Source organism: Caloenas nicobarica, chromosome 4 (assembly GCF_036013445.1).
Source record: "Caloenas nicobarica isolate bCalNic1 chromosome 4, bCalNic1.hap1, whole genome shotgun sequence".
In the NCBI taxonomy this organism is placed as follows: domain Eukaryota; kingdom Metazoa; phylum Chordata; class Aves; order Columbiformes; family Columbidae; genus Caloenas; species Caloenas nicobarica.
In genome coordinates this window covers 29,422,782-29,566,960 of record NC_088248.1, presented here as the reverse complement: position 1 = coordinate 29,566,960, position 144,179 = coordinate 29,422,782, and the positions used below count along the sequence as shown (strand labels likewise).

At 40.9% G+C, this 144,179-nt stretch overlaps 1 protein-coding gene across 14 annotated transcripts; it reads right to left on the bottom strand.

Moving 5' to 3' along the window:
- Positions 1-73,573: 73,573 nt before the first annotated feature.
- TECRL (trans-2,3-enoyl-CoA reductase like) lies at positions 73,574-132,478 on the bottom strand. Of its 14 annotated transcripts, none has more exons than XM_065634021.1 (15): positions 132,170-132,478; positions 119,330-119,381; positions 107,731-107,820; positions 104,773-104,817; positions 103,443-103,546; positions 93,664-93,779; positions 91,736-91,841; positions 90,780-90,852; positions 90,188-90,231; positions 87,946-88,003; positions 87,034-87,119; positions 86,594-86,639; positions 85,643-85,731; positions 82,862-82,990; positions 73,574-82,704 (listed from the first exon to the last, which is right to left on the bottom strand). In XM_065634021.1, exons 1-15 carry the CDS (start codon positions 132,401-132,403, stop codon positions 82,648-82,650), a joined length of 1,329 nt encoding a protein of 442 aa, XP_065490093.1. In that variant the 5' UTR covers positions 132,404-132,478; the 3' UTR covers positions 73,574-82,647. The 14 variants fall into 14 exon arrangements, 11 of the variants coding, with proteins under 11 accessions (XP_065490093.1, XP_065490094.1, XP_065490103.1 ...); XM_065634031.1 differs by lacking the exon at positions 132,170-132,478 and adding exons at positions 117,125-117,206; positions 130,470-130,741 and having other exon boundaries at positions 82,612-82,990; XM_065634030.1 differs by lacking the exon at positions 132,170-132,478 and adding exons at positions 117,138-117,206; positions 130,470-130,741 and having other exon boundaries at positions 82,612-82,990.
- Positions 132,479-144,179: the final 11,701 nt, after the last annotated feature.

Below are 144,179 nucleotides of genomic sequence, written 5' to 3'. Positions count from 1 at the left end.
GTTTTGGGGGGGTTTTTTGTGTGTTTTGTTTTGGTTTGGTTTTTTTCTATTTATTTCATGGCACCCTTACAGAATTCTAATACCTAATCCCAATAGTCTGTTTACCTGAACCTGAACTATCGTGGTCTCCATCTGTCTGATAATTACAATAAAAGCCTCATGCAAGCCAAAGAGCTGCAACTACCTGAGGCTGTGATCCTCTTGCTAATGTGGCTTGTGGACAACAGAAGTACCCCAATTTCATCTTTGGAATTGCTTACCATATTGGTAAAGGGTAGTTAAGTTCACTGTCATGGATTTTATGAAATGTTTGATTGGAATGGTAATTTGTGTTTGTTAATTAGCAATCATATTGCAGCATGTGTGACCTAGTTAGCAGGATAATTTTCATGCAGAGGCCTCTGCATTCAGTAGTGCTGTAAACTTAATGATTTTAGACGCAGCAGTAATAAAATTATAGTTCTTTCTCTATGATATTTTCGCCTTTCTCATGTTTTCTCTTCTAGGGAAATATAATCAAAAGTATTACCGATGCAGAACAAATCTGAAAACTACCAGCACAACTCTGTGACAATTATATTGTTAAACTGTTGCCAGCTTAATCCACATGTGGATAGGCATAGGTTTGTTTTTATTAATAAAAATGACACCACATTTTGAGGACAGGAATCTCCCATCCACAACCTTTCCCTTCTTTTTGTCATTAATATCCTAGGTCAAACAATATTCATTCTGATGCAGCACCTTCTTGAACCACCCTCCACCACAATTAAAAAGTCTTTATTTTATGTCCTGAAATAGACTTGAGTGTTGGCAAAAGAAGAACCACCATCTGATAGGTGGGATTCAGAGAAAGTCTCGTGTTCGTTTTCCTGGAGTGGAAATAAAACTAAAAGCACCCAAGGGCTTGACGCAATTGTTTTGTTACCTTTTGATGATGCCTTGAAGTCTTAAACTTGAGCCCTTGTTACTGTCTTCAGCCCCTGGTTGTAAGTATTAAGCAGGCAAATCTGCTACTGATTTTTTTTTTTATTTCAGTAATCAGTAAAGTAGCGCTGCTATACAATCAGGTTATTGTGAAAACAAGGCTCAAAGCCTGAATGGTGTACGATCCATTCTGTAACAAATTAATTTACATTTCTACTGGCAAGACCCAAAAGGGACCTTGTGCTTTGACTGCAGAAGACTCCTACTTTTTCCTTTGTCCTTTTATTGAGAACTAAGTAAAGCCAAGCCAAAGTGCTGATTCATAAAAAGAACAGTTGTTTTTGGAAAATGTTAATATCTTGTGGTAAAGCAGCCATTTCCATTTTATGATACCTGACAGAAATTACCCAGTTTCTTTGATTGCACACAATTAAATGGCATTATCAACCCATTAGGTTAGATACATCTCACAGTAGGAAAATAAAACCTAATGTTTACTTATTGATGTTTAAATAAATAGTAATTATCATTCCATGACAGTCTTGTACTACTGTAATTAAGCTTTAAAACAAAGGAAAATTGGAATTAAGAGGGCTTATCTACATTACATTTAGAAGTTATTGTTGAAGTCAGCTATGGTAATGTGCAATAACTTTGAGAAAACAACATCACCTGTTTCTGCCCTAGAGTAAGTGCAACGATGCTGGCATTCTAGGAGAAAAAATTGTGTACACCTCTGTCACGGAGTGTACACCACCTGCCCCACCAGCTGGTGGAGGTGAAGTCACCCTGCCCCAGGGTAGGGGAGGATGTGGCTGTTAGCACCTTGGTACGACTCTAGGTGTGTACATGAGGACTGGCACAGTGGGGCACAAAAGGCATGAAAGAGCCGTCAACTGCCCCATTGAAGGCTCCAGATCTCAGGGGGCTGTGCAACTCCCACACCATCCACGCCATGACAACAGTCATGATCTGACAGGCTACTTTGGAGTAGTGGTGCAGTCATCTCTTGCCTCCAAAGTCAAAAGGGGGGACTCTGTCATTGAGTTTGAATGCCCACTGTGTCATTTTCCTGTTATACATTATCATTACAAATCAACCTACCAATAAACAATAGAATAAAGCAACTTACAACAATTACAGTTATTATCAAATATTGGAGGAGGCTGGTTAGCAATCCTAATAAATGCATTGAAAGTTTTTTCACCAGTTAGTCCCCAGTACAGCAACAATTGCCCCTGAGTCCTCTGTTATTTCTCCTTGTAGTGGTTCTTGTAATGGCACCCAGATGCTCAGGGTGTAGACACAGCTTCCTATATACACCTTTTTCCTTCAATAGGATCAAGTGCAATATGGCCTGGCTTTGGACAGTCTCTCTTTTCACGTAGCTGATGATTTAGGGGTCTTATGCAATGTCATGCATAGAGGTCATTAGTGTTTCCAGTTGCAGGCTTCACCTCCTGAACAGCCTGTTGATATCACCCTGGTGTGACCCTCATTCCGAAGAATGACTCTAACCACCACCCAGTCTCAGCTGGAACTTCTTCCACCCCATCCATATATCCCTCAGTAGGAGCAGTCAGGATTGTCCATCTTTCTTTTGTCCTGCAAGAGAACACAAAGATGGGCCTCGGTCCCTTGGAACCGGGCTTTTGGAGCTAGAAGTCTGGGACTATCCACCAGACGCTTATGTGGTGGGTTTTCTCCTTTTCATCAAGGGCCTCCCAAGTATATAAGCCTCTAGGTTTTGCTAAAGTCATGGGCACAATACCAACAGAAGGTAGTTTCACCATGACAGGCTGGCCCACTTGTGTTCTTGGGGGCTGGTCTTTTCCTTTGTCTGTTATAGAGTCACTGTCTGTTAGCGGCCTCTCAGGGCAAAATGTCCTGATTTGGGGGCTTCCATAGCTCCTCCAGAAGTTATTGATAATTTTGCTGCATTTGGCAGGGGGTATTTTTGGAGTGCATTTTGTTTAAATTGCAGCAGCCCAGGAGCAAACTACAAGCCACATCCACCCCGCGACTCCCAGATTAAAAAAACTGTAAACTTATCCATTTCGGCAAAGAAATATGTACATAGGGCATTGGCAAGAATTCACTGAGCAGGTTGGAGCAGCCTGAGGTCCCAGTCTGTGGCTTTTAGGTTTTTTTAATGCATTTCGTTCCCTTTGCAGGACTCAAAAGGGTTAACGTTCCGTTTCTCCTCAGTATGGGAGACAGTTGCCGGCATTCTGTTTGTGTTCTAGGTTTTCCTCTCTAACAATTCTACCAGCTCCCCTATATGCTTGGTGGAAAGCTTGTGCAGCAGTGCTTGGGGCACCCCAAAGGCTAGTACCAGGTGCCACAGGCCCTCTGCTCCATGCTGGCCCAGTCCAACCGGCTGCAGAAGGGCTCAGGTTCCCGGGGCAGGGCAAGCTGTCCAGTGAGAGACTTGCGCCTCGTTTGCTGGACCCTCCTGCTCCCATCTGTGCTGCTGCCCCAGTCCACCCATCCTATTTCATGCCCATAGGTGACTATTGTGCAGAATTTCAGCCCAGGTTAATACATGTGTGGGCGGATTTCAGGGGTTTTGCTTGTTACGGTCTGCAGCCTCCTGAATTCTCTTCCTGAGGGACTGGACTTGTATCTTCAAAGTGTCCAGCAGCCCTCTGATAAGCGGCCAAAGGTGGGTCAGATTTACCGACACAGCCATGGGGATTCCTTGCCACCCTCTCTCATACGTTGTCTGTATACAAGCAGCTTTTTGAACGCCCTCAACCAGCTCCAACAAGCTTCTTATCCTAATGGTGACAGGCTTCCCACGTTCCTTGGGATCCACGCCACCAGCCCAGTAAGCCACGTGAGATGTTATGAGCTGATCACGATCCAGACCATCACTTCCTCATTACTCAATAATATCCGATCACCCCCCTGTAAGTGAAACACGCCAAAGATATTCAGTTTCTCTTTCGCCCAGCTTGCATGAGAATTTAGCTTGCAAGTCGCCGAGCTCAGGTTCTGTCCACAGAGTGGCACAGATGGCAGTTTTGGGGTTTCCACCCTGTGGACATGCACACCTCTCTGTTTTAATAAGAGGTCGTACATCCTTTGTCTCCACCTCTTCTTCATCAACACTATTTTCAGAATCTCCTTAGATATCCCTGTCCCAGTCTTCAGGATCAGCGCCCACAGTCAATTTCTGGATTTGGGCAACGCTAGGGGTGGATTTCGCTCAGGTTAACATGAGCTCAATCCTTTGTTCTAGCAAATGCACCCACTCCCTCTCTCACCGTAACTCTGCTTTTAAACAAACTATTTCCAGCTCTTTTCCAGAATCGTGCCTCTCTGACTGGTTATAGGGTTTGCACTGTTCCCGGGCTTGCTTTAAGTGAATGCACAGAACAGCACCAAGAACAGCACAGACAACAACACAAACAGTAGCATAGAAAGCAGCACACGTGACTATAGTCACTCTGGGACCACACCAGCTCGATTCCACCCAATGTGTGCAGGTCAGCTCAGAAGGATTATTACAGCTGTACACCCGTAATAATTTCTCCATTTCTGATATCCTGCCGGTTGCGCCAATTTAAAATGTCACTGAGGCACCCCAAAGTCAGTTTTAGGCAGACAACAAGTTCCAAACCAGACTTTATTTTAGCCGGAAAAGCATAGTCAATAAACTGAACAGGAACAGGGTTTATACAATTATTTAGCACTCTGACAACATAAAATACAGGTTTGGATATCAGTTGAGGAGATTATTGGGGTACAACAACATAGGAATAATGAGAATCCACAACGTGCATGCATACACTCACAAGAAACAAAACTAGAGTCCTCTGACTCCAGGGTACCCACAAGAAATAATCACTCACCTGGGTTAGGTGAAGGTTTACACTTACCTGGTTAGGCAAGGAATCACACTTGCCTGGGTTAGGCAAGGACTCATTCAAGGATATAGCCAGTAAATAACCACTCACCCAAATGAGGAGGTGAGGTGCTCTCAATCCTGAATAGTCACCTTAGACGGTGTCCCAGTCCAAGGGGAGGGTTCCAGTTCACAGACCCACTGCTCCGAGAAGACCACTTCAAGGGGGTCTTTAGCGGGGACCCCATTTTATAGCCTGGTCAGATCTGGCTGTGGGCATTACAACATAGTCCAGAAGCTTCACAGCTACTCTGGGCAAATCTTTTGTTAACAACCCTATCAATTGACTCAGGGTCCTGTTAAGTACCCTGTCAATTGACTGAGGGTCCCACCTCTCCTGCCCCACCAGATCGTGGAGGTGAAGTCACCCTGCCCTGGGGTAGGGGAGAATGTGACTGTCAGCACCTTGGTACCACCCTAGGTGTGTACATGGGGACCGGCACAGTGGGGCACAAAAGATGCTAAAGAGCCATCAACTGCCCCATTGAAGGCTCCGGATCTCAGGGGGCTGTGCAACTGCCACAGCCTCGGTGAGGAGGAACAACAGGTTTAGGGGAACTTCCTCACACTCTTGGGAATATTTTGCATAAACAAGAGAAAGCAGTCATTGGTGTACACCAGTCATTTGTTTGAAGCTGTTTATTTTGGTAGATTTATTTGGTAGTCTGGTTTCTTTCATTACATTTCTCTGTATCAGGAGTCCAATTTGCCTAATTAAAGACAGTATTTGTCTCCAGCCTGGGCAGGTGTTACAGTTTGTTTTAATTGCCCAGACTGGTGGTGTATTTTGTTTGCCTTATCATTGGTAGGTACTAGTAATTCTCACGTGCCCATATTAATTTTAAGGAGAAGCTTTACTCTAGATTTAAGACCTATTTTTTAATTTGTAGTGGTCTTTGGAACATTTTTAGGAAGCTGAGTGTATAAACATCTGAAGCACTCCAATCTGAAACTCAAAAAGGAGCTTGTTTTTAAAAAATGTTTTGAGGATTGTGGGGGTTTAGTGTTAAGCTTTTGGAAAAAGTCAAAGCTGAATCAGACATTATTTTTTGTTTTGAAGTGGAGTGTTCAACGTGAAGGATTTGGATTGAAGCTCATCTTCAGCTTAAATGTAATTTAAGAATTCAGAGGGAAGGCACATACAGACATTCAGGACTAGCAACTATGGAAGTCTGAAAATTAATTAGGGAACAAATCAAGCTGGAAGATCTCATTAGTTATGCAGTACTGCTATGTAATAATTTTTTTCATAAGGAAAATAACCACGTGAAACTATTAGTCAGCTATGGTAAATCAGATTTCTTCCTACTACTATGTGGATTTATATAAGCTGTGGATTTTGTTACTCTTACTGTTGGGTGGCATGATTCAAAATCATTCCTTTTTGATTACCTTGAGATGTTTTCAATTTTTACATGATACTTTAGAGGATCTTGTAATGTATAGATAGCAGAATTTTACATTTGATACAGTTGACATTTTGGTGCAACGGACCATAAATTAATGCTGGTGTGAGCTATAAAAGGAAGGACATTAGAATAATCAGGTGACTACAGAAGTAGCTGAGTGTGTGAGTGGCTGTGGCACACAATTTTTCGATTAGCTCACTTTTATGAGCCTTGTCTGTTTTCTTTGTCTATATCCAACATACCTTAATTTCATTTTCTCAAAGTGACTCAAGGGATTGCTGAACATCTCAAGCTATGAGATTTTTGTGTCAACAGAAATTTAATTACTTCAGCGAAATGAATCACTGTAACTCACCTATAATAAATCTCCAGAATATGATATTCTCATTAAGGCCTGGACTTGTTTTTTGTGGACTGTTTCCCATGGCACGAGCATCGTAACAAATTAAGGATGAGGAAGGAAAATGAGAGGAAGCGACCTGCGTCCATTTAAAATTGGTAATTCAAACTGAGTTCTATGCCATAACAAGATAAAGGTTATGTTTTCTATCCACTGAGTGAAATAATTTATTTCTCAGGTGTTAAAAATTCTCAGTCGCTAAAACCATCTGAGCAACAGATTTTTTTTTTTTTTTCGTAATCAGAGTTCAAAATTGCAGATAACTCATAACCTAATGCTGGGAGCTGAGGGTTGCTCCTTGTTAATAAATTGGTAATGACTGAGCAGATTTCCTTGCAACTCAAAAAGGGGAAAAATGACTTAGACAGTAGATGTGAAAGCTTCAGTCCCCACACTAGTTCCTAAGGAAGACTGTAACTGGGAAAAAAGGGAAGAAAAAAAAAAAAGAGAAAAAAAAAAAAGAGACTTGCTGTTTGCATCTTTAAGGCCATGGAGGACAGATTATTCCCATCCCCTTGGTGTGTTCCGCATTTGGATGTTTTACATTTAACACTGTTACACATCCTCTCAAGGCCTTTTCTTTTAGCTTGAACATTAAGCTCATTCTGTCCTGTTGGTAGGTGCTATTTTCCAGACTTCAGTTATTTTGTTCCCTTCTGTTTTTTTCTCCAGCTGCTTTATGTTGGTTGTGTTTCTTTGTGTTTGTTTTTTGTTGTTGTTGTTGTTTTGGTTTGGGGTTTTTTAATGTGGGGTTTGGGGGGGGGGGGGGGCGTAATCTATCATCTAGTATGCCCAATTTGTCAGGATCATTTTGGACTCAAATGATGTTTTCCAATGTGCTTTATGGCCCTGCTAGCTCTGTATGATCCTCAGCTGTAAGTTTGTCTCACTCTTGTATCACTCAGGTTGTTTAATGAAACTGTTGTCCTAGAACAAACCCTGTGTGAATAAGCATAAAAACATCTGCCTCTAAGGAAGGAATGGAGTTACCTGCTTCTGTTTATCTCTGGATGGATGTTATGCCTCTTCAAAATTGTGCAACTTAGTTAGAAGTTAGGTTTTTTTATTTTATCCTCCCACCTTCTTCCTATGTGTGTCAGTGCTTATGCTTCCATAGAAACGGTTCCTAACAATTGCCAATCGATTAGTCTTCAACCCACCAAAGTAAAAATGCTATTGAAGAAGCTCAAACTTGCTCCTCAGCTCTTAAATAAGACTGTTCATTATTGCCATTCCTGATGATACCAAATGCACCTACAATGCACACAGAGAATAAAAACATTCCTGTTTTGATCCAAGAATAAGCAAAAAAAAATCCACAGATAAGGAGGGTGACCTCATTAATGTTTATAAATATGTAAAGAGTGAGTCTCACGAGAATGCAGCCAGGCTCTTCTCGGTGGTAGCCAAATGATAGGACAAGGGGCAATGAGTACAAACTGGAACACAGGAGGTTCCACTTAAATATGAGAAGAAACGTCTTCACAGTGAGTGTGACAGAGCACTGGAACAGGCTGCCCAGGGAGGTTGTGGAGTCTCCTTCTCTGGAGACATTCAAAACCCACCTGGACACATTCCTGTGTAACTTCATCTAGGTGTTCCTGCTCCAGTGGGGAGATTGGACTAGGTGATCTTTTGAGGTCCCTTCCAATCCCTAACATTCTGTGATTCTGTGAGGCGAATGCAGAGGGTCATAATGTATCATAAGAATGTTCTACTCTGAGAGAGGATTCTACAAAATCTGCCATTATAAACCAAGGCCTCACTTGCTATAAATCACTGAAAGTAATAGACCGATACCCAGTTCTCCAAGCTGCACAGAAATGATGAAAATACGATTTTCCAACAGAAACTGCTTACTCAGCAAGATAAAAACATCCCGTGAAACATACAGACTTCAATCAAATGCCATTTATAAAAGAAACCAGAGTGAAGTAGCTTTTTACCTCACTAAAAGATTGCTTTTTGATTTTGTTTTCTTTGAAATTTAGATGAGAAATTACAATATGATATTTTAAAAGATGTTTTAAGTGATGAAATGAAATCTTGGCACAGGTATATACTTTAAGGGATATCTTGAATGTTGGCAGTTCATTCTAATTCTGAATCAAGTGCGGGAATAAGTGTAAATTCCTATGTGGCTGACAACTTCTGCTGGGCATTTGGGTATCCAGATCAGAAGCCATTATCACTGTTGGCTACTTGGTATTCTCAAGTGTAGCCAAAGAATGATTAAGAGTGGAGGAACAATTTATCGATAAGGTAGGAATGGTCCCTGTGGGCTCTTATCATGAGGAACATGTAGGGAAGTTTGCATTTCATATGGACACAGCATATTTGCATAGCCCTGTGTAAATGGCTTTGGATAAAAATGCTGTGAGATTCTTTCCAGATTTATTTCTATATCATATAAACATACGGCACGATAATCATCCCTGTAAGTGTAGCTAATGAAACTTTACTAGCCTGTGATAGCTACGTCAATAAAAACGTGAAGGATGCGCAGCTGCTCTGAAATCAGCTTCGAATTTGGAGTTATTGGCATCTTCGTTGTCTACAAAATTAAGGAGTGAATGCTCTAGTGTTGAGCAATGCTTGGATCCTGTATACTATAGATGATTTGTACATTATGAATAACTAATCACATGTACAGCTATTTGAAAATATTACTTAATGGAATGGATGAGTAACAATTTGATAATATTTATAAGCTTGGACAGTGCTACTCCCACAGGGCTCAGGTCCATTTCGGTGTGTAGAGATGTGACTGCACAAGTTTCCAGGCTCTTGTTTTCTAATTGCTTACTGGTCATTAGTATGGGATGGGCATTTCAGAAAGGCCTGGTGCTACTTCTGCCATTTATAGTATAATAATATACATTGCCGTAGTTGCACACAGTTTTCCTTCCATAGTGTTAGCGTAGTTGACAGCAGCAAAGGATCCAACCCAAAATGTAAGCAACACCCTAGTGTAATGAGAGGCTTTGGATGAATTTCAAATTATCTAAGGCTGAGTCATACTCACACATAAGCCTAGCTCAAACTGGGTACGCTGAGAACTGAGAGATGCAAGAAAAGCTGATGCTGTTCATTTCAGTGCTGAGTTTAAATATCGGCAATTTCAGTACTCTTTTTTTTTTTCCAGGAAGGAAGTAAACCACTGTCAGAGTATATTTGCACATACATTTGGAGTTGCATTGTTTTACTTTTATAGTCACTTTAGGATTCAAGGTTTGCAATAGCAACCTGTGCTGCAAAACATGAAAGTATGGGAAGCAAAACAAATTACTCAAGGGACTTTTCTCTGCAGGGGATTTTTCTTCCTGAAGAGAACAAATCTGTTTTCTTTCCAAGTACAAATTAAAGAAAGGGAGTCGTGTTACTGTTAGCAGATGAAAAGATGGCTTCTTCTTTGCTGTGCAATGATTGGGGTTTAGAATCTGAAAGTGAAGTTACGTCAGTTGTTTCAACACAATTCCTAGGCAGGGCAGATTTTTCCACTACGTTAGAGCTTGTTCTTGATAGAGTATAATGTCTGCTTTATAATTTAACTTTCTTCGGTGTTTAGATATGAGGAAGATAAGTGACTTTCTAGAAAGTTCCCTAGACTCAGCAGCATATAAACCCATTACTTCAGCCTTCATTTATGGCCAGGTATAGCCTCTGGATACTATTCCCAGTTGTTCAGCGATTCGGAATATTTAAGCACGTATTTGCATTTTTTCTGTCCCTTCAGGTTATAGTATTCATTAAAAACAAGTACATTAACTTAGTACTGTCCACACATTCTTTCTAATTGGCAGCACTAATATTAAAAGTTATCAGTTATTGGTTTTTTTCCAAAGCATTTTGTTAGCTCTGTACAAGCCAAGCACTTTAATTGCAGCTCTTAGTCTTTCCAAGTGCTTTGCAAAGATGAATTAGTTGATCATTGTAACACCCTCGTTGAGCAGATACGGTTGTATTGGGCAGAACTTGCAGAACTCTGTGCTTGCACCCAAGCACCTGGTTAGCTCCCACATGGGTGCTGTTTTGGGAATACATCGGAGGATTTCAGGCCACCGGGTTCTCACATGGACCAGCCCCAAGGATTGAGAGGTTCACCTAGGTATAAAAATCAATTTACATCAGCAAAAGCAATTTCCCTTCCTTCTCAGCAACACCTATAGTCTGCTGTGGGGAGCTTGCTGCATGAAATGCTATTTTTTTTGTTAAAACAGCAAATTGGAAGCAGTCCTGTGTCCTATAAATCTCTGACTAAAAAGATAGGTTGTCAATTTTATCAAAGTTGCATTGCAGAATAGCCCTAAGCAGGAGTCTCTCAAACTCTATTTCACCTTCTACAGATGAGAATAAATTATAAGCCTCCTTGCTCGATATTTCTGAAATATAATGTACCTCTGTCTGTAACACAGGCTATAAAATGGAAATGAGATAGCCAGTACTCCAGTGTTTTTCTCATGTACAGAGGTTATTCTGGTAGTGTATCTCAAAAACCTTCAGCAATATTTTAAAAGATCAGCAATGTCAATTTGCATAATTTGGTGCATAATTTTTTCCTAAGGGCTCAGGAATTGTGGATAAAACTTTGCACTATTCTCAATAAGAACAAATAATATAATGTGTGGAAATGCAGCTGTTACCACTTATGCAAGAACTGAAGCGAATATACCTGTGACATTCAGCAACCCATAAAAATTATTTTGGGCATATACACTGTACCTATAGCAGAGTTATAACTGGAAATTATTAAATTACCTCTTTTGTCAAACCAAATAGATGTGGCAATTTATGTGGTTGACCTTTGGCCTTTTGCTAGCTTGGAATTAATTAGAATCAGCATTTAATGGTGTATTTATCTTGGATTGTCGCTGTGGTGGATGTATGCAACTTCTTTGTAATAAATTCTGGGTGCCAAATGCAAGGTATTTTTTAACTAGATCTTCACAGGATGAAATCTGTTGAGTTTCACCGTCCATAAAGACTTGGGGGGTTCATTTTTTTCCAACCGACATGTTTGGATTAAAAAATTGCAATTGTTCTGTGAAAGAAGTTTTATGAAAGAGATTTTATTTTTCTTGTTGTGGGGTGAGAATTGAGTATTTGCAAAACAATGCAGATTTCAAAAAGAATTGGTACCAACCCCAAATTAAATATTTTGTTTTCTGAGCGGGTGGGAAATAATTTCTTTCATTTTGAATTGGAATTTTAACTGATTTAGGGGCAGAAAATAGAAAATGCCATTGTGAAGTGAAAAGTCAACAGCTCTGTTTGAAAACATGGAGACAAACTTCTGGCTTGGCCTAAACTTTTGACCTAAATTCACGTTTTTCTGTTAATATTCCAGCTGTCAGGAAACTCTCATCAGCCTCACAACCAGATGAAACTTTCGTGTTGAGTATGGCTGTGTTTGACCTATTGACATAACAGGCTGTGTAATCCACAGATATTTCTTATCCATCTACCTCTCTGTAAATATTTGTTCAGCAAGTTAAACTTATTAACTGATTATTTTTCCCAGCTCTTGAAAACCGACCAATTCCTTGGACTCAAAGTATATAAATTCTCTCTCATACATCATCTTACCATCTTGCCGATCCCAATATTAGAACTTCCCTCTATGTGTATTATATTTTATTGAGGGCTGTGTGGAAACAGAACAGACCAATTTCAATGGCAGGGTTGTATTTAGTGTAGTTTCACTTGTGGTTTTTTGAGAATCTTCAGATTCTGCCCAAACAAGACCCTCGCAACCAACTCTGCAAACATATTTTCTACAGGACCGTGTTTATTCTTGCATAGTCACAGATTTGGAAACAATGCCCATCCCCTCTCTTTATAGAGAATCCCCTAATTCCTGGTTTATAAAGATATTGACATTTTCTTATTTTCCCAAAAGATCATTTTCACAAATAGAATCATGCCTAGGAAGATATATCTTGGATATCTCTAGCACAAATGAATACAGAATGTAGTATATTTCTCCAGCTAACTATTTTGACAAAACCATATCTGTTCCATAATGAAAAGTTTTGGTGACTCAATTTGTCCTTTTAAAAAAAAATCTGCCTAACTATTTTAATACATTTATTATTTTGTCTAGCACATAATTGATGTGAATGCTAAAATGCAAAGGATGTGCGCACATTGGATCTGTGTTGAAAAGTGTATTAGGATGGGATTCATGCAGTTAAAGCTTATTTTCTTTCTACTTAAAGCCAGAGACTTTGGCAAGTCTGTGCTCTAAGGCCCAACAAAGGAATGAGCTAAGACCGAAGGATCTTACTGCATCAACAAAATATCACCTGGATATTTAATGTGGGTTGCTCACTGCACAGCCACTAGTTATTTCTTCAGCACCATAAGTAGCTCTCTATGCATCCATGGTGTTTGCTTCTATCTTCTTTCCTCAGATGATGGATGTGGAAAACAGTTTTCTGCTTCATCAAGATCTGTGGCTTCAAGATGGACACTGGCCTTGGTGGCAGCAGGTGGGATCAGGATCAGTGCTGATTTTTTTTTTTTTTTTAATATACCCTCTTGACACCAGCTGTGTAGAGGGAAGAGCCCCTAACCGAGGTGAAACACCTGTAATGTTGCTTCTAATAGATGATGTGGTTTGACTGGAAACTGGATGACATCTCCACCTCTTCTATTTCAGACCTGGTTCCTTGAAAATTCATCAAGACTGGAATGTGGTGTGTTTTTTGGTTTTGTTTGTTTAAGTTGTGTTTGGTTGGTTTTGGTTTGTGTGTGGTTTTTTTTCCTTTTTCTTCTGGTAGCCTTTGCAGTCCACTGTAACGAAGACTTGTACTTCATCATTGCTATGCAGACAGTATCTTTGGTGTTGAGGACATGATATCATAGAATCATTTTGGTTGGAAGAGACCCTCAAGATCATCGAGTCCAGCCATAACCCAACTCTGGCAGTAAATCATGTCCCTACGAACCTCATCTATGCACCTTTTTAAGACCTCCAGGGAACGTGATATGTTGTTGCATGTTGTGTTAATAGTTCACAATACACTGAAATGGCAATGAGTTTGGGTGTAAAGTGTTTTCCATACAATTTATTCTGATAAAATACTCTGTTTCCATTAGCTAAATCCAAAAGTCTCAGTTGTCTGACTCAGCGATGAGTGAGTCTGGGGGTGACCAGCTTTCCAGAACTTCTAAGCCACATGTCGGAATGTTTACACGCCTGAGATCCAGCCAATTTCTCGTGTGCTCTGGGAAAGGGAAGTGAACATTGGGTTGGTGGCATGTCCATGACACCGGCTTCCTAGAGGTCCTAACCCCCTGTTGCAGGAACGTGCTGATCTGTTAGTAGATTCTGGAAGATGCTGGATGCTGCTTCACCAGCCTCTCCTGACTCAGAACTTCACTTGAGAGCAGCTTTCCAAGAGCCATCACAAGCCTTGGCCATATCAAACACAAAAGATTCTGAAGCACTGGAAGGTTTGAAAAGTTCTCTGTTTGCGAAGAGGTGGTTTCTGGAGGTGCAGCACAGATCTGAGCACTTAAGACTTGTTTTGTTGGAGGTCTCAAAAGGGAGGGGAAACGCAGAAAGTGGATCCTGGCAAATTACCTAAGCCGAGTTAGCAAAACCTGGTGTTGAAGGGGCTTGGGAAGGCTCAAGTCCAGCACAGATGTCATTGCTCTGTGTGAGGTTGCAACCATTAGTGCAATGTGTAGATCTAGGGAGTGCTTTGAAGGGTTATCAGAGAATGTGATGGTGTGCCAGGACATGACAAATGAGCTGTCAGCCCGAAAGTAAAGGGACACTTATTATTTTGAAGTTGGATGCAGGTTCAGAAGCCAATGTGGTGCCAGAAACAGTAGTGTTAGCACTGCAGAAGAAACCACAGATGGTTGAGAGTAAACCAAGTCCTTGGTTACATGTGGAAAATGCGGCTTTTGACACAGCAGAGTGGAGGTATATATGTGTTTATCCCTTTGAAGATGTGCCCAGGTGCTTTTCCTCAACCTTTCTGCACCCTGTCAGAGCCTGAGCATCTATGCCTGGGGATCACAGTGCGTTTGAACTCAGAAGGATCCTGGGATGCCTTGCCACAATGTGCAGAAGGTATCTGCTCTTTTTTATTTTTTTTTTTTCTCCTCATTAATCAGTGCCTGCCCCCATACGACCAGGATGCTGTAGTTCTAGACTAGGAAACATTTCCAGAGGCAGGTAACCACCCAGGAACACGCGGTTGACTATTTTCACTCTTCCCCACTTTACAATGGGAGTTAAACGAGTAATGATGTGCAAAGATGGAGCAATCATCAGATTAAACATTCACCTGTGACTTGTATGATGGTCAGTGTCTCATTCAACTTTGCTTTTTATTAACATGCTTTTTGGTTGTTTAATTGTTCCAAGTAAATGTTTGGGGCAGCTAAGTAGCCATTGAAAAGAAAGCTATAGATGGACTGATGCTTTTGCAAAATCAGACTGTTTCTTGGCATTTGGTGAAAAAAAGCATTTAATTGAAGACCAAACCAGTAGTTACAGATGAATACTATTCCTCATTTTGCTTCTGGACACTTTAATCAACCTGCCTGCACATTGGGATCAATCAGTTTCAGCAGTTGTGTTCATTCATCTTTGTTCTGCCATTCATCTCGTGGCAGCAAGGAGAACACTGTGTAATTGAATTTAGTTGAAATCTAATACAAGGACACACTGTGACAAGCCAGCTATAATCAGCTTGATTCTGAATTTTCAGATCAGGCATTGGCTTTGTATTTCTAGAAGGAACATATCAAGGGTCCCACAGAGCTTCAGGGAGAAAGCTGGCAAAGAAGGTGGAAAACTGGAGATATCAAGGTTGTTTTGTGGTTTGGTGGTTGTTCGGGTTTTTTTTCCATTTAGAGTCAGTTAAGAAAGAAATTATACCTTGTTTGCTTTCACTCAGCATCTACAGTGTTTGCTTAATTTAGGAGGGAAATCCACAACTTGGTCCCCTGTATAAAATGTCTAAACTTACATTTTGTGTTGCGTGTATTGTTTTAGTTCATTGCATTTTTTTTTAAGGCTAATGTAACAAGCCATAGAGATGGGATCTCAAAATATTTTCACTGAAGCAGGTGTAGGACTAGATTTTCAATTTTTCTAAACTGCTCAGCTTTTGATCCACATTTCTGCATAAGATCCCTCAGAAATAACTGCAGTAGTGTCATGTTCATGGAGTTAATGCTTTTTTTAAAACTGGGATACTAACTGGTTGGGTTTAACATGCTGTAAGTTGTATATTTTGTCTTTGGAGTTTCAGCTGATCTGACCTGAGTATTTCCATGGAGATGTGACTTTTGTAAGGCTTTTAATGTTGCAGATCTTTCTGACAGAATTGGAGGACTTTGCTGTAAACAGCAACCAACTTAAGAATACTCAAAGGATTTCCCACTTTCTGCAAATTCTTAATTTTAACTAGCAGTTTTATATATGAATCATAAAATGTGTTTGTAATCTAAAATGAAGGAGCTAAAATTTGGGGAGAAGAGGATTCCAAATACACACACAAGTGAAGAAATTGCAAAATAGTCCATGAAGGATGTTATTGCAAGGGCTTTTGATGTTTTCCTCAAATACGATATTTAATAAGATGTATTTTTCCTTGGAATGTTGTTACAATATATTGCCAAGCTCTTCAAGCAGGGACTCCTGGGAAGTGCATGTAAGACCATTTTTTCAGACCAGATGTGGTGAGAGGACTGTGTATCAGGAAACAATTCTGATTTTTCCAGCTATAACAGCTAGACACTGCAAAACTCACTCTCCTTTCAATGTATAGAGAATAACATTTACAGTCCTAAGGTTGTTGGTGTACGTCATGTGTCCTGCTTACACGTATATGGTTAATACAAAGTCCTTCAAAAATACTGTCAGTTGTGGGAGAGCAGTAATAAGTCTGTTCTTCATGTACTGTTATGAGAAACTGGAGTATTTAACCCTCTGGCAATGCACAAGTTTGTTGTTTGTTTGGGTTTTTTTGCGCCATGTTGGACTGGCAAGAGGCTGCTTTCAAAATATTTCAGTACAAATGTGTTTGAAACAAAATGTAGATAATCACGTCAAAATGCCATTTCTATGTGTTAAAGCACTTTTTAAACTGTCTGCGCCCAACTGACCAGTCGTGCCAGGCTACAGGAAAGAAAGCAGCAGCTCTGTGTACAGCTATTTTTCATGGGGAAATCAGGCAAGCATATTGACATGGACATGTGCTGGCACACTCGTGTTCACTCTGTCTTTTTTTCTGAATTGGCTGGAGACAAATGAGTTTTGGACTAACGCTGCACCCAAGCTAATAAACCTCATTCAGCCTCTCTAATCCAATTACCTGAATTTCTCAGCTCTCACAAGCTCTCTGTCCGTGGGACATCTTTGTAACAGTTGGTCACTTCAGGTAACAGGCAACTCATTTCTTTATCCAAAAAATGAGACTGCAGGTTTTTTTAATTATCTGTGTTTTTAAAAACAAACACAAAAACTTTCTTAAATAGCGCTACAGGCACATTACTTAATTTTCTCTTGTTTTAGCCAAAATTAAAACTAATCTTAACTTGACTGCTGGTTATACTTATTATTTCTCTGCTCTTTGAGGTAAGGACTTGAGAAACCAACCCAAGCAAAAAGGATCTCAGACCCAAAGCCTGTAACTTTAGTGTTAAGCAACAGTGGGAGTGTATTGCAGGATGGGCAGTGTACAGGCTGCTAATGAGGTCAGTGTAATTAGCGCAATGAGCCCTGGCCAAACCATAGCAGTTGTCTCCTCTGTGCCAAGAAGTCTAACACATTTTTTTCCTAACATCTGAAAAGCTGTGGCAGGTGCCTAAGCAGAAACATGGCTTTCTTTTGATTTTTATCTGAAATTGTTTGCTTTTTTTCACCTTAGTAAATAATCTCCTGTGTACACTCCTGTGTACTCTCCTTGCTGCTTTCTATTAATGTGCTTTTGAAATCAGTGGGATGAGAGGAAATTAATCTAACAGAACATCCAGGATGTTCGCATAGACAGAACTATTATGAGGCTGCTAAATCTTATTTATCCAAGAAATTGGAAACAATTTGAGACAGAACATAATTTAGGGGGGGATGTAACACCTCCCATTACGTCCCCATTAGCCAATAGCATAAACCACTTCCCGCATGTGGAAGATTTGAGAAAAATAGGCTCTGGTGTTGTATGTGTGAGATGCTTTTCATGGTAGTGATTAATTCCTGTAGTTTCTGAGGTATTCTGAATGCATACCTGACCTGCACTGTCTCCAGCGTTACAAGTACCTACTTCTCTTTCCTGATAACTCACTATAGCAAATTCAAATTTGAGTCTCTCTTTGGGTTACAGAGTTGTCCTCCAGCAGCTACAGGTATAATTGATACCTGGTGAGAGTAGGCCACTCCAAAAGAGGGCATATTCATTAAAACAGAAAGGCTTTTTTATACAGTAAGGTTTAATGTGCTGGAAGAGGGAAGGGAAAAAGGAAAGGGGAGGAACTGGGGTACTTTTTAAAAAAGCTTTTGAATTAAATTAGCTGGGTGCATCAGGCTGGTTCAGCCTAGTTGAAAAATACTTTAAAAAAATATGTGGTTTGTTTTGGCTTTTTTAAACATGATTTTTTAAAAAATAAATCCTTCTAGGTTGATTCCACCACTGTAGTGTTTCATATCTTGTAAAATTTGTCACATTTTACAAAGGCTATTACAGTGTTTCTAGAAACTTCTGCTGACATTAGTGGATTTTACCCTTCACTTTTTGAGTACTTTTTGCCAAATTTTACTAATTATGAGAAGTTTCAAACCTTGAAAGGATTCTTTCATTATTGCCATGAGGCAGCTGTATGTTATTTCCCTGTCTCTGCCTGCCTTAATGCCATGTACAAGGTAGAAAGGAACTTGATGGACTGGAGATGCCAACACCCAAAATGGCACCTCAGGGCCCTCCACTTGCCTTTTTTCCAACCTTTGAGTCACCTGAACTCATTAGACACGTTTGACCTCAAAGCTTTGTAGAAGCTCTCACAGATATTTCCTGGGAGCCAAAAATTCGGTGAAAGAGGGACTCAATGGGCTTTACCAGGTAAATATGCTCAGAATATGCCTCATCCATGACAATGGTTTGAGGGCCTCACGAGAGGCAGTAGGGCTTCACCAAGGAGAACAAAGCCTTGTGAGAGCAGGCTGCTGTCCTTCCCCCAGCTCAGTGATTTTTTTAATTTTTTTTTAATTATTTTTTTCAAGCTGATGGCCAGTGTCAGCCAGATTCAACAGCACTGTGGAAATGTCAAAGGACATGACTTCTCTCAGAGTTTGGGAGCTCTATTTGAACCCCAATTCCCTGCCTGAAGGGGGAAGTTCAACCCGAATCTCTTGGCTCCTAGGGCAGTAGCACTGTCACCATCCCTGAAGGAGTTTAAAAGATGTGTAGATGTGGCACTTAGGGACATTGTTTAGTGGGACTTGGCAGTGTTAGGTTAATGGTTGGACTTGATGATCTTAAAGGTCTTTTCCAACCTGAACAATTCTGTGATTGTCTCCTGGGCCATGTGGCAATTTTCTAGGCCTGGGGAGGTGTTGGAAGAATGGGGTCCTTGATTCTGGTTTTCTTTTGCTCTCTGCTTATGTGTTTCACAGTAACTGGTTATTGTTTTCTTAAATCCATACAGCAGAAAGGGATAAGGAAGACAACACGGGGTTTCTCTCCCTCTCAAAGGCTGCATTTCATACTAGCCACTGCTTGTAGTACGTTGTGTGGATAAGAAATTTGGGTCCAGAGAGTTGGTGGGAGTTTAGTATCCTGCTCTAAACAGGGAAAGATTTTGTTCTGTTTCTTATGGTTTAATTTACTGTAAACAGCAAAAGCATTCCTCACTTTTTTGGTGTGGGAAGGTCTGTATCATTGTAAGTCAGTGCAAACAGAGGAAAACTTTATATGCAGCCTGTCAACAGCAAATGTCAATGGAAGAGCATTAGTAATAAATGTCATGGTGTGCTCTAATTGCCTCCTACAGCTCTGCTCCTTTAGGGTAGATGTTCTATCCATTGAGGTCATGCTGTGGTACATATTAATTAAATCTCGTCAATGTTATCTGCTGTTTCTGGAAGGCAGCAAACATCATGTGCAAAATAGTGGTTTATCTGCAAAGAAAACACATCCCAAATCAAGGAAATATCTTTATCTTTTGAAACAGATATAATCTATTAATAAAGAAAAAAAATACTGCCTGCTAGATTTTCTGCTCTTGTTAATAGCATGTTTTAGAATGAAATATCGACTAGGAAGAGGAAAGGGTAATATGTCCAGACATGAAAGCACAAGTTCATAGTTGAGTAACTATGTATTAAAATTATGACCCTGCAGAATCAGTGGCCAGTAAGGAGAGGCTTCAGCAAGTGTTGGAAAGAAATGCGGCTATGAGCAGCTCCTTGACCTTTGCATGGAGAGATTCCATTGTGCCTGATGGAGACACAAGTTGTGCCAATTTAAAGCTTGCTGAAGTCAGTTGGTGGAAACTTGTGAGGCTTTCCCTTTGAGCGTGTCTGGCTCAAGTTTCTGATGACTGTTGTAATGTATATTAACATTACATAGTCATTTTTGACAAAAACATCTTTAACAACTACTTCTGCATCTTTATTTCAGCTGCAAAAGTATATATCTGTGCAGGTAAAACCACCTATTTGTCAGTAAAGAAACAGGATCACTACTTGATGACACAGTAGAAAGTGGAAATTTTTGCAATGTGTCTGAGAACAGCCAGAATATACTTTGGGTTTGAGGTGGCTTGCACTCTCAGGTCTCTTAGGTCCTGCCAAAAATGTTCTTTAATTTTTCCGAGGGCCTTCGGAATCACTAAAGAGCAACTTCCAGGCACAAGGAGTTGATTTGAAGTGGGTGAGAACCCATTGTGCTTAATTAATGAATTTAGTATATTCCAAGAAAAGTAAGTCAGAAGCACTGCAATCTTCTTCCTTTGGCTATCTAATCTGTTGTGCCTTGCTGATGAATTAGGGTGAATGCCTCTGGCAAGCAAATAAATGGGTATTTCCATCACACTCAGTCATAATGCTCATATAAATCATTAAACACATATTTTACTAAAGTAGGTTTGCTTGGCTTTTTTGGGTTATGTTTGCAATACAGACACTGGAGGACAAATATTCAGAAGATCTCAGAATCTGTTTGAAAACACAATTCCCAGGAAATTCCACAATTCCCTGCAGGTGCTGTTATTCCTAGATGTGCACAACTATGTCAAAACCTGGCTACTACTTTAAGTTTTTGAGGGACTAATCATTTTGTGTTTTCATTATCTGACCCACTCTTTTGGATGCAGCATCTGATGAGATACAGAAGTCCTGCTCAGTTGATAGCATGAATATAACTCTCATATTTACAAAATCCTGGATCAAGCCTGGGCTGGATTAAGCATAGAAAATACACCTTAACTCTTCTCTTTGCACCAGGGGTGGGGATTGGCGATGTCCTTCCTCAGCAGGTGTGAGGGGAAAAGGTCGCACTAAAGGAGCTAAACAAAAAACCTGCTTTGTATTTTCAGGTGTGAATGCATAAATTCTTCCTCCACCACACCCAGGGCAAAGGTATGTTACAGGCAATTGAAGCTTTGCATCTGTTACTTGACACCTGACTTTCTACAGTGGTGGTTTTCTGCTGATTGGACATGCTAATAAAAAAACCCCTTTTAATTACCTAAAATAAATTGATCTTCTCTTATCAGTACCCAGCTGTAGCTGTCTGAGTGTTCAAATCCTTTTCCATTAACCTGAGGTATTAGCAATATGCAACAGCATCACTAAAAAAAAGACATTTATGCCACTAATGATATTGCAGCTGTCCAAAGGCATCTGCTCCTTTTATTACTGTACATCTTTTAGTGATGTGACAAGTGCTACAGCTGAGATTGTGGCACAGAAAGATAACCTGGATGGCAGGTTGCACAAAGGTGAGAGCTACTTTCTGCCAGCAGTTCATTAGAAAGTCAGGGAGCACATGCAACTGTGCACAAATTTACAATTTACAAATCCAAGGCAATCTAGGGAGCACGGTTCTTGAGCCGTTCATGTTTGCAGCACTGAATCAGTCCGCACTTAAGTTAGTAAAATATTAAGGCAGCTAACTGATCTGCTTCCATCTTCAAATAACCCGACTTCCTGAAAGCTCCTGGTAATTTCAAGAGTGTAGATTTTCAGAAATGCCATAGAAAAATGAATGCAAAATTCTTTCTGAATATCAGGTTGACTTTAGGTATTGTGTTTTGGAAAAATTGCTTCAGCTTTGCTCTGTGTGCAACAGTGCAGTTAGTTTCTTAGTTATATTACACCAGTTGTGAGATGCCGTTAAGTTTTTTACAATCTCCCTGCCCTTCCATTTTGCTAAGTATTGATTATTCATTTTTCTACTTGGAGAAAGGGAGAGTTTTTTAAAAATTGAGATATATTCAGAATACTTTGGAAAAACTGTCACTTGCAAAAAATTGTAAACTTCGATGTTTGTGTCTCTTATTATTTAGCAGAGTACTAAAAATTACATAAGAGCAGCAAAACAGATTCGTAAAAGATGGTATTTTCCTTCTTTGACAGAGAACAAATTGTTGCTTTTGTAAAAAGGAGGATCATTTGTATTGGGCACTGTGATTCTGACAGATTAGTAATAAAGCTGCAGAATTTTTCCTTTGAAATCTGTGCTTCCAGCAGATTTATGGTGGGATGGAGAGCTCCATTTGATTCTGCTCAGAATTTTGAGCATGAAAAGCTTAAGATAAAGTCTAAAATTCTTTTGAAGGGAGAGTCCAAAGTAATTGAAAAGATAATTTTGAAGGGGCTATGGCTTAAAACCATATTTGTTTGAGAGTTAGGAGCTCTGCCATGAATCTTGTGCTTTTCATGAGGGTGCTAATGTAGTTTTCCTGATCGCAGGAGCAGCCAAATACTCACCACTGCTTTCAGCTAAGTGGTTTACGATATAGTTGTGCCTTTAAATAAGACAATTTGACTTCTCTCCCAGATCTTCCCTGTCAAAACCAGTCATTGCCAGGCTTAAGCAACCCACAATATATTTCTTTAATTGTCGACCTTTTGGATTAGATTTTACTACAACTAGTTTTGTTATCTCCCTGTCAACCTTCATAGGGTAGTAATGTTAAAAAACAGCAACATTTTAAAGGAGAGACCTATAAATCTGGCTGGTTGGTTGTATTGTGTCTTTTTGCTTGTTTTATGGCTGTTCAGGAACAACAACGCAGATAAATATATTTTTAAGCCATTCTTTAAAGGCAGCATCTCCTGCCAAACCATTTTCTTTAATGACATTTATTGAAAATGACTGAGTGTACCATCTGTGTGTGCATGTTTGGAAAGACTGTGGCATACCCAGATGATGAAAAAAATTCAGCGTACCTCTGTGTGCTAAGGGTTGCAGCACATGTGAAGGAGTAAGAGCTGTTCTGTAACTCTGGAGCTGGTTTCTTCAGGACAGGGAGTATCATGAGTGTTTTATGAAGAAGCAGGAACATAATTGTTACATGCAAAATTTTCTGCAGCTGCTGTTTGCAAGCGGACAGGATGGGGTGGCTACTGTCATCTGTGTATACTGAATTTCTGTTCAAGAAACCACTGCCCTTGGTGTCAGCCTTGAAGCAAAGCATTGTCCCTTTCCTTCCTGCCTCAGAACCATGGATACAGCTTGGCTTTGGTTTTTCTCCTGGATACGCACTTCTCTCCAAGATTGTTCACTCTGCCTACTTTAAATCTCTTTCTATAATGACTAATTCTTGTGTCTTCTTCCAGGGCTTCATTCTTGGACCCCGTTTTATTTTATTTTTCTCAATTTCTATTTACTGCAGTAATTTGGTGTCCCAGAATAGACTTCCAGTTGTGTCCTGATTTTCTGCATATTTATTTTCAGGTGGATGCCAGAAAGTCAAATGATCTACATCAGTTGCTAGGAAGTTGATGAACATCACCATTTGGATGTCAAGCAATTGGTTATCTCATGTTGCCAGGATGACTAAGCTGCTTCTGTAAAGCTTTTGGCATCACTTTTCCCATCCTTTTAATCCTTGTTATGATTTATGTCCCACTCTCTCCCCCCGGCCCCCAGGCTGTAAAATTTAGGCTAAGTCCTTTGTGTAGCTCTTCATACAGTGCTGTTTCTAAAAATGGCTTGTCATTATCCTTGTGCTGAATGTCAGAATGCATAAAGGAGTTTATTTTTAGAAGTCAGTATCCAAATACACTTACAGTCACTCCCAATTCCTTTTGAGTTCTGGGAAACCACCACTTCAAACCACCATAAAAGTTGAAGGCTAAATATTTTTGCTTGAGGCAGATGTGAGTCTGTGGAGCCAAATTCTGTTCTCAGATCACAGAATCACACAGAATCACAGAATGTTAGGGATTGGAAGGGATCTCAAAACATCATCCAGTCCAATCCCCCCACCGGAGCAGGAACACCTAGATGAAGTTACACAGGAATGTGTCCAGGTGGGTTTTGCATGTCTCCAGAGAAGGAGACTCCATAACCTCCCTGGGCAGCCTGTTCAGGGCTCTGTCACACTCACTGTGAAGAAGTTTCTTCTCAAATTTAAGTGGAACCTCCTGTGTTCCAGTTTGTACCCATTGCCCCTTGTCCAATCATTGGCTGTCACCGAGAAGAGCCTGGCTCCATCCTCGTGAGACATATTTATAAATATTTACATATTTATAAACATTAATGAGGTCACCCCTCAGTCTCCTCTTCTCCAAGCTAAAGAGACCCAGCTGCCTCAGCCTTTCCTCATAAGGGAGATGCTCCACTCCCTTAATCATCTTTGTGGCTCTGCACTGGACTCTCTCCAGCAGTTCTCTGTCCTTCTTGAACTGAGGGGCCCAGAACTGGACACAATATTCCAGATGAGGTCTCACCAGGGCAGAGTAGAGGGGGAGGAGAACATCTCTCGACCTACTAACCACCCCGCTTCTAGTACACCCCAGGATACCATTGGCCTTCCTGGACTCAAGGGCGCAGTGCTGGCTCATGGTCATCCTGCTGTCCACCAGGACCCCCAGGTCCCTTTCCCCTACACTGCTCTCCAACAGGTCGTTCCCTGGCTTATACTGGAACCTGGGGTTGTTCCTGCCCAGATGCGAGACTCTACACTTGCCCGTGTTATATTTCATTAAATTTTTCCCTGCGCAACGCTCCAGCCTGTCCAGGTCTCGCTGGATGGCAGCACAGCCTTCTGGCGTGTCAGCCACCCCTCCCAGCTTGGTGTCATCAGCAAACTTGCTGACAGTGCACTCTGTTCCCTCATCCAAGTCATTGATGAATATATTGAGTAGTACTGATCCCAGTACCGACCCTTGAGGACTCCACTAGATACAGGCCTCCAACTAGACTCTGTCCCATTGACCACAGCTCTCTGGCTTCTCTCCTTCAGCCAGTTCCCAGTCCACCTCACTGCCAGATCGTTCAGACCACAGTTCCTCAGTTTAGCAGCGAGGATGCTGTGAGAGACTGTGTCAAATGCTTTACTGGAGTCAAGATAGACCACATCCACTGCTTTGCCATCATCAATCCACCTTGTTATGTCCTCATAAAAGGCTATGAGGTTGGTGAAGCATGACTTCCCCTTGGTGAAGCCATGTTGACTGCCTCTAACGACCCACTTATTCTTGATATGCCTTGAGATGGATGCTTAATTGCTGTTCCCAGTGGAGTGGGAATTCCCTGCCTGGGAATGCAAAGCAAATTTTGGCGTGAGGATTAAGACATTAAGAACTGGCACTTGTGTTCTTACTGATTTTTTTTTTTTTTAGTACAAGAGTGGGAGAAAATGAAGTAGAATCATAGAATCATTTCACTTGGAAGAGACTCTCAGGATCATCAAGTCCAACCATAATCTAACTCTAGCACTAAACCATGCCCCTAAGAACCTTGTCTAAACGCCTTTTAAAACCCTCCAGGGATGGTGACTCTACCACTTCCCTGGGCAGCCTGTTCCAATGCCTTACAACCCTTTCCGTGAAGAATTTTTTCCTAATATCCAATCTAAACCTCCCCTGGCACAACTTGAGGCCATTTCCTCTTGTCCTATCACTTGCTACTTGGGAGAAGAGACCAACACTCTCCATGCTCCAACCTCCTTTCAGGTAGTTGTAGACAGTGACAAGGTCTCCCCTCAGCCTCCTTTTCTCCAGGCTAAACAGCCCTGGTTCCCTCAACCGCTCCTCATAAGACTTGTACTCCAGACCCCTCACCAGCTTCCTCACCTTCCTCTGCACACTCTCTTGTATTTCAATGTCCTTTTTATGATGAGGGGCCCAAAACTGAACACAGTGTTCGAAGTGGAGCCTCACTAGTGCCGAGTACAGTGGCACAATCACTTCCCTGGTCCTGCTGGCCACACTATTCCTGATACAAGCCAGGATGCTGTTGGCCTTTTTGGCCACCAGTGCACACTGTTGGCTCATGTTCAGCCGGCTGTCAATCAACACCCCCAGATCCCTCTCTGCCAGGCAGCTTTCCAGCCTGTAGCGCTGCCTGGGTTTGTTGTGACCCAAGTGCAGGACCCGGCACTTGGCCTTGTTAAACCTCATCCAGTTGGCCTCAGCCCAACAATCCAGCCGGTCCAAATCCCTCTGTATGGCCATCCTACCCTCCAGCAGATCAACACTCCCACCCAATTTGGTGTCATCTGCAAACTTACTGAGGGTGCACTTGATCCCTTCATCCAGATATTTGATAAAGAGATTAAACAGAACTGGCCCCAATACTGAGCCCTGGGGAACACCACTCATGACCCACCGCGAACTGGATTTGGCTCCGTTCACCATATACCGTTCACCAAATAACTTCTGTGAGGCTTAACAGCTGCTTTACTTTTCACAGATCAGAGATTGTATGTTGAGGAGATTTTAAAACCTTCATTTACATTTTTAAATAAGTGGCCTGAATTTCAGATATATTGAAATATATATTGCTTTTGAAAGTCCTTGCCCTTCACTTTCCTACTCGAACTTTTGCCATTCTTTGCTGTCCACACAATATTAACCTAGCCCCATGAACACAACTGATCCAATGCCACTTACAGCAGGCTACAGAAACCTTATAGGAACAGCATGTTCCTATAATGGTAGGCTTTAAAAAGATTTTATAGAATATTTGTATGGGATGGAGTAAAACTAAATAGAACTGTACAGAGCATTTTTCACAAAATTTGCTATAAACTTCTAATAGGGCAAAGCTCATTGCAGACTAATTAAAGGGATCCTGCTAAAATGAAATTTGCCTTTATTACTCTCATTCGAATACCTTTTAATACAGCAGTATAAGCCACCATAAGACTTTTAATCTTAAAGTATAATAGAATAATTTCTTTCCATTATTTACCTAACAAAACAACCGTGTACAAGTTTAAATTATCAAAGGTCATCTTTCCAACCTGATCCAATATTTTGAAACAAATGGTAGGTGCTATTAGGCTTTGAACACATTGGGCGTGACGTCTAAAGCTGCAGCAGGCCAGAGAACAGATCTTCATAACTTCGTTGGTTTTTCCTGTGTTTGGGTTTGGGGGTTTTTTTGTTTGTTTGTTTTGGGGTTGGTTTGTTTGTTTGGGGGTTTTTTAATTTTTCATCTTACCTCCCCAAATTTGGAAGAACTAAAAATTCTGTATAGTAGAGGAGAGATTATTTTTTTTTTTAACGTGTGATAATTGCAATGTCTGTCCTGGTGTTGGGTGTACTTCATTAGATGCTGATAAGATGCTCCAATAGATGCTGATTAAGAGCTTTATTATGAGCACAGACATCTGATGTCTTAGTCGAAAGAAATAGAAAGGTTTGAGAACTGTTTTGTGCTGAATTCTGATGTGAAAATTACAAACAGTTCCTCTCCTCGATATATAATGACAATTTTCATGCTGAAATGCTCTGCCTGTGAAATTTCATCCAGGAGTGCATTTTAATAGCTGAGTTTCCAAATAAAAGTATATAATGGAAATAATGGTAGAGTGAAATTCCACCCTTAATTTGTGCTGCATTAGAAAGCTCAGGTATAACATTATTCTATTACTTTTTGCTTTTTTGCAAATGAGTATGTACTTGTGTCTCTTGGCTTCACACATATTCAGACACCGTTTAACATCCCTTACTCAGATGAGATATTACGTGGATAATCTGGTTCGTTTATCTTCAGCAGTGCAACTTATATTTGGCATCATTCACCAGTGGGACCTGTTAGATGGGAACAGGTGATTTATTAGCAGTAATATGTATTTTTTTTCAGTTGTACTAAATGCTGGAAACTGTTAGACACAAGTGTATTTGACATGACGAAGCCTGGCTTAGTTCAGCATATACATATAGTATATCCTGAACTAAGCCGGGCTTCATCATGTGGAAATGGTGACGTCTTGGTTGTAGGTCAAGTGGTAAATGGGGAAAAAGCAAAGCCCAAGTGCCCTTCTTCAAGTAAAAGCAGCACATAGGTTGGGGGCTTGTGCAGACTTGTATAGCAAAGAGTTTAATTTAGCTACTTTGGGCTTCTCTGTCAGGTTTTTGCTCTGACTATGAAACTATTTATATATTCTTTTATCCACCAGTAAGTGGCAATGGAAAGGGGAAAGCAGGTTTCAAATCCTCATCACTGGAGATGGGAAATTGCCACTTAGTTTTTTTGTAAGGACTCCTCAAAGTTTTAGGTCAGGAGATCGCTGCTAAGTCTTGCAGACTACTGCAGAATGTTGTTAGGCTTAACTTTAAACTTAAGGACAGTCAGTGCTTTATGCCACCTGAGGCAGGAGCACTTGATTTAGGCTGTTTCCTGCCATCCCAAAGAGAAAGAGGATGTTGGCTGTTTCCCTGCATAAGGAAAATATCCTTTTGATGTAAATGTCTCATCAACCTGGTTTGGCAACCTATCTTTTTGGAAAAAATTTTTTCTTTCTTTCTTTCTCTCTTTCTTTCTTTCTTTTTCTTTCTTTCTTTTTCTTTCTTTCTTCCTTCCTTCCTTCCTTTCTTTCTTTCTCTCTTTCTCTCTCTTTCTCTTTCTCTCTCTTTCTCTCTTTCTCTCTCTCTCTCTCTCTTTCTCTCTTTCTCTCTCTCTTTCTCTCTTTCTCTCCCTCTCTTTCTCTCTTTCTTTCTCTCTCTCTTTCTCTCTCTTTCTCTCTTTCTCTCTTTCTTTCTCTCTTTCTTTCTTTCTCCCTTCCTTCCTTCCTCCCTCCCTCCTTCCTTCCTTTCTTCCTTTCTTTTTCTTCTTTTCCTTCCTTCCTTCCTTCCTTCCTTCCTTCCTTCCTTCCCTCCTTCCTTCCTCTCTTTCTCCTTTCCTTCCTTCCTTCCTTCTCTTTCTTTCTTTCTCTCTTTCTCTCTTTCTCTTTCTCTCTTTCTTTCTGCCTTCCTTCCTTCCTTCCTTCCCTCCTTCCTTCCTTCCTCCCTCCCTTCTTCCTTCCTTTCTTTTTCTTCCTTTCTTTTCCTTCCTTCCTTCCTTCCTTCCTTCCTTCCTTTCTTCCTTCCTTTTTCTTCCTTTCTTTTTCTTCCTTCTTTTCTTTTCTTTTCTTTTCTTTTCTTTTCTTTTCTTTTCTTTTCTTTTCTTTTCTTCTCTTTTCTTCTCTTTTCTTCTCTTTTCTTTTCTTCTCTTTTCTTTTCTTCTCTTCTCTTCTCTTCTCTTCTCTTCTCTTCTCTTTTCTGTTCTTTTCTTCTCTTTTCTTTTCTGTTCTTTTCTGTTCTTTTCGTTCTTTCCCCTCTAGGCAATGGTGAATCATTTAAGAACCTTTTGTTTCTTTACAGTGAGGTTGACCCCACTAGAACACGTGTCACACGTGATAGATTTATTGACAGATCATCCTTTGTTTGGGGCTCTACCATGAAAAATGGTTTCATAAGTATCACCTCCAGAAGTTCTTTAGTGTTTTTTCTCTTTAAATTATGAATTTTTTGCAGCAAGGAAAATACTTTACAGAAGCTGTCTAGAGGAACAGAAGCTTTCCCATATATCAGTAGCATTAACTGAGCCATGAGCCTCCATTAGGGTACATCTGCGTGGCTCAGTGCTGTGCAGGACAGAGCTACCCATGCTGACGCAGAACCAGCTGCAATAATCCAAAATGGTGAGCTGGTATATCTTCCCTTTAAGTACGTGTATACCCTGATGAATACAGGGTGGGACTGATCACAAACCTTCAGTACCTGGGCTGTAAGTGTCAGATCTGGCTTGTGTGTTAGAGCTTAGCAGTGAGCTAAGTCAGGTAGAAGAAGAAAAAAAAAATATATATATATACATATATATATGTGTGCCTTAGTCTTCTAGGAGACTTAGAAAATGTGAGCTTAATAAAGACAAAAGTGAATGCAATACTGAAGTGGGAAGAACTGGTCCCTGTTGGTCTGTTACAGTCTCTGTATAGTGTGTGGTATATGTACAAATCAGAAAAGCTTACCTGGTCATGGTTCTAAAGAACTTTACATTGATGCTTCATGAGGCCCTAATACCTGCTGCTAATTGCCTCAGCTTGGAGACTTCCCAGGGAAATCAAAGCAAAGATCTTGCCAGTGTTTGGATCTGCAGCTCTGTTGTGCTTCTCAGGTGTAATTCGGGCTGTTCCCGGTCCCCAGAGGTGAGGTGGCAGTGGGAGCGGTCCCCACAAGAGTGATGAGACACAGACCAAGGTTGCCCAGAGAGGTGGTAGATGCCACATCCCTGGAGACATCCCCAGGCAAGGCTGGATGGGGCTCTGAGCAACCTGATCTGAGTGAAGATGTATATAATATTCAGTTGATCCATTATGGAGAGCTCGAAGAATTTTAATACACACGCGACGGCAAACACAATTCTTAGCAACACTGCACAGATATTGGAGATACGCTCATGATAATAGTGGCAAATAAAGGTAAGCCTTGAATACCTGCCATTAGATATTACACTATTTTTGCTACGGTACATTATCTCCATACATGTGCTAGAGAGCATTTTGTTTATCTGTCAAGCATAAATTGTCACTACAAGAGAGAGGCAAGCTAGTCTGCTCGAATTAGCTAGAAATTAGCCAATATTAATTATTGTGAAAACTGATGTTTAACTGCTCCCTTTTGTTTCTTACAGTACAGAGTGCTCTTGTGTCCAAATGACTGTAGATTAATTCAGTTGTGCATGAATACTGCTAAGTGCTGTCACAATAAAACAATGTTATTTGGCATTTACACACCATTGTGCTTATTCAAAGCATTTAAAAATATAAAAGTTTAGATTATGATCCGCTACAACTAATATCAGCCATGAGTTGCTGGGCAGCACAGCATGAACATTTCCCTCCCTGCATTAAAATTCTGGTTTGCCACATAAGTGGGGAAACTATCATCAAATGGTGTTTATAGGTCTCTAGGGCTGCATGTGCTTGGAATATCACAAGGCTGACTCTTGTATTCAAGAGTCAAGCCTGTTCACACAAAACGTGAAGTGTGGTTCTTATTTAAAATAAAATTGAAGAAGAAACAGGGCAAACTCTTCCCAATGACATTTGATTGGAAATGTGTGCCTGAATGTCTTCTTCCCATTGAAAATCCAACCTAGATGTTTTCTTTTAGGAACTATAATCCATTAAACTTGGTGATGAGAGCATGTATTAATAGTTTCAGATGTGCCGTTTTATGTAGGACTATGGAGGCTGCTATACTACACAGTTCTGCAGCAACTTGATGTGGTGATAAGCTCCTTCTCTCAAGTACTCTATAGGTTGATGTTATTTTAGTATCACTTCACTGTAACAGGAGTGTAAACCTGATGCTCGCTAATTTTTCCTTCTAATGGCAATTTATTTTTGCTTGTTATCTCAAAATCAAATTTCTGTCACTAAGGCAACTTGACCTTAGTGCTTTTGGGGCTAGAAAAGCAACTATTGGAGGAGTCCCTTTTTTCTTCAAAGCTGAGGTTTTATAAGAAAACAATGAATTAAAAAGCTAACCTCAAACTCTGAATTCATGTCCTTGATTTTCTGGCAAGCTTTCTGCTAACATTGCATAACTTCCCCTCCCAAAAATAACCCTGTCCTGTGCAACTGCTTCAGGTTTGCCCCTGTTCTGACATGTTTAAGGCAGAACGCTCGTTAATGTGTGAGCAAGCTCATACTAGTGGAATATATACAAAGAAAATGGTGAAGACTACCAGTGCCCAATTCGTGAATTGCATTATCAATACTGCATGTACAGAAAGAGCCATGAATCACATTACGAGATAAAGAATGAGTTTTCCCCCTCTGCTGTTGAAAGAAAAAAACAATATATGATCTAAGGTCTTAGCTTTGACGTTTCTCTCTTCTGTTCTCCCACTCAAAGCTTTCTTATAACCAATAAAATTCACAGGTTTGCCATATCTTATTCAGTGAGAAGGCAACTTAAAAACTAATATGCCGCGTTGGCACCAAGTGAAAGAAATCGATTTAGAAGATGACAGCAGCGGGGCCATGCTGAAATGTGTATAGCCAGGCGGTGTCACATTTCTTTGGAAAGCATTCAAATTGATTTCTCATGGAAATGTCTTCCTGAGCAGTTGTGTCAGACAAAAAAAGCTTCCTCGGGAAGCACTGGTCCGTCCCATGGGCTCCCACTGGAGCCCTACTGCGGTGGATTTACTGGATTAAATGTGCTTTGATATTGCTCCGGTATGGTAGTGCCATCTGCCTGAGATAGCAGGTTAGGCTGGAGCCCAGGACAGCACTGATCTAGGCTTAACTCCTGGTTTGTCACTTGGTCACAGGCAAGGTGCATCCTTTTTAATGTACTCTTGTTTCTCTGCCTGCAAAATGGAAACGCCGAATCCTTTCGCTTAGGGCTTGGACAAAGTGTTACCTGACGAAGAAGGGATAGAACAGCTAGCAGAATTACTATGCTTTAGTTCAAGCATATCCGATTTAGATATCAGTATTTAAGACCCGAATAGACTAGATACACTTGTCTGTTCATGTGCTGTATCATCAGCCATCTTACTTCAGGCTTATACAGGAAGGATCACATTTCTGAGGGAATTTCGGGGATTTGTGGATTTCAGTATGAAGCAACCCACAACCATTTACTTTTCAATGTTGGCATCACCAGCAACAAGAAGTCCCTATTAACGTATTTGAGATCATTGACTGGGCCACAAGAATTTGTGGAAGTTGATCAGGATGGTTTTGCAGGAGTTTGGGGCTCAATGCTTTGAGCAATCTAGTCTAGGGGAAAGTGTCCCTGCCCATGGCAGGGGGTCAGAACCAGGTGATCTTCAAGGTCCCTTCCAACCCAAACCGATTCTATGATGATATGATTTTATGATTCAGACAGATAAGCAATACCTAGAGAAATGGAGATTATATCCATAGCGACGGGCAGTGGGATGACGCTGTTCAGAAATTTGCCCTTTTAAGAAATATTGGCTGCAGGTTTCATCCTCCCAGGGAATGAGATTGCATGCACACCACGATGCAAAGCAGGAATAACAATGGAAAATGGAAATAGAGCAGATGAGCAAGAAGGTTTTCTGGTTGCTGCTCTTCCCATCCTCCCCTGAATCACAGAGTCTGTCTACAGAAGAAAATTTTAGAAGCAGTTGCTGTTATTTTCCCTGGCAGCACAAGTTTAGGAAGTTGCTAACTTAGAGGTTGTAAGTCTTTTGCAGTTTCTTAGGAAAGATCATAATCATTCCTCATATGGATGAAGTGCTGCTGCACTTGCTGCTGCTTTGGAGATCATTATTTGGGGGATTAATTTTCTGTTCAACTTAATGGTTTTGCCTGTGTGGTTTTATTTAGGTGGGGGTTTTTTTTGTTTTTTTTTGGTGGTGGTGGTTTTGTTTTGGTTTTGTTGTTGTTTGTTTGGAGTTTTTGTTTGTTCTTGTTGGGTTTTTTTTTCCCCTCTCTATTTGTTCTCAGGGGAACAACCCTTTGCTAATCCAACTGTAACCCTTACTCTTTCCCCTAAGAGTCTCCTGCCTTTATTGTGGAAACTCTGAGAGCTGAGCTGGTGTATTAGATGATGCAGTTTGCTTGCCAGCCCTCCTCTTAGAATTTTTTTCCATATCCTCTATAAGCACATTTTATATGTGGCTTACGTGTGAGTGCATTTGGAGCAGCTGAAGGCACTACATTAGTTTATTCAGTTTTAATTAAAAGAGAAATGAAGCTCTTAATAGGGCCTTCTGAAAAAGTGGGTTGAGCTGTTGTGGAAAAAAGCACAAGCACTATGAAAAAAGGTTTCAGATCATTGTGCTTTTTCATTGTTTCTTTGAGGGAATGAATTGAAAATGGCTGGTTTAGAGTTAAATAGAAATGTCACATTTTCATTTAGATGCTTTTTGAAAGAGACTGAAATGTTTTGTTTTTTTCCCCCTGAGACTGTTGTTCCTTGTGTCTAATTTTTTCTCTCTTATCTCAATCCACTTTCATGATGATAAAAAGGAGAGGACAGGGAAAAGAAGAAAAAAGGAGAGGGATAGTAAAAACTGATAACCTGGTCTATGTGCTTTGATTTGTATCGACATAGAATTTCTTTTAGTTTGAAACATTTTGCTAAAACTGTACAAATCCTGGGGTCACTGGGTTCTGGCTGGGCTCTCCTGTGCATCACCTTGGGACCCAAGAGGCTGTTACAGCTCTAAGCCCCATTAGAGACAACCCCTTGTCAAGACTAGGATATTAATTAATTTTCATACACCTCGGAACATGCAGTATGCATGAAAATGCTGTTTTCCAAAGCAGTACATTGCAAAGTAAACAATAGCAGCAGGTACTTCAGAAAGCTAGCTCTGTGTGGTAAAGTACCTTTTCCTGCATGTATTTTTGAAAAAGAAAAAAAAACCAGCTCTTCAAAACAGACTTTTTCATTTGTTGATTTCTACTCAGCAATTCTGCTTGCACCTTGCACTATCATTACTTAAAACAAGAATTGTGTTTTGGGAAGATAATCTACCATTTGGCAGTCTGGCTTGATATACTCACTTTCCTCTGGGGGGGCTTTGCAGAGGCTAATGGGTTAAATGCTTGACCATAAAAAGACTGGAGTGAAAGATATCTAAACATCTGAGGTGTCAAATATGGTCATTCACAGACTCATCTTGTCCTAGGCAGAAGGTAGAACAGATAGTCCCAGCAAAACAGGGTAGAACCCACCAGGCAGTTTCCACTGCTTTCCTCTAAATCATCTTGGGCCATGTGAACGTGCTCCAGCTACCTGTGAAGATCCAGCTAATTAGGCCTGGTCATTTATTTCTCTTGACTAATGGGCACGATGGTGGCTGGTTTAGACTCTGTACTGCTCATGAAACTCAGGGTTTATGAGGGTTTTTTTGAGCTCCTGCCTTCCAGTGCAGAATAGCAATGTGTCCTCAGCGTCCCCTTGTCGCTGCAGCAGAGCACTCAATACCATTTGAGGTGCTCAGATCAGCCTCCCCTTCACTCTGGTGCTGTGTGATGTATGACACCGGACATGAATGAATTGCATATTTTATTTAACAAAGACTAAAATAAATTAGTTAGCAATGTACTGCCTGGCCTGAACACCCAGTAAGTACTGGTGCTTTTCATTACCCCTGAAGAAATCATTGACTATTTCATGTGATGCAGTAATGTATTATTCATAGACAATTTCATTGGGAACATTATTGCAAATTCTCAGTGTAACAGGAATGTACATAAAGCCATGAAATTCTTAGGAAGAAAAAGATGGGTGATCTTCCATAAAAATGAGAATATATGTGCATATGCATACACACAGAGGGCTGCACGTCTTTGTGGAATCAAGCAAATACCTTTTAATCGTGGCAGTGAGCCTTATTCTTAAACTGTGTCTGCTGCTGCTCCTTATAATCCAATAATTGGATATTGGGAAAATTTATTCCCGGAAAGGGTTGTTGGGCATTGGAACACGCTGCCCAAGGCAGTGGTGGAGTCACCATCCCTGGAGGGGTTTTAAAGATGCATAGATGAAGTTCTTAGGGATACGGGTTAGTGCCAGAGTTAGGTTATAGTTGGACTTGATGATCTTGAGGGTCTCTTCCAAACAAAATAACTGTATGATTCTGTAATCCCTCTCAGTTTATTAATAGTAAACTTTAAATATTGGGCCAAAATGTTGTTCTCTGAAGCTGAATATTTTCAGTCTCATTGTTCATGATTTACCTGTCTGTCTTCATTACATGGATGGATATCTGCATTTCCAGCCAATTTACTCAACAGACTTGGTAGGTAAACCCAAATACTCACCTGGACAAAACCCATCTCCATCATGCCAGTTCCCACCTTCTGCAGTCACAAGACACTCTGCATAAAATTGCACACTACACTGGCATTTAAGGCAAAGGACCCAATTTCATACTGTCCCTTTGGCAACACAAGGTCACAGTGGTTGTGAGAGAATTGTACAGCCTCTCCCTGGCGCAAAAAGGCATCAGGGAGCTTCAATTATCATAATTTCAGGCTGTATCATCAGCCATAACTCAGCTTCAATGTTGCCGACTCATGACTTTTGAATACACATGCTGGCACATTACTCTGTATCCTTAATTTCTTGTCTACTCTGCCTCTTCGCACAAGTAGAGTATACACCAGCTATATCGTGGTTTATCGAGTGGTAGTCAGCTGGAATATACAGAAGACCCTTTATATTAAAGCAGCTATGAAGCTGGGAAAACTGCCTGCTTTGTACAGTTGATGATAAAATCTCATATGAAGAAGGCAAATGAAGTGATGGATCTCGAGCTCTGCAGTTCTCATCCACCTCATGGTCAAGGTGTGGAGAAAAAAGAATGAAGCCATCTCTTAGAAACTCACGTTGAGGCTAGGATGGCTCTTAACTCTCAGGTAGCTGAACTGTTCCCAAAGACCCACGTTAGTAGCATAGAGGGTCTGCCATCCTGAATTTACAGCTAAGCAGTACACTGTGGTTTTGCTGAAGGCCTTAGAAATATTAGCTTAATTCTGGTCTTTCACAGGCAAGTCCTTGGCCTTCACCAACAGTTCTTTCTCAAGTCAGGAAAAGACAAAGCTTATCTACAGTGGTGGTGATGGGAAAATAACTAAAAACCTTAAGTAGCTTTTCTCCTGGAAGCACATCCTTATATACCTTTTATGTGGAGCATGAGGGGAAGAACTCATTTCAAGAGCAGGTTCTGTTGTCCCGCAAGGGAGTGAGCCTCCAGCCCAGAAGAGGAATTGCACATCAGCTTTAGAGGCTAAGAAGGGCATGACCTCCTTGCCTGAGACAAGAAAGATTTCCCAGGGATTGCTGTTCCCTGCTGACTGCTTTATGTTTTTCCAGTCCCAGGCCACAGATCTGGCCCTCCTTTGTCATCAGTTGTCACCCCAGCACCGGCTGCAGGAGGGAGCAGGGACGGCTGGACTTGGCACTCTGGGCAAATGATCGGGAAAGGCTTTCCAGGCAAAGAGGTCAAGGAGAAAATCAGCTACTGCCGAGGAAGTCTGGGACATGGGGATGGTGATCAGAGAACTCTGGGAGGAGGGATGTGCGTGGTGAACCCTGTATTCATTTTGGTGTTGTCACAATCCAAATACTTCCTGAAAGTGAATTGATTTCTGTGCTGCTATTTTGGAAGGAGTGGGGGAAGAAAAGCTTGAACTATGACAAAACATCCCATTTTGACTCTGGGGAGTCACCTTTTTATTTTGTTAATGGCACCATCTTTAAGTTAGAATGCAATGTGTAAAGGCAATCTAAATTATTTCATAGTACAATGTTAGCTCAATCCAAAGCAATTCTGTTTCTCTGAGAATGTCATGTTTAATTTTGCTTCTTAATGAATTCAGGCTTGGAAATCTAAAAGCTGTTGATGAAACCAAATGTTCATTTTTTATGGACAGTTCTCTTTGGGTGCTCTACGTTTGGCTGTGGTAGAGCTGCTCCGTAACACAGACTGCAGTGTCTTCCTCCTACCCCAAATCTTTTCTGGTTTGAGTGAAATCCCTTCGGAAAAGAACCGCTTTTCGTATGTAAACTGTGAAGCAGAAAGGAGCAGTAACTGTCACCAAGTTTTCCAGGGTCTACTATAGTACTTATTCAGGCCATATATCTTGTAGGAGGCATTAACAACTGTATATATAATAAGTTTGACACATTTGAGTTCTAACAACCTTAAACTCCAGGGATTCAAGCCAATGCCATTAAAAGGGTGAGAGAAAATGTCATTTTAAGTGGTATCAGCATATATACTCCCTTTGACTTGAATCACTGACTGTTGTCCCAGTGATTTAGTCTGGGTCTTCCCTATATATATGAGAAAAGCTTATATATTCTCATATTCAATAGTATGTAAGCCCAGTTTTTGGTGCTGAAGTCTCTTAAGTGTTTTACATCTTGGTTGCTAAGGCTGAAACAATCCTGATGTCTGTATGTGTATATTCATCTGCTTAGTCTAATGGTTTTTGAAGCTGCTGGCAGTTTCAATTATATTTGGAAGAGAAGTAGAGTTGTCCAAGGGACTGCACTCCTGCAAATTTGTGAGTATTAGTGGCTCATAGAGGAGCTGCAGTCAAGAAAAGCAAACCCCTTATTAGACACCACAAGAGAGACTTGTGAACCTGGTTTACTAGTTCTTGTGTCTTATTTGAATTACTTGTTTAAACCTTAAATACACCTAATTTTTAGAGAGTGCAGCGTGTGTCTACGTACGTTTGTCTGCGTATTATACACACATGTATTGTTCACTGAAATCCTTCCAGAAATTAATTGGGCTCCCCCTTGTAAAAAGCATAACCCCAGCTCCATCTGGTGGCTCTGAGGATTAATAAAACAAAACTGCTGCAATGTATCTTGTCTGTGGTTTTGCTTTTTGTCTAGTGAAAAAAAAAGAGTATAGCACAGGTGCTTGTCAGCTCCCTCAAGATACTTATGATCTGTATAAAAGACTGGCTTTATTTTTTGATTTGTGGTTTGGGGGGTTCATATTTTCTGGACTTATGCCTTCAGAGGTAAGTCTTTATTCCTCAGTCATGAGCGCTAAAAAACTACTTCAATGTTATATTTATTTATCTATATATATGTATATAATATAAGAAATTTTCTTCCACCTCACCACTTTACATCTTGAGAGCAGGAGGTAGAGCTTTATGAGAAAGGTCAAATATTGCATCTGAGTTGTGCTGCCTTCCTGATTTATAACTCTCCAAGTGTGAGGCTGGAACAAAGCTTCAAGCCAGCTCTAAAACCAGAAGGACTCATTGACTGTCCCATGCAGCTGATTCTTCACTGATATTGTATTTTGCTAAAAGTCAAGTACTAAGAGCAGATATATTTTTTCTTTGCTTTTTTCTGCTTATACTAGAAAGGCATTTGGTGTAGATTGTTGTTGTTGTTGTTATGCAAGCTATTTTGTAGCCAGAAATTATTTTTAGTGCAAGCTGGACAACAAAAAGAATTCTGAAAGGAATTTTTCACTAAAAATTTGTGCTGGATCTGGCAGAGTTTTTGTTTGGTTTTGATCACATTTTTAAAAAGCCAAAATTAGGGCAATGCTCTAATAAAATAAAAAATGAAGCTTCTGTTCAGGCAGTGCAAGCCTGGCTTCGCATTATCAGCAAAATGAGTGATGCAAACAGGTGAAACAGCTTTGTGGTGAAAAATGAAATGGCTTATGGCCATGGAAAACCATGAACACGCAAGGTGCTGATCAGAGTAGGAAATTGTGAGATTCCAGGCAAAAGGCTTAATACAAGAGAATAGCATTTGGAAACCTTTAATCAGTTCTTGCTGCCTCAATTGTTTATAATAATTCTTAAGATCTCAAATAAGAGGAGTTTCTCCATGTGTATGTACTCACTGAGTATATTAATAATTAAAACTGAGCTTTCTCCCTGTACACTCGTGATAGACAGAGGCCGGGAAATGACCAGTCCTCTCTCCGCTCATGAAATGCAAGTGAACTTTCTGTGCCATTTATTTAAAAGAAAAAAGGGGAAAAAAAGTCATCAAGGAGACAGTAAATTGAAAATATTTGTTTTAGAAGGAAAACTGTCTTGCCCTGCTGACCTGTAAGGAGGACAACTTGACAGGTAAATAAACACATAGCATACGCCCCTCATCCCTTAGAGCTGTTGGAACACTTTTCGGGGTAGGGAAGCCTCTTTCTTTTTGTTTTGGGTTTTGCAGTTGTTGTTGCTTTGCTTGTGCAAGCAGGGAAACACGTATAAAAAGCCAGGAGTGCATGTTTGTGGCATCACCAAGTATTTTGCAGAGATTACAGCACTTTATAGCACTCCTTTGCAGGACTCACAGAGAATTATTGGCTACAGATCATGAGGGTTATGTGGCAGTGGAAGAAGTATTCACCTTCTTGTACAGTAGTTAGCTAAAACCTGATCTTTTAATCTTTTTTTTTAACCAAATAGAGCAAAATCAAGCATAAGAAGGAATATACATTGCCAAATTCAAGTGCATTTCCTAATTGCAGACTTTTACAGCAGCAACAGGTTTCAACATGCTTGATGTAATTTTGACATATTGCAATTTGGTCTGTGAAGTTTTAATGATTGTACATGAGGCAATAATGATTTCGGATTTATTTTGCTCCTTTGCCATTTTTCTTAGTCATCTGCTATGGCATTTGAATCTACAGACATAAGATGAAGTGTCGCTCAATCTCGCCATGGTTGCAGCACTGTCATTCCATCCCAGCTGCTCTCCTTTGATGTTAAGCAAGCCTACAGAGACCTGGTTCCCAGCTTAAGCATCTGCAGAGAGCTGCTCAGCGCAGACTGTGGGATTGTCCCTTTGCTGCGCCTTGTCACCTCTTGTGAGACTTGCTTAAAGTCAAGTACATATGTGGCTTAATTACAGCATTTTTAGAGGAATCGTTAGCTTGGACTCGGTGGATTTCAGATTGGGAGTGTCTCTGAATACCTTAACAGGTATTAATGATGTTAATAATATTACTTAATATTGTAGTTTTCCATGGTTATGGACCTTTCCATCCCAGCTGTGCATCTTCAGCAGGGCCTGTTAGAAACAAAGGCGCAAGGACCTGATTAAAATCAGAGATCACATTACAGCAATACTCTCTTTCCTTTGTAGGGATGGCACTTCGCAGTCCATAGAAAAGTCATTTCTCAGGATCACAGAAATACTAATTTGGGGACTGGCAGAAGGTAGACCACTTTTCACAACTGTGAAAATTCACCATGCTTTGCCTAGCATTTATTTAATTGAAATATCAGACACACCCAGTTTATGATTTAACCGCGGCTTCGGAAAACTTTGGGGTGACCCCAAAAAAAGCTTTGGCCAGGGAATATAGACCAGACAGTCAAATTCACCTAAAACTGAGCTTTTGAATAACTTGTATGTGCACTAGGCCGAATTTTTACTATCCTCCCCTAGATCAGGTTGTTCTTCTTGGCATCTCTTTTGTTATTGTCAATAATTGATCACTTTGCCTGGTCTATCCTGCATACAGCTCTAAGGAGGTGCTTGGGAGATGGGACTTGGTGCCCAGTTGAGTTGCAACAGCAGAGACTCCTCCTCAGTGAGTTCCCGATTAAGACCATGAGGCAAAGTGCTGTTTAATTTAAGGAAAGATATTTTGCCCAAAGGTGATATATTCGGTTGCAGCTTAATTGAAATCAAATAGCATGCAGAAAGGCGAGAGAGACAGCATCCAGAAGGTTAAGCAGAGCACCTTGTATCAAATGTGCAGCTGAGGATTAACTATTGATTGTGGAGCAGAAGTAAAAAATCAAGTTTTATTGTGTGCCCTGCAGTGAATCCTGTGTTCAAAATAAAATCTGAAAAGCGGGCACTTGTTTATCTCCATACGTTACTGCAGCATGTGTGACAAGGAAATAAAGAAGTCATGAAATACCATTAGTGTTTTCTTTTTGTTGATTACTGAGTTTGTTTAGCTGCAGGAAACACTGGCGAAAATTTATGGCTCCAACCTTTAGTTTAAAATTAATGTAATTGCTAAGTCTTGGGATTATGAACAGCTGCTTGTTGAACAGTAACAAGCAGACAACCTTTATAAAAACCACCTATTAAGTCTGCCTGCATCAGGGAACTTTTGCAGTTTAAGAAGAGTTGAGCAGCAAGAGTAACAATCTGCTTTAAAAGGGGAAGGTAGATGGTGGTAAATAAGAACGACTGTTGAAACTGGCAGTGCAAGGTACATTATGAAGCTGTTTCAAGGAGATTTGCAGTAAATACAGCTTTTTTTCTGCTCTTAAGGCATCTTTCTTCTGATGATTAGCATTTGGTAAACCTTGGTTATTTAGCCTTCTCAGTAGTCTCCGGGTATTTTGAGAAATAAGTTTTGCATAGCTCATGGTTGAAAGCCTTCGAGGTGAGAAACAGAGAAACAGCGGATACTTGATGGCACAGTGCCAGGTGGCAGAACAGACTTAGGTCAGACTTCAAGAGGTGGGTAATGTTCCCATGAAGACTGTCAATTTTGGCCGTTAGCTGATTCTAATGGCAACAATTCTGCTGGAAAACAGCTAACCAGTGTTAGCTATAACGCTCAGAGATGTTTGGACATGCTTTTTATTTCATGCTAAGGAACAGCCCAAAGAATATCATCAATCAGGAAAACTGAATGAGTGCCCAGTCTCTGCAGGATTGGAGGACCAGGTATGACTGCAGGATTAACAAATACCCATCTAGCTAGTCACCTGGTAGGCCTAGTTTTCGTGTATCTTCAGCCTGGGAAAATAATGGCCAAATTTGTTTAACATACTTTACAACAATGGTTATGTCACGTAATTCTAAGTGAATCCTGTTCATTAGAGGCTGAGCCTCTGCGTTCAACACTGTAGAGGTCTGAAGTAATTACAAAGAATTTCTCTAATTGGCATCATGCATGAAGGCTGATGAAGCGTTGGCAAAGGCTGGATCTTCCATACCAGTAATTATTTTATTGCCATAGTTACAGTGGTCTGACTCTCCTTCTCCCTGCAAGTTGACAAATCACATTAAGAATATTTTTGAACCCCTGAAAGTCTCACCTAGGATACAAGTAGCTCAACAGCTGCTTTAACAGCCAGCTCTGCCTACAGTCTTGCCTAATCCTGCTTTGTCTGTGGGTGAAGCCTTCGTTGTTTCTAAAACTAAAACTTAATCCCAGGTACAGTCTCTCCAGGGACAGTTTTATCTCCAAGTCTTAGTTCAACCCTCCTCACTTGTTCCCTTTTTTCCTCTGCATCTTCCCGTTAGCCATCAATTTTAGCTTCTTTTTCCACTACTGCATTTTTTTTGTCTCAAACCAGGTGGTAAACATGGGGCCTGATCTAGCTGGGTACACAAGAGGTATTTTGATAAATTTTCCCTTCCAAAGCCCCTTGTCTCAGTTTCCTCACTTGGAAGGTTCTGCAGGTGCTTTGGGTGGATTCGGCATAGTCTGGCAAGCCCGTTGCCTTTGTGTTCATCTGGCATCTCCTTTTTGCAGTCTCATTTAAGGTGAACCTGAAAGAAGTTCACAGTTTCAGGAGCAGCATCTGTTTGAATCTTTTACTTGAGTTCAGGAAAGCAGAAGCAGCAGCTAAGCTGAAAAATCTGGAAAAGGGCAAAAAAATGTCACTTTGGGTCTAAGGCAAGCCTTGTTGCAAAGGGAAAGAAGTCTGAGGTTTTTTTGGACAGTTTGCTGAACCCTTGTTGGAGGAGCTTCCCCTCCAGCCTACACCTCGCAAGGCTCTGAGGCCACAGCAGCCTTGGGGAGGGGGGAAGGTTTCAGCATCTCATGGAAAATGTCCACTGAGGAGCCTCTGACTTGGAGAAACTGTTTCCTGAGAAAAATGCTTTTTTAAATTTTTTCAAGCCTTTGTCTCCATCTTTTGCGCTATTAAACCTTGGTGTTAAACAGTGTGGGAAGGATGAACTCTGTCTTTGCCTGCCTGACCACATTAACCTCCCCTTCTTGACCTTCCGGATTAAGGCTTTGAACTGTCACCTGTAACAGATTTCATAATGGTTGTTAATAATACCTAAAATTACATGTGTACTGAGAATCAAGCGCTCTCTTTTAGTCGACTGAACAGCTGCATTACATCTGTATTATCTGGACAGAGGGACTATTTTCCCTTTAAACCATGGCTTTTTTTTTTTTTCTTGTTGAGTGAATTGACTGAGATTGCATCAGGCGTGACTTAGAAGGCCAATGAAATGCAGTGACATACCATATTGTGCAATTCAAAAGTTGTTTGAACAATGGGCCAATAGTTTTTAATAGTTTGCAATGTGAGATCAGGTTGTGGTCTTTGATATGGTTTTTTAACTTGAACCCTACTGATATCACAGTGTATATGTCTGCAGTCCCATCTTCTACTTTAAATTATAACCAAGCTGTGGGAAATAACTCCCCACTGAGTAAATTATTAGAATACTTTAATTTACTCGATCTTGCCCAGCAAGCTAAAATAAACATGGGTCCTTAGATGTATCAGTAATTCATGTAACATCTTAATTACTCAGTGTGCAGTCATTACATTTTCAGTAGCACTCATTACTCCGACAGCTCTCAAGTGTTCCTGCAGCAACACATGGCTTGTAGCTATAATGATACCATCTCGCAAGGTTCTGAAGGCATTTTTTTTTTCTCCAACTTGCATTGATTGTGTTTCGTTTACCTTTTTGCCACTGCTGTTGTTTATTACCAAGAGCTTATCAATTAGCTCAGTCAAGATCCCAAGGAAAACTACTGTTTCACTCACTAAAAATCAATAAGGAAATTCAATAACTCCTTCCAAAACCCAATAAAGCAGCAGCAAATTAAAGTGTTCAAAGCAGATATGTGCACAGAGCTTTGGTTGAATAGTTTATCTGATGAAAATATGCTGGTTTTTGTTAACTGTAACTACCTGCTGAATGTAGCTTGAATTTGCAAATTGAATTGTTCCTGCCTTGCCCTTTTTCTTAAAAATACTGAAATAAAGGTGATGTTTTCAAAGAGAAAATATTTTGATTGTTTAGAAGTCGTATCTTGAGATAAACCTTATGGCATGTGAATGACTACTGGTTTTGGAGGTTAAAACTGTGCTAAAACTAAACCACTTTGTGCTTCCACCTCCTGTGGACTTCGTAGTTGTCATTTTGACCATGGTGGACATCCATTTCTCATGTTTAAATGGAAGTCCATCTGGAGTGTGTGTTTTGGGACATGGACTGAAGCTCATTTGTTCTCTTTTATGTAGCAGCCTTCATAGCAGAAAGCGAGAAGAAATTACTATGTGTTGTAGTCTGGGATGAAAAATTCAAGAGGAATATATCTGATGATGAGCTAACTAATTCTAATGTGGTAGGGTTTTTCAGCAGAGTTACAGCGGGATTAGTTTTCAAATGCCATTTAGATATGGCCAATAATTCATACTCATTATATGACTGTAGCAGCTAGAGACTAGTAGCTCAGCCCTGATTTGGTACGTTGTGTGGTGCTGTATTGTTTGTGCAGTCGGTGCAAGACATTTCCGTCCCAGAAGATGTGCTAAGATAAGCAGATAAGACAAAAATACTGAGGGAAAGAAAATATTTCTGATTTTTTTGCTTGGTCGACCAATGGAGATAGGGGAGAATTCATGAGGAGATACTCCCTGGTTACCCATGGAGTTGCAAGCACAGCCCCGAGGCAAACACTAGTACCTTGGTTGCCAGTAGGATACTTTAATCTTGTGATAATCCTTCATATGCACAGGATTCATAACACAGTAATGGGGAAACATTGCGTTTCTCAAATTTCGAAGTAGTCTAGAGTAAGCAGCCATTTTTGCATAACAAAACCACTTAATGCTTGTCGACAATTAACAGAAGGGAAAAGATGTATTTTTAAAATCTGCTCCACTCCCATCAGAAATTAGGAAAAGCTGTCAAGGGAGTTAAAGGAAAATAAAGAAGGATTGCAACTGTTCTCAGAATAATGGAAAAATAATTATCAGTGTGCTAGCCGATTGCGTGTTATCCCTGCTGGATACCAGAGGAGAAACATCTATTTTCAGAATGCTCATCAGGCCTCATCCTCACACAACAAGGGGAAATAAAATATGTTGAATTATGTGACAACTAAAGATTGCAGCATTTAATAACGATTCAGTAATGCAGTTGCTGCCATGTTTCCAATGATTGTTTGCTGTTTTGAAAGAGTGTCTCCTTGGCCGTGCATGCGCTTTTGTGTCCATTGATGGTCAGAAATCTCCACAAAGCAGCTCAGCTCCTGAGGGAAAGTCCTCTTGGCTTTGCCGAGGAGCGGGTTGAGGTTATTGTGGAGAGACTATGAACCTTTGTCCTCCTGCTCACCATAAGCAACTCCTAGAAAAGAGTATAGAAAATAAACCAGGATTATGGGGGTGGCTGTCTTCAAAGGCCCCTACAAGCATCCAAGACCCTCCTGCTGTGACCATTCTTAGGCCTTTAGAAGTACCAGCCAAGAGGGAGGACTTTCTTAATTGACCTCATCATCTGACTTGGGAAGGTCTTTAGCAAGGTGTATTGTTTTCTTCATCTTTTGCCTGAGATGGGTAATTAATTATAGTTTATCCATTTGTCAGAATGATTAAAGCAGCTCCACTTTATAGCTTGACCTTCAGGTAACTGGAGTACCCCTTTCACTTAATGCTGCCTAATGTTGCATGAAATTTGTGCAGCCTTTTGCACATAAGATTTTCCTCCATGTTTTTCTGAACATTTGTATTCTTCTAGTAGGTCTTTTTTGACTGGAAGTTACATGGAACCATTCCTGTTAGGGCTGGAAGAATTTCTGGGGCCCACAGGAAAGTTCATGTTGAATATTTTGGGCACCTCTTGTAAGATTATTAGCTTCTGTACAGAACTGCAACCCTTGTACTGAAGCTAATGTATCAAATTCTCCGTTTCTCTCTCCTTCCAAATCATGTCTTTAATCTTGTCTAACTAGACAACTCCAGCAGATACTCCTGTTTCTGTCTCAGGAAGGGCTTTTGATCTGGGACCCTAAACCAAAGCAGAACACAACTGGCATGGAGAACAGCAAGCCTGGAACTTGGCCACCTTCCCTCTGGTGCATTCTTGAGAAGTGCCTGCTTTTTATTCCCTAGTGACTTGTCTTCCATTTTGCGCTAGTTCACTGCATTTCAAAGGAAATAGTTCTAATTTAAAATACAATAACACTGGGTGTTGATACTGTAATTGCGTATTCATATTCAGTGATTGCTTCCAAACAGTTTGCTGCTTGTCAAAGTCGAGAAATTGTGAGCAAGGATTCCATAAGTCATGAGATTGCCTTAAAATCCTGATACTCGTGTGTACTCTTGGGTATTTCTTTAGGGTTTACATTTTCGAGCTTTCCTCTGCCAGCTGAAAGGCAAGTAACTCATGAATAAAAGAAAAGCTGAGCATTTCTTTCATGTTCCAGAGGGCTTCAGGAACCACAACTTGAGCATGAAATGTCACTGGATTTGTAATGAAATCATCAGAGCTGGCAAGACTGCCAAGTGCTGTCCTCTACCTACTCCTTAAACACCAAACCCTTGAAAATTGAACTCATGTTCCTGGAAAATTACATAATACTATCCTTTAATATATTTCTCCTGTCTGCGGACTCATGGTTAATTACTTTGCATTAAACACATGGTTAGCAGGAGAGCAGAGGTGTTTAATACTGATAAATAACTGAGTATTTAATGTATATCATAGTCCCACTGATGTGAGTCCACCTCTTTTTTTTTTATTTTGTCATTGTTTTTAAATGACTGTTACACATCTGCAATAAAACTGTAGTAAATACTTCGAGGAAACATTTACATGATTCCTTCCAAAAATATTTTTCTCCGCATTCCAAACTTTTCTAATTTAAAACCAAACTTATGCATTGTCCATACATTTCAAGAGGCAGCTGGATTAAAACCTTTTGGATGAGATTTTAATGAATGGCTGTGTTCTCTCATTGAATCAGTGCAGGGAGTAAATTTTTAATGACTCATTAACAAAGCTAATAGTTTTGAAAATCATTATAGTGCAATTCCATTATTTTGTTTCTTTTTTTGCAGTGCGACTAATGCTCCATGCATCATAGTAATGTTTTTCTTTTGGCTCTTCCAGCAGAAAGTTGTTTTGACTCCGCTTCCTCTAGGAAATCTGTTATGAAAATGGCAATTTAGAAATACTCTGAGATGTTCTTCTTAGTGATTTAGGAGAACTATAGACCTTCTCAAGGGCCAGACAACCCAGCATATATAGGTTGTTTGAGAGCAGATAAACACCTAATACAATTTTTGAAAGAATTTGGGTAGCCTGACGTCTTGATCCCAGGCTGAATTAGAGGCCAAATCTCCATAGGCTGTATAACCTTATAAACTGCTTCATTTAGTTTTCCTAATTTTCCTAATTTTTCCTAGTTTTTTATTTGAAATGTTGCGGGTGGTCCTGGGTCTGCATTCAGGGGCCGCTGACCAGCAACCCTGTGCCTGGCATAACAAGAGCTTTATACAAAATTCCATATTCCCTTCTGTCTACAGGCAGCACTTTCTATTAACTATTTTTTATGTACAGACATATCTTTTATAGGAGCCTTTTTGCTACAGCTGTCGCCATGAAAATCATCCTGTTGCATTCGATTCAGATTGACTGCGTCTAGTGGATAAAAAATACTTAAAATTATCTGCTGCAATTTGTCTCTTAGTCAAATGTTTGTATAGTCCATTGCCCACTGAATGAAGAGTATTTATAATAAATGTTAGCTAACAAGCTTCTTCCTTGCTAACTAGAGCATTAAATTCATTGACAAATGTTGTCATGAGTTGGGTTTGTGAGAAAATAAATGGAGTTCTGAGGTAAGGAGAAGAAATATGAGGTCACAGAAAGGGGCCTGGAGACATTTTGAAAGCTTTAGTGCTTGTAAGCCTTAGAGAAGACTTTTATCCTGACTAAAACATACAGGACCAAGTTTTACAAAGTGATTAACAGAGGAGGTATGGTCACTGGACCCATACTGAAAGGTATCTAGGTGTTCAGAGGCACCAAAAGAGGCAAGTTCAAAACAATGATTCCCATTGATTATCTTTCTGAAAGATGCTAAATTGTAATTTCTTGTCCCTGTTTTACAGATTTCCTGCTGTTTTGCCGCAGTTTTTTTTTTTCTTTGCCCTGTACCAGCTTCTTCTGTATCATGATGGGGATTGCAATCCAGGAGATCTTTATGGATGAGATTTCCTTTGTTTGCAGGAGAAAGACCCTGCAATATTCTCAGTTTTGCAGAGACTAAAGCCTGCTGTCAATAACAGCCAATTGACTTACTAGCAGAAATTAATTTGGAGTGCTTTCATGGACAGGACTATAAGGAATCAAAGTTTTATGAAATGTGTAAATAGGAATTTGTAAGAAACTCTGCATCCGCTTGCTTTTACCTAGTGATAATAAAAATGTGTTTCTTCAGCTGCAGGCATATTGCTTCTCAGTTATAGGCAATACTTCCATAACTGCCGTATTTAAGGTTGCCACTCATATTCAGTACTTGTGTTTTCCTTTTAAGAGCTGTGTGGGGACAGAGCATCTTCTCAGGGTGTACAGGGAGGCCTCAGGCACATGTGGGATGTGCAAAAACATTTTTACAAACACTAGAAGCATCCCCTGATGTTAAGGACTGTAGAGAAATCCATCTTGGATTAGACATGGCTGGACAACATGGACACAGAAGAAAGGGAACCCATATTTTTGGGCACCAGCCTGCAACCTGCTTCTGCAAGTGCCCTGTAGTTACTTAACAGGTTATTGCTGTATCATTTGAGTTGCTGATACAACCTATTGAAACATTTATAAGATTTGGACACGTGTGCACGCATGTTGAAGTCAATGCAGAGTCAGAGCAAGTGGCGCTTGGAAAGGAGGCTGCTTAGTATGTGCTGCCTGTTACTGTACATTTAACTCAAGGGGAAATTCAGTGTGCTTTGTCCTCAGAAGAAAACTATGCTGTGTACTAAAAATTCTGTCTAGAGGTCTTAGAAATGGCAGTGCTTGAAAAATAAAATAGGCTGATAGCACTGGCACATTCAGCATTTCAGTATTTTTAAGAGTACTTACTGCTAATATATAGATTCTAATTGGTAATTTGCACTTTTAATTAACATATGTTTAGTTACAGCAAACAGTCCCCTCATTCCTTAAATGTAAATAAATTAGCATGAGCATGTGTTTAATGGCCCCTTTCATATTTCTTTTTCACCAACACTACCTCTACTTGAGCTAAGCACCTCCATATTTTGTGGCTGTTTACTTATCTATCCTTCTTCTGGAAGTATCACAGTCAAGATAAATAGATTGGCATCATCTTGGTACTTGGGTGATTAATGTGAAAGCTATTTCTAAACTATTAGTTTGTTGTACATGGCATTTTACCTTTGTATAAGGAAAAAATGCATGAAGTGTAGATGCTAACTATACATTAAGCAAACATGATTTATTTTAAAATACAATAAGCCTTGGAGAGGGGATTGCCTCCATAGGTAATGTCCTCACTCCTGTGTCAAATATCTACAGTTTAAACCCACTTTTACGTATTAGTTTGAGGTGTTTGTCCAAGTAACAATGCACTCCAGAAACACTGCTTTGTGCTTTGTTTAAAAAAAAAAATCCAACACCATCTCTCAAAATGCATCTTTTTTCAAATGTGCGTGTTACTCCTGCACATTCCTAGCATCTGAGGGCACTGCAGTATTTAATAATTCCAATTCTGGTCTAAGGTTTTGTATACCTCACTTTCGAGTGAAGATGTTTGATCCCCAGTAGTCTTTGTTAACACTTCTCGTCTAACAACAGATGAAGGCTGTCCTTCAATGCCTTTTTTTTTTTCACTGATTTAAATTACAGCTGTGGGTTTATGTCTGTAGAGGCTTAGGTTTGGGTCCTGTCACAGAGGCACCCCAAATATAAGTTTAGGCGGACTAGCGCTCCGATAACATAAGATAAAAGTTCGGATATTAGGTTAGGAAATTATTTGGGGTGCAGCGAAATAAGAATGAGGATCCACAGCGTGTATATACGCACTCACAAAAAAACAAACCAGAGCCCTCTCTGCCCCGTTTTGCCCATAATAGATAAACACTGGCCTACTGCGGCCAGGACTTTACACTCGTCTGCCCCAGATGAGGAAGGTACACTTGCCTACCAGGCAAGGACTTATTAAAGCATATATTCAGTAATTTATCACTCACCCACACGCGGAGGTGAGGCGCTCCCTATCCCGGGAGGTTACTTTAGACGGCTTCTCCGTCTAAGGGGGGGGACTCCGGCAGCACGGCAGACCCGCGGCTCCGAGGAGACCACACAAAGGGGGTCTCCGGCGGGAACCCCATTTATAGTCTGATCAGATCTGGCTGGGGGTGTTCCAGAAGCTTCTTGGCTTCTCTACACCCCGCCCCCTCGAGTGTGGGCATTTGAGAAGCTTCTCGGCTTCTCTGGGCTGTGGGCGCTCTGGGCCCCTCCTCTGCTAACGACCCAGCCCACCGACTCTGGGTCTCCACAAAGAGCCATCAGCTGCCCCACTGAAGGCCCCAGTTCTGAGAGGGGATGGGCAGCTACCAGTGCAACTGCTGCACCAGTTCTCAGGGCGTGTGGGGGAGGAAAGTGCAACTGCCACAGGTCCCACAGGACCTTCAGTTTGACCAGCAGCAATTTCTACTGAAAGCATCAAAATTTCCAGCCAGTTTGTGAGGAGGAAATTTCAGTTCATGAGGAAAAAATTCCATTCTGTGAAGAGTAAATTCCAGTTCGTGAGGACCAAATTTCAGTTCTGAGTGTGTCACTGATCAGTGGATGTCACAATGACGAGCTAAGAGCATCACATGTTGAAAAACTTTTGAGAGGGAGTGATTCTGACTGATCAAAATGTAATACAGAAACACTGTCCCTATTTGCAATATGTCATCTGAACTTGCAGAGCAATGAAGCAGGGACATGGTCTGAATTACCTTGGGCAGGGAAAGATGGTCAATAGTGTGATACTAATGAGGTTTGTGGTATACTTTTCCATTTGTGGCTACAGAGCTGCTGACAGACAAGAAGTACTGACAGAGATGTCTCTAATGATGGTTAGATCTCATGTGCTGTCTATTTAAACCCTGGGTTTGTGCCTCAAATAAGTTCTTGGTAGCTACAAAGTTATCCAACAACCAAAAGAGACAGAGGTGTCTCTAGTCCTTGATTAGATGGGAAATCAAACTTACAAAACTAGTTGGAGTGATGTTCATGGCAAACCAATGCCATGGTTTGGAACAGCACAATGTATTCTGGTTTCTACCCTGAAATATTACTTTTTTCCTTCTGTTTTGTGTCTACAAAATATTTTAAAACTTCACTCTTTGGAGATTAATGTTGGTGGTCCTGTATATTATGTTTCTACAAGGTTTGCACATACTGACCTCCTGTGGACTTGGGCCATCTGAAGAATTCACTGACTGCAGAAATATTTCAGTGTCCCCTTGCCTGTCATGCGGCATTTCATGTCTTAGTAACCAATGAGATAGTTCTTCAATTGAACAGAAAATAATTTTGCCAAATTGAGAGCTTGTGAGAATGAAAATTTAACACAGGAAGATAGAAGACAGCATGATAGAATTAGTAGATTCATCTGTTCATCAATTACTCTTCGAAGAATGTGTCAAGCTCTTTTCTTTTGATTTGTATCTGATTAATTGAAATTACTTCCAGGCATAAAGTCGTGGTCTTTTTGTTCTTCTTTCTTTCCCTCTTTTCCTGCCTGGGAAACAAAATCGATACCTATAGCTTTCTTAAGTTTTACTGTTCCAATGTAAAACCTATTTTAAAAATACTCCTAGCTAAGACTTAATGCAAAAAACCTTTTTATAATTTTTTTTTTAATATCATCTTGAAAACTGACTCTCCTTTTCCCTCTGATCCTTCCATCATGCCAGTGAATAAGGGACGGTCACTGGGCTAAAATGTATGGGGAAAATAATGGAGATTAACAGGGAGTGTGCATGGTGATGTGGGCCTAGTATTTATTCCCAGATTCAACAGTTGAAAAATAAACAAGATGGTTCTATTCTGATCTTCAGTATTACTCATAAATCTGCAGAGAACCTGTAGTTTTGGCAGAGATGCCGCCTTTCCTAAAAGGAGATGCTGGATCCTTGTTTAAATGCTTCAGATAGCAAAGAATCCCATCTCATGCCTTAATTTGGTTATGATTGTGAATTATATTCTCTACTAAATAATAGCATGGAGTTCTCTCCAGCATGCATCCAGCTCACTGTTCAGCCAGGTGATCCCAGTGTAGAGTTACTGGCTACATGGAGATAAAGGAAAAGGAAAAGCAGGAAAGGGAAAAGAAAGGAGGAGCTGCAACACGGCTTGGTGGTTGTGAGGAGCCTTGGCTTTGGGCACAGCTGTCAGTTTGGCTGTATTCAGTAAATAACAAATGCGTTTTCCTTTTTTGACCATTCTTTCTGTGTCTTTAATACAGACCACAGGGGTAATATACCCAGACACAGGCCTGTGATCATTTTCTGGTACCTGCTGGGACAAAAGTGAAGATATGCATCACCTGTTTCTTGCTATATCAAATCCTTATTAACAGATCACAGTGTTATTGACCAAAAACCACATTTCTGAAATTTTCTTATTTTTCGAACTAATTTATTTTCTCTCTTTTTTTTTTTTTTTTCTAGAGCTGCTTGTGAAGCCACGTTCTCTGGTGTGGGAAAAGGAGCTGTCAGACTCACACAGCTGTCTCACCATGAAAAACACGTGCTTCACGTACTGGTGTCAGCACGTAGGACAAAAAGGGCCCAGTGAGTCCATGACTACATAACCTGCAATGGCAAGGCATTCACATGATTTAAAGCACACCTGTGGATAGTCGGATAAACACTGCCAACTAGATACGGGAATATTTTTTTTTGAATAAACGTCTGGATTGGCAGAGGACACATTACTAACTAGTCATAAGTATTGAAGTCTCTGTGTGAAAGAGCTGGAAATGTTTGCAGATCTTGAAACTATAGCACATTTTAGCATAATTTGCATTGCCTGCATCTTCAGTGTCCACTTGTTCCTTACTGTTTTTCTTTAAAATCTGGAGAATCTGTTCCTCAAAATGCTGTGGCAGGTACTTGTGAAGGGACAGACTGCATTCTGAGGGCACAAGCTACAGAAAAAGAAACAAAGATGCTATCTATGATGAGTATTACAGCACAGATCAGCAACAAAGCAAAGTATAGAGCCATGGTTTCTTTTCAGTTTATCAAAAAGCAGCTCTCAATGGGACTTTGTAAAGTTTCTTCATTGTTGTTGCCTATTTAAAATGTGATAGTCACATGCAATGCCCCAAAGTTTAGATAATCAACTACATGGACAGGCAGCAGCAAATGTCTGACAGGAAATGTTTATTCTAGTGAAAACCTTTCTCACATTTTTTCAGAAACAAGAAAATGAGCAGAGGGATATCAGGTTTGCTAATCAAGAGAGACAATATTTGTATTGATTAATATTTGTAGTAAATTTCCAGCACATTTACCCAAACTGTGTAGCACACAGCTACTGCAGGTCTTCTTTTACATTGTCTCTAAAGAGAAGGTTTTTTTTTTTTTTTTACCTGAGCTGATGGTGTACTTGTTACAGACAGAAGATGATTACAGTAGATATCTTCTCTTAGGTGTGCTTCCTTTCTGAGATTATTTTGAAAGCCATGCTCATACTGATAGTTGCTCTTACAAGCAAATCTATTGACTTCAAGGCTTGATTTTTTCCTGCTCAGAGTGATTCTCATTATATTTGGATTGCCATAGTTTTAACGTTTTTATCAGATGTGGTTTAGAAATTTAGTTTCAAAAATAATTTCCATTTTCACTGATTCGTTTTTCTATTAAATGCTAGGGTTTCCATTGATAAACTGACAACCGAAACATATTTCTCTCTCCCCATGTATTCCTGCCTTTGTCAGGAATTATAGAATGGTTTGAGTTGGAATGGATGTTCAAAGATTATCTGGTTCAAACCCCCCTGCTGCGGATAGGGACATCTTTCCTGAGATCAGGTTGCTCAGAGCCCCATCCAACCTGACTTCAAACATTTCCAGTGATGGGGCATCCAGAATTTCTCTGGACAGCCTGTTCCAGTGCCTCACCACCCTCACAGTAAAAAAATAATCTTCCTTATATCAGTCTAATTCTACCTTCTCTCAGACCTGGAAGATTTGATTCTTCAGATTTGCATTTCAAACTTGAACACATTTAATTAACAGAATTTAAAAAAACATACTAGTATTTGCAGTGTCGTTTCTTTCAAACCCTTTTGGACTGATATACTTTGAGCAGCTATAATTTCCATGAGACACTACTGAATAGTGGTTGTCTGGGCTGTTGCACCTAACGAGGCAGCTGCTGCAGGATGTGGTGGATGTGAGCTAGAGCACAGGCGATGGTTTCCCTCGGTAAACAAAACGCAAACCATGCGTCTGCCTTGTCTGGCCAGCTCACTGCCCTGTTGTCATTCCTCCCTTTAATTAGCACAAGGGCAGATACCCAGGCAACTATCTCTGCTAGCCAATGTCTCAAGAGCCCAATATAAACTCATTTCAGACATTTACATGATTCAAGTGATGAGAAGCAGTACTCATATCTTTCTATGTCCTCAGGGATTGACCACTTGGCTGGCAACTTAAAACTTTACAGATGTCCACTCCAGGGCAAAATATGTAAGACCAGCTCCTGAATAAGACACTGATGAACACACGCTGTAGCTGAGCCACATTTGGGCAGCTAATTTATACACGTACACAAGCACTTTCCCCAATATGGGTGCTCTTGTGAGTTAATGCATAAATCTGCTCCCTGACTGGGAGAAGCTGTGCAGGTGGTGACTTGTAGCAAAATGGAGGAGACAGCATCATTGGTGTAGGACCCTATTGGGGAGGAGGAAATGAAGTTGAAGAATGTGCATTTACTGCATGGCAGAATAAAAAAGAGGAAATAAGAAATGAGAGAGCATGAATATGTGCATGTGTACACCGACATCTAACTCTAGAACTACTGGACTCTTTGTGGTCAAGATTTGGGTATTCAGGGGATCTAGGAAAAATCATCTGTGTCCCAACTGTGAGTCAACCTATGTTCATTGCACCACCCCAGCAGAGTGCTTGCCCTACTAGCCTTCCGACTCAGTTGTTTTTTCCCTCATCCCTCTAATTACAGCTGTTCCACTTTAAATGCATCATTAAATGTTCCTTAGAACAGAGAGAGCCTGTTGCTCTCTGGCATATCAGGTCGTTCCTAATTCATGCCAGCTGGGGAGAGTTTGCCTGAAAAAGGACCACAAGGATATGTGAATTCTCTAGACAGTTGACTGTGTGAATGGGTTGCTTACTGTCTTGTCTGCATTAATATTTGAAATTTTTCGTTAGGCTCAGTTCCTGCTCCAGATTTTCCTCGGTGTATATGAAGCAGGAGTTACTTCAAAGTTGTATAATTTCTAGTTGAGATCTGCTTCTTGTAGGGGCTGTATCTTAGATGTGAATTACTTGGAAAAAGCAAGATCGTGACAGTACACTTAATGGTTGACCATCAGACTGGAGTGAATGAGGGCCCATACATATTTTTCTTTTTATTTAATAAGGTAACACTTAACTGCAAATCCAGTACAGGCTGTGCTGGCCAGGTTTGGCTCTGGAGTTTGGGCAGAGTCAGTTTTATGTCTGTGTGTGTGTGCCTCTTCAGGAGTCAGGTCAGCTGTCTCGAGTAGACTTGGTTTGGTTCCAGCTCATGTTCCAACAATCTTCCAAATGCTTACATGTAGCTCTAGGCCAAGAAAAATGGGAAACTTGAAGCAGTTTTCATTTCAGATTTGGTTTTTTTGGTGCATGTGGATATGTGACATGGTTTGTATTATTTTATGTGGGCTGGTCAGAGAAGCAATACATCCTTTTCTGTCCTTCATGGACAGGACACTTAGCAAAAAAAAAAAAGATAAAAATATGGAACGTTTTTAGAAATGCGTGTTTTTGATCAAGATGATGATGAAATACATATTTAACAGTGCTTTCTTGCTCAGTTTGCAAAGACTGATGAGATCATTTTGGTGCGAATGGCTTTCAAACAGGCAACGAAATGAAAACAAGTCAAGTTTACAAGAGATTTATGACTTCAGAAGTAATTATAAGGAGTGGCACTAAGACAGAGCACCTGAAACAATGCAACTGAATTATCTCAATAGATGCGTATAACAAATCCTGTCAAGAGTAAACCAAACACCTTAAATTGAAAAATTTCACACAGGGGAAAAAATAGGAAGGTTCTTTAATCATTAATTCAATTTTAAACTTGAAAGATCTTATAGAAATGAACCCAACAGGAGAGCATATTATAAAGAATGGGAATGAACTACCCACAAGGCACAAAAGTTGCAACACGGAGTCTGGAATCTCTGGTTTGGGGTCACTTTTGTGACTGTCAGAATGAACCTTTTCTACTCTTACCACAGCAGCAACCTTTTTATGAGAACTGAATATTCAGCTATTATTATTGCTTTTAAAGAGACAGCACTTGTCAGTGAAAATTCAGTGTCATGCTACTTGTCATCTCCTGTGTGTAGGGCATACACACTGTGTAGGTGCTAAATATCTTCTTTTGGTTGCTTAGCTATAAATATTAACAGGCCAGAATACTTGACTTGGTGACCCAATTAACTCAACAGGTTCACTACTGATAGCGTTAAAATGTGCACTCCTTTCTTGACCTTTTAATCACACACCATTTTGCTGGTTAAATAATAATCTTTGGATAGGTACGAGAGACTTGGGATGATCTAGATTTTAAAATTCCAAGTGGTGTCTTTAGTGGCAGTTTTTCTTTTCATCTGACGTAGCAGATCCTCATCTGCCCTCGCTGACAAAGAAATCCTTTTGCCAAATGAGAGGACATCAGTGAGGTACTTGGATTTTTCTGCTGGAATAGCGCAGTTTGATGGGCGCTTTTACATTTTGATGCCACACTCAATGAGAAGGTGTGGAGGCAAATGGCTTGAAGTAATGCTGAATTGCTTGTCCCAGTGAGTTAAAACATTTAATTTGCAGGTTATTTCATTTAATTCCATTGAGAATTCTATACCATAACATAATTTTATTCTAAAATGTGCTTTATTTTCTTTTATACTGCTTTAAATGTTGATTTAAAAAATCCTAAAAAGACTTCAACATTATCAAAACGCAGCCTTTTGGTATTTCCCAATTGTTAAGTTTCACAAGAAATCTCAACTCTTGTGCTATTTCACAAATGCATTTCAAAATCTCAGCACATCCCACTGAACGGAAGCATTTTCTTTGCAGTTCTAGTGGATAAATTGCTTTTGGGCTGTTACACATACTGACAGGATGTATTATTACTGTGGGTGGTATTTCTTCATTATGCCTTCAGTCTGAGTTCTGTCTAGAAAGCGTTTAAGTTGACATCATATTGGTCTTGTCTCTTTTTTTAAAGAAAAGAGGAACTTTATTCTGTGTTTAGACAATTGTGGCTTCACAACAGATACAAAGGAAGTGGTCCGTGACCTTCCAAAAAGGTGTTTTACGCAATTACTATTCAGGTTTTCATAGCATAGCACGCATTGCTGGTCATTTTTTTGGGCTGTTTTGTTGGTTGGTTTGCAGGGGCAGGGGAGGTGTGGATTTTTGGTGTTTAGCTTTTTTTCTTTTTTCTGGGTGGTAGATTATTATTTCTAATCACAAACCAAACTGATATTAATCACCCAGCTAGGCTTTCTGTTTGGTTCTTAGTGCTAAGGACAGTCTGGTTGTTGGCAACATGAGCAGCTGGATGAGACTTACCCACTGAGTCGTAGGTTGTTTTAAATATCAGGATGAACTCTTGTGATGGCGATTGTGATTTTATTGGTTTTGGCTGTAATTCATCCTACACTGTATTGTTTGGAGTGATACACAGCCTTCATTTCTGAGTGATGTTTGTCCTTTCCCTGAGGATGTGACTCTTAGTTTCCAGTTTGCTTCTACTGCAAACCTCTCGCCTTTGTGAATCCCACTTTGGTCATAACTTGGTCTTGGCATGACCAAGGCTAGAGCCAGAAAAGTACAATTTACTGGGGCGGCTTACATGGGACTTTTTGAGTGTGGGATTTTATCTCTCCTAAACTTAAAGCAGTATGATCAATGAGGCTTTTAGTGAAATGTTAGTGAAAGTTTGTTGAGATTGCGCTTTCTGTGTATTCCTGTTGTGAACTCGTCCCTAAGCCTGCATTGTGAAATGGCAGGACACAGAAGAGGGAAGAAAAGTTCTTGTGAATGTATAACTATAATAACTATTATCCCTGCATAACAGAGAATTTGCAACCCACCTCTCTGCTGTCAAAAACCAAGCGCCAGAGATATTACACTCCATGCTTACTGGGAAATCATTTTCCCATTTATTGAATGCCTTAAGAGCTCTTAGGACTGTATCAGTCCTCTGCATTAAAGAGGAAGACTAAGGAAAGATAGGGGTTTTTTTTCTCTGACTTGTCTCCCCTGCTAATAAAACAAGCAAAAAAGAGGGCATAGCTTGTACAACGAAGTCCAGGGAACACTGTTTCTTGTACTCCTGAGTTTCTGCACAGGAGCAAACCCAAGGGTTAAAAAAAAAAAAAAAAAAAATATATATATATATATATATATATAAAATAAGCATTTCTAATGGCAGTGTTAAGGGACTATTTGGTGTCACAGTGACACTCCATCAGCAGCTCTGAAAAAGGCGATGGGTTCCTCGGCCATGCTGGTCCAGGTTTTTCCTGGCATGTTTTCCATTGCGAATGGTCACGTGAGAGGTGGGGGCAGCCAGGACAAAGCAAAAAAAGAAATGTGCTGCCCCCCACATTATCATTTCCACAGTGACAAAACTGTGAAATAAAATCAAAGGCCTGACTGTCATTTGGTGACACTGAAAATGTTTTTCTAATTGTTCCAGTAAAGATGATACAGTAATGGTGTCACATTCTGCATTTACATGTCACAGTGCTTTTTACAGTAGCTATAGACTTGCAGATGCACTCCTTGATAATCCCGCAATTTTATCATCAGGGAGTGAAAAGCTCTCCCATATGAAAGCTGATGTCAGCGTCTTCTGCCACTTTGATCTCTGTGAGTTGATGCCTTGAAAATTAATGAGAATGCTACATGTGAAATCAAAATCAATCCACTGTGGATTTTTTTTCCTCTCTCTGCCTTTCTGGGAGAGCTGGGAGGGGGTGGGTGGGAGACGTGCGTTATCAGATTTGGAGCATGGCAGAGTATAAAGGCTGTAATCTCATCTCAGGATTCTTATGGCTTTAATAAACTCTTCATGCTTCCTTCTTGCAGTTTACTGCATCATAGGGACCCCTCTGCAAAATTGCAGCCATAAATTTTCTCTTCTGCCGGACAGATTTTACTCCCTTGCTTTAGTATATATGTCATCCTGCTTTCAACAGAGTCAAGACATGACAAAACTGGTTAAATATTTGTATTATCTTTTCAAAATATATAGAACTGCAATTTCTTTGATGGAGGGAAAGAAGGCAAAAGTGTTGCTGGGTGCTTACAAACACACAAGGAAAATTAAAACTCAACTCTCAGGATGAAAACTCCTTGTCACTTGATCTAAGATGGGCAAAATATCTTTATTACCACTGACATTTGGCAAAAGGTATTAGACAATCATCCAAAAAAGCATTATTGTCCTGCCATCTGCTCCCACATCTGCTGAAGTCCTGATGGCTCCCAAGAAGCTGCCATTAGCAGTGATCCCTAAAAATAAAGTCCTTTTTACTCCGGATAAGTGAGCTAAGTAAACTATGTTCTCCCTTAAGATGGTCATCTGGCTGCGATTGCACATTAATTATGGCTTGGGCTGGCAGCTCTAAATTGCACTAATTGTTTGCCGACTTCTGCTGGAGGAATTTCTGAGGTGGAGCCTATTCCAATCCCTCCCATTGCACACAATAGGTAATTTTGGACAAACCTAGCTGCCTTTTGAACACAACAGGTCATTAGAAGATAAACATATGTATCATCCTCCTCCCCTTAAAGAAAACCTGAATTAAAATGTGAGGCATCCTGTTTTTCTTGATGTTGCCATGACGTTGAGGAAGAAGAGCAGCACTCAATCGCAAATGGCGAGACACGAGAGTAAAATCAGTCTGACAAAATGACAGCCACTGGAATGTGTTTCTATCCTCAGAGAAGTTCCTTAGTGACATGTTGGATGTCAGGAGAAGGGAGGGAACCAGCCCACCTAAAAATTTAGAAGATTTGAAGGGGAAGTAATTGAATTTCTGATTGTAGTCTTAGAAAATTTGTCGTTGTATACACCAGATGGAAATGGTACTTACAGCAAGAAGTAATTTTTATGTGTTTTATCTTTGCAAACTGTTTTGAGCAGTCATATCAGCATTGAAATGGGATGACAGTGTGACATGAGTAACACTTTTGCTTTGTAGTGTTTTGACCACTAGGAAATGAAGTAATCCAACCTCCTTTTGTGGTTTATTTGAGGTGATAAGAGGAACTTGTAAATGGATAAAGACATTAAGAGCTTCAACTCTATCTTCCTAAAATTCTCAAGAAAAGGTAGGATGCTTCCATTACAAAAAACTGCTTAGTACTAAAACTTGAGAGTGGAAGCGTTCTCCTTGCTTTTCTTTTGTTTCGGGGAGTTGTGTTCAAATTAATCATGACATGTATATTGCAGGCTCTTTTACTGATAATGAAAAATAAACTCAAATAACCCAAGTGCCTTGGTATAAATGTCACAAGGTTTGAAAATGCAAGTCTGGAGTATCAAAACTCAAAGGTCTTCAAATTAAGAAGCAATTTTAAATTTGCAGCTATCACACTGGTTTCAGCAAGGAGTGCATCTGAAAGGATGCAGTACGTGAATTGAAAAAGCAGTTAAGATTTATATGTCTGCACTGCCATTGCCAAAGAATATTTTCCTTTTTTAGGGGGGGCGTGGGAGGGCTCATATTAAGTCCATAGGTTCCTAAAGAAGGGGTTTAACCCCAGAATAGGCAGCTCAGCAGTTAGCTTTATACATTTATGTGTATTATATGGTTTTCCTAGAACCTCTGTCCTTCCATAGGGAAAAGGGAATTTTTCAACTGAGATTTTTTTTTTAATGACTTCCCCAGTTCATTATTTTCTTGCCATTAGCTTGTAGGACAATTTGAGGCATACAGTTTTCTATGATGACTTTGCTCTGCTCTTTATGTTCAATAAGAGTTTATGGTCTCATCTGCACAGGGTCTCCTGCAGTACTGGTATTTCCAAATAGACACTCTGCTAAAATATATGTAATCAAACTGTACCTGCTACCAAACAGCACCTACTTAGGGAAGATGTACTTTGTACTAGGGGCTTGAGATATAACTAGGGCAAAGAACTACAACTTCCACCAGCCACTTTGGGGATTTCAAAGGAGGATGCAACCACTGTAGAGTTTTTCTGCCAGTTTTAGCCAGCTGAGGACTACACTCACTAACCTTCCCATCACATTGCAAGGTCTGTTTGTTCAAGACTTTCCTCAAAGGAGAGGGGTTTTACGCTGAACTGATTTGACAATAAAAGCATCAATGTCAGTTCTGCAACCCTTTTTGAACTCATCATGTTTTAAACTGAAATACATTTGTTCAGTGACTGCCATGGGTATACAGCCATCAGAGAAGAAAACAAAGTATCACGCTATTTCTGATGCAGCAGCAGTTGTACAGAGCGTTGGAGGTGGCTGCTCTGTCAAATGTGCTGCTTAACCAGGTGGAACAGGGAAAACACAAGTTTATATCCAATATATATCCTCAATTCCTTCCACTGTCCTGCTGCACTGTTTTCTGCATTCCCAAGACACTGGAGATCTCCAGAGCCAAGGGCAGGATGCAGGTTTGGTAGCAGCGGTTGGCCAAGTGACAGAGATAACGTGGGACAATAACTTGGCATTTGCCAGTTTTCTTGCCCATTATGCCTGTTCCGCTGCTTAATCTGTTCTCATAACAAAGCTACAAGAAACAGGTTAAGCTCCATATTAATGTTTTGGTGCAACGCTGCAATTTGATAACAATAAACAGAAGCTTTTATGAGGCTGTAAATGTCTCTTCCATATATAAATATTGTACTATAACTGCAGGCTCTGAGGTTATCAGGCAGTCAAACCTTTCATCAAAGCCAAATAGTTCCTAAAGTACCACTCTTAAAAATCTTTTGCAGGCATTAATGTTTCATTAGTTCTCTCAAACGAGTCTCCTGGGGAATCTGTATAGCAAGTAAAAATCTAGCTCAAACCCATGGAAAAATTAACTGCATTTTTAATTCATTTCTTCAGAATTTACTCCGCATGGCTTTTGGTGGTACATAGCTGGTATTCCAAATGTACTCGGGTTCAAGGGTAGCAGTAAAATTAATAACATATATACAAATGTACTCACCCTCCAGCCAGGTTTCTCGTTTGTGTGCCCATCCAGCTCTGCATCTACCCTTGCTTTTCCCAGGAAACGGGTTGCATCTACCCTGAGTAGGTGTATACTCAACAGAGTATATTGCAAAGCCTGCCGAAGCTCCAAGTACACTGACATTGCCGTGCAGCACGCCACAGGGGTAGTCCATATCATCTTGAAAAGTGTTGATACTGCCCTCAAGTCTGAAAATCTGTCTGTGCAGGATATAGTGTTTCTGCTGCTGCTTCCAAATCGGTCTCATTTTGCCCGACCTGCGTTGCATAGGGTCAGTGTGTGTGCACGCAGGTCCATGTATTGAAGTTGCACCCGCAGTGCAACAACCGAAGCAGCGCTAAGCAGGTATTTGGTTGATTGATTCATGTATTTTCAGACCAGTGGGGACCACGGCAGCTGCCGCAACTACCCCTATTACATTGCTAAAGCAAGCTGTGCCAGTAACACACTGTGCCAGCCTGTGTATTCACCATTCCGTTCTTTTTTTTTTTTTTTTATAAAATATATATCCTTAATTCCTGCCTAGTGTTTAAATATGAGTAACCTGTTGTTATGCACAGTGGTGTGGATCTTTATAATTGGTGTGAAATAAACTGAGTTTGGCTTCTGTAGTGACTTTGTTTTCTCCAGTTCCTAAGTGGTCTTCCAAAGTAGTGCTTAATTTTGTGTAGCTTACTCAGTAGACATTTAATATCAAGTACAGCCAGAGTGCAACCGGGTGAGATTGAACCTGCATCTTTCATTTAACAAGTGACTGACAGTTTATCCTCTCTCTGGGCAGGACTTTGGGGTCATTCAAGGCCTGAATTGACCAGTAGATGTGCTTTGTGACTCTTTGTGGTCTTATAAAGTGTTTACTAATAGTTACAGGAAAGCATTAGCAAACAGGAAGCTGGCAACAAAAGGGTCATGGATCTGACTGGTACCCCAGGAACCTGTTTGAACTGATCTTGGAGACTTCATTGTCTGTTTTTGTGGTCTGCAAGATACTGTCCAGCCTTTGCTGAAAAAAAAAAAAAGAAAAAAAAAGAAAAAAATATAATTAGTAGAGTGAAAAATAGCAATAGGGATAACTAAGTTATATGGGGCGAGATTGCTTCAGTTGAACTATATCTTTAGCACACTCAGCACATGATTATGTACCCAGAAACACACATTATAGTTCATGTTGACTAGATGGTCGTGAGTGTCTCAGGAAGGGAACTGAGTGTTGCAAGAGAAGTTGTCAACAGAATGTGAGCTGGTGACTCCTGCAAAAACCTGCCCGTGCCAGGGATGCTGTATGTGCTGAAGGTATTTGTCCTGCGATATCACAGAATTCACACCCCAAGTTTCCCCTCTTTCTTTCTCTCACCCTTTATAAAATCGCTGTATGTGGCAGTGACAAGACAACACGTAAATGCCTTGCAGAAGAGTTTACTCATCATTAATGCAGGCAGTTTGAAGGCATAAGCAAACAGCGTTTGGCAGGAAAATCTTTTTAATGAGAATGGCAGTAAGGAATTCAATTTAAAAACTGTGAAGGGATTCTTTGCACATGCCTCTGGCTTCTCAACCTTCCACTTCTTTCCCTGTCTACTAGAGATTTTAAAAAAGGCAATTTTGCGTTCATTTTCCCAGATTCTGGCCTTCATTGATTTCACACGATGTCTTTGCCACCCAGCTTCTCAAAACCAGGAACCACAGAAGGGCTTTAGAGTTAGGGGAAGTGCAGCAGGGATTTTTGATACTAGGAAAAAAGGACATCGTTAAAATAATTGGCTGGAAAAATGAAGCTGGCCAAAATGAGTCTATAAATAAAGTAGAAATGTTTAACAAGGAAGGAGTAACTAACCTCAAGTTGGGGTGAACAATCCATCTGTTCCAGTGACATCTCTCTAAAGCAACTGCTAGTGCTCGGTCAGGAATTATGGGGTCGATGAAGAGATTATTTGGTATTGATCTTTGGCCTGGCTGCCTGCATAGCAGAAGTCTGTTAAATTACAGTGGTCCTTGCGAATTTTTTAAAATGGCTTTAAAATTATTATTAAATTTATTATTAAATTTATTGTTCCATCTGTCCTTCCCTAACTGCACTGAGCTGCCAGCACCCCCAAATCAACATCATATCCCCCCATCAACAATTAATTCCCACTAGTGAGGCACTGCTGCAAATCATTACAAGGGTATTCAAATCAATTATTAGTATCAGAATCCAAATATGCCAGAGATGAGAAATGGGAGACATTAGGGAAAGCTACGGGTGTGCATTGCTGATGGGGGGATGCTCTTATCTACACAGAAATAATGGCTGTGCTGTCGTATCCCGTTGCTCACAATAAAGGAGGAGATCACTGTTGTACATATTTTCTGACAGAATGAGGTTGTTGACATTATCCCTGATTAGTTGAATAGTGGTCACGACAGATTCTTCCTCGTCTTACCTTAGAAATGACAGTCTTATTCCCCACCCTGGCTGGCCTTTTTTTTTCTTAAAGGGAACAATACTTGTGAAAAAATGGCAGAAGCTAAGATGGAGGGTTGGGGTTTTTTCCTTCTCCTTTGTGAAAGGATAATGGGAAGAAAAGGAGAAGAAATTTTAGGGAGTACTGCAGGAATTTGGGCCTTCTTATTTCAGATAAGTTTAGCAATATTTCCATGCAACTTCAAATTAAACTGGAGAAGGCACTTGAGAGTTTAAGTTCAGGCTTTATTCATTTTCATAGATTTTCAGGTCAGGAGGACACATTCGATCATCTGCTTTGACCTCTGTAGCATCTCACCCCCATGCCCTGGCGCTAAGCACAATAACATGACTAAAGCTCCTCTTAACATTTAACAGCCTCATTAATTTTCAGTTGATGCATCACTCAGATGAAGGGATTTTTGCACCCTTCACCTTGGGCATCTACCACATAAAGTATCAGACTATGTTTTTGCAGCTCTCTTACATGTGTTCAGTTCTTTCGGTGCTGGGAGCACAGAGGGTTATGAGCAGCTCAGTCAGCCAACATAAAAAACACTTAAACTTTTCTGGCATAGACAAGGCTAGAGGCGCAGGAGAAATTCAATGTCCTTGTCTCATTTAACAAGTCTGCCAGCTTGAAAGTGTTATTAAACATTCAGAAAACAGAATGTGACACGTTCAGAGAAAGTTTGTGGGAAGTACCTTTTTTTTTAATTCCTGTCAAATTCTTCTTTAAAAATAAGAAATGGGAGTGGAACTATCTTTTTTTTGGTGCCTTACAGTAATTTGAACTGAATGCAGACTAGTTTCTTTTCCTCTACATTCATTTAGGCAGCAAACGAAAAACAGATTTTGCTCAAAAACCTTTAGGGAGTGCAGGGAAATGACGTTATGCTAACTAACCACTACATTAGAGGAAGTAATATCAATGAGGTTCAGATTTTCTGTGGAACATCTCTTGAATCGGACCTGAAATGCAATGAACAGCTAAAAATAAACTGCCAGCCTAACGTTAAAACCACACACAGAAAGGCAAAATAATATTTTCCAAGGTTCTTATCAGGGAAAGTTAATAGAGCTCTAATGAATATTAATTTACACCCAGATAGATTGCTAACTTCTGTGCTTTTGCTGACATGGCAAGCAATCAGTATTGAAATGTCTAGTATTTCTTTTGATTTGCCACCATTAATGTTTCATGTAATGTATGTGAGTTTATAAATTAAAAAAATTAATTAGAAGTTGTCGCTCTTGTTTTTTTGTAAAGACTAAATGGCTAACAGAGCCATAAAGCCACGTTGTACTCAGAATCAGGGTACTGACGTAAATACAGGTAGATGATACTAACGACTCTGAGTTATTTCTTTTTAATCTACTCATATTTTGAATGGAAACATGGCTTTAAATTAAAATGCTCATTTTACAAATTAGATGGATATTATTACTAAGCGCATTAATCTTTTGTTTTCTCCAAATGTTCGCTTTACAAATGTAATTATTTTTAATCTTACTGGTTCCACTAAATTAGACTTTTGGTTTCCTTTTTACAAACTCTAATTCAAGGCCTTTGTGTTTAAAAGCATGCTATTTTTTATAGATTATTTCTTTCCATTTTACTTCAAAAGCACCTAATAAAATTTCAGTAAATGTGATTACATAGCACAGAAAAGTTGCCGTGGTATTTTTTCTTCCTTTCAGCATCATAAAATAGCCTTTATTGCAGGTTTGCAGCTTCACAAGGGTGTGAGTGTGTAATTAATCTGATTCCTTAATGTGTGTACCAAAAATATATTTTCTTGCAGTTCAGTGACTTACTTTGAAGTCTCACAACGTGCTTAGTGTAGACCATGTTGCCACCTGAAAAGCCACCAAGATTTCTATCCCGTGCTTAAAAAAAATCCCCAATCCTTAAACCCCTGGGAGATTTTATCCCCTGGCAGTTAGCGGCAGAAAAAGCAACGTATGTTGTGTTATCAGCTGCCATCTGGCCAGATTTCTTTATCGGAGCTTTTTACCTGCTTCATGAGGAACAAGAGTTAAACTCCATGCTGAAGCCTCACAACCAGATCCAGTCGTTCTCAGCGCTGCCTCTCTGTTAATGTGTGTAGTTAATACAGACATTAAGCAATAAATTCTGTAATTGGAAGATATTTCACGTGCAGACCATCTGCCACCTTCTTTGTGCATTACTGTGGTTTATTTTAGAAAAAGAAGAAAACCCCCAACATATTTCCTGTTTGCAAGACCAAACATGCTCCCAATAGAAGCTTTGCCTTTACTGGAAAGGTAGTTCAGCTGCAAGTGGAAATTCACAATCTCTGTGCACATTTTCTACAGCCATTTTCCTATTCTGCTTCACAAAAAGAAAAAAAAAAAAGAAACCCAGCACTTCCCAAACTGATGCTGCCCCATCCAGCTTGCACGATCTCCATCTTTTTTTTCACCAAGCTCCTTTTGTCCCTGACTTTGATGTTGGTTATCTGACCGAGTCTCTGCCTCTCCACAATTTGTCTACAAAAGGAATTGTGCCTAAATGCAGATGAACACAAGAGATTACTTGAGGGGGCTTTGTAATCTGGGATGAAGCAGAGATATTCTGTGAATATCTGTGATAAAGAGAGCAGGAGCATTTGTAAACATTTGAAAGGGAACATCCATTCAAAAACTCTTGTGTGAGAAAACACTGTGTTAGCAGTTTAATGCACTCAGAAAATCGCATGAAAAATTTGTCCATCTATTCTGCAGCAAGTTGCTGCTGTACAGTGTGATGTTATAGCGTAAGTGATTCGTTGTTTAAAAGTGTTTTTGAAAATTGGCAAAACATCTCTGCAGGTTTGTAAAAGTGAGCAAACATCTGCCAAAAAAGAAGGAGCAGGGGAAAGAATGGGACTAAAGCTGTTGACAGGAGAGGGGTCCATTGGTCAAGTGTTAGGTGCAGCAGCTGCTTGTTACTGGCAGGATGGATGTACCAGAGCAGCAGGTGACCTGCTTTTAGGAATTTAGTGACTTTGAGATCCCTGCCTTTTTGTCAAATTTGATGGAAATATTTGAGTTTACCGGGGAGGATGATGGTGGAGATGTATGTATACATACAGCACAATTACTTAGATGTTTTTTCTTTAGGGAAGCCAGGTAAAAAATGTCCCCCTGCATACCCAGTCCCCAGCAGTGTGCACTGGTGAAGCTGCCTTTCATAAAATGCATTTAATTATGGTACAATTTGACAAGAGAGTGAGCGATGTGAGTTTTACCTAGTTTAAAGTAAATGGGCTGGTATTTCTTTTCACCCCTCAGAATCCTTGACATATAACCTTTTGCTTATATAAACCACTTCAGCTGTTCATTCATAGGTTTAACTATGCTGAAGACTATCCTGTGGAAAGAAATCTTATTATCTCCAGCTTAGTGTTTCATTATCTGGCACAATATGAGGATATTAGATTTTGATTGCTGGTTCTCTTCAGAGACTACAGCACTTAAGTCCTTATGCATATCTTAATTTTAAATTTTATCTTTTTTTTCTTTTCTCTCTCTCTTTTTTCTTTTAACTGATCATATTTATTTTACATTAAATCTTGTCTTTCAAGTCTTCAGGGTAAAAAGTTTAGATGAGAAATGTTCTAATTAGTTTTGGTTTAAGCTGCCCAGATTATTCTGATGTTCATCCACCCATTTTATATGCTAACAATATGTAGACAAAATAATGGACATCAGGCCATTGCACTGGCCATTTGCTGCACACCAACATCACATATCTGACAAAAAACATCCCTTCAAGAACAATATGATGATGACCTGATGCACCTATGGATCTGTTGTGTATTGATAAGGATCATGGCTGAAATATTGTGGCAAAACTAGTTCCTCCAGCCCCAGGTTTGTCAAAAGCTAAAAGGAATCATGCCTCAAACATTGTAGCAGGAGATGACACATTCAGTATAGGGTGAACTGTGATTTACATATCAACAACGAGCTAACCAGCCACAGCCCAGGCCGGCTGGCCTATACCTGGAGGTGGGGGACATGCCGGAGGGCACATAGCTCCATCTTCTGATGTGCCTAACTTGGCACACAAAGGGGAAAAGCTGAGACCCTTCAACATGTCCCGGGACTTGTCGAGACTTGTTGATCTTTCACAATCACCCCTTCCCCCCCAGACTTTGCTCTACTCAGCGGTCTATAAAAAGGCTCATCTAAAACAGCACTGGCAGGGAACCCACCACCCTGAGGACCCTCCACCCACCAGCCTAGCCACGGGAACTGGACCAGAAACCAGAGGATGCTGCACTCCTGAACTACAAACCCCAGCATCCTCACCGTGGGACACCGGAGGCCATACATCATCATACAAGTCTCGTTATCCATGCTGCAGAGCCGTAAGAGTGGCTGGATCCCTCACCTTTTCCTTCTTCCTTTCTCTCTGCTCTTTCCTTCTCTCTTTTTTCTTCTAGATCCCTATTTCTTTGTCTCTCCTATGAGTGGTGATATATTACTCTCTTTCTCTTATGCCTTAGTTTTCCTTCCCTCTCTACCACTCTCTTTCTCTCTTTTCCTTTTGAACATATAAGAGTAACATCATCTTAAGCTCTGCTGTTGGATTCTTGTTAAATTTTGTATTATAGCTACTAATGGTTGCCAATACATTGCTTGTAGAAGGGCTTTTTGCTGTTATACTTTTGCCAAGCCACTATTCGCTGTAACTGGTATTCCAACACGTACTTTTAGTAAAACTCATAACTGAATTGGACCCCTGGCGTGATTGTCTGTCATTCACTTCACATAACCGCACAGAATTACCTGGAGTTAACTCACACCTGCTCTCATCTGCTGAGTCAGGGTGTGTGTCGCGTTCAGAGTTAACTTATCCCTCATCCTATCTGTTGGGATGGGACAGGATCTTACAGAACCATTACGACAGTGTCACTCAAAGTTACAGAAAATAAGTTATCGAAGTAGTTTTATGGGTGACAATAATGTATCTGTTTGGAATCTGTTGTACTCAGAAAGGCATATTCATTTTCTGTAAATGGATCTTCAGTCTCTCTGAATCATTTTATTCTTTTTTACACAGTATAAAATTGCCATTTTTATGGCCAGGTTTGATGTACGACATGGCTGAAGAAATATAGGAGTTAATTGAAGAATAAAAGGCTCTCCTTTCTACTGTAGGTTCTGTTTCTCTGGGGACCACCGGTTTGTACAGGTGGAGATTTAGCTGTGGTAGGCAGACGCTCAGACAGTGCAGGAACATCTGATTTGGTCCAAAATCCAGAGGCTTTGTATCACCAAGGCAAGCATCTGCACTCCAAGGACATCCACATGTCTTTGAAAGCATCAAGTAACATCCCAGACTGCAAAGCAGAGTAGTTTCAGTCAACAGTAAACCCACCAAGACAATGAAAGTGGAAAAAACGCCTTAAATCTCCTTTATGTTTGCTTTTTGTTGCTTTTTTTGTTTATTTTTGCTTTCTCTACCTCCACTGGAAGTCTGTTCCAAGCAATCGCCCCTCGAATAGCTAGAAATCACCCTCAGCTTTCCAGGCAAAATTTATTCATGCCAATTAATGCTCATTTGTTCTTGTGCCAACATTGTTCTTTAGTTTAAATTGCTCTTCTGGCTCCCTGATGCTCACCCCAATGTATTTATAGAGCCCAATCTCAGCCTCCACTTTGCTAAGCTAAGTAAGACAAACACCCTTATTCACTCTCGAGAGACAAATTCATCATTTCTTCGATCATCCTGCACCTCTGCCCCATTGGGTTCATATTTTTGCCCAGAGATGGTGAGAAACATCCCTTGAGCTTCTGCTAATGTCTACCCAGGTTGTCTTTTCTGGGGATTGATGCTCTTCTCTCCTGGGAGGAGGGAATGGGAGTCACCAAAGTGCCCCATTTTGCTTGAGTTTTCAGAAGCGAATGTGTGAACCTCAACACCTGCCTCTGAACTTCACCCTGGCCATGTATTTCCTGGTCAGCCGCTCTTCTCTCATACCAGAGATCAGCAAAAATCCTACAGCCAGGGAACACCATAAAATTGGATATTTTCCCTTTGAATCCTGCCTGCTGTGTGTTAAATAATGTGGGAGTTCCCATGAGCGCTTTCCTTTTCATCAAAAGAATATTATTTAGACAGCCCAAAGGAAGGCAGTTGTAGCAGAGAGAAAAGAATCCCTCCTTGTATTCACATTTTAGAAAGCATTAAATTCTGTTTAGCTTGCTCATCATTATCCAGCATGAGCCAAGACGTTTGCAGAATGTGTGCTCTCCAAAACAGTTTTAAAAGATAAAATATTCTAATTGCTCTGAAGTATAGAATGATTGGGCTTTTTTTCTTCATATCCATCTCAGAAGAAATAGCAGGAAAGCGTCAGGAATGGTAACTCATCGTTTTTCCACATAATGGAATCATGTACTTTAATTTCGAAGCCCACATCCAATAACGCAAGCTCACTTTTAACAGCATCTTTAATAAACCACCTTTCCTTTGCACATCCTTTATTATTGCTGGGGCCTTTCTGTCATATTTTTTTCTTCACATAAATGATATTATGTGTGCATATTCTTAATATCCACGGTTACCTATTTTTTTTCCTTGTGATCATTTTGTTCTAGGAAAAAAGTTATAGCCTTTAGAGTCAGTTACAGACAGACACAGCATCTCATTCCTGCAGGGCACTGGTTTGCTGCAAACAGGTTAGAAAAGCAAGACATACAGTTTGAGAAATGAACAGCAGAGATGGCAAGAGAGCACAAGAAAGATTTTGAATGCCATGCAGGATGTAGGGCTTTAAAAGGCACACGGCTCTGTCACATTCCTTCTTGGTGCTCAGTTTTGTCTGCACAAATACACTGTATAACATTTCCCTCACATACTGGGCTTACCATCTCCTTGCCCTTTACAGCCTTCCTCATGTCCTCCACTAGCTCTAATAAAATTTAATCTGGGAGAAAAGGCTCCAAAAACCGAACTGACCAAGCTCAATTAGTTCTCTGATTAACTTATAATTGAGCAATAAGCCAGAGCGCCAGAGCTTCCCTGGCTGAAAGGGGTGGCACTTGCCTGCTTGTTGTTTCAGCACTGTTGTAGTTATATCGTGGTCTCTTACACCTTAGAGCATTTCTTCTTATTACCCAAAACTTCCTGCGCATTTGTAACATGGATTTTTGTTAGAAACACCCAAAGGTGAGCGGCCAGAATGAGACATTAATTTTTAAACCTGTGTAAGAAAGTGCACTGCTGGAATGTTGTCTTTTTGATGCAGCTCTGCCCAGATGTGTTGTGTTAAAGAGGGTGGGAAAGGCAAGGATTTGGGTTGCGAGGCAGTAGAGAAGAAAACAGGAAGATTCTGAGAAGGGTTCCTGCAATGCACCAGGATTTGGGAGCAAAATCTGGGTGCCTGGCCGTGCAGGGGGAAATCTGGGGTAGCAAAACGTATCTGATAAGTCTTGACTGGTCAGAATACTGGCCAGGAAACACCTCAAATCAGACTGTGTCCCCTCCCTGGCACAGGACACAGTAGGTGCCATTTCCCATACGTGTTTCTGTACCAAGATATCTGTATGTACAAGACACTATAGGTGTTTAGAGGAGAAGACATGGGAAGAATACATTTTTTAAGGGCTCTGCAAACAACTTGGGTTGGTTTTCAGAAGTTTCCTTCTATAATTGAATATTCAAAAAAGGCTCTCAAAATTAAGTATATAACCCATTTGTGATATTCTCTAGCAGCTTGCTTTATGATGCTGGAGACAGACCTCTAATCTCAGTGGGTGCATTCTCAGGGAAGAAATAGCCCTATAAAAGGTAATGGGTAGTTAATATAATCAAAAATTCCTTAGTAATGGCTGGGGATATGAGAATTTGGCTCATATTTCCTTTTGGAACCATGGAAATGAAGTTTTATACTTTCTGGCAAAAAGGCTGATCTTTCTATTCAGAGCACTTTTATTGCAAAATGTCCACACAAGAGCAAATAATACACTTCATATTTCTGCACCGTTCTTACTGGAATTTGATCTCTCCCTTCACTAGCAAAGGAAGGAAGATCTGAAACACCTTCAAAGTCTAATGAGTTGCTAATGTGCTAGAAAAAGCCTTTGAACGAGCTTGGTCTAGTCATAATATTGCAAACGTGTTAATTCTGAGACCTTCAATGACATTAAAAATGCTCATTGACAAATGCCTCATTTTCTCTTGCTTTAACATTGCTGTAAATGATATCAACTTTGCCGTAACGATACAGCATTAGCAGTTAAAACCTACCTTCAGTAGTTATTTGTATTTTAAATTGCGCATTTTCATTTGATCCCATATGCTTTTGACAACCCTGGATTGATTTAAACCCTGGCGATTACAGAACATTGAATTAAAGCAGAATCCCAGGTACATTACCAAGACAAGGGGGCAGCTGGATTCTAGACAACACCTGAACTAATGTCTCTTTTCTAATTGAGTGATAGGCAGGCAGTCTGCAGTGCCAGCAAGCGTGGTTAAATCAAATTGACTTTTAGCGTTAGCCCAGTGGTGCTGATAGGCTGGGCTCACTGTGGATGCCTATGGAAAGACAAATATGTTAAAAGCAGAGGTCATTCTTATCTTTTGCCTTCAGCAGCACAGACTTAACTGTACGAAGTTAATTTCTCCTCCACAAAATTATTGTTCTTGCAGTTTATCTCCAATGAGTTTGGTAATGAAAATCTAGAAGGATTTTTTTTTCCCCCACATCATCCTCCGTAACTCAAGACTTATCACTCTAGTACCTGGTTGTATCTGTTGCCTCCCCTCATGCTCAGGTGGAAGCAGGGGTTGGTTTCCTTTTTATTTTTGCTTGCAGTATCTAGCACAATGATGCCTTGATCTTTGCTTCAGGTGTTAATGTTGATCCGTGCGGGGCTTGGGATCTGCTTAGAGTTATACATTGCAGTGATTTTACCATGTTGCAAGGAAGCATTTTAATACAATGAAAACTTGACTTTTTATTCAAACATTTTTGACAGCCACAAGGACTAAATTATCATATGGTCATTTTGTGGCTTCACTGTAGACCAGGCTTGAATTTCTGTTCCGTAAGACATTTTGAGTGTGCAACAAATTTTTCTTGCTTGATTTAGGTAGGACAGAATAACAAGCAACCTGCATAGCAAAAATCTGGAGCTTCTTGCAAGCTGAAAATTCCATGGTTTGTTTCCCTCTAATACCAAAAGAGAAAAGGTTACTCTGAAAGATACACATTCACAAAATCTGGTCTCCACAGGGCCGTGAAATCCTTAATTTGTTTATTTCTCCCAGAAGAATATAAATCACTGTTGCATTCCCCCAAATGTTTGTGAGTTTATCAAAAGGAGCATTTATTCAGCATTCATTCCACTCTGTCATTAAATCCTCTGGATTATATGGTTGTTGTTGCCTTTTAAATTCCTGGTAAATATGTTGCTGACAACCAGCTGTTCTTTTCAAAGCATCAGAACCAAGCGTCCCAGAGTAGATAATTAGTCTGCTCACATCCATTGACTTTATTTCTGTCACTCGGGGAGATCACGGTGGCCATCTGCATCCGTGGGCAGATTTCCTGGTGGAGGCATGTGCTCTGGCACTGTCAAGGACAGCGGGACATGAGGGACGGGGCAGAGCTTCAAGGATACTGGGGTCAGTGGGTCTCGGAGACACTCTGCTCCATCAGCTTCCTCCTGAGGCCGGGGCAGCAGCCAACTCTGTCACATCAGCTGGTGGTGAGCAGAGGGGCAGCCTGTTCTCCCACATCCATCCCATGGATGGAATGAGCTGGATGATGGCCCTGTGTCCACACACCCACTTCAAGTTGCCCATTTTTAGAGCAAAAATTTGGGTATACTCTCGGTATCGGTTATGGTCCAGCTGCCTTCCCCTCATACTCTTACCCGCCATTTCTAAAGAAATGGTCAGAGCTTTCTAGCTGCATTTGTTTCCCCCATGGCAGCACGTGGATGTGCCTGCTGCTGCTTTGGACATCTCGGTGGTCTGAAGTATCAGGCCACTTGCCGTTCAAACTATGCCAGACTCCCATGCATAGAGTGGCCCAAAGACAGGCTAAGAGATTTGGTTTGTTCAGGCTGGAGAGGAGAAGGCTCTGGGGAGACCTTCTGTCAGCCTCCAGTGCCTAAAGGGGACCTACAGGAAAGGTGGAGAGGGACTTTTTACAAAGACAAGAGGTGATGGCTTTAGACTGAAAGAGGGTGGATTTCAATTAGATATAAGGAAGAAATTCTTCCCCATGAGGGTGGTGAGACACTGGCCCAGGTTGCCCAGAGAGGTGGCGGATGCCCCATCCCTGGCACATCCCAGGCCAGGCTGGACAGGGCTCTGAGCAACCTGATCTGGGTGAAGATGTTCCTGCTCATGGCAGGGGGTGGACTAGATGAGCTTTGAAGGTCCCTTCCAACCCAAACCATTCTGTGATGTTTCTGCTGAGGAAATCGAACAGCATGTTTTCCAGTTTGCAGTATTCAGCCCAGCAGATTCTTTCTCTCAAAGCGAGGGACTGCTGTCCTTGGGAATTTGTAGTAACTAGCAATGAAGTGCTGCTTGGTTGGAGGGAACGAAGCGCTGCGAGCAACTCATTCCTAAAGAGTAATTTGTGGAGAGTGGTCCCCAGTGGGAAGCAGTGCATTTGGATTCCCAGTGAAAACATAGCTATTAAACACTTTCTGTAAATCAAAAATTGGAAATAACAGTGCTTTTGAGTTGATTGAACGATTTCTTTCTCCTAGCTTGTGCTGCAATGCTTAGTGTTTCAGCTGAGTGTGAAATGCAAGCAAGCTGATAGATTAGTTATATTAATTAGAATAAGGGGGGAAGGGGAGAGAATAGACCAGAAAAATCCTATCTGAGACACTTTACTGTCAGAGAACAGATGGCCTTCACTTCTCACAGCTGCAATGTAAGGCATATAGTGTATCTTCTGGGAAGGAGGCAGAGGTGGAGAGAAAGCGTTGCAGTAGAAGCTTCTAGAAGTAATGAAACCACCAGGCCGCTGACCTGCATTGGCTTTATTGCCTTGTCCAGGCTCCTGGACTGGAGGTTGGAACCCAGGACTGGTCTGAGATGGGGGTGTTCAGACCCCACTCGCCCTGAATGTTTCGTCCTTCTCCCTTTCAAGACAGCAGCAGGAGAAGTCCTGGCTGCAGGCATTTGTCATGGCTGACGACACTTTTTATGTTTTTGAGCCCACCTGGCTTAAACTTTTTAACCATCCTTCGGTCTGCCTCTTAATGTGACTATTTTATTGACAATTGCAGTTAAAATGGAAGTCAGTTTTGCCAGTCATGTCTGCTGCTGCTTGAAATTTTTATGTATCGTGACCTTGTTTGTGTCCTTAATTTCTGCTGGAGATGCTCATCTCCTTGCAGTGTAACCAATGAATCAATTTTATTTTCTCTGCTGAAGGGGGAGAAGATGACAAAGTTTCTCCCCCCACTCCTTATCTCCAATAAGAAAACTCCTGCAGTTTTTCTCTCTTTGTAACTGCCTATTGATTGTGTATGTCAACGGTACATTTGTGGGCACTGAAGGATTTAGTTGTATTTCTATTTGCTCGATAGCTGAAAAACGGCTGCTCGAAGGGCTGCTGAGAAGTGCGGGTCTCATCAACATGTTTTATGATGCATTATTCACGTAGAATGGCAAGACGACAATGTGATTACAGGAGATATTCCCTTTTGCTTGCTTAGATGTTCCCTTCGGATGATACATGCACCTGCAGTCTGAGGCCACAGAACTGCAGCAGGCGTGACTGCCCCATATTGCCTGTTGCACATGCCCAGATTTAGTGCTCTTACATAAATGGTTTGCCAGTAAATAAAAACAGTCGTTTTTCTAAGTGTTTGATGGCAGTGGCTGCTGTGCTCACCTTTGCAGGTCTGTGCAGTTCTCTGCCACCATGACAGAGTCAAAAATGTGCCTCAGCGGAGCCCAGGCTGCGAGGATACAAGAGCTGCCCAGAGGATGAGAAGCAAATGTGAACCATGTGCTCAAGGATGAAAAACTGAAATTGAGGTGAGGAAAAACAGATGCAAGGTACCAGACTTGTACTGACACAAGCAGTGCTCATCCACAGGAACAGCTGTCTTCACTTGAAATCATTTACAGGACCATGCTTTTAAAATTTTTTTTAATTTCATATGCAAATATCTATTACTCAGTAAAAGAGGAGAGGGAAAAGAATGGAGGAACAGGAAATGCGTGTGCTCAGCAACTGACCAAGAGCAGAAAAAGTGGTTTGAGAGTCAGGATGGGAAACCATCGCAGGGCTGAGAAATCATTACTGGGAAACCATCATCAGGATGGGAAGCCATCATTCAGGCCAGGCCAGGCAATCATCAGCAGGACAGGAAATCACTGAGATGGGAAGTTATGGTATGAAAACTCAACCCCTCACAATGCTGAGGCAGGTGCTGGCGGAATCATGGCCACAGGGATGGAGGCCGTTTGCCTCCAATGAACCCCACACTGACCAATCACCAAGGCAGGTACAGCAGCAGCTCCTGCTCCTCCTGCCTCCAGGTAACCCCCAACTGGCTCTGTCCACCAGTATCTAACCCCACCACACCGCTGTGCTTCCCCCAACAGAGAGGTTCCCTCTCCAGCTGCCAACGGCATTGCAGGTGCCAAGCGTGACTTTCGCCACCCTGGCCATGGCACCACCGCTCACTGCCTGTGTCCTGCCCTCCGTCCCAGGGCTGCTGGTGTCCTTCCAGTCTGCCCAGGTCCACACTGTCACCTACCAGCTGACACAGACCAGTGTCTGGCATGGGGTGCTGGGGGCCTTGGGGCAGCTCCTCCACAGAGTGCAGCTCTCCCAAGGGGTGCAGCTGGTGCAGCTTCCCCAAGGGGTGCAGCTACCCCATGTCCCTGCTCCTTGTCCCCCATCCTATGATGGGGGACAGCAGGTGATAGCAGGGATGCTGGTGCCACACCAGCCAATGGGACTGGGGCCGTGGCCCAGGTGCAGCCCCTGTGCCCCACAGGCTCCTGCCAGCCACCCGTCCCTGCCCGACCTGGCCCCCCACCACCCCGGGCCACGCGGCTCAGAGGGTGCAGGGCCCTCCTGTGCTCCGCACCCTGCTCGGCAGCACCCAGGAGCAATCAGAGGCCTCCGACAAAGACGGGATGGCCATGGAGGTCAGTGTTCCTGCTGTCAGCCCACCCTGGCTCCACCAGCTGGCAGAACCACCGTGAAGCCCACAGGTGAATTTTCAGGGTGGCAGAGACCACGGGCGGGTGGCCAAGCTGAGGACAGCTTGCATCACCCTGGGTTGGGTTGGCTTTGTTTGCTTTGTCAGCAGTGGTGACCACCCAGGCAGCCCTGCGGAGGCTGGTGGATCTGCCCAAGCAGGGACCAGCTGTCTGTGCCGAGGCTTTTCCTGAGCAGGCTGAGGACACCATGGTCAACAACATCCTCGCCTGTCTCGACACCATGGACTGCGAGGACGCTGTCCCTGATGTCCCCAACAGCCTCAGCTTGGCCACCTTCCTCAATTAGTTCCCTGACCTGAGTACATGGCAGAGGGCAGCTGCCCAAAGCAGAAAGCGGTGGCAATGGGGCTGGGGGACAGTGAGGACACCAGCACTGATATCCCTGACACCCCCAACCTGACCACTTGCCTCAACACGCTCCCTGATCTGAGTACAGGGCAGAGGACACCAATGCCAAAGAGCAAGTGGCGGTGGTGGGGCTGGAGGATGGCGAGGTCATCAGTGATGTCCCCAACTCTTCCAACTTCATCAGCCAGCTCCCTGACCTCTCTGAGTAAGTGGTGGAGGATGGCTGCCCCAAAGACTGAGTGGTGGTGGTGGGGCTGGAGGACAGCAAGGACACCATCCCTGGTGTCCTTCATTTCCACAACAGCCTCAATGAGCTCCACAATCTCTTGAAGGAAGTGGCAGAGAGCACCTGCCCCCAGGACCAAGTGCTGGTGGGATGGCTAGGGGACAGCAAGGACACCAGCTTGAGCACCAATGGCACCAGCTTGACTGCTGAGGTCCTTGCTGAGCTCCCTGACCTCTCCAAGTACATGGCAGAGGGCAGCTGTCCCAAGGAGCTAGTGGTGGCGGTGGGGCTGAGGGATGGTGAGGACACCATCCCCAATCTCCCCGGCATCCCCCACTTGACCACAAGTTCCCTCACCTCTTGGAGTAGAGGGCAGAGGGTGGCTGCAAGGAGCAAGTGGAGAGAGTGATGCTGGGGGATGGGGATGACACCTTCCCTGATGTCCCCACAGCCTGGCCAGTGCTGACTCCTTCAATGAAGTCCCCAACTTCTTGGAGTAAGGGGCAGAGAATGACTGCCCCAAGGACCACCTGGCAGTGGCCATGCTAGGGGACACTGACCCCTTCTGGGCCTGTGGCTTCCCCCCATGCAGGATCCTCAGGGGATGCAGGGCACTGGGGTGACGGACCTCTCCACCTAGCTGCTAATGAGTCCCTTGGAGGCTTCTGAGCAGAGCTCTCCAGAGAGATTCGAGGAGACATCGGAGGACAGTCCTGTAGCGAGTCCCTGGAAGGATCCCCTGAAGGACCCTCTGAAGAGTCCTCTGCTCAGCCCCCTGCGTATCCCACCGCTGAGTCCCCTGGCCAGGCCCCTGGCTGCCCCCCAGTGTCATCCACCTCCCATGGCCCAACTTGGGGAGGAGGTGCAGCACAGGCAGCTCTGGGTGCTTCTGATCCCCTTGCCACTGCTGCCGGGCATCGTCTCCTGATGGGTGCTGCCCAGATTGCAAAAGGCAGGTGGCACCAAGGCCAGGCCCCCTGTGCCAGCCAGCACTCCCGAGACTTGTGAGACCTCTCTTCCACCAAAGAGAAAGAGAAGAAGATGATGGTGCACCAGGTGGCCCAACCAACTGCTCCAGTACATGGGAGCCCCCTCTGCCTGCCATGACAAGCCCAGGCCTGCCGAGCACCACTTCTGGTTCTGCTGCCTTCACCTGGAAACCCTGCCAGCCCTAGCCCAGGAGAAGAGGCCATGGCCCTCCCTGGCACCTTGTGATAAACTAAAGGAACCACTGCCCTGGAACCAGCATCGCCTCGGCCTGGAACCAACACCCCTGGGACCACCATCTCTACATCATCCTGCTGCTGACAGCCCCAACACCGGCATCCCCAACACCGGCATCCCCAACACCTGCCAGGTGACCCAAAACCAGACGAAGTGGGACTCAATACCATGTAAGGCCATGCTCAGTTACAAAGGAGACTGGGTGGGGGGCAGCCTCACTCTCTCGCTGGTGGGAGTGGAGCAGTCCAGGACAGTCTCGGTTCTTTCTGGACCACGCAGTTCAGTGCTTTTGTGTTTCGGGTGTGAGCTGCTGTCTGGGATGAGGTCCAGGTATCAGTGTAGGCTGCGGTCAGGAATCCACTTGCTGCTTTGGAGGAGGCAAGCTGCAGCTTCGCAACTGCCAAATGGCGAGATTGCATATCCATCACTTTGTACATTCATTATTGTTGTCATTACTGTTTGTTCATTTTTTCTTTGCTGTTCCATTAAACTGCTTTTATCCCAACCCACGAGTTTTGCCTCATCAGGACTCAGGTAGTGTGGCGGACTGCAATTCACTGCTTTGAGCTGGAGCTCTGTGCTCTGTAGCTGGGTGAAGGTCAGGGTTTGGCACATCTCTGAACAAGGCATTGTGCTTCATAGGGCTGTTGGAAGTGTGTCTAAACACAGCAGCAAAATCATCTGGTGTGTGTGGGACAACAGGGCTGAAATCAATTAACAGTGCACAAAGAAATTCTTCTTCCTTGGTGTTTTGAAATCAACAGCTGGTTTCCTTCTGGCATCTCTCTGTATATCAAAGCTCTTAGAGATAAATAATTAAGAGTTCGAACGAAAGGTGTGCAAGTCCAAATGTGAAGAGATGATGTCAGCCAGATGGTAGAAGAACACAATGTCCGTTCCTGTGACAAATTTTGTCTGTTGGTTCAAGAATAGGTACTTTGTTTTTCATGAGGTGCAACATTGGAGATGTGTCATCTCTAATCCATTTCTGTCAAGCTCAGTTGTCAGAAAGAGTGAAATTTCTTTCCAAAAAGACATAGCTCCTTATCCCTAAAAGCATTTTGTGCCCACATTCTTCTCTTTCCCTCTTTCTAATCAATATTTCTTTCTGCAAGGATGCCATTGAACCTGGGAAATGGCCTCATATTACTAACAGAAGTCCTAGACAAAAAGTACGTGGGTTTGTTTTTTTCTATTCTGGTCTTGAGGAGAGGGATGTTTTAAATATTTGTTCATTTTGTTAACTTAGTGTCACAGTGTTTCACCATTCACCTGAAAACTCATCCACTTTTCAGTGTGAATAAGAGGAAAACGATGGTTGATGTGGCCTGTTTTATCTGGAGCCAGTCCTGTGGTGCTTTAAAAGATCCCCCATGTAGTGAAACCTGTAATTTTAAAACAAAAGCCTTCCTTCCTGAGTATGGTTGGGTAGCTGGAACAATACCAGGGATTGCTGGTAGAGCTGTATTACTTTTTCACAGGAATAATACTGGCTAACAATCAGATTGGACAAAAGATGTGAAGTTTGCTTTTTTAAATAAGGAATTCATTAGTATTGTTGAATACTCTTATCATATTTAACTATAAATGATTTCTTCTTATTTGGTTTCTCCATCTTCAAAGGCTTTAGAAGTCAGATAAAAGTAGATCTACATTAGAAACCTGGGTACTGTGGAGGTGTTCATATGCAGTAGACTGCAGCAGGCATAGGGTGTATTTCTCTAAAAGCTTTCCTGAATTTTAATGACAGGGAATATAGCTTGAAGACAAAACTTGGGCCTAGGAAAATACAGAAAAGGGAAGCTCATAAAGCACTATGTGGAAAATAGTAGCTTGCTGGAAAACTCTTTTATGGTTTGAATTAATTTTTACTTCAGCAGCACTTGTTAAAACTATAAATAGATAAATAGTCTCTTGCTTTCCTATTGCTTTCTTCCTCTTACAGTGTGCTTTAGAAGCCTTCCCATTCAGTGATTTTTATGATGTTTAACTATCACTGCAGGCTCTGAAGAGAACTACTTTGTTATCAGGCTACTTTGTCTTAGTTCCTAGTGTGATAAAAGCCAGTTTGGAGTCACTTTATTCAAAACAATGGCAAGTATAAGATATCTTGATGATTAGAGCATCTTTAAAAAAGGACCGCCATCTGCCTTGATTTGTTTCTCCCACTTCCAGTGTCCGTTTCCTATGGAAAGATGAAATCACTCAGATTATTTTCAGTCCTGTCTGCTGAGATGATGTCGTACCATCTTATAAGACATGTATACAGCTGGGTCTTAAGGGGATTCAAACTGGGTCTTAAGGGGATCAAACTGGGGAACCAGATAGTGGGGGGCGACTACCTGAGCTCCAGGTGATGGCTCAGGTTGGAATGTCGGCTCCTTCCCCTTGACCCAGAGCCATGGCGATGTTCTGGTGGGGCCTCGCTCGCGCATTCTGTCTGCCGACAGCTCTGAAAAGCTAGTGCTGTGCTTAAGAGAAAATATTGCCAAAGAGATTTTTAATTTATTGTGTTTTTAAAAAATTTTCTCAGCAGGCCAAATAAAAAACATACTGGCAGATTTAGGGCTTGATAAGGCTTTTTTTTTCTCAGGTAACTAGCAGAGTCTTGGCAAACTTTCCCATTAAAATGTTTGTGTGGTGACAATTTTTTGGGGTTCAAAAGGTGTATGGTGCTTGTGGTGATGATCACAGCTTTTTATACAGCGATGCTTCTCCACTCCCCCCTTTTTTTTAATCTCTGCAGAACACTTATCAAAACAAAGACGGACCACTTTTATACACTTTTTGTTCTGAAGCAAAGCATGCCCCTCATGCTGGGAAGTTAACTGACCTGTTCTAATCACACAGAGGACAGATTAATGCAGAAAAACCTGTGAAGTTGCACAAAACTGCATTTATTGCTATTTTTTAAGTCGTTGATTGCTGTTCAGAGGAGTTTTAGCTACTCAACACCCTCTTGGTGAATTCCAAAATTATCTGCTTCGTTTATTCGAGACAGCCTTCTGTAAGAGATCTTCATTTGTTCTTACCTGGTGTTTGCCCTTACCCCTGTTGTAAAACTTTAGTCATTTACTACAGGAGCCAAGCCCCTTCTTTCCCCTTCTCAACCTCCCCATGGACTGAATGACCAATTAATAATCAGGGAGGCAAACAATTCCTAAGCACCTACTTGGAGTAGGAACCTGCTCCTAGCAGTTGGAATCACTCTGGAAACATGCCATGGACAGACTTAAAGCTGCAGCCCTTGCAATCAAGGGACTACCAGCTAAGTGAGTAATTTTGGCAAACTACACTCCCACGTGAACTATTTTAAACTTGAAGATTGCTAAAAATGAGACATTTAATAAACCTGAATCAAAACTCATTTGGATTAAAAAAATCGACGAGTCTTGACTTATGTGTCTAACATTGTAAATGGGTGGGAAAAAAAAAGGATTTCACAATATTTTTGTTAAGTGTAAGTGAAAAAAGAAAACACTTTTTCGAAAGTAAACCTTAATTAGCAGTCTGGGTGAGAGAATTGAGTGTTCACTGTGACTCAGGTTTTCCACTGACAGGAATAAGAAATTCTAGGTGTTAACAGGTTCCAAGTGGAAAAAAAAGGAAAGCAATTAATTTACATTCCCAAGATGAAATGGATTAACTGTGGCTAATAGGATAAGTGTTGTGAGTTAAACATTAGAGGGGGGATATGAACCCAGTTTACTGGGCAAAATAACTTTGTCAGAACACTTGAGCTGGCGCAAAGATAACAGCACCTTTAGGAGACAGAAGCTGCCTGCCTTGCTGGTGTACTCCAATGTTCCTCTAATGATTAAAGGTCTTCAGACAAGCTTTTTCATCAATAAACGTGCAACAGAAACAGAATGAACACTGGACTTAATGTCCGAAATCTCAATATCTTAATACCTGCTAAAGCAGTTCTGGTCCTTTTGCTCTCTGTAACTAAAATTGCTAAAAATTTTAGTTCAGCATGACATGGGTGCCGCTCATTTGCAAATGGGGCTAAATAGAGTTTTCAAGACTGGAATAACAAGGCCAGAGAATCCCTTAAATAATAATGTCCTGGAAAGCAGAGAAGCAGATAAGAGACTGACCAAACTGCACAGGAGCTGGAGCCTTTGGGCAGTGTTCATCTGAAATGATTCTGGCAGGATTCCTCTCCTTTTTGAGAAGGAGCTGTGCTCCGCTTCACTTTGCGCTCAAGGATGTCACGGTTCTTGATACAAGTCAGGCGAATGGCATCTGGATGCAGTCAGGCACTGAACAAGGGGATCTTAACACGCTTGTTAGTCCAGAAAGTCCCATGCTATTTCCAGAAGTGTTCAGTGTCAGAAAGGGGGGGGATTTAAATGAGGTAGCTGAGGTCACACTGCAAATTAGTGGCAAGATGGGAGCCACTTCACAAACAGGCCCCTCCTGGGACCACGGGGATGATCTGCCTACCTGAAAATAAAAACGAGCCAGAATCTCTCTGCAGCGATTGATTTCAGACAATTTGTGTTAAACAACTTGATATCAGATTCAATTTAAAAAAAAAAAAAAAAAGAAAAACCTTGTAAAACTGAACTAAACTGTGTTAAAAGTGTAGCGGTCTTTCTTTGATGTGATGCTTTAGAGGAGCTGAGGCAGAACTTGTTGGTTCTGTGCAGTTTAATAAAAATAAGTCCGTGAAAGGTCTTCTGATGCAAAAATCCAAGACTTGTCAGCATCTAACACTGAACTTTAAAATCACCAGACCTGAACACAAGCAGATGAGCTCTATTCTAGTAATTTTAAAAGCATCTGTCCCCACTTACACCAGCTAAATATCTAGCCTAACATTCAATATAAGCAATTTTCTTGTCCCTTCCCAATTAGCTTCTTTAAAGAAAATCTAATTAAATCATATCTTGTAGCAGGAACCAAGAATCTGAACGCTACGTTTTTTCACTTAATTAAAAACTCTTTGTTTTGAAATGTTAATTTTCTGAAAAAGATATTCAGTCACTCTTCCTCAGATCCACGTGGTTACTGAATGAAAATGGCTCATTTACTCTGAGTCAGCTGTTGAACTTCAGCTGCAAACTCTTGTGCAGAGCTTAGAAGATAATGGGAATCATGGCTGCTTTTCTCCGCACCTCAGGATAAAATCTCTTCAGGTACAGCTTGTGCTTCTTGTGGGCCCACAGAGACATCTGGATGACCATCAGGAAAGCAAAAATGCCAACTACCAAGAAAACAGGAAAAAAAAAAAGATCACGTGTCTTCTTTCAGTGTCAGCCCTACAACATCCCCAAACTTTCAGGTCATTTCCAAACCAGGGCCTAATGACCAAAGTTTCTCTTTTCAAACAAAATTAGAAGTTTAATTTTATTTTTTTGCATGATGCAGTTTATTCGACTTTTGAAATTCTTTTATTTTTCATTTGTAAACCATATGGGGATATTTTTGCAAGTAGTTTTTATAGGTTTCTGGTTTGGAATGGCGAAATAATGAAGAAGTGAATGTCTTGGAAATCTCAGTTCCAGGGACCACATTTGTGTATTCAGGTTTCTAAGAGTGTACGAAAGGACTGAGCAAGAGTTGCAAATGCTGCTGAGCTGGCTGCTGTTATGAGTTGCTTGCCCAATACACGCAAGTGGGGAAGTGCTACCAGGAGCATGTATGTCTTCACTCTTTCAAAGTACATCTGTTTTCCTCTCCCTATTAGAAGTATTATTCCAGGTTTACAATGAAAAGAAATTTTCCTAGATCAGAAATTGACTGTAAATGAAGAATACTGACAATTATTATTTTTTTTAAATTTCGAAGTCTTTTTTCAGTGTGAAAACAGAAAAAAACAACAATCCTTAACAAAGAGCAGAGAGCGGGTTTTGCTGAAAAGAGGCCGACTAGAGATGGTGCAGCGAGGCTTGTACTCTCCCCATTTTTCTGAGGGTTGCACTTCGAAAGTTCATACAGTCACGTCACAAGGGGAATTTGATGGCAGTATGTCATATGCTATACATTTTTTGGCAAATTTTAGATTTACAGAATTCACCTCTGCAAACCACACTTTAGAGGCTATCTTCATTCTGTTTCAAACTCACCTGGCAGAGTTTGTGTCATCACTGTGAAACTAATCCAGGACCCAACCTGTTGCAAAGAAGGTGGCACTGTTAATGCTACCCTTTATGTAAAATTGTTAATGCTATAGGTTATGTAAAACAAAAGAGCAAGTTTTCAAAAGCGACCCCTTCCCTGAGAGCTCCCTGTGGAAGAAGAGTGTGATACACTGGAAATGGGAGAGGAAAAATTGCTAAAAGGGGATGTAGGGGTGAAGTGATGGGTAGTAAACCCTTGGATGCTGGAGTAGAATACACGGAGTCATGATACTGATGTGAGGGAAGAGAAGGTCTGGTGGAGAAACAGAACACAGTGACTAATGTGCAGAGGGAACTGCGCGGAGCAGCTGCAGATCCGCTGTGAGCAAAGGCTGAGACACCATAACCACCTGCCCTTTGCATGTAAGCAGGAGAAAGTCACGTACCTCATATGTGTAGTTGGGACAGGACACCAGCAAGAAGAGCCACGTGAATGGGTTGTAGGTTGGACTTGGAAAACAGGCTTTGCCTCCTTTATGAAAGAAAAAAAAAAAAAATCCAGAACAAGAACAACTCCAGAGCCAACAGCACAGGTCTCTACAGCCACCTGTCATACTCACACAAAATGCCACATATGCAAAATCTTATGTTCTGGCAATGATACTTGTAGGCACTGGAGAATGTTGATAAACTATTTGGCTCATGCTGCTTTTAAATTGAATTAGGCCCCTTGCGGCAAACAATGTAAGTGCCTGCCCACAGCACATGAGAGGCTTTCTGGAACAGAACCTCATTTCAGTGCGCAAGTTGATCATACTGTGGTGCAGTATTTTCTGGAATAGGCTGTTCTAGTGGAGAATTATACTATTATTATCTGAAAATACATTTTACTTTCTAAGTGTATATACTATAACTCTTATTCTTGTATATAACACATATACACGGATGTCTGTGTAAGTATTCATGAGTCTGTCTTTGTGCATTTTTAAGTGTGTGCGCATGGATCTCTGCATGAGATGCACGTATCTAAAAACTCTGCAACCTAGTTTAAAATTTTCTGCAACTTATTTAAGATGGAGTTCTCCATTGTCAATCAACAGGATGCTGTAGAGAACTTCCATGCTTAAATCCATATTTAAAGTGCAGTTCTGTATAATTAAGATTAATTTGCTGCAAGCTTTGGAACAACAGTGTTGTGAGTGTTTCCTTGTCACCACATTTATTTTGAAGACGTTATAGCAATAGCATGGTACCTACTTCATCTTTATTCCATGGATACATAAATTACTGTATACCAGCAGATGGATCAGTTAAGCATGCTTCCATCTCAAATAGACAAACAAGAAACAAAGACAGACCTGAATGATTTTGGTGAGCCAAAGCTACGTTGATAAAGTGATTTCCAGCTTCACACATCTGCAAGACATTAAAAAGATCTTTTCAGCTGTATGCCTGTATGCATTTAAATCTCGGACTGGGCTGAACTTAGTTATTAATTTCTGGGTTCTAATGCTGATTTCTCCTCAAATTGAAAAAATGCAGTGTTAAAAAGTTGTTAAAAAGTTTTGTTATATTCTTTGTCATTCTAAATTTTGCAAAGCTGGGGGAAAAAAAAGAAATTGGAATAAAAAAGGAAGAGTGCTAAAACCTAGAGACATAAAAAGTGTGAAGTCACTAAATTAATATGGGAAAAAAGAAATATGATTGTACTTTTTTAAAGCCAATTCTGAAAGTCAGCTGTAACAAACTTCAACAAAAACTAATTGAAAGGAATATTTAGCTTCATTTTATATTGCAATGTACCATTATCTAAAAGAATATTGTAGACAGCATTGCTGAAGAATTTTCCCCTTTTTGGCAGAGAGATTACTGTGCGTTTTGTTAGGAAAGTTTAAATCAGTTACATTAGCAAAGCTGTTATTCTGCACGAATATGCAGTCATGGGTCAAATCCTGCAGTCCTTTTATGTTTTTTAATTACAACTAACTGGCTGTCACCTATCATAAACACCAGATGCAAAATACTAAATAGCCAGAAAAGGAAATTCTGTTGTAAAATACCATATCAGAAGCTATAATTCTAGCCATAGCAACAGATGTAATTTTAATTTATGTACTTCCGATTATGAGCTAGGAACACGACTCTGATTACTATTATTTTAAAGAAAAAGTCTCCAAATTAAAAGTGGTTTTGTGAAATGTTATACATACCAAAATGTGTGATGCCCACACCATCGCAGAGCAAAAGAGATTCACATGTTGTAGTTAATACCTACTAACTGTATAATCAGTTCAAAGTAAATCAAGCAAAGGGCATTTCTGCAGGGATTTTTATTACTTTACACTTGACTCTGCAGCTGCATTTAGCTGTAATTAGCTGTTATGCCCCTCTATAGAAATATTGCGAAGTACTGCTAAATGCAAGCCAGTCATCACCCAGCGCTATGAAATGTGGGGCAGTGGAGAACTGCAGAAAAAAAGGCCTACTGTATTTCTGATGATAAATATTGAAGTCTACATACTGTTCCCCCTCTTTGTATTCCATGTGTACCCTATGAGAAAAACATGCCTGCAAAGCTTGGAGTAATTTCTCTAAAAATGAGAATCTTTCCAAAGGGCCTTGCTGACACTTCTCAAATTACTTAGTACTGTTGTTTACAGCATCTGCAGATGTATACACTTAAATCAGGATGTGTAGTAAGGACAAGCCTTAAAGAGAAGAAAAAAAAATCTTCCAAATATTTTATTCATATGTTTTAGAAACTTGTGAAAACAGCTTCAAATTATTTTCTTGTGTATGTTGCTCTTTCAAATTCATTGTCTGGGAACCTGCCAGAACAAGGTCTGGAAGGGAAAGGTGTTTTAAGTTTCCATGGTTAGGAAGTTCTCAAAAAGAATTTGGAGCACAGAGCAGGCGCTGCTGCAGATCTGAAGGAGGTGATATATTTTATAGCAAACACCCCAACAGGACTCAGCTCTGCTCAATGCCGGAACAGGTGAACAGATACATTTTCCTCTTTTCCCAGCAAACCACATGCTGACCCACCATGGAACTCCCAGGGCTTTAATTCTCTGACAAATGGCATTTCTAGCTGTAGCTCCACAACGGCAAGGTTAAACTGGCTGAAAAACAAATGCCAGCCATCCTGCGTCACCTGTGCTTTCCCTTGGTTTCCTCCACTTTGCAGGAATTTTTTAATATATAATAATAATTTTTGTTTTTAATAGCTGTCAAGGATAAGTTATTCAGGGCACACAGTACTATTGCAAAGTCTGCTTAGGATAGAATTCTTCAGTGTTTTAAAAATTGCAATTTGTCTAAGTGCTAGTGACTTCACACAATTACGAGTAATAATAATGCTGATGATGTTCTTATAGCTCTCAGGGACAGTGCTTTACATTAAGCTCTGTATAGGTAAATAGTACTAGGAGAATTTAAGGCTTAGACTTAGTAAATAGTCGCTACATCAAGTCAAAGGACACAAGGTTGTGGGAGTGAACATAAATATACACAAACGCAGAGCTGCATTACAGCGTTTTTGCAAGTCATGAGTTGTTCCTATTGTGCAATCTTTCATAAAACTTGTATTTTTGTACATACCAGAAAAGCAAGGGCCGCAAAAACAACTTGTCTGTGGCCAAATGCTGGAAAACAGAAGAAAATAATAAATTGCATTTTAGAGTATGCACATGGTTTGCAATGGGTAAAATTAATCTAGTGCTGAGGAGCAGAAATACTTCTTTCCTGACAGGCTCTGCAGGAAGAATGGATATTATTACACCCAATGCAAATAGTAACAGCACTCTAGAAATGCCAGTCTCCTCACCACAAATCTCAAGGCAACTTTCACCTGACTTTTCCTAATATTTGTCAACTCCATCATGTTCATCTCCAAAGGTCAACAGTTCTCCTGCAAACCTAGGTCGCAGCCCAGGGACACAAACTGCGTCTCTGCACCTCACTTCACTGATCTGAAACAGATTTTTTTTGTTCTACTTTGAAAGCTACTTTTTAGGAAAGAAAGTTCCATGTGGAAGAAACTTTTGATTTAAAAAAATTAGAAATTTAACTGAGTGTAATTAAAAGCGGCGAAGAAAACCCTTTATTCCCCAAAGTTCATTGATCAGTATGAGATCCCTTGATTTTGGAGGCCTTAAGGTTTGAACACCAAAACCTTTCCAATGATACGTACATGGTGGCGTGTACCGCGGGTGATTGATGTAGTATGCAATCCAGGATGTGAATCCCCAGTAAAAGGCACAGCCCTGAAATGGACAGAAGATACTTTTTTTTTTTTGGTTAGAAAGGGAGATAAGCAAGTACAAACTGTAACTTCATAAATTCTGGTAAATGCAAAACCTAGATAGCCACTGAAAGACTTTGCAGTGGCTTCCTGAGTTGCAGAATATAGATCTTTTAAGATGCTATGAAGCCATTAGGAACAAAACCAAAAAGGACACACAGTGTAGATTTTTTTTGATTGTGCTGAATGTGTTTTATGCCTCTTGTAGGGATTGATGTTTGTTTCCTCCTTATTTCATTCTACTGCTGAAGGGCACGTTTCTCTGAGTCGAGAAACCAGTCTCGGACTGGTTAAAACAGCTGAGCTGGTACTAGACCATAAATATGTGATATAAAATAAAAGAGAGCCTATGAGTAACAACATACATTTGAAGCCTGGGAAGCTTTGGGAGGAAAAGGCTTTTGACCAGATCAGTATCTTCCTTCCCAAGGCCTCCATATTTTTTTTTTCTACTCATAATTCGATTTTAATTTCCTAATACAAGGCCTGTCTCTCGCTCTGTATTTATATTGCACCAAGGAAGTAGAGTGTGATTTCTGTCAGGATTGCTAGATGTTGCAGCAGCTTATCTCATCATAAAATAGCATTCAGTCTGAAAAAGATCCTGGACATGACAATCAGTTCTTTGGGTAGATGAGTCAATGTGGACATTGACATGCAGGAGCTAAAATGGATATTGATTTAAATTCATATCCTTGGGGACATGGCCCTGAAATTCTTCCTACATTTGTATTTTGACCAATCATAATTCCTGAAGCTAGAAAAGGGATTATTTTTTGTTCTTTCAAGGACTGCTTTAATATGAGGATATTCTCTCTTACACAAAATGATAAACATGTTGTCACCTTTATCATATTTTTTAGAGGAGTGTGCCCTCCTGAAAACTTGTGAACAAATAACGTCTCCAGAAGATGCCTGATGTAGTGTAAACAATGGCAGAAGCAGGCCAAGCTGAAAGGAAAAAAAAAAGGAAATTAACGTAAGTGAAAGATTGCTTTTTAAGACTTCACAGCTTAATGTCACAAAAGGAATAAGGACTAATGTTCTGAAACTGCCAAGTCACACAGAAATTGTGGGATTTAAGATTTTGTCTTAATTGAAGGATCTGGAACCAAAGATTAATGGCATCATTTTCAGTGTTGTACAAAGTTCCTTTCATTTTGCAGGGAAGAAACTAATTTTTCCTAGCCTTGAATGAAAAAGAGCTCCTAGAGCTCTGGGTGTGATACACAGCCCTGACAAGCCATTAAACCAGGACAGCTGTGTATCCAAGCAGACGTCTGCTGTGCTTTTCCGAAAGCCATCTCCCATGTTTTCAGGCTACCTTAGTGCTCCCGTGGGATGTGCCTGACATTTAAAAACGTTTGGAATGGTTTCCTTGGCCTTTGCCAGCTGAAGTAGCTACATGGAGGTAGTTTGTATTTCATTTCCTTGTGGATGCAAAATGAGATTCTGTTGCAACGTTAATCCATTCTGATGGCTTTTTTGTTCCCTGTGACAAAGAAATGAGGTAATTGTGGTAGAAATTATTATACTGATTCTCTTTTGAAGAAGATTATGAACCAATAACAGGCGTTGCTGATTTGCTTCTGAGAATGAGTTGCAGCTCATAGAGATTTGAGTTTCAGAAACAAATGTCAAGAGTGATTCCTGGTGGCATTTTATCTTGGTTACATTTACCATACTGCCAGTGCCTGTCTCACTGCAAACAATTATAAGACATAAATGAAGAGTGCTTTTCAGCACGTGAAATCTCAAATACTTTTATTATGCATCTTGTATGATAGCCAGAGTCAAAGATTAAACAATTTTGAAGTAATTAAAACGGAGAGAATTTAGCTAAGGGAATTTCAAACAATTAACGATTTATCCAAAGGCTGGAGCAAACTTCCAGCTTTGCTGGGAATTCTAAAATTCATTTGGTTCAGGATGGGGACCTCAGATGAACCCATTAAGGAGAGGCCTCTGGAAGGGTTCTACACACCCCTTACCCAGTTAAAAGAAATTAAAGGTTCTGCTGGCTCCTCTGCGCTACCAGGAACTCTCTCCTTTTATATGTATGAGCAAAAGAAGGCAGGCAAGTGCCTTGCAGCTCTGGGTTTGAATTCAACTGTTCTGTGTTTTTCACTATTCTGTAACAGCAGCTAAGCTCTTTCTTTTGTTTGTCACCTAAGTGCTTTATTTCCTAATGCTCTTTCAGAACTCAGATATGTTGTGTATCTGAATTCTGTGGTTCTGTGTGTGGCTCTGGGGAACAATTACAGTTTGAAGCGGTTCATTTCGAAATTCAGATTACCAGTTCTGAATTCTTAGGGTGGTTGAGTTTCTCTCTAGCTCTTGACCTGACTTATGACATGCAGACTTCTCAGAATTAATTCCTCCTTGTTGTTGCCTACAGGAGAGCTGATGGGGTGGGGGGGGACACATCTTCTGTGCTGGATGTGGATGCTACTTATGAGTGGGAATGTGCCGTAAAGAGACTGGGAGTGGGACACCTGAAGTCTTGTCCTATTTTATCAAGACTTTGGGTGACTACCCACTGTGTTTATTATGTCACCTTCTGTTCAGGATGCATGTCTAGAGTGCAAACCACTTGAGGTAAATACAACATAGAATATCAGAGGCACAGAGACCATTGAACTGAGATCTCATTTTTGGTCAGGCTTAAGAGTGCCGCTATTGATAAGAATAACCTGAGACCCCTGGAACCTCCTCTGCCCTGGCAATGCAGTCTCCATCCCCCCAGGAAACAGGTCCCACAACCCTCACTTACTGTACCACTGGGTGGCGGAAGTTCTTCGTACTTTCCACTTTATCATAAATACTCGAGAGGCGAATGTAAAAGAGCAGATATATTAGAAGAGGCCCAGTGTATTCAGTTAGAAAAAACTAGAAATGAGAAAGAAAACAGCTGTATCAGAGGAGAAAATTTTACCAATAAAGGCATAAGAAAAAGAATAACCCTATCCACAACACATATTCGTCCTTTAAATGTCAGTTTGGCTTTGTTTTGAGGACTTAAATGACACGTAGTTGTTTTCCTGCTGTCTCTTTAGCACAGGAGTAAAATCCATCTAGAAAATGAGAGGTTTCTGTGCAGAACACAAACCCAGTCAGGAAGGCTTTGTGGAAGGTGGTCAAAACCAGTTATTTCCTCTTTATACTTTTGGCTGTGCCATCAGATGCCTATTTGGAATCTAAATAACACTAAAAATCAAGGTCCAAAAGCAGAAGGCAGCTTGCTTTCTGCCAGTGTTTTTTGCACATCAGTTAAAAGCCAACACACGTAGCTTTGAATCCTGGTTTTGAGCAGAATCATCTGGAAGGGAGGGATCATGGCCTAAAATGTGGCAGTGGGAGGAAGATCAGAACCTGCCTGCTTGGTGTTTGAGGATTTAAGCCTTTGTTCGGGGACAGAGGGAGACTCCTCCCAGGGCAGAAGTAGCCTGTGGTGGGTAGACGGTACAAGTAAGTTACCCCGCAAAACAGAAATAATGTCACCTCCCCACCACGATCCCTGTGAGCCACAGATCACCGAGAGCCGTCCTCAGGTTGATGTTCTGGCTTTGGTTTGGTACTTTTGTCAGGATACACTCAGAAGCTACAAACAGCCAGAAGAAGTAAAATGTGGTTAAGAGTGATATCAGGTCTGGATTTGATCACTGGAATGAAATCTCAGAATAAAATGGAAATGGCTTACAAGGGCCAGCAACTGGCAACTTGTAATTCAAGTGCATAGTATCACTTAAGGGATAAAGATTCATTAATAATGGACTGGTTAGCTTTAAGGTGACTATTTGCACTGCTATAGAACTGTAATGGATAAATACCCATGGGTTAAGGAGGCAATGCTGAATTTAGACTACAGTTCTCAAAAGTGATACATGGCAGGCACTTCAACCCCCAGTGTGCTGCTCCTCTAAAGAAGGAAGCTTTGAAACAAAGGTTTTCCTGCAGAAATATTCCAAAATTAGGCTTCCCTCTTTTGGGACTCCTCCAGTAGTATTTATTTTTGTCTATTACAGGGAGAAACATTGCAAATTTCAGCCTTTCATAGCAGCACTGTTTCCAAAGGAGAGAGACTTTGGTGTTCTCTATCAGGGAAATGTCAAATTCTCTTTTGTTCCCCGTGACACCATGATTTCTGTGCTCCATTTAGACCCTGCATGATCCCAAAAGCAGTCGTGCCTCTGTGTGTATGGAAACATTTGATCAAGGAGTGTTTAAGAGCTCACATGGTTGTGAAACACACGGCAGCCAAGAGATTATCAGAGTTTTGTCCTCGAAGCAGTTGTGTGTGTCTGTTCCTAACTGTTTGTGAGCCCAGCGTGTTGGGCACTCTGCAAACGCTGTACGAGATGGCCCCTGCTATTCTATTAAAACCTAATACACTAAAAATAGACAATGATGGGATAGTAAACAGAGGTGCAGAGAACATGCCCTGGACAGGTCAGTATAAGAGCCTGGAATGAGCCGTTTGCTTTAGTGTAGCTTTTCCTTCCAGTCACACCCCCATAACTGCCAGCTTTTCTCACCTGTTTAGCATGAATATAGGACAAAGCTGCCAAGAAAAGTTTGGCAGGACTTGGCATCAAGTTGTGGTTACTTGTCACTGCACCAAGTGTTCCCCTTTTGCCCCCAACTGATTGCAGATGCTGAAAGCAGAAGCTTCAGGATTTAGTAAAGAAAGATAAAAAGTAATCCAGTCTCTATTTAGCAGCCAAAGCTGACACCTGAATCCCTTTGCCTGGGTGAAGAGGTTTGATTTGCTGCCGCGCTTTTTGTGACATTTTGGGTGAGTTTTGGTCTGTGTCCCTCTGTTGCATCTCCCATGCTGCAACCTCTGCTCTCCTCCTCTGGCCCACCAGCTTTAAGTCCACCAGAAACGAGACAGGCAGAGAAATGCTGCTGAAAATCCCACAAGTTCACGCAGGTGCAGGGGAAAGTAGTCTTAAATTAACAAAAAATTACAATTGGTTCTAATCATCAGCTAAGGCAAGAACTATGGATTCTCAATGAATATATGCAATTAAGCCTACCTACTATCTTCATAACTCATCCTACAGCTATTTCCTGGGCTTGGGAAATTGTGTTAAGGATCAGTTCCATTTATTATTTTTACAGATACTCAAAAAACCTACAAAATTACTGAGATACTAGTTTCTGCTGACATATCCTGCAAAAAAAAAAATCAAAACTTAAACAAAACCCTAAAAATAATAACATCGTAGCTTGTGGCTTCTGGACAAAAGAAATATAATTTTGTAAAAAACAAAAAAGTGCTTGTTTAAAACACAGAGCATTTATCTTCAGAAATGCCAGAAACATCCAATATTTAGAAGAAAATTGCTTTTTATTTACCATCTTGTGGGCCTATCTAGATTTGATGCAGCCAGATATGGCAGATATGGCCACAGTAAATATAAATATTTTTTTCCTGGAGGAGCATTGCATCTCTTACAATGTGCATAGCTCAACAGAATTTAATCTCTGTTCATATTATGATGTCAGTAACACCTTGCTGAACTGAGTAACAATCAGGTCAGGAATTATAATCCCGGATCTCAGGAGGAAGAGTGTCTGTTCAGGGAGACAGGAATGCCCCAGAAGTGAAAGGAACTCTTTACAGTTATCTGTTGTTGGTAACTCTGAGGGACAGGAGGTGAATTTTCTGGCTGGTAGGGGCAGCTGATGTGCCTGACAGCATCCCAGCAGGGCTGAGACAGGGAATGGAAGGTTTCTGACATGTGTCCTGGTTGGACAAAGGCATAAAAGGACAAAAGGAAGCTATGAACAGAGGGTGGAGCGAGGGAGCCTGAAAAAAGTCCATCAGGACCTTTAAAAACAAACATTGCCCAGATTAGCAATATCTTTATATGAGGGCATCAGCTCATTCCTCTCTCCAGTGTTCAGGACATGCCCTTTCAGTAATACCACACCGCACACCCTCTCTGGGATCGTGTTGCCCTTTGGCACAGCCTCACGCCATATCTCACTGAGGACAAGCTGCAGAGCAGAGGCTGTACAGCCTTTTCCAGGCTGATCCCAACCCACAGTGTTTTCCATACCATGTAGGGGCAATTCCCCAGTTCCTCAGTGCTGGCTGCAATGGTCTCCCTTCTCCTGCCAGCAGGATGGCTGGGTTGAATCTGGGGAAGTATAATACCTGCAGCTGGGATGACAACACTGGGTTGCTGCCAGATGCTCTCGGCTCAGCAAGAGACACAAAATATCTCAAGTGTGTCCTGGGTAACTCAAACGGAAAAAACAGCTGCAGTATATAAATTATCTAATGGATAGAGCTCTGTTTCTCTGATAAATGTGAGGCAAAGGAAGTAGCTGCAGGTCAAACGGAGGATGTGCTGATACCAGACACGTTGCTGTGTGCGAGGGGACAGAGGACAGCTGGGTTTTCTGAGACACCCTGGAGAAACAGGCAGCTGAATCGTCCCGGAGTCCCCAAATCACATTAAATGTAGCGTCTAACTACCTTAGACTCCTTTTACAATCCCAGCCCTAAGTATTCTTGAGCTAATGATCATTAAGAAACATCATTAATTTCTGGATTAATTCCTACTTCATATGCTTTGCTACCACATTAAAGGCCATATAGTTACCTAGGGATGATAATGGCATCATCTTAGCAGCATCTTTGAATCTTCACCTTTTAAAATTTTTTTGTATTTTCATGTTTGCAAAAATCCTCAGCAGCAGTTTTGCATCAAGTAGTAATATTCTTAATGGGTGCTTGAATATTCAGTGATTTTTGTTCCAGTTCTCATGGAACTGGTTGATCCAGTCTATAAAACTTGAATAGAACACAGAGGGGGCACCTGAAAGTCCCCTTGTCTGGGCAGATTTTGCAGTGACTCAGTGTTTTTCACTGTATTTCGGGCTGCATCTCAATATTTACTGCAAACACCAGAGATAGGGATGGATTTGCTGTAGGATTTTATAGGCAAATTCCAGCTGACTCAGGCCAGCTCTTGCAGCCGGGGAGCAAACAGTGATGGATGCTGTTTCTCCCCCAGCCAGGCCAGAGGGAAAAGGGAGGGGAAATCCCAGTTTCCCTCCTGTCTCTTCTCCTGAGACTGAGGTGACACAACGGGTTTCGATTCAGACCTCTTCATACCCTGAAAGCACGAGCCTTTGCATGTTCATATTCAAAATGTTAAATTACTGCAAATTAACAAATGCTCTTACACAAACACGTGTGCATGCTATATATATATATTTGTACCTATGCACATTCAGTGAAGCCCTCAAGCTCTGTTTGTAACCGAAGACCAAGGCAAGTTCACATTTGCTGCCAAATCTTTACAGGGCTTTGACAGCATTTTGCAATCTGCGCTATAATGTGTATCTTTTTAAAATGTATATCCACCACCTGGTCTGCAGATACCTAAATGAAGTCATGCTTTTAAACACCTGACTTTCACTAATAACCTCAACCAGCTCTTCCACAGCACTTTTTGTCTAGAAGCCTCAAAGCACTTTGCAAAAGAGGAAAATACTCTTATTTTCTTGCCCCAGACCTGGAAACTGAGATACAGAGAAATTTGGGGTCTTGTCAAGCTCACCAGACAAGGTGGGCAAAGAACCTCACTCTCCCAAACACTGGTTCACTCTCTTCTCTGTGCTCTCCTTACCCCAAATATGGGGTTGGGCAAAAATTCCCCATAGAAAATAATTTTGCTAGGCTTATGCATTCTAGAGGGACTAAAACTTCCCCCATTTGCCTAGACTGACAAATTGTCAATCTCCCTAGATACCATGAATACAAACAGGAAAGGTTCTATGCTTATCAGCACCATATATTGAGTAGCTATTTATTCTGTAAGTAGCAAGACTGGTTTAAGGATAAATTTGTGTAAAACTGAATGAAAGAGCTTGCTCTGTTTATGCTTATTGAATTCTATCTACCTTCTTTTTGCTCTTGAAACATTAAAAGCTCAAGGGTATTACTGTAAACACTTATGCATAGGTTGTACAGCCTGTACTGTGCTGAACAGCAACTAGAACATTCACCCACTGGAATTATTTTTCGTAGTAGCTCCCTAAATCCCTCTGGCACCTGAAAAATCGACATGCTGGCATGGTTCATCCTGAGCTTGTGGCATTTGTTGCTGAGACCAAGAGGAATTATTACGCCACTGTCTGCCTCATGAGAAGCAGTGTCTGAAGGAACCCAAGCAACCAGTTGGGCAGTTTCTGAGGGCTCCGCATCCCTTATCACTTGACTTCATGCTGCCACTGGGCAGAAACAAAAAGCCAATATGTGTGGCCCAAGGAAAGGCACAAACAATGTAAAAAACTATGTCAAGAAATCAGGCAAATGAAATCTGTTCTCTCCTGATAACTCTGGAGGTTGAGAACTATTAGACTTAACTAAATGAAAAATAAGACCAATCTTGCGTGTGTGGTTTGCTTTTGTGAAAGGTCAGAGCGTTCTGAGGGTTCCCAGCCTGTGACTGGGATCAGCTCAAGCCTTGGCCAGTTGTACCAAGGCAGAGCGACACTTTCCGTGTATAATATTATGCGTTCAGGCAGAAACCTCTGCCAAATACAAACCCTTAGCTGTAAAATGGAGGCGCTTTGCATTACAAATAATTATCGTTGGAAAAGGGCCTGTAGAGGAAACTGACTTTTTTTGTTTCCTGGAGATCCTCTTTTATGACCAAATTATCCAAGACATGTATCAATGAAAAAATGTTTGGGGATTTCTCTCTGGCACCTGTGTTGTAGTCATCCTTAAGCCACTCATAGAGTTACACAGAATCACACGTTCTGTTTCTTTGGCACTGCTGCAAAGTTTTCCAGGTACCCACAACTACCTGAAAGGATCATTCAGTTTGGAGGGTCCTGTCCCACAACTAACTGTGTTTGAACTGGCAAGGTCTGATATGTATCCACTGAGAAATATATTCAGTGGCATTCTCCACTGATACATCCTACAGATCCTCAGCTCACTCTCATACATTGTTCTCAAATTCCTTCCTAAGTAATGATAACATGAGTTTTCTCAACTGACCCACTAGTTTGCTGAGACTCCCAGCCCTCTCACTCCTACAAATTCTTCGGATCTTGTCTTTTTTCATTTGAAATTATTCCAGAAAAATTATGCATAATATAATCTTAAACCTATTAAATATAGTTCCATTTTTTCAGCCAGCTCTGATTTACACCACCAGAAGTCTATTGAAGCCATAAGTCAGATCATAGACAATCAAAAGTTTTCTCTGTGATTATTTCTTTGTATTACAGAGCTGTGTGGAATCAGAGTCATATAGGGAGGGTTTATATTGTTTATGGGGGAGGGGGGGCTGTACAAAGCAAAAAAAAAAAGGTACAACATAAAGAAATGGATCAGTTCTGCTGCCAGTCTCAGTATTTTAAGGCTCTCAGGAGTCAAAGTATTTGAACAATCCCTAATTTACCTCACAGTTACAGAAAATATTTACTGAAGCACTGTGTTTCAAGGTTAATCTTAAGAAATTCAGAGACTTGGAGGTAAAATGTACTTTTCACAGTTCTACACTGTTTTTCCAGTTCTGTTTTGATCCTGCTGCTAGCCTGCCTGGGTAGTAACTAGACAGCAGAAGCTGATAAATCAGAAATTGCCATCACTGCTCAAAAGAGGAAAGCTTTAACAGAAGTCTGGACTTGTGCAGGAAGAATGGTTTTCCTTTCAACTACAGCAGCGATACATATTCTTAGTAAAATGCCAACCACGTTTGAAAAAGTCACATGCTGCATTGCCATATATAAAAAGAGGTCTCTGTCAAACATGCTAGGCCCAAAATTGGACCTAGATTAAAAATAAAACCCAGTCTCTTCCGTGGTGGGTATTTCAAACATCCCTGGAGGCACAATCTTTGCAGGAAGCATATAGAAAATATCTGTAAGCTTGACTCCCATTGGTATCTCTGCAGCACCAGTCGGCAAACCTCAAGTATCACTCCCAGATATAGGGTAAAGGAATTGGTAAATCTCGCCCAGAAGTAAATTATGTGTTTCAGGTAATATTGTTTTATAAAAAAGAAGGCAGAGAGAGTTATAACAAAATCCCTGATGCTAAGAAACAGGTTTTGTTTTCTCCCTCAATTGTTTCCTGGAGATGAGCCTTGAGGGCCTCCATTCTTTCAGAAGAGACAGCTGAGGTTGGATTTCTGCCCATGGTACCCCAGGAAAGGGCCTCATTCTCAAAAGAGTTCTCAAAAGCTCACTGCTCCAGTGGAGGACGACTGCAAATCCCTCAACCCAGTTAGTCCTTCCTTCTCCAGAACAACCCAGCCTCTAGAATTTGTTGAAATCCAGGCAACCGAACTCGGAGCCATGGTGCAACCTGAGCCTAGGGGATACCTGCTCATAACAGCACAAAACCCCAAACCAGGGTTCACTGGGAAACATGTTGTAAGAAGGCTGAGGAGACATCTTTCCTACAAAGAAGGACTGAGTAGGCAACAGGAGCAGACAAACTCTTGAGCTACCAAGGTGCAGTCTGACAAGGACTGTAAATCAGAGATCACACATGCACCAAACGGGAAGCTGAGTTTTCTCGATTCAGAAATATGCTTCTAGACTTAGGGACCCAAATGGTTTCTTTGGGAACAGACAAAAGCACAGTATTTTATTTTACAATAAACCTGGAGAGGGTACTGCTCCCAGGTGGCAGAGTGGGTACCACTTTCCCTTTGTACCTCAGCTATCATTTTGCTGATGAGATCTGAATATTTTTATTCTGTGCCTGGTTTATTTAAATGTCAGCTCTATAAATCAGAAGTGTCCCTCACTGTGCATAAATCTGATAGAGCATCGAGGGCGTTTGAATGGAAGCTCTGTGCACAGTAAAAATGGCAGTAAAACAATATTTCCTGTGTACAAATACCTTCTTAATTGCTATTGTTAGAATACTATCTTCTAAAAACTTTTTCTCTGTTGCTACAGACTGGCTATAATATAAAAATCTCTTGACTCCCAGTGAGAACGGAGACAGTTTAGAATATGGAACAGAATGGGATACGATGAGTATTTAGAAACTCGTGGAGTCCACTTTCTGCAAAGACAGATTAAATCATTAAAAAATGACACTGTCTGCAGTACCAATGCCTAGTCATAACTGCACTATTTATAACGGGATATTAAGCTTTAGTTATGTTACTGTCTTAGGCTACATAAACCACCAGGAAAGGAGAAAATAAATAAGGTTCTTGCAGATTACTTAGTTGTAGCAAACAGGAGGCTGCACTACTCAAAATGTTGCTTTGCGAGGCAATTTCACGGTTGAGAAGTGGTGGGATGGGTTGGGGGAAACAGAAGCCCAATTCACATTAACCAGCATGGCCCCAGTAGGACAGGTATAGGTCATGTTCTTGTTCATAGGGGCTAAAATGTCGCCAAGTTTTGCTGCTTCCCTGAAGAATGGGGAATGCATGTGAGCTCGAGCAGGTCAGATGGATATGTGACCTGACGGTGCTAACACAGACGCCAGCTCTTCCCAAAGTCAGGAGCAGCTCTGGCAGTAACATCCACCTCGAGCATACAGTTTAAGAGAGAAGGGGCTATAAAATAGCAACTTTGTTCTAGGCGTCTTGTAGTAATGCCTGCTAGCCCATGAGCTGCTGGAGAGAGGAACCAGGACCATGAGCTGAAAGCTCACAAGCTCCATCCGTAGAGGCACAGCCAAGGAAGGCCAGTGGCTTGTCTGTGGGCCTTCTGGTTGCCCCACAGGAGCAGCGAGGGATCTGTGGGCTGCCTGAGGCCAGAATCTAATTAATAACTTGCCCTACAGCCAACAATGACAATTAACAAAAATTCATTTGCCTCATTAAAAGAATTGCAGGCAATTGACTGCTTTCCATTGCTATGAATAGTTTCATTGCAGCTTTTACGGCATGCCTCTCCCCAAACCACCCTGACCTTCCAACAAGCGCTTACAGGAAATAACCAGTCAAACAGAGACTAAAAGTAAAAACAGACGATGGTTCTAACCACAGCGTAATACAGGTATTGTTGCTCATGGTGAATGCTTTTGTTTTACAAAGAGATTTTAAATTTTGTGACTCCTAAGTCTGGCTGGGCATCTTCTGCCTGGAATCCTTCTTGGTTGTGCCACACTCCTGGCACTGCTCTTCAAGTGAACAAAGTTTAATTCATTCCCATCCAACAATTTTCCTGCTTCAGTGACAGCATTAGCAGAAAAACTTTTTTTTTCTTTTTTAATATCCTTCCACTTGCAAAGCTGAGGAGCCTTGCAGCAAATGGATGTATTTGAGTACAGCTCCTGCATATGCATATAAACCCTACATTACCTAAAACTGCTTTTAAAAATCTTTTTTTTTTCTCAGGCAATATTGCTATGTCCACCCTCTAATCTTTAACTGGATGTCAGAGTTAGCATGTTGGTAACTTGTCTCGCCATCAATTTAATTCTGTTTTGACTGCTGATAAAGGAATAACATCATTTGACATGGAGAAGGACAGGCTGAGGAAGTTGCAATACATTAAGTACATTAAGATGTATCATGTTAATTGTTACAAGGACATACTTACTGTGGTCCAGCCAACCTGCTGACCCAGGTCTGTGAAATACAGTGTGATGATGGAGGAAACAGCCAGACTTTGAATGTTAATGGAATCCTTCAAATAGGGCCCATCTGTAAGAACAAAAAGAAGAAATGGCATAAACAACAGGCATCCTCACAGAGGCTCAGCGCAGGCTGCTCTGCTGGTGCTCAAGGTGTAGGCTCAACTTGTATACAGATTTATTTCAGTGACTTGATACTTATTCCCCAGGTTAGCAGCTCAAAACCTTTCTACAAGAGTTGTTTTCCTCTCATTTGAACAAAAAGCATTCGGCTGACATGATGCTGAGCAGCAATGCGCCACAGCTCCCACTATGCTCTCTCTGTTCACCTGCACTCTCAGAGACACATCATGCAATCACACAGATGGTGTCATAGAGCACTTTTTTGTTCTGTCTTGCAAGACTAATGGGAAAGTCGATGTTATGTCTTCCTCTCTGATAAGTTTTGCTGAAGCATTTACATTCTCAGGCTATTTTACAACAGGTGGCACCATCAGGATGAATGCAACTTCTTGGGCAAAGGCACACACTCAGGATTTTTTTGTAAGCTGTGTGACCTAGCCAGGCCGGGTCTATCTTGGCATTACTCTGCTTCCAGTCCTGATGGACTCAGAGTGTACAAGCAGAAATATAAAATGTCAATATCTGGTTCTCTTTTTTTTTATTGAGACAGTGAGCTGGACATTAGGAAACCCCAGCAGCCACTGGCACGGGGTGCTGCTGTGGCTGCAACGCTTTTCTCTTTTCCACTTTATGTATTGCATCTCCCAATAAACATTTCTTGACTGTTTAAGTCTGTGAGGGTGCTAAATTCCACCAGGTGCTGAGCCTTCATTTTCTAGGGCTCTGCAATGCTGCGTGTCCACAGACCAAATGTGACACGGTCAGCAGCAGCTGCATCTCCCGCTGCCACATCCACCAAGAACTGGTGTACTGGCCCCACCCCAAAAAAAGAGGCTGCCTCCTCCAGCCAGTTGTATCTTCTGAGGAGGCTGTAAGCAAGTATTACAACTGATAATGCAGTGAGTGAGGGGAGTGAATGGTTTTTAAACTGCCTTGTCTTCATTATTTGATCATATACTGTGTTCTGAAACATTTTTATGCAGTGGCTATGAAAACCATTAGATTCCTTTATTAATGAGAAAACTAATAAGTTAAGCTTTGATGTCAATTAATGAGAAAGTGCTAACAGTTCACCTAATAACACATATAGAGAGAGCAATGCTGTTACGAGGAGAATTTGCCAAAGGACTAGGAATATGCTAGGTGGCTGTACTCAACCCTGTGAATACTTACTGCGTTCTAGTTGCAGGCCAACACGGGAAGGGTACCACCGGGGACCTGTTGAAATCCAAAAACATGGCTGTTTAATTTCATAGTGGAGGATCTAAATTTCTCTTTCTGTTATTGACAGTATTCTGAAAGCTGATAGCTACAAATGTGAGGGAAAAAAATCCTCCCTCTAGGTCTCAGCTATACAAGGAGAATATAAGTGAGCTAGAAGGAGCACACGCTACATATATTAGAGCAGAAATCCCTTTTCCCCACCTGAGTGCTGGAAGGGCCAACTTCACTGCTGAACATTCCACCAGTGCACAAAAAGTGGCAGCGTGTGCACCACTGGGAATTATGAAGAGGACCATGTTTATTACTGTATTTGCCAAACCTCCATGTTAAATGTATCTGTCTTGCCCTTCCCTCCAAAATGATGCTTGTTCTGCAGTCTGGTCCAAAGGGATTGTTTTTTTCCCATTCAGGAATATAAAATCTGACTCAGGACATGCAGCAAGCACCAGTTCTTAATCACAGAAATCTCATTAGTCAGGGAAAGAGAGACACAAAAAGCAGAGGCACCTGGGTAGCTAATACAGGGCTATGTATGACTGCTAGTTCAAACAGGTACAAGTCTCCTGCTCTATTTGTTTCTCCCAGTGTCAAAGCAATTGGATCAGTGCCACAAAGCCTGCAGAAGGGCTGGTGGCTGTTCCATTTGTCACCTTGTCCAGCTCTCCATAGTGACTGCACGCAGGAGGCTGTGAGCATTGCAAAAAGACATAATTTAGCTGCTTTACTGTTGAAGGTTTTTTGGGGCTGACCTGGCACATTTAGTGTTGGAGCAGCTTGGGGAGATCTTACACAGTCCGTGGGGTTGATGGAGTTTAGGGGCAGCAAAGTCTGACAAAGGAAGGTGAGGGAACTGCTGCTCCCCCAGCCATCACTACCGCATTTATTTCCTTTGACACACCTTAGGATAGTAGATAGCCTGAAAGAGATTTGCTTTGTCTTTTCAGTTGAAAGTCTGGGTGAAACTGGTCAAATATAGCCATGGTTTTCTTTAGACCTATCTTACAATTGTTAATACTCCTGTTTTGAAGATACCAGTACCTTAAACAAACAAACAAAAATTCTTCACAATGACTGCGATCAAACATGGGAAAGAAACTCTGGGATTGACTTCCCTGGAGACAATCAAACTGCAGCTAGGGAAGATCCTGAGAGGTCTCACATCACTTGAAAGCTGGCCCTGCTCTGTGCAGAAGCCTGGCCCAGATGAACTCCAGAGGTGGCTTCCACCTGAACTGTAGTTTAGGATGAGCAGCAGAGCTTGTCCACCCCAGCAGCTGCTACCTGGAGTGGAAGGGAAGCTGTACCTGGTGTGCCTTGCACCCACCACGCAGGGGGACCCCGCACACCCTCATTCCAAAAGTACTTGGTCCAAGTATGAGTTCTGTAGGCAAGAAACAGCATTAGATGAACACAGGAACCAGGGCAAATAGCAGGAGGTGAGACATCCATCAAGTAAGTGGCAAATTTTTTTCAAGGTACCACAACAATCCCTGGCTATTAAAGATAACAAAATGAAGATAGAGAAAGAGCAGCTGTCTGACTTGTCAAGGAAGATATGATTTGCTCCAGGACAGCAGATATCAATACTTATTTGGGAGCCTGAAATGCAATGTCTGTGGGTTAAACTGGAATCTTCCTCTCGAGCACTCCTCCGCCTCACATTACAGAATGTTTCAATAAATGCCAATTTACGTGATCCTGTGGCAATGCACTTTTAGGTATGGCTCATCATCTTCGCAAGGGCAGAGGTTGTGCCTTTAAGCATGTCATCCTACATTTCCAGTCCTGTAGCCTCAATACACTGTAATGTTTAACATACTCAAAGATTTAGACAGATGGAAGTGTGCCCTTGCTGCAGTGACCCTGATATCACACCATGGTGTGGCTCTGGTTTCCAGCCCATCCGTGGGGTGCTGTGTGTATTTTGTGGAGGGACCTGAAATTAGCTGTTGGGTTGTTCCTCTCCAGCTCTTAATATCGGTGGAGGGCCACTAGATAATGTCAAGTCGAAATGCGATGCAAACGGAGTGTGGGACAAAGTCCAAACACATCTTTGCTTGTAAGTAGGTTGGTTTTAGACTAAATCTTAAGGGTCTGTATATATATCCCAGACCAGTTTTGACTTGATAAAGCAGAGATAGGCTGACCAGAAAATAAAAATGGTTCAAACCACAGGTCTGTTTAGCCAATATTACATTCTCTGATATTTAGCCAATATTGTGGTTCTGCAGTCACATTTCTCAGATTTCTAGCATTTGTGTAGAACAGCTTTGGTTTCTTTCTTTGTGGCGTGTTTGAACAGCTGTTGAAATGTCTTCCTGGTTTAGAGAAAATTATACAAAATATACAAAACCAATGTTGAATTTCCTGGGGCAGCTGGCACGGCTCCAGCAGCTGCAGGGCAGGCACTCAGAAGTCCTGGGCTGGACTTTGAAGTAAACCGGAACTGGATTCAGGGATGCAGGGTCTGGAACCAGGCCTTGGATCACAGGCATGACAGGCAGGGTGCTCTTCAGATGCTGGCCATGGTCAAAGAGAGTGAGACCCTCGTGATCTCCCACTTTTATAGGGTGCATGACGTGTATGGGATGGAATACTCAGTCAATTTTAGTCACCTGTTCTGTTTGCCCCTCCTTGCAAATACAACCCTCTTACTTATGGGGCGTGTGAAATTTTATCAGTAACCTTGGCTGCTATAGCAATAAATCTATACCTGGGCCTCTTCTGCATACCATTGCTACCCTTATCAGCTCTGGAATGGAAAACATGCAGCTAAAATTCAGCAAAGTGCAGTTACTTATAAGAACTTAGCTGGAAGGAAAATTCACTAAAAGAGAAATTGGTCTTGTTTTTAACAAAACCAGGACACCCAACTCCTGTTTGATTATTTCTGCCCTCCTGACTTACCCTTCTCTGGAAGGATGTTTGTCTTGGTCTTTAAAACCATCTCCTCCAGCTGCATGCACATGGGCACCCGACAGCTTTTCCCCTCCTTAGCTGAAAAAATATTTGCAAATTCCTTGATTTTAAGTGTCATCAACATCATTGACAATACTGCTATGCAAAGATGCACAGAAAACCGAGTTCTACTGGTCCCATTGCTCACATGGTTTGTTTCTTCACTGCATTTATACTAGAATGTCAGGAAGTCAGTCAGCTGACAATCATAGGAACTGAGGACAGTTTTAAAAGCCCATATGAAGTTTTAAAAGCATCCACGGGTACCCTTTATCCACAAGATTCAAACTGAGCTTAATATGTGCTCCACCACTTCGATATTGCGAGAGGTTTTGGAAATTTAACAACTAAGAAATACAAGTACTGGGTACTTTTCCAATAGTTAGGAAACTGAAGGGGTCAGTCTAATTTTTGTTAAGTTTCATAAAGATCCTTCCATAAAAAATCTTTAGTGTGCTGCCTGTTCTGCAGTAAATTACACAATGAAATGCCTATTTTTCCTGAAGTATTTATGAAGTTATGTGGACCTACATGAGAGAAAAGGTACACCATGACAAAGACCTCTCTTGCTGGGGAAATTCAGTGTGTTCCTTAGAATGCAGCCCTGTGTGCCACTGGGGAGCGAGGAGTCTAACAAATGCACAACAGAACTGATGGACACAGTCTGGAGATAATTAGCAGACTGACTTTCCATGAACAGCTAATTTTTATTGTCATTTAACTTATTTGCTTCTCATTGTATTTCACCACCCACACGTCTCTAATAACAAATAGGCTTAATAATTACAAGCAATACCTGCTGTGATATGAATAGGATGATATGAACAACAAAATTGCTATCATCAATCAACAGCAGCGTGTTGTTTAAATTTGCAGAAACACAGGAAATTCTGGGGACCACTGTGGCACCAATACTCCTTAAATGATCACAAAATGTTACGTGTTAGCTGAGAAATGTAACAGCACTTACATGAACTGAGCACAGCTGAAATGCATTCTGTTACCAGCGTCTCTCCACATGGTCCCACTCAAAATGTCCTCTTTGGCCACAAACCAAAGGATGTTTTGTTGCTTTGACCTGCTAAATGCAGGTGCAATCACCTCGTTATTTTATTTTTTGGGGGACTAGTGCAGAGAGGCCAGTTCTAGCCAGGCCTGCTGTGATGGCCCAGTGCCATGCTGAGCTCCTGAGCCCAGGCCTGGCCTTGGGGTAGTTCAGATAGACCATGGTTTTCCTTGTAAAAAGACCTTCAATATGGTGTATCAGAATATTTAAAGGCCTCAAAGTAGATCTATGTTTTTATGGGGAGTCAGTGGAAAGAGCAGACCCAGTGTGTCCTGTACGGGAAAATCTCAGCTGGTACTGAAATGGGGGTTGTGTTTAATGGCTGCGTATCCAGGGATAAATCCCTTTTCTTGGCTTTTTTTCTTTGAATATTTTCTCTACTTTGTTTAATTTGTCAGCTTTCCAGGGAAGATGTTTGGCCATGTATTTTACAAAGGCACCTTAACCTCTAGTTGCTATGGGGACACAAATAACCACTTTTTTCACGACACGTGGAATTTGAAAAATAAGCCATTTGACCATAAGCATTCCTCCACTTCTTTTTCCCTGGAAAAAAAATCTCAGACTTCAGCTATATTCTGATTGTGCAATAGAAGACATATTTCTTAAGAGTCAGCATAGTTTTTCTTAATGAATATCAATTGTTATTAGTGGTAAACAGGATATTACTCATCATTTAGAGGTCAATTTATGTCACTAGCAGATTAAGCTTCCACTTTTCCTTCTTCAACAGCTAGACATGGAAAGCAGCTGTGGAAATTCAAACAAACAAAGCATCAGAAACTAAAAGCAAGCAAGTATGGGTATTTTAATATTTTTGTTACATTGTTTCTCCTTTCTACTTCAAAAAAAAGAGAAAAAGGAAAAAGAAAATCCAGTCCTGCGCATTTCAATTTTCCATGTAGTCTGCTGCAGAAAGTGTGATTAATTTTGATATTTCTGTGTGGATTTGCATTTAAATTAATGTGCAAGGGCAAGGGAAGGGAATGCAGCTCACCTTTTATTTCATGAATAACAACCACAGAGTAGAATCCAGAGAAACAAGGAAACCTATACCCTGACAATCCTGGATCTGTAAGCGATGTCAGGGGAGTGTGAGGAGTTGAGCAGGTGCTGGATGCAGCATCTGCAGACACTTGTGTCCTGGCTCTGAAATGCCAACCCAAATTAAAAGAGCAATGCAGTATTTTATGCTGATTTGGGATCTGCATTCTGGCAGTTAGCTTTGATTCTCCTGTCTTTACAAGTTTGGAAAGGGTAACAAAGATAGTTGCTGACATATCAGGGGGATGTAAGAACTCAAGCAGGATTATCTTCCTTAATATAAACTCTATCAGTGAAGCCTTCGTACAAAGGGTGACCCAACCATGAGAAACTGCATATATATTTTACAGTGTGTTTCAGGGACCTAAAATACCCTTCCTTCTCTTGCTGTCTGTCTATATTCTAACATGGAATTTCAAAAAATGCAGCTTTATGTTTGGTGGCCTATGAAATCAGTTGCTATCTGAATCCTTAACTGCTCAAACACTGGGCAGAAGAGAGTCCTACCCCAGCCTTTTTTCTTTAAAAGCATTCCTTACTCAATTACCTAATGAAATATGCTAATGAAGTACAATTTTCTTTCAATATTTGACTGTCCAGGGGACAGTGCTCTCTCCAGCCTCTAAGCTCATCAAGATTCACTCCCTCGCTAGCCCCTAATAGCAGTGCTTTTTTTTTTTTAATATAATGGCTACACCAACGGCAGCAATTAACTGAACACATTTGAATTTACATGCTTTCTTCCTTAGTGCCAATTAAATTCTCACTAGAGAATTTAAACCAGAGCAACACAGATTGTCCAAAGCAAATAAACCACCAACATCACCTCCTGTGCGTTCCATTTCTGTGCCATTAGGTAACAGTTTTTTGAGCTAACCTTCCCATTTGCAGGCAGAATTAGTTCAAAGTGTTCAAAAATATTTTTGCTGTTGTTAAAGCATGGCTTTTGTTTCAAGAATTCAGCTTTTCATAGAGAAAGTGAGGTTTTATATTTCAAACTCAGAAAAAAACCCCATATCTCATATTTGATGACTGGCTTACTGGTTCTTTTTCAGTGTCTGATTTGCCATGCACAGTTCTCTTTTTCTTCTTTCTACCTCCAGCTTTTTTTTCTAACCACATTTATGGAATAATTTAGACCATACATTTCCTTTTCTTTGTATAAAGTTTTAGTAACTTCTGGTTGGCAGGTTATGAAGTTAGGTTTGCCTGCGTCGAGGAGAACATCCAGTCTCTTTAACTGCTGCTAGGCACAAGTTAGCTTTCTGAGCTGGAAATCTTGATTGGAAAACATGGTACCTCTTACATTCATTATGATGGGAAATAAAAAGTATGAGCCATATTACTCAGAAAGCAAGTCAGAAGGCAAGTGTACACTGAAAACAGGCAAGTGTCTAGATTGCAGCATTAAACCCACAGCCAATATACATCATAGTACCAGCAACAACTAGATATGATGAGGTGTTTGGGTCCTTCATAGAAAAATGTGAGACTAATTGGTGGGGATAGGAATTAGTTTCAATCAGATTTTGATGGGTAGAGTACAGAGTATCTTGAATTCCTTGAATGAACATTAAGCTCACATGAATCTGGTGGTAAAGGCCAGGTTAACGCTGGAATTCTATCCGTTCTTCAGACAAAAAAATAATACCTGATTTTACATTGATGTAGGAGCTGTTTAAAACAAAGAAATACCTTGTCATCTCCTATTAACAGTTCAGTAGGCTTCAGTTCTTCATTTTATGTGAAACTAGATATTCTCCAGGGCTTGGATTAGTTTTACAGGGCCTCGCGCTGTCCTTTTCTCAGTAGAGCCACAGGCACTAATATTAGACCCATTGTAACTAATAACAGGTAATTCTGATAAACAAATTCTATTGTTTCTCAACTAGATCTGTCAATTAAATCTACTACAAAGGCAACGAAAGCAAAGACTCTAGCTATGACATTTCCTTTTCTTAATGAGGCATTTAAATAGCATCTCGCATTTGTTCTCTGATTGTTTACATGGGATGTCATTTGTGATGCATTGTTAGAGCCCCGGAAATCTCAGCTGGGAACAATATCCCAGAGAGCAGAGGGCCAGTTCTGCTTCAAGCTACATCTCAATAGATTCACTGCCTTTCCTTTTATTATATTACTCATCTGAAATGATATCTGTAATTCTGCTAATGAAATGCAATAACATCAGATGTAGCAGCTGCCAAAAAAAGAGAAATAATGGGACTTTCCATTAAAGTTTTTGAGTTGATCTTCACTTTTTCTATTGCAGGCTTAAATATTGCTGGTTTTTTCTGAAGGTCATCTTGTTTCTCTGAGCATTTAATGGATAGCCTGGCTTTTGTGTTGTAGACACCTCACTTGCTCCAGTTCAATAGGTCATTAGGCATACATTTAAGTCATTCTTTGTCCCAAATGTTTCTTATGGGATCACAGCAAAAACAGACAAAAGATCACAAGGTGGATGAAAGGCAGGTTAATTATTCTTACTTTATAGATGAGAAAATGCAGCTCAAAAGGAAGACAGCATCTAGCACACAACTGACCCAGGTCAATAGCACAGACTCACACTGGTTCTGAATCAAGTCTCAAAGACTGAAGTCTTGAACTTCACGTTCATTTCCATGTGAACTGGGAGACTTCGAAAATCCTAGTTAGCCATCCGGCTTTTATTGCTATCTTCTAGTGCTTTAAAAATCTGACTCTAAAAGTCTTTTTTAAGGTCCTATGTTACTACGCGAACTGCTTCTAGGTGAGCCAAGCCTCAGCCATCATTTCCTAATTCAGTACACAATGAAAATATTTTTTATCACCACATGTACATTTCCAAAACCAAAACTCCAGGGTTATCTGATCAGATGCTTTTCAGACTGATCTAGTATCTTTCTCCACAACACTGAATGAGATTCAAGTGCTCAGCAAAAGTGAACTGCAGGGCCAGAATTGGTTTTCTGTTGTTCCAACATGGGGGGCCGAGCAAAGAGAGTTTGGGGTCTAAGTATAAAGTAAATTTTTAGTCACTTTGAAGATGACAATGATGAAGCTAACTCATCTTGGCGTCTTCTATCTTTTACATGTGTTAGGTCAATGATGCCATTCCTGGCTGGCTATTGCAAAAAAAATTTAAGTATTCCCAGCTCTTGTAGGTGCACTTCAACTATTTTGACAGCTAAGCCATAAATTCAAGTTACGCAAAACTACCAGCAGACAAGCTCTTGTATTCTGTATTGAGAGATTGGCACAGATGTGCCACAGGGAAGCTGAGAGGAGGTCATCCTCCTGAAACTTGTTCCCGTGTGTTTCAGACATGAAGGCTCCTGAAGAGGCTGGCCTGGTGGCCGAAGCAGTGTGCCAAGGCAAGGATTTAGCTCTCTTCTGGCACGCACGCTCTGGAGAGGCAGGAAGCAACTTAACTCACAACTATGAGCTGGGAAGGAAGATGGTAGCAACTGGTTTGAGTTTTGTGGCAGGAGCTTTGCTTAGCCTTGCAAAATAAGAAGTAAAGATTTTAAGTATATACGAGCCTCACTGCAGCAGTAACAAGGAATTCAAGGAGCTCCTAGTAAACTGAGTTGTGTTGACAGGCATAGAGAAGTAAAAAAGCTTAGAATTGTGTCGTTTGAGGAATACTGAAATTCATCATACACTTCTATTGCTATCAGCTGTGAGACTAAAACAAAAGAAAAATAAATTATAAATATAATAGGAAATAAATCTCTTTGTGTTTCCACTTAATCTAGTCATTTTCATTTACAAAATCAACACAGATGAATGAACAATTTACCCAGATGAAATCACTGTACTTCATAGTGCCCATTTGCAATAACTGCCCACCCCTGGTGATTCGCCTTCACTGTTCACTTCCAATTGATTCGTTACGAAAGCAGAAAGGGGAAATTTATTGAAAACAAATGCTGGATGTGACTGTCAAGCCAATGCACTCTGCGAGTTTGCACTGGGGATGTAAAGCTGGGCCGATGAGCTCTGCAGTCAGCAAGCCTGGACAGCAGTTTGCTGCCTGTCCCTTTGAAAACATAGATGAAAACATATATGAAAACTTCATATATGGATTTGAGCTGTGACTGTGGGCTAGCCTGAACTACCCAGGATAAGAATAGGGAGGAAGGAGACTGAGATTTGTCAAAAAGCATAGGCTTTGCAGCTGCCTTTCTGTCTGGGGAGTGCATCCAGCTCAAGGCAACTCATGCCAGGATCAGATCGTGGCCCTCTTTCCAATATTTTGGGTTTTTCAAATACTGATCTCCTAATATAGGGCAGAAGAAAGATCCCTCTGGAAGGCTCTGTGCCCTAGATATAGCTTCTTTGGGTCTCTTTAGTGTGTAAAACACATGAACGGCTCCTGGTTGATTGACAGGACAAGACTAGGAAGTCAGCTTGGGAGAGCCATAAAGAGCATAATTCAACTTCTCTGAGTCCCCAGCAGGTGTATTCATCAAGCACGAGTCTCTCCAGGCATCAAAATTGACAGATTTCATTAACTTTCTTCAACCTGAGAATCCAGCTGTAATAGACAGTGTGGCAAAATCAGAGGGAACTGCTGGTTCTCAGCGAGACTGTGTCATCAGACAGTCCCGATGATACAGGTGAGGCACTGGCTAAGCAGTCATTGTTATCCCTGGTACTGCTCTTAATGACTAATCCCCACAGCATCCTTTCTCACCCCTATGAGCCTTGCAGTTTAACATCACAGCCAGCCTCTGAGAGGGAATGATGTGATGCAGTAAGAACAGTCATCCTTTCCAGCAACAGCTATGCATCCAGCTCTTGTTGCAAAACATGGAGTTATTCCTTGAAGCCTTGCTCTTGTAATCATGCTCTCAGATGTCATTAAAAAGAGGCAAGCTGCAGATTCAGAGCATGAAAACCCCTAGCAGGCTTTTTGAAACGGAGAAAACAAAAGAGGACCTCCTCTGCTAGAGGATTAGTTTCAGTACCTCATGCTCTTCTCACAAGGCCTGCCTTGTGATTTCTAAGCAATGCGAGATTCTTTTCCTTGCTCTTCACTGGGCCAGCTTGGCTTCCACTGCTCTGTGTTTTGAAGATCTGCTTCAGGGCTTTGGGTGCACCTGTTGGGTTTAAAATGCTGCTCTCCTTCCAGCTGCTCAGCACTGTCTGAGCAGAGCACAACTGAGAGAGAGCGGGGAGAGAGGAAAGCTGGAGGCAGTCACAGCTGATTTGGAGATGGGAAGGAGGAGGACCATGCACAGGCCTCACCGTGCAGCTGGAGAAGAATTGTGTGATCTGGTACTTGTGCCTACATTTGTCCTCTCAGATGGTATGGGATCTCACTTGGAAGTTCAGTGGAAGTGTTTGATAGACTTGGTGAAATGGCGTGTTGGAAGGGGCTGCACAGGAGCCTCTGATGCTGCTTTTGCACGCAGAGTTGGTCAGGTTACGCTCTGACTGGGGGGTGATGGCATCGATGGGGCTGCCTGTTCTGCTGTGGCTTCTAGGGAACGAGCAGGAGGAAGAGCAGTAGGTGAAAGCTAGCAGATGAACATGGCTCTTAGAATAGCCTTTTCCAGGGAACATGGCTCTTAGAATAGCCTTAGAACTACCTGTAAGAAGCAGTTGTAAGCTGATATAGCAGACTTCTGAGGTTGCATAGTGTCCAGAAATTATGCTGTTTATTCTTGAGTGCCATCTACTGACAATTTCTTAATGATTTACTTTCATTGACATTGCTTATTTTAAATACCCTATGTAACATCTGTTAGCTTAGATGCGAGGGCTACAGTTTTGGAGCTGAAGGATTAGGAGATAATATTTTATTGGGACAGCTGGCAGCTTGTAATGTTCCTTATTCCTTGACCATCTCATTCCCCTCTGCAGACCAGGATACTCTGCATGTGAAGTTCTCAGTTCTCTCTTCAACTTCCCTTTTTCCTTCCACCCATTGCCAGGCTTCCTCCCATCTGTCCTTCCTTCCCTGCCTGCTTCTGCTGCATAAAGGGCAATTTCTGGCCTCCCTAAGCTTTCCTTTCTGACTTCAAAGAGTAGTTCTAGTCATGCTAGCTCCTTGTACAGGAGGTTGCATCCAGGAGTTTGTTACCACCTTCTGTTCTAGATTTTTCAGCTACTCTTGTGCAGTAGCCTTGAAAATATTTAATGATCACTGACTCCACGATATTACCTGTTCTAGAGGTATTTTATTTTAGTTATGTGATATTTGAATTAACATTATTATTACAGCTTTTCATTTTCTATCAGTAAGATTTCCTCCCCCACCAGTCCAATACATTTTGCAAAGATAAAAACAAATTAAAGGTGAAGAGTTATTGTCAAGGACAAGAGCTCGCAAAGTTTAGCCTAAAACATATTTCTTTCCTCATTGAAACTCTCATCTTTATAGATAAAGAAAATGCCAGGTACATAACTCATTATAAGCAACTGAGAAAATGAGACAAGAGGCTTCTTGCTTATATAGTGTTTTTAGCTTGGTTTCACCTCTGCCAGCAAGCCAAAGGAAGGAGGAAAATAGTAGTAAAGTCACCTAGTGCAGGCACAGTGGCTACAGTGACCACGAGCTGATTCCAAACAGCCATCTTCAATCTGGAGAAAGCCTTTAATTCCAAAGGAAATAGCAGTTTGTCCTGGATGGTTATTCTTCACTAAGAGCTCACAGATCCCTGGATCTCCAGTGATAAAACTGGGACTGCCCCCCTGAACTCAGTGCCACAGAAAACACAGGGTTAGGCTTTGCTGGGGTTGTTTCAGTAGAGACAGTTTTGCTGCAGTGAGGGCTGAGGAGTATTTCAGTATTTGTTCCTGGGCTTCTACGCTCACATTCTGCCTTTTATATAAACACAGATCCAAACTAGTGTTTGACTGACTTAGACACTACTGAGCAGTAACATGTTACATGCATCCCATTTCTTTTATTTTAATGAATAACAGCCTCCTGTGCTGCAATTCATAATTCAACCTTTTTCCTCCTTTCTTGAATCAGGCAGCAAAAACCAATCAGTGACAGAGATGATGTTTGTGGAATTGCTGCACAGGGGTTCCTCTTGCTGAAGGGCTGACAAGATACCAGCTGAGGAGTAAGCTTAATTGCATGGATGATCAAAAGAGAATGGGTGTAGACAGGGAGAGTGTAAGGCGGTGTGCGCGGGAGTGTGTTTTAGCATAAGATTATAGGGAACCTGTGAGCCTGGCACACACGAAACGACAGAAATGAATGCATAAGCTAGTACGGAATAGCATGCTAACCAAAGGCACGTACAGATCAGCTTCAGTCCCTTCTCAGCTCTTGCCTAAAAGAACTGGATTCTGTAAGCTGTCATCCTCCAAACTATATGAAGAGAGAAAAAGGAAGGTTAGTTCTTTGCAAGTGGGAAAGGAGAAGGAGGGGGGAACCTCAGGAGACAACAACATCCAGGTGGAACTGGAAAAGAAATGAAATGGGAAAAAAGGACACAAGCCACTGACATGGTGTGCTCCCAGGAATGGTGGAATTGAACTGAGAACTGAAAAAGCACTGAAGGCACATGACAGCCCTTCCATGTGCAGTAACGCCCCATACTGTCAGAATTTCCATTCAGGATTTGTATGGTGCTTTGTTGTATTTTACTGTCTGCCTTTATAGTCAGCTCCACTGACATTGCTGGGAGTACTCGTGGAGCAGTGAGGTACCTCTAAATATGAAAACTGGTGCCATTAAAATGGCTTATACACAGACTCGCACCATTGTAGCCCAAATCCATTGAAAACCTCATTACAGTTAAACTGGCATAAACCTCTGTGCCAGTGATCTTCAAGCTGCATCAATATAAACCCAGTTTAAATTGATTTAGGAGAGTCTAGGCAGAAATGCACTGCATTTCACAAACTGATGGGAGGACATACTTTTATTGAAATATTAAATCTTATGCACTCAGGCCTTTTCATATTCAGCCGTGCAGTTTTTGGACTTTTACCATTCTGCATTTTACAAGCCCATACAGGGAGTGAAAACAAATAGTTTTGAAGCAGTCAGGAGCCTTTTGCTTCATCAACTGAGCCTTTGTGCAACCACAGAAGCCTCAAGCTTTAGTGTTTTATAAAATTTTAAGGACAGAGGAGAAGCATAATACTTCTTTTCCTTACCCTACTCTGAGCTCTGTCTCTTCACTAAAGCTTTTTTTTTTTTTTTGCAAAAGGCATCTAGCCTTTACTTGAATGCACTGTTTTTTGTAAAAATAATGAAAGCCCATCATCTAAGGTGCTTACTCCAACAGTAAACCATCCTGCCTCTTGGAACCAAATACCTCATTCCTAATTTGAGTTTCTGTGGCCTTCACTTCCAGCCCTCAGTTCTTGTTGCACATTTTCTACTCAACTAAATCCTTCCACAGTTCTAAGAAGTCCAGTTCAAGTTAACAGGCCTTTCATAGACTTGCACGTCTCAAACATGGGTGACACTCCAGGTTACTAGTCCTCAGCACGAGTAGCAATGTACTTCCCAGAGGTAGGAGTGGAAGAAACATTTCTCAGTGTCGGAGCAAGGGTGGCACAGTTAGACTCTCTACAAACACAGATACAGCAGCATTTTAGCGTTTCAGAACTCAAGGCACACTATACATACATATACATCTTGAAGCTTTCAGGTATATTTGGCCCTACTTCCCAAAATCCTGACCCAGCAATCAGTGGATAAAGGTAAATGCCACCAAACTTTGGTGCTCGCTACCTTCATCGCTTTTTCTCCCACCTTTCCATCCAACTCCCTGTAGGAAGGGGCTGGAGGCACGTGGCTAGGAGGAAGCAGAAAGGAAGAATCCAGGAAAACTGCTCTGTTCTCTGGCAGCAAGAGGGATTTTCAAGTATGATTGCTCTCATCTCATGTACAAGGTCCATATCTGTGGCCTATATGTGCAAAAATTACCTTCCCCTCCGTTTTCTCCCCTCCTCATGGATAAGAAAAACAAAAAAAAAAGCAGTACTAGAAGAAAGGGAGTTTGTCCCAACCATTAGGGAACTGGACATGGCTGAGTCAGTCAAGAAGTCCATCCGAGTGCCTGCACGACCCAGATATGTCATTTAATCACTCTGCACCTGAGTTCTCCACTACAGTAGTAACCTGGTCTGTTTATGGTCAGTTTGAAGCCGTCTAATGTTATTGAAGCTTATCTCATATAACACTGGGAGGGCAAATGCAGCTGTGGTCTTGAAATGACACTGTGATGTTAAAAAGAGGATAGAAAGTATTGCTCCTCATGGGCTGGCAGTGATAAATTATGCAGTCCTCTCCTTCCAGCCTCCTGCATCTGTGATAGCTACAGTAGAACCTTAGTCCAAATACTGCTCTAATTTAGCACTGGAGCTGTCAAGCCACTCTCAACTTCGGTGCGAGATTTCATGAAAAATAAATTTGACAATTTCTCTAAGCTGAAAGGCCTCTAACCATGCCTCCAGCCTGCTAGCTGTAGTACTTACATGCTTTGTGAAATTTGTGTTTCACATCAAGAAGGGTAGATGATGGAGGTACCTGGAAAAGAAAATAAATGCATGCAGATTAGTTTTTCTATCATCTTCACTCTGGGAACCCTTCTCTCCTCTATGGAGAAACAATTCAATTAGTCTGCAAGTTCCTTAGGCAATAATGAAGCAAATCAGCCAATTTGCTCTCACATGTTGATATGTTATTAAGGATTGTCTGTATTTGATTTACACGTTACCTGGGCCACCTCTGCTTGGTCACTGGAAGACTAAAATCCCAAGGGTCAAGAGGGAAAGTTCTGGCCCTGCTCAGGGCAGTAGCTGCCTCCAAGACCAAACCAATGAGACAACGTGAAGGGATAGCTCTAAAGTCAGGTTCAAGCATTAGGTGTCTCTCGTGAAGACTTGAAGGTGTCTCCCTTGAGGGGCCAGTCACAAAGGTGGCAGGTTCTGTCTTTTCTGTCTGAAATTAGTTGGCTTCTGTGTGCTGTTGTTCATGTGCACCGAAGCAATTCAGGTGTCACAGTGTTAGATGGCAGTCTGCAGGCCTATTAGGCTCTATTTTATTATGTATATTGATTTCTTAATACACTTTGTACAAAGTATCTGAGAAATACTGAAGTTACTACAGTGAAAGACTTAGAAGGACCTTGCATTTACAAGGAAAGGGAATGAACGACCTCAGGATGTAGTATGTTCATCTAGAGATGGAGGTGTCAAGAGGCAAGGGTCTGGTCTTAACGAGACCGTCCCTTCACAGTTGACACTGAGTTAATATTCTATGTTGTTCATTTAAGCACAAAGACTGAGAAGTAAATTGAACTGTGTCTTAACCATGGGCATCTGCTTTGGCTCTAGCGAGAGACCTCATTGCTGCAGTTAAGACAGTAGAACGCAGAAAACCACCTTCCCTGGAGACTTTAGGCACTTAGCATAAGTGGTGGGGACATACAACAAAACCTTGAGGAGTAGCAGCAGAATTTCTTTGGGCTGAGGTAGAGAAACAGCCAAGGCACCATTTTCCCTGGCTGGGTGCTCCTCACCTGGTTCACCCCATTTCCAGCTTCCCCCAGTCTAACCAGGACACGGCAAGCTCCTGTTGCAGCCTCCTTGGCAGTTACAGGGGAACCCAACAGTTCCGCTCTGCAGAAGCTTGTCACTCTTTTCCCACCTAAACAATCCAATTCCTTTTTCACTGCATTAGCTAGAACTCATATACTCAAGCATTAATCAGCTTACTCAGCCTTGCTTAGATCTTTGCACCATCTTCAGCCCCACTTCTTCAAAATGTGATTAATGATAGTTATCTATTTATTTATTTTACTTACTAGTGATATTAGTGAATTGTGAAAACGACCATGCACAAAAAATAGAGAACAACCAAGGAAATTCTGCTAGTACAAATCAGTCAGAACTTTAACATAGATTGTTTTGCTGAAAAGACTGAGTCTGGAAAAACACTGATGTAAGGAAATAGAACTGCTGACTCGAAAGCAACAAATCAGTACAGAAAGAGAAGTTTTGCTCTTATATAATTTGACACCCCCCACAAATATACAATATACATGGCATTAGTGCACAGGAGTAAGCCAGCTTCTTTCCGGTAATAATATGAACAGGCACAGAGCTCAATACAGTTTTCAGTGATTTAAAGCTATAAAACGATACCTGTGCTAAATGGTACATGAAGTTCAGATTTTGTTCATTATACTTAAGTCATTCCATGCAACTTCCAGCAGAACAACACATCTCCCATAGTCTACATGTGCCTTTCCTTGTGATGTGTACAACCACTGTGGACTTGAGTAGGGGAATGGGAGGGGTTTATGTTTTCAAAACCTCTAAAAATATCTGAAATTGCTTTCTCTCACCTGTGAGGTCTGTAGCCCAGAATCAGATATGGATGCAAGTGCTGTTAGCTGGCAACAACCCTACGGCATGCAAGACTGCAGATCAAAATCTGTCATGTCTCCTAGCGTAGGGCAGATGTGCAGGTTTTCAGAGCTGGCATTGCTGGCTCGAGGAAGGGGCAGGTCTTTTCCAATGTGATGGAGGACTCTCTGGACTTTTAAATACAGTAAGCCACACAACTGCAGCACCTGCATCCCCACAGGGGATCAGTATTTTACCACGTCAGGCTCTGGGAAATAGCAGCCAGGGCCAATCCGTGCCCTGGAGAGCCAATCAGCCGAGTCAGTCAGGCAGAGCTGAAAGACTGCTAAACTGAGCACACTTACAGAGCTGATCCAGCTCAAAACAGAGCCCATGGTCTCCACCATCTGCACCAGCTGAGTATGTGCCGGGTTCAGGGCAGAGCTGCTTTCATTCAGTGCAGAATTTTTAGTCCAGCCCTTCTTAGCAACTCTACCTTCACATCCCTCATTTTTCAGCCTGAGGCTTCCAGTGCTTTCCCCCCTCCAAACCCTGCTATACCAGCCATGAGGTTCATATTGCCTAACTTTAGCTAGCAAAATATTAGCCTAAGCTTGTGGTTTTGCTCTACTTATAGAACAATTCACATGCCTTAGCTGTATAAAAGTTACGAAGTGCTTGCCAGGTTCTGTGCTCCCAGCAGAGGAACCCAGTTTGTTCAGCCTGGAGAAAAGGAGGCTGAGGGGAGACCTTCTCACTCTCTACAGCTGCCTGAAAGGAGGTTGGAGGGTGTTTGTCTCTTCTCCCCAGTAGCAAGTGATAGGACAAGAGGAAATGGCCTCAAGCTGCGCCAAAGATGGTTCAGATTGGATATTAGGAAAAATTTCTTCACAGAAAGGGTCATGAAGCAGTGGAACAGGCTGTCCAGGGCAGTGGTGAAGTCACCATCCCTGGAGGGGTTTAAAGGACACATAGATGAGGTTCTTAGGGACATGGTTTAGTGCCAGAACTAGGTTATGGTTGGACTCGATGATTTTAAGGGTTTCTTCCAACCAAAATGATTCTATGATTCTATGAACCCACGATCATGTCCATGCAGTGTGACATGAACCATCGTATATTCCCTGCCCTACATCCCAAGCTGGTGCTGGGACCACAGAGCTGCAGCTGGACTGTGCTCCACAGGACACCTACGAGAAGTCTCTCTCAGTAGCTCATTAGCCACACCACTGCTGTGCCTGAGGATATTCCAGGTAGTTTAGGCTAGAACTGGTTTAAATGGTTTTCTTGGCTGGTTAGTTGCAGCCTGGCAGCTCTGTGTGGCATCAGGGCAGTCCTGGAGTGCAGGCCCAGCCAGGAGGGCAGATACTTGTTTTATGGGCTAGCTGGCTTGAGACACACTCCAGAGACAGCAAGTTGAAAAATGACACAAATACCTTCCTCTTCAGACAGGGCTGTGACACAGAGGAATTGCAGTGTCCCTTCCCAGGCAGAATAACAAGACTATAGCCACAAAAGAACGAAATACATTTGCTTATGATCTGTGTCACTTTTTTTAAAGACCTCATAAAACAACTGGTGAAGTTATGGATTCTAGTATCGATCAATGTGAAGATGGATGCTGAGACATCAGCTTACTACTAAGACTGTCCTTTTTGTAGACCATTAATTATCCTTTGTTCTTTTCATTGTACACCAATAACAGCTAAAGAATTGTAAGGACTGGAACAGCACCTGCTCTTACTACCCTTTGTGCTAACTGAATAAAACACCCTAGAACATTTCACTGTAATTATTAGTTTTACTCTCCTTTTATTCTTTTAAATTATTTCTAAAAGTGTTATAAACCTTCCTTTTTCTCTATCTTGGCACTTTTCAAATACACAAAGGGAAAACAGAGTGAAAGACCACCCTTGGTTCATTTACAAAAAGATAGACTTCATTGTAAAAACATCTCTTACTTGGTACCTATCTTTTGTCTGATGGGCAAGCCAGTTTTCCCTGCAATTTCTTAACTTGTAGTCTAACACCAAATTTTAAATAAAGGTAACTTTCTGATAGGTTGCTATCATGTGTTAAGGTTCGAGACTACTTTTGCTTCATAAAAACATATCAGTAAAAATGTGTATTTTACAGGTGTGGGTTGCATTCATCACACTTTTCATTCAGAAAAGGATTATTTTAAAACCTCAAATCCTGTTTTTCCTGTACCTTCAAAGGAAAAAATCCTTTTACTTTTCCATTTGAGGCAACTTTTCATTTTTTAGGAATTCAAGAATGAAAGGACCTTCTGGGTCATCCATTGCAGTTCTAGCCTTCCTTTATGCAGCAATGCACAAAGCTTCACATTTCTTTTTAAGACTTAAAATACCTTATTAGTAACTTAGGCTATGAATCAAGGAAGAGCCCTAAGTGGAAGATATTATGGGAACTTAATACTGCCTTTTGTGAGTGCAAGCTAATCAGATAGTTATCCACTTTCACACCTCTTTCACATTTATAAGTCAAGGAATGATAACAAATCTGGCGATCGGTATGTAATTGCATTACACACTTCTTGCACTAAAGAATTATTTGAGGGGTTAGAGGTTAGCAGAATATCAATATGAATTTGAGTAATAGAATTTTAGCAAGTAGGTGATCTTTCATTCAACATTTCCCTTTGTGACGTGTCAGTACCACTGCACTGCTTAGTCACCTACTTTCCAACAGGCACTCACTCTCCATAACTGCAGAAATTCAGAAATTCTGCTGTTCCAGCTACTTATTAAACCACAGATGACTTCATCATCAGCCAAGGTAAATTTGTTCAACAAGGTGACATTGCAGCTGAAGATATGACCCCAAAACAGATAATAATGAGAAAGCCAGGTAATTTTCAAATTCAGCACTCAACAAATACTTTTCAATACTGCAAATACTTCAGCGTTGCTGCTTTTGCATCCTGTCCTTGCTTGGGGAACATCCTGTGTTATTAGAAATCAGCAGCATTTTTTCACAGAAAGTTTATCAGAAAAACACCTGTTCTAATTGATCTCTGTGGTTTTTTGGCTTCTATATCTGATTATTTTTTCTCATTGTTATATTTCAAAGACAGTATTAAAAATGGGTACTGTTTTACTGTAACTTCCCTCACTGCACTCATTAGGCTGGCGAACCAGAGTGCTGGTCATGTCCAAAGACATATCAGTAGATGAGCCCATCATGGAAATGATGTACAACTACACACAGACAAGTGTTGTCAGCAACTACACAAAGGCTTTATGTGGAATTTAGTGAAAACTAAAGAGCTAGATCTGATCTCAAGCCAGTCTTTCCAGAAACTGATGATATTCCTTAAATCTGTCAAAGCTTTTTCTCCCTCTGCTAAAGACAAGAGGGGAAGTAAAGACAATGCAAACCTTTAGCAGATTGATGGTGTGCAGGCCATCCCTCAATTTACAGAATTCAGCACATTCAGCTATTGCTGAGCAAATCCAAACAGAACTGGTATGCCTCTCTGTCTTCTAACCTTTTGTGCAAGAGAAGTGAGTGAGGTTGCTGTAATCATCTCAAGAGCTCAACAGCACAACTAGTCAGGAAGATTCTGTCACAATGCTACTCAGAAAATGGAATTGTTCTAGCGGAACTCTGGATGTGTAAATTTGTATTGACTTTGAATTTTTAAAATGAAATAGAAAACTTTTTTTTTAAAAAAATCCTGTTTCAAGAACATGCTGAAAATTCATTTCATTGTGTTATTTTCATTTCATTTCTCATCGGTATGGCACTTTCATTACTTTTGCATTATTTTATGACATATCAATCATGATAGTGTAAAATAATATAACACATGGCTCTCAAGTCATGGAAAATAATCCAATACGAAATAATATTCAAATAAATGCACTATTAAATTGTAAAACAAATTGCACTGGAAATGAAATTTTTATTGTGTCATAAGAGATTGAAATATTGCAAAGTTAATTTGTAAAGCAATCTTTCCCAAATTCTACCTCATCAAAAATTCAAGACTCACTTATTTTCACCCTAAATTGCAAAGAAAACAATATTGGGGATATGGACTGGTTTTTTTAAAAAACAAAACCAAAACTTTGAGCAGTTCTTCTCAGGAAGAAGGTAGTGTAGGGTTTTGTTTGGATTTCAATTGCAAGTCCTAGCACAGATTAAGCATACAGCTTAGCTGTGAGATCTCTCTGAACTTGCCTTCTCTCTTCTATCAAATGGCTGTAGAGGCTTTTGCTTGTTCTTTTACACCTACGCAGATTGATAACATTTAAAATCGAGCAGTGCACCCAAGAAACCAATACTTGGCACAGGATGGTCACAAACTATTTAGGGAACTGTATGAAAACAAAAAGCAAGAGCAAGATCAACCAACTCAAAATTCACAGGAGAACACGTATTGGCAAAACAAGTGGTTCTACAAGTAGCAGGGCTACTAAAGCCTTATCTTCTCATATATACGTGTGTGTGTGTGTGTGTGTGTGTATATATATATATATAATATAAGGGACCTCAAAGCCTTTTCCAGCCACCCCATAGCTCTTCCCTGGTTCCTACAATGTGTCCACTGGGCAAGAAACTGGGGCTGTTTTACTGCCACAACTTGTTCTCTTGTAGCGCAAGAGCTGTGTATATTAGGAAAGGAAAGCTTGCATTTTAAGGACTTTTTAAAAGCCAGAAATGTTTAAACGTAGACAGATACGTTACAATGATAGCATTAATATATACTGTTAGATATTTATAGATCCATTGCTACAGGGCTCAGGTGTTTTGTGAAGAATCACAGGACTAACATTTTGGAAAGAAGCTGAAGCATGTTCTGATGAACCAATAAATGATGGGCAGGAGTACTTTAATGCTCCAATGCCTGTATGAGTTGCCATTACACACCTAAATTTCAAGCATGGGTTGTGCTGATTAACTATTAGCCTAATAAAACTCCTCCAGCTCCCTATGGTCTTATATAGCTCCAGTACATTCAAAATTTGCAATAATCCGTGAATTATCTTTGATGCAAGAAGGCAAATGTGCAGCTGGGGTAAAATGTCAGAACTTTGTTGGGAAAGAGGACATTTTCACACTACAGAGACACTTTTGGCAATATTCACTGCTCTAGTGGCATAGCTGGCTTTTAGCATTGGCCAGAACGAACAGCTGATGTTCATGAAGAGCTGGAGCACCGCTGGTGTCTCAAGAATTCATTCGCTTGTTTTTGCTGAACTTTGAAGCAAGCTTTAATATTTTTTTTTGATCATTTGTTATATTTCACTCTTTCTTCCCCCCAGGCTTAGACTTCTCTATGTAAAATAAGAGATGTATAAAACCTGCCATTGAAAGGCACATCTAACCTTTGAAAATTAATCTCAGCTGAAGCATTAGTCTTCTGTAATTCTTTAAATTATCCCTTTACAAATGCTAAATGCCCTGAAGTTACCAGCTTCTCCCCTCCCCAGTCTCTCTCTTCCAGATAAATCAAAGGCCATTTCTACAGGTATTCCATTTAAAAAGCTGTATCGAAAAAAAGAATGGTAACAGCAAAGAGCAGGCAGAAATTAATACGTCCAGTTGCGTCTTCATCTGAAACTATCTGTAGCTATATTGACATTAAAATGATGTGAATTTCTAGTAGAGCAGGAAGAAATAAGTGTAATGCATTCCATCAATAGGATTGGAATATGTTTACCTACTTTGCCGAGTGTAACCAATAACTGAGAAAAAAAATACCACTGTCATCACCCCAGCACTGGGGAGTAGGCATAAGATTCAATTCTTACAGGCAAGAAAACACACAGACTTTATAACATGTTTGTAAATGTAATGTATCTTCTTGCAGTGCCTCCCAGCAGGGACCAGATCCCCATTGTGCTGGATGCTGTGAAAACATTCAGTGAAAGACAACGACACCAAAAATCCTCCTTCCAAATGGAAGTAAAAAACCCTAATCTCTTTCCTGAGAAAGGACTTCTTTACTATACTTCCCTAGAATCTGATGAACAAGGCCATGTCCTGGTACTGCAAAGAGTTTCTTTGCAGCATTTTATTACCTACTTGAATGATTGCATTTGCTCACCTAAAATGAATGTAGTATGTCTAATCTCCAAGTCATGATGCAAGAAGTTATTTTTATTTGCTAGAGGTGATTATGCACAAGAGCTGGTGACAACTGTTCTTGGCTGCTCACATTCTGTGACAGAGCTGCAACCCACAGGTGAGAATTAGAGATTTCTGACACTGGAGATACCATTTCTGGATGTATCTGATTTTGCTGGCATGCTAGTGTAAATCCATTTTATTGTTAAGCCACGGTGGGCAGACATAAGGACAGAGCAAGCCTTTCACAGCAATCAGAATAAGCCCTGATTTGTCTTTTTAGCCAAAGGCGTAGGTATACATGTATTGTGTAATATTAAACAGCAAGAAGAGTTGTATATATGTAAGTAACTGATGCTATGTTGGGCCTGACAAAAATGCGTAACTAAAGGACAGGCCCTACACAAAAGTTCTTTAATTTACGAAAATAACAATGTTCACTTCACTTTCACTGTAGGCATTGCACAGCATGTCTGCACTCACAAACATACTGTTAAATGTTCCTACACTATATATTATTAACCACAAACACTTAACTATTAGTAACTGGGTTTTCCAAAGTCTGCAATCTGGCTCCTGAACTTTTAAACCATGAGTGAGAAACATAGAAAGAAATCACGAGGTCTTTTGATTTGCCTTCAGTTTTCTGAGTGTCCAGGGGTAGATAAAGTGTACTTAGAGAACTAAATAATCAAAGTTGGAAGGTTCGTGATTGCTAAAGTTGGTGATTTAAATAAATAATAATTTTTTTTTAAGTGAGTTGTTGTAAAATTGCAAGAGGTGACAGTGCTGTGCTTGAAATGTATAAAAAGGAGGAAAGAACCCTCCATCATCTTCGCAGCACACCAAGAAAAGAGGCTCTGCTAAAACCTGAGTTTACGCCCCTGCTTATAGCTTAGCCAGCAAAATTGTGAAGCATGAAACTATGGTGCTCTGAGGCTTTTGATGGTAAAAAGCTTTCTCTGCTGTTTTCCCCGAAGGTGATTTATTCTGTAAAACCTATATTGTGTAATGCTTTCTGCCTTAAAAGCAACTCATGCAAAATTAATTACATTGGACTACGTTTGTAGGAAAATACATTTTACTATGAGTTAATTTGAAGAAAAAAAATATACAATGAATGCTATAACAGCAACAGTTATGAGTTGCCTTAACAGCATTTATAAATCAAGTAGCTGCACAGCGGTAACTTTAAAACTAACCTACATCAGGCTTTTGGAATAATGTACACATAAACCAGTTTTTGAGTAGCCATGTATCTTTCACAAGTTGTGGCTGAGGCTGAAAAATGTGTATTATTTGTTAAAAAACAGGAAAAGGAATTATCTTCTTACATTTTTAAGACTTCATGAACTCTGTATGTTCTGATGTTTTCTATAGCTTTTTGGAATTAAATGGGAGACAAATCCCTTAGACATTTTGTGACTCCTTTTCATTGAAAGTATTTCATACCAGAATATTATTCATCACTAAATACATGCCCTCTCCTTTTCACAGACTGGAATTTCATCCATAGAAAGGGACTTGTGATGATCTAGGCTCACCTGCTGTTTTTACACTGGCCAAAATAGAGATTTATTCTTTTCCAAATATTTTTTTTCACTCCTTGAGCGAGAAACATGTGTGACTTGTGTTTCGACTATAGAACATGTTTTAAAAAATGCAGCATCCATTTGCATGTTGAAGTGACCGAAGATGCCCAACTCTTACAGGTCACTCCTTGATTTGACTGTCAAAATCTGGGCCAAATTTCTTGGCTAAATTTGCCTAACTGAGGCTTTCAGCCACCAGCTCTTGTGAGGCCTTTTCCTACTTGAGTAAACACCTTTCTGTTTCCTCCTTCTCTCCCCAGCCCCAAAATCTGTAACCTCTTCTCCCTGATCTCTCTCTTTAGAATTTATTTCTGTACCAAGAGCAAATTTGGGGAAAAATATCTCATGTTGTTATTATTTCTCTTTTAAATTATTTAAGGAACTTACCGGAAAAGCTTGTGTGCACCAAACTACTTGCATAATTTCACACCCATAGCAGAGAAAGTCTCCAGGGCAGGTTGACAATATTAAAGAAATTATACCTTTATAAAAAATTTTGTGTTCAAAGTGTGCATGTACAAAACAAACAGCCAGTGTTGCTGACTCTTGTGAATTTACTTCAAGTTTTGGAAGATTAGGTATTTTTCTTCAAGACACAGCTCCTGGGAGGGGATGACTATGTGACAGTATGTCTGGAGTTTTCTACTATTTCCTTTCAGTATTTTTCTTCTGCCTTTCCTGACTGTGGAAAAGCCTGCAGTATGATGTAATGTATTAATATCTTATGGGCTTAAAAAACAGGTAAATATGTATTTATTCTGTTCCTTTAAGTCAATCTTAAAGACCTTATAGTGACCACTCACCTCACTTACATATATTAAGTGACTGATCCTTCCCCAAAGTGTAAGATGGGTAAGAAAGCCAAAGTAGATAATGTTATTGATTCCCAGTGACTTATGCCTAATTCCAAGCCTACTGATGTCAACTGATTCCTTGAGATCACACCTCTGCTAAGTCCCTGACACTGCACTGAGCACAGGACCTCTTTTCCCTCAAAATACCAAAACTAGTTAGATGTATCATCACTTTGCAGACTTTACAGAGTTCCCACTAATCTGAACAGGATTCCGATGCAAGAGTTTCACGGAAACTAACTCTCTGGATGCAGTGACTGGTATTTAACCAAACAGCGTTAATCATCTCATCACTCTGAGTTTCCATTAGGTGGAGAAAGAAAGGGGTTTTCTTTCTACCATTATAATATTGTTCGTCCCTTTAGATTTATTAATCTGTGAATATTGCAAATACATTTGCTAAATGAGAATAGTCTGAACTACTAACAATAGACAGTAAGACAGTAAATACATACATTGTAAAATCTATGGTTCTTATTCTCTCCTATTATAAATCCTGACAAGTAATAATTACATGCAACCCCGAGAAATTAAGCTAATAATAATTATCTTACAAACAGGAAACAGGCATTAGAAGTGTCATGCTGGGTCTGCATCAATGTTGTATTTAATTAAGCAGAAGATTATGCATAATCTGGTAAAATGGTCCCTTGACTGCTCTAATAACCAAGTAAAATGTGGTTCACTAATACTAACAAGTGTTCATGGAAGCAAAGAACTCACCTTCTGCGCTTTCAGGGTCACCTTAGGAAGGGTTTTTCAAAGGAAATTAAAGGACTTGGACAGCGAGGTGAATGTGCATTCAAAATCCAAGTGCTTTAGGCCATCTTGGAAAACTCAGCCTTGCACCATACTTGCACTAATTCCTTGGTACTGAGCCAAAATAAAAAATAAAATAAAAAAGGTCCACGCTGCTGGCAATGGCCTTGTAAATTGAATATAGATTCCTGAGCAGATGCTTTCAGTTTACAGTTGCTATTGCTCCTCCATGTGTATTTTGCCTCTATACAGAGAGTACTTTGCCGTCACCACCTGTAACTCGCTTTCCACCACTACAAGGGGCAGAGTTCGTCATTTGAGGACAGTGTAAAAAATGTTCAAGCTCATCAAAATTCAGGATAAAGATTAAAATGCAGGTCTGCAATCGTCCCAGCAGACTACAGTTCTTCCATGCGTCACGGAAGGATTCCTGAAATGTGGCCCATGGTCTAGTTCTGTTTCTCTTAATATATTTCTTTTAATGACACTGTAGGAAACCTTAAGATAAGAAACAGACTCACTTTTTTTTTTTTGATCAAAACCTTATTCGGCATAGTATTTCGATAACCTTTTTAATAACTGTGTAAATATCACTTAATAAATTAAATAATGCAAACACTATCATTAGAACTAGTATTAATGGTCATCATATTTGTTTGGTCATTTTTAACATGTTTCCCCTTTGACTAGACTAAAAAAATCTCAAAAACCACTTTGCCCATTAAGAATGAATAAAGGAGACATTTGCCTTTAACTAGGCATACAAATTGCAAAAATACCCTTTAAACAACCAGAAACATGAGAAATCTGGTAGTATTCCATCCTGCATATTTCAAAGGCATTAAATTGAACATTATGAAGCAAACTTATCCACCAGTTCCAGCTGTTGCCAGTGAATATAAGGGGGGGTGTTATTTTTGTTTTCTTCTTCTAGCAAAACAGTAAGTTGCAAAACTCTGTTACAGAAAATTCCTATTGTCTAAATAGATTCCCATTTTCATGGTGTGCAAGAGACTAGCTCTTCTGTTGAGGGACAATGAATGACAAAAACTGTGATGAAAAGAACTATGAAGTATTTTTTCAGCTTTTGTTTACTGTGTTGTAAACTTCCTTCCTACCCAGTCCTCTCCTCCTACTTATACAACTTGACTGCAGTTTGTATTTTTTGTTCACTTTATTAAAAGCACTTCTTTTAGCTAAGACCATTTGTTTAAAAATACAAATTTAAAAATTGCCAGGTTTCTGCCCTATCGGATAAGTAGGGCACAGCTGAGTGTGTTTAGATACCAAGAACCCAAAGCATTGCAGGGATGCTAAGCTTTATGAATGTATTAAAACTGAATACACAATCCAATAGAGACATTTAAGTATTGTGCTCTGAAATAAACACTGTAATCTAAGTGTCAAGAGACAGCCTAAGGATGTATTTTGAGTCCACAGAGTCACTGGGATGTCTAGAAGAAACCAGTGTTGGATTATCTGTAAAAACCCAAGAGTAACACAGCCAAGGCTTGTGACTAACGAGAAGTTCTGAGTATCTCCCAGGGAAAAGAATGGAAGCATTTTTATTACAGAACAAGACCACAACAGAGTGAAAAGAGAATCCCTGATGTGGCATCTTGTGAACGAGGCACATCCCCTGCATGCTGGAATAACACACTCACCTTGTCCACAATGCAGATCTGCTTCTTACTATGCACATCAAGAATTTCCACTTCAAAGTAAGTAATTTTGGAATGTTTGAGCACGGGTGGTGATTTGAGCTGGCCAGCAGAGAGCACAAGCTGAGACAAGTTGAAAAAAGAGCGTGTATCGTTGTGAGACATGGATAGAGCTCCTCTGTGAGCTGCAAGGTCCCTCTTGTGTTCCGGAGCGCCAGGTTTCTGCCTCCTGTGCATGGTGTGGCCCAGCAGGAGTGATTGTCATGTCAGGGGACAGTTCCAGGGTAAAGTGTTTCCTCTCTGCATCAGTTAAATACAATCACAGACTGATGAGACACTAAAGGTCAAGTGGCGTTCCATTTTAAGAGTACTGTCTTATTTAGGAGGAGTGAAAACAATGGCTCTGTAATCCATATCTATATTTAACCTGCTATTGTGCTATGCTGTGCTGCTGCTGCTTTATTATTATTTTTATTTAAACGAACATTTGAAATGACACATCTAGAGATTCCCTACTAGAAGAAGTCAGATCCCGAAATTCCAGAGCCTTGAAGGAATCAGGAATGAATACAGCAAATTCCACTGTTATCTATTGAGATGGATGCGTATACATAGGTACATGTACATACATATATATATGCGTGTGATGCAGCCTTAATCTATATCCATAATATCACATCAGATGTCATCTATTATAGAAGTATTTACTAAAAAAAATGCCAAGAGTTCATCAGCAAAATTTAGGGGTAACTTGCAAATATAGAGAGGATCTTGTACCTGCTTGTATTTAGTACTATGAACTCTGTTATTTAATAGGGTAGGGGTTTCCTTGCAGCTCTGCCAGGGAAACTCAACTGAAGTAAAGGAAATTATAATCATAAAGGCACTAATTCAGGGCTCAGATCATTTTACTAATTTTATTATCTCCTGACAATTAATTTTCACAATGCAAGTCAGCAGCAAAACAAAAGTAGCCTTAATGGTAAAAATAAGTATTACTTACAACAACAAATTTGCTCTTCCCCAAGGGCTTCCCCAAGCCTTGTTTAAACTTAGTTTTTCTTTGTATGACTTTTTAATATGATTTACTAGAACTGGCAGCACTTTTCCATCCTGAGATTTCTGCTTCAGTTTCCCTGGGCTGCCAAGGATTACAGTGTTAGAGGGCATCACAGATTTCTGCAGACAGCTGGAGACACAGAGTAAGTTCTGAACACATGGTAAAACCTCAGGGAACCCGTGATCACTAATACAGAAACCATATAGTTTCATGACACTAAGGAAATTTAATTAGGTGAAAAAAAACCTTCAACAAGATAGAAGCTAATACCCCCTCTGGGAGGCAGGGTAGGAACAAAGCACAGCTCTCTCCTTTGATTCTTTCATTACTTCCAGAAAATTTACTGGTCACCACATCTTGTCTAGTGACACACGACAAGAAGATCTGTGAAATAACAGATAAATTAATCGATACATTTTTGCAAGAATTAAAAATGTGAGGAGACCCTCCCAAGGAAGGCAATTTCCAAACTAAAGCTCCTCTCCTTGCAAAATTCTTTATGATTCTTTAGCCAGTTGTTCTGACTAAAAAGGCTAAACCCAGCTTGTAACTGAGATGCTTTATGTCCATATGACGTAAAAAACTGTAATGAAATCAATGTCTTGCCATTGAGGCAAAACAAGTCAGCCTCTAAAGACAAGAATTGTTGTCAGACTTGAGCAAGATTATATTGTGATCAAAGAAGTATACCTATCTCCCAGGATAGATTAAAGGTGTGCAAGGAACCGTCACACCAGTAGAGTCAGTATAGCAAGCAGAACTAAATTGCAGAAATGTTGGTATCAGCTTGTCAGAATGCGGAGATTGAGAAATTTTTGGTTGACTATAACTGGCTTACTAAAAACAGCCAGTTAAAGACCACAGCTCACACAGATCCCAAATTCCAAGTATAAATACACTTATTTGAACCATAAGGAAACTGTATAAACTGCTGTACAAGAGATGAGACAAACTGATATAATATCCGCTTTTAGCCATAAAATCTATTAATCAGTGAGCTGTAACAGCTTATATTAATAAATTTCTGAATTTATTTCAATTAAAAAGCAATAAGGAGTAATATGATAATCATGGCTAATTTCTGTTTATATAAGGAACTGATGTTGCAGTCATGACTGTGGGTATGTTTACCATGTTATTTAAAATGATAACATGTAATCTGCTGATTTTGAAAAAAAAACCCTTATGATTTGCTTACAGACATTTAAATGATCAGATTTTTGTTACTGACAAATGAACACTTGAGTATCTGAAACAATTCCAGGAAAACGCTTACAATTTTTTTTCCATCTAAGCTATTCATATGCAATTGCAATATTTTGATAAAAACCAATCTTTACAGGGCCAAATACTTAGCTGACATAAACTAGCAGGGCTTCCCTCCAGGTGACTGGCCCTTTCCTCATTGTATTAAGTTATGAGTCAAAGTCATGTCTATAGCAAACATATTACTTGCGTATAAGGTCAATGAGAGCTACTCTACCAAAAATAATCAGGGATAGAGTTACCACTGATAACCTAAGCTCTAAAAGGGAGATGCATAAAAGCAGTGGAGATGTTGCCATTAATGTCACAAGTGCTGCACTCACTTGAAATGTCATCAATGGTTTTGGATGTTCTGGCTCGATGTGAATTCAGCCCATTCTGTGTAGAAGTACACACAGAAGGGAAACATTAATTACAGCACAAAAGGCACATCTTCACTTTCAGTGCAGTTATAAGTACCTTGTCTCAGTCCCTGATGCTGGAAATGGGGAGTCCCAGCACATGGGGATAAGCACTCAGTCCCATGGTGAGATTTATTGGTTCACATCAGATAGGTATGAGCTGCTGGCACAGCATTGTCCCAGAGCCATGGCAGGGCTAATAGCCAGCAGTCACCAAGTTCCTGACCTCAGCTTCATTCTGGGACTCTGAGAGGAGTCAAAGAGCACTCAGCAAGAATTAAATCATTCTGACAGCTTCGACTCGCACTGGATTTCCTGCCATATAAGGCCCGATATTTTCGAGGGGCCATGAGGATGGCCACAACTCTAACTGTGGCTCTACCTCCTCCTCACTTGGCACTTGGCTGACATGAGCCATTTTGCACAAGGGCGAGCATTTTGTTAAGCCATCCCTCTGAAAGACTATTCTTCCAGGAGGGCGGGGTGCCAGCCCCCAAGGCATGCAGCAGGGACATCATTTCAGGTTTAATGAATGCTGGTATTTTCACAACAAAATCAACACCTGTAGCAGACTTTTTGCAGCCTTCTAATACAATGTCTGGAAACAAGCATCAACCTGTGCAGGTAATGACAAAACAGGTAAAAAAGCGCTGGGCAGAGGCTAAGACTTAGCTTTCAATTTCTGCTTATGAGCCTGTGAGTCATTAGGGAGCTGCTGTTTCTTCTGCTTTCCCTTCCCGTTCCTTCTCTGCAAGAGGCTCTCCTTGCACTGTGCCTCTGCACAAAGGGATTTCACAAGACCTCAGCCTGGGCCTGAAGGCGCTTCTGAAGTTCCTTTTCATCTTCGGTCATGTTTAGTACTCCTTCCCCAGAGAACTGGTGATCGCCTCTCAGTCTGCAAAATGTTGACTGTTAAGTGAGTTCTGTCGCTCCAGATGCTTGTCAACAGCCCCTCACACATCACTTTGTTATCGCATGCACTCCAAATGCTTGGTGGAAGCAGGATTATTCCTTTCCCACCAGGTTTGTAATGCCAAAGTACTGAACAACACCCCCAAGACACAGGACTCCAGAGATCACCATATGTGGGGTTTGGTACTGCAGGTCACATGGCCTAAGGCAAAGCAGATTCCCGAGGTCACATCATACTTCAGTGTCCATTTTTGGAGATTCTACCATTCATTTTGCTGGGGAAGGAGTTGCTGGGAGCAAGCGCTTGACTACTGCAAACAAGCAGCGAGATCCCCTTGCTAAAGGAGTGCTGAGCCAATACATACCCAGGGTACGCACCATGCCTCATGGCCTCCCCACCCTCATTTAGTGGCTGTACAGCCCATATGCCTGGCACCACACTCGATCTAATCGGCGTTGCTCCACATCTCCCCATCGTGACCTCGGGCTTAATGATTTCAGAGCCAGGCAGGACCGTAGTTTTTCTTTCAGCCTCTTTTTACTGAGCTGTGCAAGGAAGGACTGAAGAACCTGATACAATGTACTCATTTGGAAAAACAGTCATTTTTCTGGCTCCTGGGTTCATCTGCCTGAGACTTAAGGAATAGGTTTACTGGATTATTTGGGGGGCTAATGCTTTTAAATATTTTGTTTGATTTTGTTATCTCTATCATATTAGTAACAACTAGAATGCACTTCTGAAGCAGAGTAGGAATTCAAGCATGTGAGCCCAGCTGTTAGAAATGGGGAACATATATCTAAGATTGCAGGGTACTGTATGTGAAGTCCAATACCGTTAGTCACAGGTACAGTTTTTAGAAGCTGTGTGGTTAAAACAAAACAAAAACAAACAAACAAACAAACAACAACAAAAGCACAAAAAAACCCCTCCCCACACAAAAACACCCAAAAAAATCCAAAAAACAACAACAACATCAAAATAAACCTGCAGAAACCTCTGGGATTTCTTGGCCTGCACATACCCACCTTAGCAGCCTCAAAATCAATTTAAGGTGTTCTACCCATGTGTATACACACACAAAAGAACCACTTAGAAGAAGCTCCACAGTGTTACTACTAAAACTACTTGGTACTTCAATTTTCTCTCCTGAAGCTAAATATCTTAACAAGGAAGTAATGGACAGCATAAGAAGGCACAGAAGGAGACAGCACCCAGTCATCTCTAGTGTCCACCTTGGCCCTGGAGGAGAAATTTTTACCACTGACTGTTCCAGTAATGGCCTTTTGCCAGCTGTTTAAAATCTCATTCCGGTAGCCCAGCTTTACCCTTCTGGCTTTGAAAATTAAACATGTGACTTTAAACCTTGGTGTGGGTGGTGCCAATTAGAAGCAAATTCACAGCACAAATCAAATGCAAAGCCAGGGCTTATTTTATACCCCACAGATACCCCAAGAGGCATAAAAGAAATAAGCAAAGACAGCAGACAAGCCCAGGAATTTTACCTCCAAGAAATACGAAGCGAAACCTCCACCCACAGCCCATTGCACACAAACACATACCTGCTTCTCTACCAAAGTTAAGTACAGCCTGATACAGAGCTCAAATCTGATGGCAGTCAGGATATACTGCAAAAAACAGCTGTTGGACTGCAGCACAGAAGCAGCCTCGGGAGATAGATGGACCTGGCAATGAAGAGGCCCAAAGAAATCTTTGTAGGCGACCTGCTAGATTAATCTTTTAATGTTACTGACAAAAATTAGCATATTTACAGCTGTGCAACTGAGAATTTTCAATCCTTGTTTAGATTAATCACTGCAGATCTTGCCGTTCTTCACGTTATTAATTCCTTATTTTGAGGCATGTGATTTTTTTTCACTAAATACATAGCATTTGGAAGTATATGACTGTGAAGTGCTATGTGAAATGTCTTTTCCGGTTGGTTGTTTTACTTATACATTTTGTTATTCTTTTTCGCTTAGGTAAATCTGTAGCTCTTAGACACATACAGGAATGTCTGAAAACTTGACCTCAAAAAGTCTAGAAACAGAGATACTCCCTACCCTTCAAACAAAGTCTACAATTTTTAAGCCAGTCTGGGCTTCTCGCAGGCAGTCAGATAGGGAGATCAACGCTATTCATGTTTGAGTCCTTACATGGTCAATACGCTTTATACCCCGTTGTTTCTTTGAGGCAAAGATTAGAAAGCAGTATTTGAAGACAAAAAAATGTCACCCAAAGTTGTCTAAGAAATACTTTTAAGGAAAATCCTACTGACTTTTACCTGCAGAATTTTTCCTACAGCATCACGCTCTACTCTGTACCATCTCCTTAAGCTGCCTTTGCCTTTCAGTAAGTGTTTCCATACATTGGCTTTAATATGGTGTAATGTCCTCTTACGGCATTGTCAATTCCAGCTCATGAAATAGTATCTCAGTTAACAAAGGTTAGAAATTCGCTTCCAAATGTTGGCTTCATTTCAGGGTTTCACCATCATGTGCCCAGCGGCAGAGCAAGCAACAAGGCAGCATCTCCATGGATGAGAGTCCTCAAAGCATGGACAGATAGAAGGTTTCCACGCGTTTCATTGTGGCTTTATGTTATCAATGCCACTCCACAGTGTAACGAGAGAGGACTGAGTGGATTAATGAAGGACAGGTGCTGATACCCTGGACTTTGCAGCAGTGCAACCTTACTTCATGTCCTCATTTAATTTCAACTAAGTATATGTATTACTGACAGTGGTTTTTTAATCCCTCTCCTAGAACATATCCTGACAAGATAATGGATTGTAATTTCACAGTATAAGATCAAGTAGACACATTATTGGAAGCTGATCAGCCACTGAGTAAGGATGATGAAAAGAAATACAGTAAGGCAAAGCTATTTTTCACAAACAGCAGCAATACGGAACTGGCAAATCCATGATCTTAGAGCTGAGATTAAATGCATCTTTATGCAAAACTATTACGTGCAAGATGAAGCTGGAATCACTTGGACTGATTTCAGGAAAACAAAATGTTTTTCAAATATGCAGTTTTCATTGACACTGAAGCACTTATAAAGATTTACTCATTTGGATGAAAGGATCTTGAGGTTCGGAACAGTATGGTCTCTCCAATAATTTCTGACCAATAGGAGGGAAGAACAACCTTGATTAGAACACCTACAGATTCCTAAAGAAGCTATTTCAACATAAAAACATTCAAAACATTTTGTTTGCTGATGTACAATGTATAAAAATCCTGAAACCTGAAAACTGTCACAAAATAAAATCGTGGTCTTTCAGACAGTTCTATCCAGAGATATGTTAAAAAGTTTACAATGGCCAAAAAAAACCTCCTCCTGTTTTATAATCCTTCTTTTCTGTCTGAAGTTCTTGGGGTGATTGGTCTTTTATTACTTTTGAAATGTTATGTGTTATTTCTTCTCATAAAAGTAGTCAAATTGTTCTCAGTCTTTTTCATTTCAGAGCCTCATTAATTAGGTTTCTGAAACATCTGTCAGCATAACCTCCTTCTTTCACAAACTTTCAAGGTTTCAGAAAAGTTGCCATTTAGTATGACATTTTTAATATTCAGGCTCAGCCTGAAAATCATTCTTGAGCTGAAAAATGTTCAGTCCTTTACTTTCATATTCATTTTCTGACTAAAAAATATTCTTGTGGCATTCTTCTCTCAAAACAGAATGATTGTGAGAAACAGCACAATTCCTGAAAACTTGGAATTAGACAAGTGAACAAAAGATTTTGTTTATTTCATTAGAACTGTTGCTCAGTGCCAGGTTTTTTCAAGCTTGAAAAGTTTGGGAAAAAAATGCTTTGCTTCTATGCAGCAAAATTAAAAAACAAAGGCAAGCATACTCATCAGGCTGTAATACTCTTATTTATTTCTGGTTCTTTCTCCTGTTTAGACTTTTCTGCCTATACAGTAAAATCCTCTGCCCCTAGACCACGATGAAGAAGTGACTCTACCCCAACATGGGTATTTTCCTGGGTTAGTGCCTTGAGCTCGAAGGAAAAATGGTGTTATTAGCTCCAAAAATGTTTTTGTCGTTTCTTGTGAAACTGTTGCATTCCTAGTGAAGAAAGCATTTTCCACCCGGCTCTCTGTTGCCTCTCATCCTAATTTATCCATGCTTCGTTTTATCACAACTGACATTGGCACAGAAACATTTTAAAGTAAAAAAATGTGCTTCTGTGCAGCACAGTTAGCAGGGAAGAGTGCAATAATTTGTGTGAAGTTTGCAATGCACAGACTTCCCTGGTCCTGTAGCAGATCAGAAAGGAGAGACGTTTGCTGCTAGTATGTAACAACATGGTGGTAAGTAGTTTTGAGTTGGCCCTGAGGATGAGCAAAGCCAGAGCAGATGGTTGCCACAGTAGACTCTAAAATCTTGACAAGAGACAATATGTAAGCTCTGGCTACCAGAAGATAGCACTTGTTGGCTGACACATTAAGACAACGGCCTGTCACTCAAAACCTCTGGAGTCTGAGTTCCACTTTAACAGCTCGTAGTCAGGAATTACTGTGACCAGCTTGCAAACAAAGTCAGGACAACTACCGTGTGGTTACATCCAGCTGTCAGAATTATCTTTGCTTTTTTTTTAAAAAAAAAAAAAAAAAGCTGATGCTGCTCATAGGCTGACAAATGTCTCTGCAAAGCATTCCTGCAATTTCCATAGCCATTCTGGGGGCAAGGTCATACAGATAGATGTGACAAGGAGAGCTGTGGCATTTAACACTCTGGGAAGCAGCACTGGAGAATTACAGGTAAGGTATCAGCACACTTTGCCAGGACCTCCTGTTGCAGAAAGCAACTCAGATCCATAGACAGCTTCAAAAATGCTATAAAATAAAGGCCCTGGGTAGAACGAATGCCCTCCCTCTATACCCGACTGTAAGAAGTGCTCTCAAACTGAAGCATCATGCCCGTATATAAGGGTGAAATGAAGGAAGATTCAGCATCACATTTTCAGTCTTCTAGGGCTAGAAATGTACCAGTGGAATGAGAAATCCACAGTTGCATAGCAGGACCTGATGCAGTTATCACTAGTTCCACAAGCTGATGAGAGATATATATTTTTTTTTAAATTATTATTATTTTTTAATTTTTTTTTTTTACAAATAAGGAAACTCTGGCTTCTGTTTGCATTTGAAAAGGCCCACCCCCATCAGTCAAGTCACCAGACATCCTATACAGCCTTAATAAATAATTGGTCCTGTGTCCTGTCTGAAAAGCAATGAGGTATAGCTTTGCTTTTTCTTTCCTGACCATCAGCTATTTTTCCCTGATTTCCAGCACCTCAAGCTGTCAGACATTTGGCAAACCATGTACTGCTGCAGATGTACTTAGACATAATCCTCGTGTACTGCTCTCTGGTGCTGACTGGGAGGTGTGAGCTGGCCGGGGTTACTTGCTGTGCACACGCGACAACCTGCATGGTCTCTGTCTCTTTTTCCAGAGCTGCAGACAACTGTGGCCATCTCCATCATACTAAAGACCTTGCTCCAAATTTCTTCCTGCTGCGTCTTTCCACTGAGAGCAAACCTCATGCAAGCACTGCAGATGCTGTATCTGAGTCCATTCTGTTTAGCGGTCTCTGTGCCAGAGCTCTTGGCGTTATTTCAGCCCCCAGAGGAACTGGCTGTGCCTGCCAGTCTCTTTACAGATAAAGAACCTGCTTTGCTGTTGCTGCTGTTAATACAGAGGAATTGGGAGTTTCATGCTGTTCTCAAAAGAGCTGATTTTGGATGCAAAAGCACAACAGCCAAGAATAGACACAGAAAATAATTAGTGAAGAGACTTGATCACTCTCTGTTGCAGTTTTTCTTTGTAGGTTTAGCTATCACAGAGCACCCAGCTGCCACGTGAACTGTTAGTGTAAACAGTTTTGGTAATTAAAAAAAAAAAAAAGACATATTGAAAAGCCTCAAGTTTCTAATGAACATTTGAATTCACAGCATCTAGAGCAAAGCAGACGGACCACTGGTGTCAGCTTGTTGTAAGTTAAGCACAGGACACAGAGGGAACCGCAAACTGCATCTCAGAATATTTCTTTCAGGACACTTCCTTAGCAGACTAACACCCATTTAAACTTAAATACTTGGTTCTTCAGCCAGAATAAAAATACAGCTTTCATTAAGAGGGCCAAAAAAAGAAGTTTCTCTTGAAGCTCCTCCCAGAAAACACTTCTGTTTTCAGCTAGCTGTAGCACTATATGATGCACTCGAGGATAAAAAAGAATCTTCTATCTTGTTTCTCCATGGCTTACCACAAGGATGAAATAGTTTCTGCTTGTATCATTTGTGTTATCATATGCTAACTACTGCAGTACACCTTTTTAAAACACTCCTAAACAACATGAGAGGTTCTTTTAAGAACAGTAGAGGCCCCAGGAATGCCACAGACACAGCCCAGCCATTGCGCAGGCTGTAAACCTCTCAGATCAGGAGACACCAACCTCCTTAGGCCCATGCCTTAAGTTAGCACTGCTGAGATGCTGATAAACAAGTTGTCAGGCATCTTCAACAGCAAAATCCTTAAAGGTTGTTTTAATAATGTTCTGTGTAATGCTAAAGGGCAAGTTCTGAGCCCAAAGTTAATGGTTTCCTACTTGATGCTCTTTAGACTGCGGACAAGCATTCCAGTATCAGTAGTTTCTCACATGGGAATACTTTTCCAGCTCTCTTGCAAAATACAATCCAAAAAGTCAAAATCTCCAGCAGCAGCATATGCCTCATTTTCAATAGCTCTGTCAGCTTTGTCTCCAAGAAGCTGAAGTACAGGTTACATCTCTCCATCCTGAAATCCAACAACTGATGGAAACAATATAGGACAATATAAAAGTGCCAGTGAAGCATCTGTAACCACTCAAAAACCACAGCACAAGCAGAAAGTCGTTAGTAGGACTACTAAACCCCACAAACTAAACTATACATTTCTCCCATGAGGAGAATGGGAGATTGAGCATCGCAAACTATTCCAGAGGAAAAGACCATCTGGGCAGAATTCCAAAAATCAGAGCAAGTGCATTAGCATGGACTAGGTATCTGGGTAGAAACCAGAAAACCAAAAACCTCGGGGGGCTCAGCAGCCAGTGACCTGGAGGCTGAGCTCAGACACAAACCAAAACAAAAACTCTTTGCAGCAGCAAGAAGAAACTTGGTTTTGGTTGAATAACATCAGCATGTTTGTGTCCTTGATAAATATCTGAAGGAAGCACTTAAAAATGAAATATTTCGAAAAGAAAAAAAGGTAGTAACATCTTAAGGGATAAAAGGTTTAGAGAGAATTCAATTTAGCTGTTGTCTCGTTCAGATGTTTTTAGCTAAGAAATGAATAAAATATGGTTATTCACACCTTCCAGCACAGGATACTACTTTTTGTACCCTTCCTACATACATAGTCAGTGGACAGAAGGTAAACCAAGGCACGTAAATCAGGCCTGGGAAAAACACAGTCCCTTTTCTGTGGAGTTGTACGCCTAAGGTTGAGCTCTCCAAATAGCCCTCTGGATGTCCACCATCAGAAACTCCCACAGAATTAAAGTTTGGCTTTCTGATCCACTTGAGTCACAGCATGGTCTAAATTTTGGGATTAGCACACTTCTCAAAAAAGGTAGGTAATCAGAAATCGCACCTTAGATCCCAGCTACAAAAACCTTCCAGTAACACAGGACTCCCACTAAACTTAAGTTACTGCCCCATTCTCAGAGCAGTGCATGTGTACACCTGCCACCAGAGAGCCAAGACAACATCACTATTCCAAAGCTACCACTTGCAGAGAAGGTTTTTATTATGAAAACTCCTGCATAAATCTCTGTTAACCCCAGCACATCTGTTGTCATTCCTTAGTGGGTAACCAACATCAAGATCTGGCCTTTCATTTTCAGCACACAGTCCAATGAAGAAATACAAATATAAAAGCCTATTTTGAGAGCTGATTTTTAAGGATGGCTATTTATCATTTTGTTTGTAGAGTAAAGGGTTAGATTAGGTTTAACTCATGTTTATTAAAGTCCATGAAAGTTGTTATATGAGAGACAAATACAATTATCTTTGCTACAGGAATGAATGCATAATGAAATCCTAGCTTTCCCTCTTTAAAATAACATACTTCAGAGTAAGTACAGATTTTGGCAATGTTCCCCTGCCACACAACCCATGTTTAATGAAGTTACTCCTCAGCTGTTTGTTGCTGAACTGAACTGAGCCAAAATGAGATTAAGCTGAGTTTGTAAGCACTCCTAGCCTGTTAAAGTGGAAGTTTCCACCGAAGGAAAACACTGTACAGTTACAATCTAAAAAGTTTGTCAGCTTATCGAAAGGACAATCATTCTGTGTTTTCACAAAACAATTAGAGCAGAAAGCAATC

Coding starts and splice junctions, on each gene's coding strand:
- TECRL (XM_065634020.1), bottom strand. CDS start 132,403: ATGCACAGGAGGCAGAAACCTGGCGCTCCGGAACACAAGAGGGACCTT. Junction 91,842..93,663: donor TTCCGCCACCCAGTGGTACA/GTAAGTGAGGGT, acceptor TTTTCCTTTCAG/CTTGGCCTGCTTCTGCCATT. Junction 82,991..85,642: donor TGAAGAGATTTTATCCTGAG/GTGCGGAGAAAA, acceptor TTTTCTCTTAAG/CACAGCACTAGCTTTTCAGA.